Below are 144,179 nucleotides of genomic sequence, written 5' to 3'. Positions count from 1 at the left end.
CCCAGGTGAATCTTGAGAGCAACCCCGAGATCCCTGTCACCACTGGAGAGGAACACATATTTGACTGACTCAACTCTAGATTCGGCCTTATTCCTGTGCTGTGCCTCAGAGGAATCCGAGGTTTCCCTTTCAACATGATAGGAGACCTGACTTCCCTGGGGCAACACGAGCGAGTTCCTGAGGTTCCACTCGCAACTCGAGAAGAACCCCAAGCTTCCTGCCACAACTCGTGAAACACAAGATTTTCCCCTCAATTCGAGATGAGGAAATTTTCCGCTGCAGCGTCTCAAGAGAAATCCCACATTCCCGCTGGAAACTCGAACGGGTACTTGACCACCATTATGCGCCTCAAAAACTTGCCCGACATAGCCATCCCCACTGAAGAGGAGCACACAATTTGCATACACAATGCTACATGCGGCCCTATACCTCTTCCGCGCCTCGAGAGTAATCCCGAAGTTCCCCTTCCAATAAGATAGGAGACCTGACTACCCTGTGAAAACACGAGCAAGTTCCTGAGGTCCCTGTTCCAACTAGAGGGGAACCCCATGCTTCCCGGCGCAACTCGAGAAAAACCACACGATTCCCCAATCAATGTGAGATGAGAACTTCTCTGATGCAGAGTCTCAAAAGAAATCCCACATTCCCGCTTGAATCTCAAACGAGTACTTGACACCCTTTAGCGACTCAAAATTTTCATTGACATAGACGTCCCCACTGGAGAGGAACACACAATTGTCCGACTCAACGCTAGATGTGGCCCTATTCCTCTGCTGCACCTTGAGAGGAATCCTGAGGTTCCCCTTCCAACACAATAGGAGACCTGACGTCCCTTGGGCAACACAAACGATGTTCCCGTAGAATCTGAAGAGGGGGCCTATCTCACTTTGAAACTCCAGAGGGCCCTGGGGGGAGTCTTGCCACAATTCTAAAAGACACCGATTTCCCCATCCACTGACATAGGACTGATTCCACTGTACAGATTCAAAGAGAACCCCCAGGATCAACTAACACCACGAAGGGAGGCCGGACTTCCCAGGTGCATCATGGAGAAAATTCTCCAGGACAGAAATTCAACTTGACATGAGGACTCCCACCCCTTTTACAACTCGAAAAGATAGCTTAGTTCCATGCTTCAACAGGAGACGTGGCATGACTCCCCTGTTGATACTTCATAGGAACACTGAGATCCATGTCAGAATGGGAGAGGTATCCTGAGGTTAGCGCCTCAACCCGTGATGAGACCCTATTCCCCTGCACTGACTCAAAAGGCATCACAAAGTCTCCCCACACCTCAGAAGGATTCCGGACTTCCAGTGACAACTTGAGAGGTTCCGTGAGACCCCTTTGGCAACTCTAGGGATCCGAACGTTTCCTGTCCCAATTCGAGAAACACTTTGGGATTCCCCCAATCAATGCGAATTGAAGCCCGATTCTTCTGCATTGACTCGAGAGCAATCACGACCTTCTCCTTGCAACCTGACTTCCCTGAGGCAAAATGGGTGTCTCCCTGAGTTCCCCTTCGTAACTCCAAAGGAAAGCCAAACTTCCCTCTGCAACTCGCCAAAAACCACGAGATGCCCCAGGCAACGTTACATGAGGCCCCTTTTTTCCTACAGTGCCTGGAGAGCAACCCAGAGTTCTCTCTCAAGATAAGATAGGAGGCTTGAATCCCTATTTATAATTCAAGGGGCTCCAAGAATACCCATCTTCAATCGAGAGAAACCCTGAGTTTCCGTCCACACCTCTAGATGAGCTCTGCAACCCCAACTCATTACGATATGGGCATTCAAACCCTGCTTCAACACAAGAGGTAGCCTTTCTCCTTCTGCCAACACAAGCGGAGGCCTCTGTCTCCTATTAAAACTCAAGGGCACACCCGCAGAACCTGCTGCAAGGGTAAAGGACTCTGAGTTCCCCCTCCAAACAAGGCAGGTCCTGATTATCTAGCAAAGCTCTAGTGGAACACCGACTATCCCTCACAACATGATGGGAGACAAGACAACCATGCTAAGCCTATAGAAAAAGCCCTAACGAACCACCTGAACACGACAGGAGGACTGATTCCACTGTACCGATTCAAAGAGAACTCCCGGGATCAATTAACACCATGAACGGAGGCCTGACTTCCCAGGTGCAGCATGGAGAAAAAGCCCCAGGACAGAAATTCAACTCAACAGGAGGCCTGCCACCTCTTATACAACTCAAAAACGTAATGGAGTTCCATGCCTCAACAAGAGACGTGGCATGACTTCCCTGTTGAAACTTCATAGGAACACTGAGATCCATGTCCGAACTGGAGAGGCACCCTTAGGTGAGCGCCTCAACTCCAGATCAAACCCTATTCCCCAGCACTGACTCAAAAGGCATACCAAAGTCTCCTCACAACTCAAAAGGATTCTGGACTTCCCAGAGACAACTTGAGAGGCTCCAAGAGGCCCCTGATGCAACTCGAGTGATCTGAAATGTTCCTGCCGCAACTCGAGAAACACTTTGGGATTCCCCCAATCAATGAGAATTGAAGCCCGATTCCTCTGCATTGATTTGAGAGCAATCACGACCTTCCCCTCACAACTTGACTTCCCTTAGGCAATACGAGTGTTCCTCTGAGTTCCCCGTCATAACTCTATAGGAAAGCCAACGTTTCCTCAGAAACTTGCCAAAAACCACGAGATGCCTCAGGAAATGTCACATGAGGTCCTTTTTTTCCGGCAGTGCCTGGAGAGCAATCCCAAATTCTCTCTCAAGTTACGATAGGAGGCTTGAATCCCTATTTACAATTCAAGGGGCACCCAAAATATCCATCTTCAATCGAGAGATACCCCGAGTTTCCATCCACACCTCTAGAAGAGATCCGTATTCCCAACTTCCTCAGGATATGAGCATTCAAACCCTGCTTCAACAAAAGAGGAATCCTTTCTTCTTCTCCCACCACAAGAGGAGGCCTCTGTCTCCTACTGAAACTCAAGTGCACTATCGCGGATCCTGCTGCAAGGATAAAGGACTGTGAGTACCCCCTCCAATCGAGGTAGGTCCTGATGATCTAGCAAAACTCCAATGGAACACCAACTATCCCCTCACAACATGATGGGAGACCTGACATCCATGTTGAGCCTATAGAAAAAGCCCTGATGAATCCCCTGTTCATGACACGAGGACTGACTCCCCTTTTACAACTCGATGCTGCTGCTGCTGCTAAGTCACTTGAGTCGTGTCCAACTATGTGTGACCCCATAGATGGAAGCCCACCAGGCTCCCCCGTCCCTGGGATTCTCCAGGCAAGAACCCTGGAGTGGGTTGCCATTTCCTTCTCCAATGTGTGAAAGTCAAAAGTGAAAGTGAAGTCGCTCAGTCATGTCCGACCCTTAGCGACCCCACGGACTGCAGCCTACCAGGCTCCTCCATCCATGGGATTTTCTAAGCAACAGTACTGGAGTGGCCTGCCATTGCCTTCTCCGTTACAACTCAATAGGAAAGCAGAATTCCTTGCCTCAAATCGAGACGAAATTTGACTCCCCAGTAGAACCTTCATCAGTTCAGTTCAGTTCAGGCGCTCAGTCGTACCGACTCTTTGCGACCCCATGAATCACAGCACACCAGGCCTCCCTGTCGATCACCAAATCCCGGAGTTCACTCAAACTCATGTCCATCGAGTTGGTGATGCCATCCAGCCATCTGATTCTCTGTCATCTCCTTCTCCTCCCGCCCACAATCCCTCCCAGCATCAGAATCTTTTCCAGTGAGTCAACTCGTCACATGAGGTGGCCAAAGTACTGGAGTTTCAGTTTTAGCATCAGTCTTTCCAATGAACACCCAGGATCAATCTCCTTTAGAATGGATTGGTTGGATCTCCTTGCAGTCCAAGGGACTCTCAAGAGTCTTAGCATCTATTCTTCGGCAATCAGCTTTCTTCACAGTCCAACTCTCACATCCATACATGACCCCTGGAAAAACCATAGCCTTGACTAGGCGGACCTTCGTTGGCAAAGTAATGTCTCTGCTTTTTAATATACTATCTAGGTTGGGCATAATTTTCCCTCCAAGGAGTAAGTGTCTTTTAATTTCATGGCTGCAATCAGCATCCGCAGTGATTTTGGAGCCCAAAATATAAAGTCTGACACTGTTTCCACTGTTTCCCCATCTATTTCCCATGAACTGAAGGGACCAGATGCCATGATGTTTGTTTGAATGTTGACCTTCACGTCAACCTTTTCACTCTCCTCTTTCACTTTCCTCAAGAGGCATTTTAGTTCCTCTTACCTTTCTGCCATAAGGGTGGTGTCATCTGCATATCTGAGTTTATTGATATTTCTCCCGGCAATCTTGATTCCTGCTTGTGCGTTTTCCATCCCAGCGTTCCTCATTATGTACTCCGCATATAAGTTAAGTAAGCAGGGTGACAGTATACAACATTGACGTACTCCTTTTCCTATTAGGAACCAATCTGTTGTACATAGAAACCCCAAAATCCCTGTCGACACTGGAGAGGAACACACAGTTGACCGACTCAACGCTAGATGCAGCCCTATTACTCTGCTGCGCCTCAAGAGGAATCCCGAGGTTCCCCTTCCAACACGATAGGAGACCTGACTTCGTTGGGGCAACACGAGCGATTTCCTGAGGTCCCCATGGCAACTCGAGAAGAACCCCAAGCTTCCCGCCGCAACTCGAGAAAAACCACAGGATTTTCCCTTCAATTCGAAATGAGGAAACTTTCTGATAATAGTCTCAAGAGAAATCCCACATTCAAGACTGAAAATCGAAAGGTACTAGACACCATTTATGTGACTCAAAACCTTCCCCGCCATAGCCGTACCCACTGAGGAGGAGCACAAAAATTACATACACAACGCTAGATGCGGCCCTATTATTCTGCAGCAGCGAGAGGAATCCCAAAATACCCCTTCCGAAACGAAAGGATACCTGACTACCCTGGGAAAACATGAGTGAGTTCCTGAGGTCCCCTTCACAACTCGAGAGGAACCCCAAGCATCCCGGTGCAACTCACGAAAAACCACAAGATTCTGCCCTCAAGGCGAGATGAGGAGCATTTCCGCTGCAGATTCTCAAGAGGAACCCCACATTCCCTCTTGAAACTCAACAGGTTACTTAACATCCTTTACGTGACTCAAAAATGACACCGACATACCCAGCCCCAAACGAGACGAACACTGAGTTTCTGCCACAACTGACAAAGTGTCGCATTTTCCTGTCCTCTTTTGCAGATGACACTCGAAGGCAACCCCATGGTTCCTGCAGCAAGGTCAGAGGACTCCGACTTCACACTCAACTAGAGATGAGTCGTGTTGCGCTTACAGCAGCTCCAGTGGAACACGGAGTATCACCTCCCAACATGATAGGAGGCATGAATGCCCCTCTGAGTCTCTCGGAAAACCCCAAATTTCCCACTTGAACAGACAGCAAACCTGATAATCCTTTTATAACTCGGGGGGAAAGCAGAGTTTCATCCTCAACAAAGACTAGGCCTGACTCCCCAGTGGAACCTTCATAGCAATTTCAAGATCCCTGTGGCCACTGGAGAGGAACACTGTCTTTACCCACTCAAGTGTAAATGCGGCCCTCTTGCTCTGCAGAGACTCGAAAGGAATCCCGAGTTTGCACTTCCAACACGAAAGGAGACCTGATTTCCTTGAGGCAAAATTAGCGAGTCCCAGTGGTTCCCGTCATAACTCGAGAAGACTTCCAAGCTTCAAGACACAACTCGAGAAAAACCAAGAAATTCTCTACTCAACGCGACAGGAATCCCCATTCTGCTGCAGGATCTTAAGAGAAATCCCACATTCCCTCTTCAAACTCAAAAGGATACTCAACACCCTATATACACAACTCAAGAAGTTAACGGAGATTCCGGGCCAACTCGAGAGGAGCAGTGAGGTTCCTGTCACAGCTCAAGAAGAGACCGTTTTCCACTCGCCATCTTGATATGAGGATCGATTCCCCTGCTTAGTCTGTAACTTAATCCCGATGTTCCCGTCGAATCTGAAGAGGAGGCCAATCTCCCCTTGAAAATTGATTGGACCCCAGGGATTCGTGCCACAATTACAAAGGACACCGATTTCCCCATCCGTTCGACATAAGGACTGATTCTACTGTACTGATTCAAAGAGAATAACTGGGATCAACTAGCACCACAAAGGGTGGCCTGACTTCCCAGGTGTATCATGGAGCAAAAGCCCCAGGACAGAAATTCTACTCGACATGAGGCCTCTCACCTCTTTTACAACTCGAAAAGATAGTGGAGTTCCATGCTTCAACAAGAATCGTGGCATGACTCCCCTGTTGAAAGTTCATAGGAACACTGAGATCCATGTCCAAACTGGAGAGGCACCCTGAGGTGAGCGCCTCAACTTCAGATGAGACCCTATTCCCCTGCACTGCCACGACAGGCATCCCAAAGGCTCCTCATACCTCAAAAGAATTCCAGACTTCCCAGAGACAACTTGAGAGGCTCTATGAGGCCCCTGTTGCAACTCGAGAGATCCTAAATTCTCCTGCCCAAACCCGAGAAACACTTTGGGATTACCCCTTTCAATGGAAATTGAAGCCCGACTCCTCTGCATTGACTCGAGATCAATCACGACCTTCCCGTCACAACTTGACTTCCCTGAGGCAAAACGAGTGTCTCCCTGAGTTCCCCCTCGTAACTCGAAAGGAAACCCAAACCCACCTCGGCAACTCGCCAGAAACCATGAGATGCCCCAGGCAATGTTACTTGAGGCCCTTTTCTTCCTGCAGCACCTGGAGAGCAATCCCGAGTTCTCTCTCAAGATACGATAGGAGGTTTGAATCCCTATTTTCAATTCAAGGGGCTCCCAGAATACCCATTTTCAATCGAGATAAATCCGAGTTTCTGTCCACACCTCTAGAATAGCTCCGCATCCCCCAACTCCTCATCAAATTAGCTTTCAAATCGTGCTTCAACACAAGATGAATCCTTTCTCCTTCACCCACCACAAGAGGAGGCCTCTGTCTCCTATTGAATCTCGAGTGCACTCCCGCGGATCCTGCTGCAAGGTTAAAGGACTCTGAGTTCCCCTTCCAATCGAGGTAGGTCCAGATGGTCTAGCAAATCTCCAATGGAACACTGACTATCCCCTCACAACATATTGGGAGACCTGAAACCCATGCTGAGCCTATAGAAAAAGCCCTAATGAACCGCCTTGTCATGACAGGAGTACTAATTCCCTTTTACAACTCGAAAGGAAAGCAGAATTCCATGCCGCAAAACTAGATTAAAAGTGACTCCCCAGTAGAACCTTCATTGCAACCCCGAGATCCCTGTCGCCACTGGAGAGGAACACACAGTTGACCGACTCAATGCTGGATGCGGCCCTATTCATCTGCTGCGTCTCAAGAGGAATCTCGAGGTTCCCCTTCCAACAAGAAAGGAGACATGACTTCCCTGGGGCAACATGAGCAATTTCCTGAGGTCCCGGTCCAACTCGAGAAAAACCCCAAGTTTCCCTCCGAAAATCGAGAAAAACCACAAAATTCTCCCCTCAATGCCAGATGAGGAACATTTCCACTGCAGATTCTCAAGAGAAATCCCACATTCCTGCTTGAGACTCGGAAGGCTACTTGACACCCAAGTAGTAGTTTTGCGACTCAAAAACTTCCCCGACATAGCCGTCCCCACTGAAGAGGAGCACACAATTGACATACACAACACTAGACGTGGCCCTATTCTTCTGCCGCGCCTCAAGAGGAATCCCCAGGTTTCCCTTCCAACACGAAAATAGTGCTGACTTCCCTGAAGCAACAGAAGCGAGTTTCTGAGGTCCCTGTGACAACTCGAGAGGGACAACAAGCCTCCTGCTTCAACTTAAGAAAAACCACAAGATTCTACCCTCAATGGGAGATGAGGAACATTTCCGCTGAAGAGTCTCAAGAGAAATCACATATTCCCGCTTGAAACTTGAGCGGGTACTTGACACCATTTATGCGCCTCAAAAAGTTCCCTTACATAGCCGTCCCCACTGGAGAGGAGTACACAATTTATGGACTCACCTCTAGATGAGGCCCTATTCCCAATCCATGCTTCGAGAGTAATCCCGAAGTTCCTGTTGCAACACGAAAGGAGACCTGACTTCCCCGACACAACACGGATGAGTTCCTGAATTCCCCGTCGCATCTCGAGAGGGACCCCAAACTTCCCGCCTCAACTCTAGAAAAACCACAGGTTTTTTTCCCCCAAGGCGAGATGAGGAGCATTTCCGTTGCAGATTCTCAAGAGGAATCCCATATTCCCGCTTGAAACTCGACAGGCTACTTAACATCCTTTATGCCACTCAAAAATTACACCAACATACCTAGCCCCAAACAAGAGGAACACCGAGTTTCTGCCACAACTGACAAAGTGCCCCTTTTTCCTGCTGTCTTTTGCAGATGACACTCAAAGGCAACCCCATGGATCATGCAGCAAGGTCAGGGGACTCTGACTTCACACTCAACTAGAGATGAGTTTTGTTGCGCTTACAGTGGAACTTGTGCTTACAGCACCAGTGGAACATGGAGATCACCTTCCAACATGATAGGAGGCATGAATGCCCCGCTGAGTCTCTCGGAAAAAGCCCGAATTTCCCTCTTGAACAGACAGCAGACCTGACAATCCTTTTATAATTCGGGGGGAAAGCAGAGTTTCATCCTCAACAAAGTTTCAGTCACTCAGTCGTGTCCGACTCTCCGCGACCCCATGAATTACAGCATGCCAGGCCTCCCTGTCCATCACCAACTCCCGGAGTACACTCAAACTCATGTCCACAGAGTCGGTGATGCCATCCAGCCATCTCATTCTCCGTCGTCCCCTTCTCCTCCCACCCCCAAACTTTCCCAGCATCAGAGTCTTTTCCAGTGAGTCAATTCGTCGCATGAGGTGGCCAAAGTATTGCAGTTTCAGCTTTAGCATCAGTCCCTCCAATGAACATCCAGGATTGATCTCCTTTAGAATGGACTGGTTGGATCTCCTTGCATTCCAAGGGACTCTCAAGAGTCTTCTCCAACACCACAGTTCAAAAGCATCGATTCTTCGGCGCTCACCTTTCTTCACAGTCCAACTCTCACATCCATACATGACCACGGGAAAAACCATTGCCTTGACTAGACGGACCTTGGTTGGCAAAGTAATGTCTCTGCTTTTTAATATGCTGCCTAGGTTGGTCATAACTTTCCTTCCAAGGAGCAAGCGTCTTTTAATTTCATGGCTGCAATCAGCATCTGCAGTGATTTTGGAGCCCCCAAAAATATAGTCTGACACTGTTTCCACTGTTTTTCCATCTATTTCCCATGAAATGATGGGACCAGATGCCATGATCTTCGTTTTCTGAATGTTGAGCTTCAAGCCAACCTTTTCACTCTTCTCTTTCAATTTCATCAAGAGGCTTTTGAGTTCCTCTTCACTTTCTGCCATAAGGGTAGTGTCATCTGCATATCTGAGGTTATTGATATTTCTCCCAGCAATCTTGATTCCAGCTTGTGCTTCTTCCAGCCCAGCGTTCCTCAAGATGTACTCTGCATATAAGTTAAATAAGCAAGGTGACAATATACAACCTTGACGTACACCTTTTCCTATTTGGAACCAGTCTGTTGTTCCATGTCCAGTTCTAACTGTTGCTTCCTGACCTGCATACAGGTTTCTCAAGAGGCAGGTCAGGTGGTCTGGGATTCCCATCTCTTTCAGAATGTTCCACAGTTTATTGTGATGGACACAGTCAAAGGCTTTGGCATAGTCAATGAAGCAGAAATAGATGTTTTTCTGGAACTCTCTTGCTTTCTCCATGATCCAGCGGATGTTGGCAATTTGATCTCTGGTGCCTCTGCCTTTTCTAAAACCTGCTTGAACATCTGGGAGTTAACGGTTTACATACTGCTGAAGCCTGGCTTGGAGACTTTTGAGCATGACTTTACTAGCGTGTGAGATGAGTGTAATTGTGTGGTAGTTTGAGCATTCTTTGGCATTGCCTTTCTTTGGGATTGGAATGAAGACTGACCTCTTCCAGTCCTGTGGCCAGTGCTGAGTTTTCCAAATCTGCTGGCATATTGAGTGCAGCACTTTCACAGCATCATCTTTCAAGACTTGAAATAGCTCAACTGGAAATCCATCACCTCCACTAGCTTTGTTAGTAGTGATGCTTTCTAAGGCCCACTTCACTTCACATTCCAAGTTGTCTGGCTCTAGGTCAGTGATCACGTTATCGTGACTATCTTGGTCATGAAGATCTTTTTTGTACAGTTCTTCTATGTATTCTTGCCACCTCTTCTTAATATCTTCTGCTTCTGTTAGGTCCATACCATTTCTGTCCTTTATCGAGCCCATCTTTGCATGAAATGTTCCCTTGGAATCTCTAATTTTCTTGAAGAGGTCTCTTGTTTTTCCTATTCTGTTGTTTTCCTCTATTTCTTTGCATTGATCACTGAGGAAGTCTTTCTTATCTCTCCTTGCTATTCTTTGGAACTCTGCATTCAGATGCTTATATCTTTCCTTTTCTCCTTTGTTTTTTGCTTCTCTTCTTTTCACAGCTATTTGTAAGGCCTCCTCAGACAGCCATTTTGCTTTTTTGCATTTCTTTTCCATGGGGATGGTCTTGGTCCCTGTCTCCTGTACAATGTCACGAACCTCCGTCCAGAGTTCATCAGGCACTCTATCAATCAGATCTAGTCCCTTAAATCTATTTCTCACTTCCACTGTATAATCATAAGGGATTTGATTGAGGTCATATCTGAATGGTCTAATGGTTCTCCCTACTTTCTTCAATTTAAGTCTGAATTTCGCAATAAGGAGTTCATGATCTGAGCCACAGTCAGCTCCTGGTCTTGTTTCCGCCAACTGTATACAGCTTCTCCATCTTTGGTTGCAAATAATATAATCAATCTGATTTCGGTGTTGACCATCTGGTGTTGTCCATGTGTAGAGTCTTCTCTTGTGTTGTTGGAAGAGGGTGTTTGCTATGACCAGTGCATTCTCTTGACAAAACTCTATTAGCCTTTGCCCTGCTTCATTCCATGCTCCAAGGCCAAATTTGCCTGTTACTCCAGGTGTTTCTTGACTTCCTACTTTTGCATTCCAGTCCCCTATAATGAAAAGGACATCTTTTTAAGACTAGGCCTAAATCCCCAGTAAACCTTCATAGCAACTTTGGGATCCTTGTGGCCACTGGAGAGGAACACTGAGTTTACCCACTCAAGTTTAAATGTGGCCCTCTTGCACTGCAGATACTCGAAAGGAATCTCGAGGTTCCACTTCCAACACGAAAGGAGACCTGATTTCCTTGAGGCAAAATTAGCAAGTCCTAGTGGTTCCCGACCTAACTCGAGAAGACCTCCAAGCTTCATGCCGCAACTCGAGAAAAAGCATGAAATTCTCCACTCCACGCGACAGGACGCCCCTTTCTGCTGCAGCGTCTTAAGAGAAGTCCCACATTCCCTCTTCAAACTAGAAAGGATACTCAGCACCTTATACGCAACTCAAGAAGTTAACCGAGATACCCGGCCAAACTCGAGAGGAGCTGTGAGGTTCCTGCCAAAGCTCAAGAAGAGACCCGTTTTCCACCTGTCATCTCTAGGTAAGGATCGATTCCTCTGCTTAGTCTGGAACTTAATCCCGATGTTCCTGTTGAATCTGAAGAGGAGGCTGATCTCCCCTTGAAACTCGAGAGGACCCCGGGGAGTCGTGCTTCAATTCAAAAAGACACCGATTTCCCCATCCGCTCGATATAAGGACTGATTCCACTGTACCGATTCAAAGAGATTCCCTGGGATTAATTAACACCATGAAGGGAGGCCTGACTTCCCAGGTGCATCATGGAGAAAAATCCCCAGGAAAGAAAATCAACTCAAAAGGAGGCCTCCCATCCATTTTACAACTCGAAAAGATAGTGGAGTTCCATGACTCAATAAGAGACTTGGAATGACTCCCCTGTTGAAACTTCATAGGAACACTGAGGTCCATGTCAGAACTAGAGAGGCACCCTGATTTGAGCTCCTCAACTCCAGTCAGACCTTATTCCCCTGCACAGACTCTAAGGCATCCCAAGGATCCTCACACCTCAAAAGGATTCCGGACTTCCCAGAGACAACTTGACAGGCTCCGTGAGGCCTCTGTTGCATCTCAAAGGATACGAACGTTTCCTGCCCCAACTCGAGAAACACTTTGGGATTACCCCTTTCAATGCGAATTGAAGCCCGATTCCTCTGCATTGACTCGAGAGCAATCACGACCTTCCCCTCTCAACTGGAATTCCCTGAGGTAAGAGATGTCAACATGAGTTCCCCGTAGTAATACAAAAGGAAACCAAATTTCCCTCCACAGCTCGCTAAAAACCACGAGATGTCCCACGCAACATCACATGAGGCCCATTTTTTCCTACAGTGTCTGGAGAGCAATTCCGAGTTCTCTCTCAAGATATCATAGGAGGCTTGAATCCCTATTTACAATTCAAGTGGCTCCTAGAATACCCGTTTTCAATCGAGTGAAACCCCAAATTTCTGTGCACACCTCTAGAAGAGCTCCATATTCCCAACCTCCTCACAATATGTGCGTTCAAACCCTGCTTCAACTCAAGAGGAATCCTTTCTTCTTCTCCCACCACAAGAGGAGGCCTCTGTCTCCTACTGAAACTCGAGTTCACTCTCGCAGATTCTGAAGCAAAGATAAAGGACTCTGAGTTCCCCCTCCAATCGAGGTAGGTCCTGATGATCTGGTAAACGTCCATAGGAACACCGACTATCCCCTCATAACATGATGGGAGACCTGACACCCATGCTGAGCCTATAGAAAAGGCCTAATGAACTGCTTAATCATGACATGAGAGCCGATTCCCCTTTTAAAACTCAAAAGGATAGCAGAATTACATGCCTCAAATCTAGACGAAACCTGACTCCCGGTAGAACCTTCATAGGAACCCTGAGATCCCTGTCGCCACTGGAGAGGAACACACAGTTGAGGGACTCAACACTGGATGCGGCCCCATTCCTCTGCTGCACCTCGAGAGGAATCCTGACGTTCCCCTTCCAAGACGATAGGAGACCTGACTTCCCTGGGGCAACACAAGCGAGTTCCTGAGGTCCCCGTCGCAACTCTAGAAGAACCCCAAGCTTCCCGCCACAACACGAGAAAAACCACAAGATTCTCCCCTCAATGCCCGATGAGGAAATTTTCTGCTGCAGAGTTTCAAGAGAAATCCCACATTCCCGCTTGAAACTCGAAAAGTTACTTAACATCCTTTTTGTGACTCAAAAATTACACCCACATACCCAGCCCCACTGGAGAAGAACACCGAGTTTCCCGCCACAACTGACAAAGTGCGCTGTTTTCTAGTCCTCTTTTCCAGATGACAGTCCATTCCCCTGCTTTGTCTGGAATGGAATCTGGACATTCCGGTCTCACAGTACGAGGAGGCTGGCACCACCTGGAAACTCGGCAGGATGGCTGGGGTTTCAAAATACAATTGGAAAAGATACCGATGTCCCCACCCACTCGAGATATTTTCTGATTCCACTGCACAGATTCAAATGTACCCTCGAGTATCAACTAATAAGACGAGTGGAGACCAGACTTCCACAGCTTTCTCGATACAATCTCCAAGTACAAATTCAACTCGATTGTGGCCTAAAACCCCTTTTAAAACTTGAGTAGATAAATGGAATTCCATGTCTGAGCATGAGACGAGGCCTGACTCCCCTTGTGAATTTTGAGAGCAACCCCGAGATCCCTGTCTCCACTGGAGAGGAACACATAGTTGACCGACTCAACGCTTATTGTGGCCCTATTCCTCTGCTGCGTCTCGAGCGGAATCCTGAGGCTCCCCTTCGAACACGATAGGAGACCTGACTTCTCTGGGGCAGCACGAGTGAATTCCTGTGGTCCCCATCGCAACTTGAGAATAACCACAAGATTCTCCATTCAATGTGAGATGAGTAACTTTTCTGCTGCAGAGTCCAAGGAGAAATTCCAAATTCCCGCTTGAACTTCAAATGTGTACTTGACACCCTTTATGGGACTCAAAAACTTCCCCGGCATAGTTGTCCCCAGTGAAGAGGAGGACACAATTTCGATACGCAAAGCTATATGGGGCATAATTCCTCTGCCGTGAATGGAGACAAATCCCGAGGTTCCCCTTTCAACACGAGGGGAGACTTGCCTTCCCTAGGACAACACAAGCGAATTCCTGAGGTCCCCATTGCAACTCCTGTAAACCTCAAGCTTCCCGCCGCTACCCGAGAAAAACCACAAGATTCCCCCATCAATGTGAGTTGAGGGACTTCTCTGCTGCAGAGTCTCAAGAGAAATCCCACATTCCCGCCTGAAACTCGAGCGGGTACCTGACACCCTTTATGCGACTCAAACAGTTCCCTGACACTGCCGTCCCCACTGGAGAGGAGCACACAATTTATGGACACAACTCTAGATGAGGCCCTATTCCCATTCCACGCCTCGAGAGTAATCAAGAAGTTACCTTTCCAACACGAAATGAGACCTGATTTCCCTGAAGGAACATGAGCGAGTTCCTGAGATTCCCATATGAACTCGAGAGGAACCCCAAACTTCCCACTGCAACTCGAGAAAAACCACAAGATTCTGCCCTCAAGGCGAGTTGAGCAACATTTCTGTTGCAGATCCTCAAGAGAAATCCCACATTCCCACTTGAAACTTGACAGGTTATTTAACATCATTTATGTGACTCGAAAATTACACCAAAATACCCAGCCCTATTCGAGAGGAATAGCGAGTTTCCTGCCACAACTGATAAAAATGCCCCTTTTCCCAGTCCTCTTTTCCATATGACAGTCGATTCCCCTGTTTGTCTGGAATGGAATCCAGATGTTCCTGTCACACAGTACGAGGAGGCCGGCACCACCTGGAAACTCAGCAGGATCCCCGGGGTTTCTAAACACAATTGGAAAAGGTACCAATGTCCCCACCGACTAGAGACAATGTCTGATTCCACTGAACAGATTCAAATGTATCCTCGAGTATCAACTCACAAGACGAGTGGAGACCTGAGTCTCTGAGCAAACTCGATACAATCTCCAGGTACAAATTCAACTCGACTGTGGCCTAAAACCCTTTTTGCAACCCGAGAAGAAACTGTAGTTCCATGTCTGAACAAGAGACGAGGCCTGAACCTAGGTGAATTTTGAAAGCAACCCCCATATTCCTGTTGCCACTGGAGATGAACACACAGTTGACGGACTCAACGCTAGATTCGGCCCTATTCCTCTGTGGGGCCTCGACAGGAATCCCGAGGTTCCCCTTCCAACATGATAGGAGACCTGAATTCCCTGGATCACCACGAGCGAGTCCTTGATGTCCCCGTTGCAACTCGAGAACAACCCAAGCTTACCACCACAACTCGAGAAAAACCAAAAGATTCTCCCCTCAATGCGAGATGAGGAACTTTTCCACTGCAGAGTCCCAAGAGAAATCCCACATTCCTGCTTGAACCTCGAATGGGTCTTGACACCCTTTATGAGACCCAAACAGTTCCCTGACATAACCATCCCCACTGGAGAGGAGTACACAATTTTCGGATTCAACTCTAGATTAAGCCCTATTCCAATCCACGCCTCAAGAGTAATCCCAAAGTCCCCCTTCCAACACGAAAGGAGACCTCACTTCCCTGAAGCAACACGAGCTAGTTCCTGAGTACCGAAGTCCCTGCTTCGGTTTAGTGCAGGGATACCCTCAGGATGAACGGCATCAGCGAGAAAAGGAAGAAAGCAAAGTGAGTCAAGTCTTGGTTGAGTGCTGAATCAAGACTATTTTATTTTTTTACATCAGTGTTTATATACCTTAAACTACTACAGTTCTAAAGGGGAGAGTGAGCAAAGTCAACTTAACATTACATCAGTTTGACCTTTACAAAACCAGAATGCTTTCCGCATAGTTCTCTGTTTACTAGAGTCTTTTCTATAGTAGATATTAGTACATTATCTTCTGATCTTGAGGCCTATTAACATCTCATGACCTTTTCTTACAAGCTAGGTGAATGCAAAGCTTTTTTTTGAAAGCTATTCTTATTTTTCCATTTGCCTTGTGCTAAACAGAAAACAGAAAAGTTATAATTTCATAATGTAAAATTTCAACAGGTTACAGCATATGATAAATTTAACACAATGATCAGTTGCTTTTAGTTACTACACACAGACTCTACAGCTCCGGTGATGCAGCCTCTGCCTCGCATTCCTGGTTTAAAGCCTCAGTTGTTTTGTGGTTTCTACAGTATGGCTAAACACTTATTATTCTAAACTCTAACTATGGTAACGATAATTTCTACATCAAGAGCAAAAACACAGCTAGCAAACGTGGATTCAGTAACAACTTCTAGAATAATATTTTTTATATTCTCTAATGGGTCTTCTTCACCCCCCAAAGTGCTCTATCTATTAGGGCTTTTGTGTGATCAGGTTCTTTATGCTATTTATGATTAAGGTGTTGTGAGCAGTCATGTGCATTAGTTCCAAGGGCATAAACAAGTTGATTTCATTTGGAAAGAGGTCGGGCAAGGCCTTTTGCCTGTGTAACAGAAATTAAGGAGAAGTCAGAAATATAAGCGTCAGAAAGACAGGTATCATCTTTAAGGTGAGCGCCAGGGCAGATTTTTGAAATCTCTGGAGTCCTGATCTGCCTTGCTTGTCAGGTCTTGACCACATGACCTTATCATGGGTGGGATCTCGCGTGCTGGTTCCCGGCACCTGAGGTCCCCGTCGCAACTTGAGAGGGACCCCAAGCTTCCCGCCGTAACTCGAGAAAAACCACAAGATTCTGTCCTCAAGGTGAGATGAGGAACATTTCCCTTGTAGATTCTCAAGAGAAATCCCACATCCCCGCTTGAAATTTGACAGGTTACTTAATATCCTTTATGTGACTGAAAAATTACACCGACATACCCAGTCCCAATAGAGAGGAACACCGAGATTCCTGCCACAACTGACAAAGTGCCCCGTTTTCCAGTCCTCTTTCAAAGATGATAGTCGATTCCCCTGCTTTGTCTGGAATGGAATCCACACATTCCCGTCACACTGGACGAGGGAGCTGGTACCACCTTGAAACTCTGCATGATCCCCGGTGTTTCAAAACACAATTGGAAAAGGTACAGATGTCCCCACCCACTCGAGATATTGTCTGATTCCACTGCACAGATTCAAATGTATCCTCGAGTATCAACTCACAAAACTAGTGGAGACATGACTCCCCCAGCATTATTGATACCATCTCCAGGTACAAAATCAACTCGCTGTGGCCTAACACCTTTTTACAACTCGAGAAGAAAGCGGAGTTCCATGAATGAACACGAGACGAGGCCTGACTCTCCAAGTGAATTTTGAGAGCAACCCCAAGATCCCTGTCGCCACTGGAGACAAACTCACAGTGGATCGACTCAACACTAGATGCGGCCCTATTCCTCTGCCACGCCTCGAGAGGAATCCCGAGGTTCCACTTCCAACAAGAAAGGAGACTTGACTTCCATGGGACAACACGATTGAGTTCCTAAGGTCCCGGTTGCAACTCGAGAAGAACCGCAAGCTTCCCGACGCAACTAGAGAAAAACCATAATATTGCCTCATAAATGTGAGATGAGGTACATTTCTGCTGCAGAATCTCAAGAGAAGTCCCACATTTGCGCTTGTAACTCGAACGGGTACTTGATACCCTTTATGCTACCCAAAAAGTTCCGTGACATAGCCGGCGCCACTGGAGAGGAGCACAGTATTTACGGACTCAATTCTACATGAGGCCCTATTCCCATTCCATGCCTCGAGAGTAATCCCGAAGTTCGCCTTCCAATATGAAAGGAAACCTGACCGCCTTGAAGCAACAAGAGCAAGTTCCGGAGGTACCCTTCGCAATTCGAGTGGGACCCTAAGCTTCCCGCCACAACTCGAGAAAAACCTCAAATTTCTGCCCTCAAGGCGAGATGAGGAACATTTCCGTTGCAGATACTCAAGAGAAATCCCATATTCCCGTTTGAAACTCGACAGGTTACTTAAAATCTCTTATGCGACTCAAAAATTACACTGACATACCCAGCCCCAATATAGAGGAACACCGAGTTTCCTGCCACAACTGCCAAGGTGGCCTGTTTTCCAGTCCTCTTTTGCAGATGACAGTCAATACCCCTGCTTTGTCTGGAATGGAATTCGGATGTTCCTGTCGCACAGTAAGAAGAGGCATGTACCACCTTGAAACTCGGGAGGATCCCCGGGGCTTCAAAACAAAATTGCAAAAGGTACCGATGTCTTCACCCACTCGAGATATTCTCTGATTCTACTGCACAGATTCCAATGTATCCTCGAGTATCAACTCACAAGACGAGTGGAGACCTGACTCCCCGAGCATTCTCGATACAATCTCCAGGTACAAATTCAACTCGACTGTGGCCTAACACCCCCTTTACAGCAGAAGAAGAAAGGGCAGTTCCTTGTCTGAACACGAGAGGAGGCCTGACTCCCCATGTGAATTTTGAGAGCAAACCCGAGATCCCTTTCCCCACTGGAGAGGAACACACAGCTGACAGACTCAACGCTAGATGCGGCCCTATTTTTCTGCTGCGCCTCGAGAGGAATCCCGAGGTTCCCCTTCCAACATGATAGGAGACATGACTACCCTGCAACAACACAAGCGAGTTCCTGAGGTCCCCGTGGCAACTCGAATAGAACCCGAAGCTTCCCGCTGCAACTCGAGAGAAACCACAAAATATCCCCTCGATGCGAGATGATGAATTTTCCACTGCAGAGTTCGAAGATTAATCCCACTTTCCAGCTTGAAACTCGAAAAGATATTTTACACCCTTTATGCAACTCAAAAACATCCCCGAAATAGCCGTCCCCACTGAAGAGGAGCATATAATTTACATACACAACGTTAGATGCTGCCCTATTTCTCTGCGGTGCCTCGAGAGAAATCCCGAAGTTTCCCTTCCAACACGAAAGGAGACCTGACTTCTCTGAAGCAACACCAGCGAGTTCCTGAGGTTCCTGTCGCAACTCGAGAGGAACCCCAAGCTTCCCACTGCAACTCGTGAAGAACCACAACATTCCACCAAGAATGCGAGATGAGGAATTTTTCTACTGCAGAGTCTCAAGGGAAATCCCACATTCCTGCTTGAAACTCGACAGGTTATAAAACATCTTTTATGCGACTCAAAAATTACATCTACATACCCAGCCCCAATCGAGAGGAACACCGAGTTTCCTGCCACAACTGACAAAGTGCCCCGTTTTCCAGTCCTCTTTTCCAGATGACAGTCTATACCCCCGCTTTGCCTAAAATGGAATCCGGACGTTCCAGTAAGAGAAGGCTGGTATCACCTTGAATCTCGGGTAGGTCCCCGGGGTTTCAAAACACAATTGTAAAAGGTATGGATGTCCCCACCCACTGGAGATATTCTCTGATTCCACTGCACAGATTCAAATGTATCCTCGAGTATCAACTCACAAGACGAGTGGAGACCTGTCTCCCCGAGCATTCTCAATACAATCTCCAGGTACAAATTCAACTAGACTGTGGCCTAACACCCCTTTTACAACTCGAGAAGAGAGTGGAGTTTGATGTCTGAACACGAGAAGAGGCCTGACTCCCCTGGTGAATTTTGAGAGCAACCGCAATGTCCCTGTCGCCAGTGGAGAGGAATACACTATTGACCGACTCAGTGCTAGATGCAGCCCTATTCCTCTGCTGGGCCTCGAGATTAATCCCTAGGTTCAGTGCCTGATGAACTCTGGACGGAGGTTCGTGACATTGTACAGGAGACAGGGACCAAGACCATCCCCATGGAAAAGAAATGCAAAAGAGCGAAATGGCTGTCTGAGGAGGCCTTACAAATAGCTGTGAAAAGAAGAGAGGCGAAAAGCAAAGGAGAAAAGGAAAGATATAAGCATCTGAATGCAGAGTTCCAAAGAATAGCAAGGAGAGATAAGAAAGACTTCCTCAGTGATCAATGCAAAGAAATAGAGGAAAACAGCAGAATAGGAAAAACAAGAGAGCTCTTCAAGAAAATTAGAGATTCCAAGGGAACATTTCATGCAAAGATGGGCTCGATAAAGGACAGAAATGGTATGGACCTAACAGAAGCAGAAGATATTAAGAAGAGGTGGCAGGAATACACAGAAGAACTGTACAAAAAAGATCTTCACGACCAAGATAGTCACGATAATGTGATCACTGACCTAGAGCCAGACATCTTGGAATGTGAAGTCAAGTGGGCCTTAGAAAGCATCACTACGAACAAAGCTAGTGGAGGTGATGGAATTCCAGTTGAGCTATTTCAAGTCTTGAAAGATGATGCTGTGAAAGTGCTGCACTCAATATGCCAGCAGATTTGGAAAACTCAGCAGTGGCCACAGGACTGGAAAAGGTCAGTCTTCATTCCAATCCCAAAGAAAGGCAATGCCAAAGAATGCTCAAACTACCGCACAATTGCACTCATCTCACACGCTAGTAAAGTCATGCTCAAAATTCTCCAAGGCAGGCTTCAGCAGTATGTAAACCGTGAACTCCCAGATGTTCAAGCAGGTTTTAGAAAAGGCAGAGGCACCAGAGATCAAATTGCCAACATTCGCTGGATCATGGAGAAAGCAAGAGAGTTTCAGAAAAACATCTATTTCTGCTTCATTGACTATGCCAAAGCCTTTGACTGTGTCGATCACAATAAACTGTGGAACATTCTGAAAGAGATGGGAATCCCAGACCACCTGACCTGCCTCTTGAGAAACCTGTATGCAGGTCAGGAAGCAACTGTTAGAATTGGACATGGAACAACAGACTGGTTCCAAATAGGAAAAGGTGTACGTCAAGGTTGTATATTGTCACCTTGCTTATTTAACTTATATGCAGAGTACATCATGAGGAACGCTGGGCTGGAAGAAGCACAAGCTGGAATCAAGATTGCTGGGAGAAATATCAATAACCTCAGATATGCAGATGACACTACCCTTATGGCAGAAAGTGAAGAGGAACTCAAAAGCCTCTTGATGAAAGTGAAAGAGGAGAGTGAAAAGGTTGGCTTGAAGCTCAACATTCAGAAAACGAAGATCATGGCATCTGGTCCCATCACTTCATGGGAAATAGATGGAAAAACAGTGGAAACAGTGTCAGACTTTGTTTTTTTGGGCTCCAAAATCACTGCAGATGCTGATTGCAGCCATGAAATTAAAAGACGCTTGCTCCTTGGAAGGAAAGTTATGACCAACCTTGATAGTATATTAAAAAGCAGAGATATTACTTTGCCAACCAAGGTCCGTCTAGTCAAGGCTATGGTTTTTCCCGTGGTCATGTATGGATGTGAGAGTTGGACTGTGAAGAAGGCTGACCGCCGAAGAATTGATGCTTTTGAACTGTGGTGTTGGAGAAGACTCTTAAGAGTCCCTTATACTGCAAGGAGATCCAACCAGTCCATTCTAGAGGAGATCAATCCTGGATGTTCATTGGAAGGAATGATGCTAAAGCTGAAACTGCAATACTTTGGCCACCTCATGCGACGAGCTGACTCACTGGAAAAGACTCTGATGCTGGGAAAGGTTGGGGGCGGGAGGAGAAGGGGACGACAGAGAATGAGATGGCTGGATGGCATCACCGACTCTGTGGACATGAGTTTGAGTGTACTCCGGGAGTTGGTGATGGACAGGGAGGCCTGGCGTGCTGTGATTCATGGGGTCGCGGAGAGTCGGACACGACTGAGCGACTGAACTGAACTGAACTCCCCTTCCAACACGATAGGAGACCTGACTTTAATGGGGGAACAAGAGCGAGTTCCTGAGGTCCCTGTCGCAACTCGAGTAGAACTCAAACTTCCTGTTTCAACTCGAGAAACACCACAAGATCCTCCCTCAATGCAAGATGAGGAAGTTTTCCGGTGCAGAGTCTCAAGAGTAATCCCACATTCCCACTTGAAAGTCAAACGCGTACTTGACACACTTTATGCGACCCAAAATCTGCCCTGACCTAGCCGTTCACAGTGGAAAGTAGCACACAATTCATGGACTCACCTCAAGATGAGGCCCTATTCCTATTTAACGGCTCGAGAGTAATCCCGAAGTTCCCCTTCCAACGCAAAAGGAGACCTGACTTTCTTGGTGAAACCTTAGCGAGTTACTGATTTCCCCATTGCAACTTCAGAAGAACCCCAAGCTTCCCGCTGCTACTCAAAAAACATCAGAAGATTATCCCCTCAATGGGAGATGAGGAATTTTCTGCTGCAGAGTCTCAAGAGAAATCCCACATTCCCACTTGAAACTCGAATGGGTACTTGATACTGTATATTTGATCCAAAATCTTCCCCGACATATCTGTCCACACTGAAGAGGAGCACACAATTTACGTACACAAATCGAGATGAGGCCCTATTCCTCAGCTACGCCTCGAGAGGAATCCCGATGTTCCCCGTCCAACACAATAGGAGACCTGACTTCCTTGGGGCAACACGAACGATTTCCTGATGTCCCCCTCGCAACTTGAGAAGAACCCCAAGCTTCCCGCCACAACTCGGGAAAAACCACAAGAACATGCTCTCAATCCCAGATGAGGAACTTTTCCTCTGCAGAGTCTCAAGAGAAATCCACCATTCCCGCTTGAAACTCTAAGGGGTACTTGAAACCCTTACTGAGACTCAAAAAGTTCTCTGACAGCCATCCCCAGTGGAGAAGAGCACACAATTTACGGACTCAACTCGAGATGAGGCCCTATTCCCATTTAACTCCTCGAGAGTAATCCCGAAGTTCCCCTTCCAAAACAAAAGGGGACCTGACTCCCCTCAAGCAACTCGGGTGAGTTCCTGAGGTCCCCGTTGCAACTCGAGAGGGATCCCAACCTTCACGCCGCAACTCGAGAAATACCGCAAGATTCTGCCCTCAAGGGGTGATGAGTAATATTTCCGTTGCAGATTCTCAGGAGAAATCCCACATTCCCGCTTGAAACTCGACAGGTAACTTAACATCCTTTATGCAACTCAAAAATTACACCGACATACTCAGCCCCAATTGAGAGGAACACCAAGTTTCCTGCCACAACTGACAAAGTGCCCCATTTTACAGTCCGCTTTTACAGATGACAGTCGATTCTGCTGCTTTGTCTGGAATGGAGTCCGGACGTTCCATTGGCACAGTAGGAGGAGGCCAGTACCACCTTGAAACTCGGGAGGGTCCCCGGGGTCTCAAAACACAAATGGAAAAGGTACTTTTCTCCCACCCACTCGAGATATTGTCTGATTCCACTGCACAGATTCAAATGTATCCTCGAGTATCAACTCACAAGTCAAGTGGAAACCTGACTCCCCGAGCATACTCGATACAATCTCCAGGTATAAATTCAACTTGACTGTGGCCTAATACCCCTTTAAAACTCGAGAAGAAAGCGGAGTTCCATGTCTGAACACGAGACGAGGCCTGGCTCCCCAGGTGAATTTTGAGTGTAACCCCGAGATCCCTGTCGCCACTGGCGAGAAACACATAGTTGACTGACTCAAAGTTTGATGCATTGTTATCCTCTACTTCGCCTCGAGAAGAATCCCGAGGTTCCCCTTCCAACACGATAGGAGACCTGACTTCCCTGGGGCAATACAAGCGAGTTCCTGAGGTCCCCGTCGCAACTTCAGAAGAACCCCAAGCTTCCCGCTGCAATTCGAGAAACATTACAAAATTCTCCCTAAATGCGAGAGGAGGAAATTGTTGCTGCAGAGTCTCATGGGAAATCCCACATTCCCGCTTGTAACTTGAACGGGTACTTGACACCTTTTATGCAACTTAAAGTCTTCCCTGACATATCCCTCCACACTGAAGAGGAGCACACAATTTATGTACACAACACTAGATGCGACCTTATTCCTCTACCGTGCCTGGAGAGGAATCCCAAGGTTCCCCTTCCAACACGAAAGGAGACCTGACGTACCTGGGACAAAACGAGCGAGTTCCTGAGGTCCGCGTCACAACTCAAGAGGGACCCGATGCTTCCAGCCACAACTCAAGAAAAACCACAAGATCCTCCCTCAAGGCGAGATGAGGAACATTTCCATTGAAGGCTCTCAAGAGAAATCCCAGATTCTCGCTTGAAACTCGACATGATACTTAACATCCTTTATGTGACTCAAAACTTACACCAACATACCCAGCCCCAACCAAGAGGAACACCGAGTTTCCTGCCACAACCGACAAAGTGCCCCGTTTTCCAGTCCTCTTTCAAAGATGACAGTCGATTCCCCTGCTTTCTCTGGAATGGAATCTGGACATTCCGTCACACAGTACGAGGAGGCTGGTACCACCTTGAAACTTGGGAGGATCCCTGGGGTTTCAAAACACAAATGGAAAAGGTACGTTTGTCTCCATCCACTCGAGATATTGTCTAATTACACTGCACATATTCAAGTGTATTCTTGAGTATCAACTCACAAGACGAGGGGAGATCTTTCTCCCCGAACATATTCGATACAATCTCCATGTAGAAATTCATCTCGACTGTGGCCTAACACCCCTCTCACAACTCGAGAAGAAAGTGGATTTCCGTGTATTAACACGAGACGAGGCCTGACTCCCCAGGTGAACTTTGAGAGCAACCCCGAGATCCCTGTCACCACTGGCGAGAAACACACTGTTGACCAACTCAACGTTTGATGTGTCCCTGTTCTTCTGCCTTGCCTTGAGAGGAATCCTGAGGTTCCCCTTCCAACACGAAAGGAAACCTGATTTTCCTGGAAAAACACGAGGTAGTTCCTGAGGTTTCCATCACAACTCAAGAGGAACCCCAAGGTTCCTCCCCAACTCGAGAAAAACCACAAGATTCCCCAATCAATGTGAGATGAGGAACTTTTCTGCTGCTGAGTCTCAAGAGAAATCCCACATTCCCGCTTGAAACTCGAAAGGGTACTTGACACCCTTTATACGACTCAAAAAGTTCCCTATCATAGCCGTCCCCACTGGAGAGGAGCACTCAAATTACAGACTCAACTTGAGATGAGGCCCTATTCCTATTTAACGGCACGAGAGTAATCCCGAAGTTCCCCGTCCAACACGAAAGGGGACCTGACTTCCCTGGGGCAAGAAGAGCGAGTTCCTGATGTCCCCATCGCAACTAGAGAGGGAACCCAAGCTTCTCGCCTCAACTTGAGAAAAAGCACAAGGTTTTGCCCTCAAGGCGAGATGAGGAACATTTCGTTGCAGATTCTCAAGAGAAATCCCACATTCTCGCTTGAAAATCGACAGGTTACTTAAATCCTTTATGCAACTCAAAAATTACACTGACATACCCAGCCCCAATAGAGTAACACCGATTTTCCTTCCACAACTGACAAAGTGCCCCGTTTTCCAGTCCTCTTTTCCAGATGACAGTCTATTCCTCTGTTTTGTATGAAACGGAATACGGACGTTCCGTCGCACATTAGGAGGAGGCCGGAACCACCTTGAATCTCGGGAGGTTCCCCAGGGTTTCAAAATACAATTGGAAAAGGTACCAATATTCCCACCCACTCGAGATATGGTCTGATTCCACTGCACAGAGTCAAATGTATCTTTGAGTATCAACTCACAAAACTAGTGGAGACCTCACATCCTGAGCATTCTCGATACAATTTCCAGCTACAAATTCAACTATACTGTGGCCTAACACCCCTTTTACAACTCGAGAAGAAAGCGGAGTTCCATGTCTGAACACGAGATGAGGCCTGACTCCCCTGGTGGATTTTGAGAGCAACCCCGAGATCCCTGTCGCCACTGGCGAGGAACACACAGTTGACCGACTCAATGCTAGACGCGGACCTCTTCCTCTGCTGGGACTCGAGAGGAATCACGAGGTTCCCCTTCCAACACGATAGGAGACCTGACTTCCCTGGTGTAACACGAGCGAGTTCCTGAGGTCCCCGTCGCAACTCGAGAAGAACCCCAACCTTCCCGGCGCAATTCGAGAAACACCAAAGATTCTCCCCTTAATGCGAGATGAGGAAATTTTCTGCTGCAGTGTCTCAAGAGAAATCCCACATTCCCGCTAGAAACTCGAACAGGTACTTGACACTTTTATGAGACTCAAAAAGTTACCTGACATAACCGTCTCCATTGGAGAGGAGCACACAATTCAAGGACTCACCTCGAGAGGATGCCCTATTACCATTTAAAGGGTCGAGAGTAATCCCGAAGTTCCCTACCTACACAAAAGGAGACCTGACTTCCCTGAAGCAACGGGAGTGAGTTCCTGAGTTTCTCATTGCAACAAGAGAGGACCCGAAGCTTACGGCCGCTACTCGAGAAAAATCACAAGATTCTGTCCTCAAGGCGAGATGAGGAATCTTTCCGTTGCAGATTCTCAAGAAAAATCCCACATTCCCGCTTGAAACTCGACAGGTTACTTTACATCCGTTATGTGCCTCAGAAATTACACCGACATACACAGCCCCAAATGAGAGGAACACCGAGTTTCCTGCCACAACTGACAAAGTGACAGTTTTCCAGTCCTCTTTTCCAGATGAGAGTCGATTCCCATGCTTTCTCTGGAATGGAATCCGGACGTTGTGTTCACACAGCACGAGGAGGCCAATACCACCTTGAAACTCGGGAGGATCCCGGGGGTTGCAAAACACAAATGGAAGAGGTACGGATGTCCCCGCCTGCTCGAGATATTCTCTGATTCCACTGCACAGATTCAAATGTATCCTCCAGTATCAAATCAAAAGAGGAGTGGAGGCCTAACTCCCCGAGCATACTCGATACAATGTCCAGGCACAAATTCACTTCGACTGTGGCCTAACACCCATTTTACAACTCGAGAAGAAAGCAGAGTTCCATGTCAGAACCAGAGACCAGGCCTGACTCCCCTGGTAAATTTTGAGAGCAACACCGAGATCCCTGTCTCCAGTGGAGAGGAACACATAGTTGACCGACTCAACGCTAGATGCGGCCCTATTCCTCTGCTGTGACTAGAGAGGAATCCCGAGGTTTTCCTTCCAACAGGATAGGAGACCTGACTTCCCTGGGGCAACACAAACGAGTTCCTGAAGTCCCCATTGCAATTCGAGAGAACCCCAAGCTGTCCGCCCCAAGTGGAGAAAAACCACAAGAACATGCCCTCAATCCGAGATGAGGAACATTTCCGCTGCAGAGTCTCAAGAGAAATCCGACATTCCAGCTTGAAACTCGAATGGGTACTTGATACCCTTTTTGAGACTCAAAAAGTTACCTGTCATAGCCGTCCCCAGTGGAGAGGAGCACATAATTTACTGACTCAATTCGAGATGAGGCCCTATTCTCATTCCTCGCCTCGAGAGTAATCCCGAAGTTCCCCTTCCAACAAGAAAGGATATCTGACTTCCCTGAAGCAACACGATAGAGTTCCTGAGGTCCCCGTCACATCTCGAGAGGGACCCCTTGCATCCTGCTGCAAATCGAGAAAAAGCACAAGATTCTGCCCTGAAGGCGAGCTGAGGAACATTTACTTTGCAGATTCTCAAGAGAAATCCCACATTCCCGCTTGAAACTCGACAGGTTACTTAACATCCTTTTTGCTACTCAAAAATTACACCAACATCCCATGCCCCAAGCAAGAGGAACATGGAATTTCTTGCCACAACTGACAAGGTGCCCCGTTTTCTTATCCTCTTTTCCAGATGATAGTCGATTCCCTGCTTTTTCTGCAATGGAATATGGACGTTCCAGTCAGACAGTACGAGGAGACCGGTATGACATTGAAACTCGTGAGGATTCCTGGGCTTTCAAAACACAAATGGCAAAGGTACGGATGTGTCCACCCCCTAGAAATATTGTCTGAAACCACTGCACAGATTCAAATGTATCCTCGAGTATCACCTCACAAGACGAGTGGAGACCTGACTCCCCTAGCATAATCGTTACAATCTCCAGGTACAAATTCAACTCTAATGTAGCCTAACACCCCTTTTACAACTCGAGAAGAAAGGAGAGTTCCATGTCTGAATGCGAGACTAGGCCCGATTCCCCTAGAAAATTTTGAGAGCAACCCTGAGATCCCTTTCGCCACTGGCAAGGAACACGCAGTTGACTGACTGAACGCTAGATGCCCCCCTATTCCTCTGAGGTGCCTCGAGAGGATTCCGGAGGTTCCCTTTCCAACACAATAGGCGACCTGACTTTCCTGGGGCAACACCAGCGAGTTCCTGATGTCCCAGTCGCATCTTGAGAACAACCCCAAGCTTCACGCCCCAAATCCTGAAACACCACAAAATTATACCCTCAATGCAAGATGAGAAAGTTTTTCGCTGCAGATTCTCAAGAGAAATCCCACATTCCCGCTTGAAACTCGAACGGGTACTTGAGACCCTTTATTCCACCCAAAATCTTCCCCGACATAGCCGTCCACATTGAAGAGGAGCACACAATTTACATACACAACACTAGATGCGGCCCTATTACTCTACCGCTCCTGGAGAGCAAACCTGAGGTGCCCCTTCCAACAGGAAAGGAGATCTAACTTCCCTGGGACAACGCGAGCGAGTTCCTGAGGTCCCCGTCGCAATTCGAGAGAAACCCCAAACTTTCCGCCGCAACTCAAGAAAAACAACATAGTTCACCAATCAATGCCAAATGAGGAATTTTTCTGCTGCAGAATCTCAAGAGAAATGCCACATTTCCAACTGAAACTCAAACGGGTACTTGACACCCTTTATGAGACTCAAAAAGTTCCCTAACATAGCCATCCCCACTGGAGAGGAGCACACAATTTACGGACTCAACTCGACATGAGGCCCTATTCCCATTTAACGGATGAAGAGTATTCCCGAAGTTCCCCTTCCAACACAAAAGGGGATCTGAATTCCCTGAAGCAACACAAGCGAGTTCCTGAGGTCCCCATCGAAACTTGAGAAGGACACCAAGCTTCCCGACGCAACTCGAGGAAAACCAAAAGATTCTGCCCTCAAGTCGAGATGAGGAACAATTCTGTTGCAGATTCTCAAGAGAAATCCCACATTCCCACTTGAAACTCTACAGGTTACTTAACATCCCTTATGCGACTCAAAAATTAAACCGACATACCCAGCCCCAATCGAGAGGAACACCGAGTTTCCTGCCACAGCTGACAGAGTGTCCCGTTTTCCAGTCCTCTTTTCTAGAGGACATTTCATTTCTCTGTTTTGTCTGGAATGGAATCCAGATGTCCCCATAGCACAGTACGAGTAGGCCCGTACCATCCTGAAACTCGGGAGGATCCCCGTGGTTTAAAAACACAATTGGAAAACGTACCAATTTCCTGACCCACTCGAGATATTGTCTGATTATACTGCACAGATTGAAATGTATCCTCGAGTATCAACTCACAATACGAATGGAGACCTGCCTCGGGCAGCATACTCCATAGAATCTCCAGGTACAAATTAAACTTGGCTGTGGCCTAACACCCCTTTACAACTCAAGAAGATTATGGAGATCCATGTCTGAACACGAGACGAGGCCTGACTCCCCAGGTGAATTTTGAGAGCAACCCCGAGATGCCTGTCGCCACTGGGGATGAACACACATTTGATCGATTCAATGGTAGATGCTGCACTATTCCTCTGCTGCGCCTCCAGAGGAACTCCGAGGTTTGCCTTCCAACACGATGGGAGACCTGACTTCCCTGGGACAACGCAAGCAAGTTCCTGAGGTTCCCCGCCTCAACTCGAGAGGAATCCCAAGCATTCCGCCCCAACTCGAGAAAAACGACAAGGTTCTCCCACCAATTCGAGATGAGGAAATTTTCTACTGCATAATCTCAAGAGAAATCCCAGATTCCTGCTTGAACATTGATTGGTATTGAACACCTTTTATGTAACTCAAAATCTTCCCCAACATAGCCGTTCCCACTGAAGAGGAGCACACAATTTATGGACACAACTCTAGATGCGGCCCTATTCTTCTGCTGCACCTCGAGAGGAATCAAGAGGTTCCCCTTCCAACACGAAAGGAGACCTAACTTCTCTGGGACAACAAGAGCGAGTTCCTGAGGTCCCTGTCGCAACTCGAGAGGAACCCCAAGCTTCCTGCTGCAACTCGAGAAATACCACAGGATTCCTCCATCAAGGCGAGATGACGAAATTTTCTGCTGCAGAGTCTCAAGAGAAATCCCACATTCCCCCTTGAAACTCGAATGGGTACTTGACACCCTTTATGGGACTCAAAAAGTTCCCTGACATAGCCGTCCCCACTGCACAGGAGCACACAATTTACAAACTCAACTCTAGATGAGGCCCTATTCCCATTCCACTCCTCGAGTGAAATCCCAAAGTTCCCCTTCCAACACGAAAGGAGACCTGACTTCCCTGAAGAAACTTGAGTGAGTTCCTGAGGTTCCCGTCGCAACTTGAGAGGGACCCCAAGCTTCCTGCCCAAACTCAAGAAAAACCACAAGATTCTGCCCTCGAGGCAAGATGAGGAACATTTCCGTTGCAGATTCTCAAGAGAAATCCCATATTCCACCCTGAAACTCTACAGGTTACTTTATATCGTCTATGCAACTCAAAACTTACATCAACATACCCAGCACCAATCGAGAGGAACACCGAGTTTCCTGCCACAGCAGACATAGTGTCCCTTTTTCCAGTCCTCTTTTCCAGAGGATATTCCATTTCTCTGCTTCGTTTGAAATGAAATCCGGACGTTCCCATCACACAGTATGAGCAAGCCCGTAGCACACTGAAACTCGGGAGGATCCCCGTGGTTTCAAAACACAATTGGAAAAGGTACTGATGTCTTGGGGGGGACATCAGTACCCACTCGAGATATTGTCTGAATCCACTGTACAGATTCAAATGTATTGAGTATCAACTCTCAAGACGGGTGGAAACCTGACTCCCGCAACATTCTCGATACAATCTCCAGGTACATATTCAACTCTAAAGTGGCCTAAAACACCTTTTACAACTCGAGAAGAAAGTGGAGTTCCATGTCTGAACACGAGATGAGGCCTGACTCCCCAGGTGAATTTTGAGAGCACCCATGAGGTCCCTGTCGACACTGGCAAGGAACAAACAGTTGACCAACTCAACGCTAGATGCGGCCCTATTCCTCTGCTGTGCCTCGAGAGGAATCCCGAGGTTCCCCTTCCAACACGATAGAGATCTGACTTCCCTCAGACAACACGAGCGAGTTCCTAAGGTCCCCGTCACAACTTGAGAAGAACCCCAAGCTTCTAGCTGCAACACGAGCAATACCACAAGAACATGTCCTCTATATTAGATGAGAAAACTTTCTGCTGCAGAGTCTGAAGAGAAATCCCACATTCCCACTTGAAACTCAATCGGGTACTTGACACCCTTTATGCAACTCAAAAAGTTCCCTGACATAGCTGTCCCCAATGGAGAGGAGCACACAATTTATGAACTCAACTCTAGATGAGGCCCTATTCCCATGCCATGCCTCGAGAGAAACCCCGAAATTCCCCTTCCATCATGAAAGGAGACCTGACTTACCTGAAGCAACACGTGTGAGCTCCTGATGTCCCTGTTGCAACTCGAAAGGGTCCCCAAGCTTCCTGATGTAACTCGAGAAAAACCACATGATTTTGCCCTCAATCCTAGATGAGGAATATTTCCGTTGCAGATTCTCAAGAGAAATCCAATTCCCGCTTGAAACTCGACAAGTTATTTAACATCCTTTAGGTGACTCAAAAATTAAACTGACATACCCAGTCCCAATCGAAAGGAACACCGAGTTTCCTGCCACAATTTTATAATGTGCCCCGTTTTCCAGTCCTCTTTTCCAGATGACAGTCTATTGCCCTGCTTTCTCTGAAATGGAATCTGGACGTTCCATCACAAGGTAGGAGGAGGATGGTACCACCTTGATTCCTGGGAGGGTCCCCGGGGTTTCAAAACACATATGGAAAAGGTACGGATGTCCCCTCCCACTCGAGATATTGTCTGATTCCACCGTACAGATTCAAATGTATCCTCGAGTATCAACTCACAAGACGAATGATGACCTGACTCCCCGAGCATTCTCTCTACAATCTCCAGTTACAAATTCAAGCCGACTGTGGTCTAACACTCCTTTTACAACTCGAGAAGAAAGCGGAGATCCATGACTGAACAGGAGAAGAGGCCTGACTCCCCAGGTGAATTTTGAGAGCAACTCAAAGATGCATGTCCCCACTGGAAAGAAACACACAGTTGACCAAATCAACAGTAGATATGGCCCTATTTATCTGCTGTGCCTCAAGAGGAATCCCGAGGTTCCCCTTCCAACACGATAAGAGACGTGACTTCCCTGGGGCAACACGAGTGATTTCCTGTGGTCCCTGTCACAAGAACCCTGAGCTTCCATCTGCAACTTGAGAAAAACCAAAAGATTCTCCGCTCAATGAGAGATGAGGAACATTTCCGCAGCAGAGTCTCTAGAGAAATCCCAAATTCCCGCTTGAAACTCAAATGGGTACATGACACCCTTTATGCGACTCAAAAATTTCCCTGACATAACTGGCCCCACTGAGGAAGAGCACACAATTTACGTACACAACACTAGATTCGGCCCTATTCCTCTGCCGTGCCACGGGAGGGATACTGTGGTTCCCGTTCCAACTTGAAAGGACACCAGACTTCCCTGGTGAGTTCCTGAGTGAGTTCGTGAGGTCTCCTTCGCAACTCGAGAGGAACCCCAAGCTTCCCGCCATAACTCGAGAAAAACCACAAAGTTCACCCATCAATGAGAGATGAGGAAATTTTCTGCTGCAGAGTCTCAAGAGAAATCCCACATTTCCACTTGAAACTCGTAGGGGTACTTGACACCCTTTATGCGACTCAAAATATTCCCTGACATAGCTGTCCCCACTGGAGAGGAGAACATAATTTACAGATTCATTCTTAGATGAGGCCCTATTCCCATTCCAAACCTCGAGAGTAATCCCGAAACTCTCTTTTCAACACGAAAGGAGATCTGTCTTCCATGAAGCAACACGAGCGAGTTCCTGAGGTCCCCGTCGTAACATGAGAGAGACCACATGCTTCCCGCCGCAACTCGAGAAAAACCAAAAGAATCCCCAATCAATGTGAGATGAGGAACATTTCTGCTGCATAGTCTCAAGAGAAACCCCACATTCCCACTTGAAATTTGAACGGGTACTTGACACCCTTTCTCCGACACAAAAATCTCCCTGATTAAACCTTCCCCACAGGAGAGAAGCACACAATTAACATACTCTTCTCTAGATGAGGCCCAATTCCCATTCCTCGCCTTGAGAGGAATCCCGAAATTCCTCTTCCAACAGGAAAGGAGACCTGAGTTTCCAGGGTCAACAGGAGCGAGTTCTTGAGATGCCCGTCGCAATTCGAGAGGGACCCCAAGCTTTCCACAGCAACTCGAGAAAAACCACAAGATTTAGCCCTCAAGGTGAGATGAGCAGCATTTCCGTTGCATATTTTAAAGAGAAATCCGTCATTCCAGCTTGAAACTTGACAGGTTACTTAACGTCTTTATGTGACTCAAAAATTACACCAACATACCCAGCCCCAATCGAGAGGAACACCGAGTTTCCTGCCACAGCTGACAATGTGCCCCGTTATCCAGTCCTCTTTTCCAGATGACCGTCGATTCCCCTGCTTTGTCTGGAATTTAATCTGGACGTTACCGTCACACAGTACCAAGAGGCCGGTACCACATTGAACCTCGGGAAGATCCCCGGGGTTTCAAAACACAGTTGGAAAAGATACCAATGTCCCTACCCACTCAAGATATTTTCTGATTCCACTGCAAAGATTCAAATGTATCCTTGAGTATCAACTCACAAGACGAGTGAAGACCTGTCTCCCCGAGCATACTCGATACAATCTCCAGGTACAAACTCAGATCAACTGTGGTATAACACCCCTTTAACAACTCGAGAAGAAAGCGGAGCTCCATGCCTGAACAAGAGAAGAGGCCTGACTCCCCAGGTGAATTTTGAGAACAACACCAAGATCCATGTCCCCACTGGAGAGGAACACACATTTGACCACATCAACACTAGATACAGCCGTATTCATCTGCTGTGCCTAGACAGGTATCCCGAGGTTCCCCTTCCAACACAATAGAAGACCTGACTTCCCTGCGGCAACACGAGTGATTTCCTGAGGTCCCCGTCACAACTCGAGAAGAACCTCAAGCTTCCCACCACACCTCGAGATAAACCAAAAGATTCTCCTCTCAATGCGAGATGAGGAAGATTTCCCTAGCATAGTCTCAAGAGAATTCTCACATTCCCGCTTGAAACTCGAACGGGTACTTAACACCCTTTAAGCAACTCAAAATATTCCTAGACATAGCCGTCCCCAGTGACAAGGAGAACACAATTGACTTACACAAAGCTAGATGTGGGCCTATTCCTCTGCTGCACCTCGAGCGGAATCCCGAGGTTCACCTTCTTACACAATAGGAGACCTAACGACCCTGGGGCAACACGAGTGATTTCCTTAGGTCCCTGTCACAACTAGAGAAGGACCCAAATCTTCCCGCCGCAACTCGAGGAAAACAAAAATATTCTGCACTCAAGGCGAGATGAGGAAATTTTCCCCTGCAGAGTGTCAAGAAAAATCCCACATTCCCGCTTGAATCTCGATCGGATACTTGATACCCTTTCTGCGACTCAAAGAGTTCCCTAACATAGCCGTCCCCACTGGAGAGGAGCATACAATTTATGGACTCAGATATGGATGAGGCCCTATTCCCATTCCACGCCTTGAGAGTAATCCCGAAGTTCCCCTTCCAAAACGAAAGGAGACCTGACTTCCCTGAAGTAACATGAGCGAGTTCCTGAGGTCCCCATCACAACTGGAGTAGGACCTCAAGATTCCCGCCGCAACTCGAAAAAAACCACAAGATTCTGCACTCAAGGCGAGATGAGGAAGTTTTCCCCTGCAGAATCTCAGAGAAATCCCACATTCCCGCTTGAAACTCGAATGGGTACTTGACACCATTTAAGAGACTCAAAAAGTTCACTGACATAGCTGTCCCCACTGGTGAAGAGCACACAATTTATGGACTCAACCTTAGATGGGGCCCTATTCCCATTCCACGCCTCGAGAGTAATCACGAAGCTCTCCTTGCAACACGAAAGGATATCTGAATTCCCTGAAGCAACACGAGCCAGTTCCTGAGGTTCCCGTCGCAACTCCAGAGGGACCCCAAGCTTCCCACCGCAACTCGAGAAAAACCACAAGATTCCCTCATCAATGCAAGATGAGGAACTTTTCTGCTGCAGAGGCTAAAGAGAAATCCCACATTCCCGCTTGAAACTCGACAGCTTACTTAACATCCTTTATGCGACTCAAAAATTACACCAACATACTGAGCCCCAATCGAGATGAATGTGGGGTTTCTGGCCACAACTGACAAAGTGCCCGTTTCCAGTCCTCTTTTCCAGATTACAGTCTATTGCCATGCTTTGTCTGGAATGGAATCCGAACATTCCCGTCGCACAGTACAAGGAGACGTGTACCACCTTGAACCTCAGGAGGATCCCCGGGGTTTCAAAACACAGTTGGAAAAGGTACCAATGTCCCCACCCACTCTTGATATTGTCTGATTCCACTGCACAGATTCAAATGTATCCTCAAGTATCAAATCACAAGACGAGTGGAGACCTGACTCAGCGAGCATTCTCGATACATTCTCCAGATACAAATTCAACTCTAATGTGGCCTAAAACACCTTTTACAACTCGAGAAGAAAGCAGAGTTCCATGTCTGAACACGAGATGAGGCCTGACTCCCCAGGTGAATTTTGAGAGCACCCACGAGGTCCCTGTCGACACTGGCAAGGAACAAACAGTTGACCAACTCAACGCTAGATGCAGCCCTATTCCTCTGCTGCGCCTTGAGAGGAATCCCGAGGTTCCCCTTCCAACACGATAGAGATCTGACTTCCCTTGGACAACACGAGCGAGTTCCTTAGGTCCCCATTGCACCTCGAGAAGAACCCCATGTTTCCTGTCGCAACACGAGAAACACCACAAAATTATACCCTCAATGCGAGATGAGGAAATTTTCCGCTGCAGAGTCTCAAGAGAAATCGCACATTCCCACTTGAAACTCGAACGGGTACTTGACACAATTTATGCGACCCAAAAACTTCCCCAATATAGCCGTCCACATTGAAGAGGATCACACAATTTACATACACAACACTAGATGCGGCCGTATTTCTCTACCGCACCTCGAGAGGAATCCCGAGGATACACTTCCAACACGAAAGGAGACCTAACTTCCCTTGGAAAACGTGAGCGAGTTCCTGAGGTCCCCGTTACATCTCGAGAGGAACCCCAAGCTTTCCGCCGCAACTCGAGAAAAACGACAAGGTTCCCCTATCAATGCGAGATGATGAAATTTTCTGCTGCGGAATCTCAAGATAAATCCCACATTCCCGCTTGAATCTCGAACGGATACTTGACACCCTTTATGAGACTCAAAAAAGTTCCCCAACATAGCCGTCCCCACTGGAGAGGAGCACACTATTTATAGACTCAACTTGAGATGAGGCCCTATTCCCATTTAACTGCTCGAGAGTAATCCCAAAGTTCCCCTTCCAACACAAAAGGGGACCTGATTTCCCGGAAGCAACATGAGGGAGTTTCTGAGGTCCCCGTTGCAACTGGAGAAGAACCCCAAGCTTCCATCCGCAATTCAAAAAAAAACCCCAAGAACATGCCCTCCATCCCAGATGAGAAAATTTTCCGCTGCTGAGTCTCAAGAGAAATCCCACATTCCCTCTTGAAACTCGACAGGTTACTTAACATCCTTTATGCGAGTCACAAATTACAGCGACATACCCAGTCCCAATCGAAAGGAACACCGAGTTTACTGCCACAATTTTACAATGTGCCCCGTTTTCCAGTCCTCTTTTACAGATGACAGTCGATTCCCCTGCTTTGTATGGAATGGAATCCGGACGTTCCTGTTGCACAGTACAAGGACGCTGGAACCAACTTGAAACTCGGGAAAATCCCCGTGGTTTCAGAAAACAATTCGAAAAGGTACCGATGTCCCCTCCCACTCGAGAGATTGTCTGATTCCACTGAATAGATTCCAAGGTATCCTCGAGTATCAGCTCACATGATGAGTGGGGACCTGACGCCCGGAGACGAGCCCTGACTCCCCAGGTGAATATTGAGAGCAACCCCGAGATCACTGTCACCACTGGCGAGAAATACACAGTTGATCAATTCAACGGTATATATGGCAGTATTCCTCTGCTTCACCTTGAGAGGAGCCCCGAGGTTCCCCTTCCAACATGATAGGAGACCTGACTTTCCTCGGGCAACACTAGCGAGTTCCTGAGATCCCCGTCGCAATTCGAGAAGAACCCCGAGCTTCCGGCCGGAACTCAAGAAACACCACAAGATTCTCCCCTCAATGAGAGATGACGAACATTTCTGCTGCAGCCTCTCAAGAAATAATCACACTTTCCTGCTATAAACTCGAACGGTTACTTGACACCCTTTATGCAACCCAAAAACTTCCCCAAAATAGACATCCACACTGAAGAGGAGCACACAATTTACGTACACAACATTAGATGCGGCCCTATTCCTCTACCGCACCTCGAGGGGAATCCAGAGGTTCCCCTTCCAACACAGAAGGACACCTAACTTCCCTGAAGAAACTCGAGAGTTCCTGAGGTCCCTGTCGCAACTCCAGAGTGACTTCAAGCTTCCTGCTGCAACACGAGAAATACCACAAGATTCCTCCATCAATGCGAGATGAGGAAATTTTTTGCTGCAGAGTTTCAAGAGAAATCCCACATTCCCGCTTGAAACTCGAACGGGTACTTGACACCCTTTATGTGACTCACAAAGTTCCCTGACATAGCGATACCCACTGCACAGGAGCACACAATTTACAAACTCAACACTTGATGAGGCCCTATTCCCATTCCACGCCGTGAGAGTAATCCCGAAGTTCCCCTTCCAACACTAAAGGAGAACTGACTTCCCTGAAGAAACTCGAGTGAGTTCCTGAGGTCCCAGTTGCAACTTGAGAGGAAACCCAAGCTTCCTGCCCAAACTCGACAAAAACCACAAGATTCTGCCCTCGAGGTGAGATGAGGAACATTTCCATTGCAGAGTCTCAAGAGAAATCCCATATTCCAGCTTGAAACTCGACAGGTTACTTAACATCGTTTATGCGACTCAAAAGTTACACTTACATACCCAGCCCCAATCGAGAGGAACACCGAGTTTCCTGCCACAGCTGACAGTGTCCCGTTTTCCAGTCCTCTTTTACAGAGGGCATTCAATTTCCCTGGTTTGCCTGGAATGGAATCCGTATGTCCCCATCGCACAGTACGAGTAGGCCCATACCATCCTGAAACTCGGGAGGATCCCCGTGGTTTCAAAACACAAATAGAAAAGGTACCGATGTCCCCACCCACTCGAGATATTACCTGATTCCACTGCACAGATTCAAATGTATTCTCGAGTATCAACTCACAAAACGAGTGGAGACCTAACTTCCCAAGCATTCTCGATACAATCTCCAGGTACAAATTCAACTCGACTGTGGCCTAACACCCCTTTACAACTCGAGAAGATAGCGGAGTTCCATGTCTGAAGACGAGAGGAGGCCTGACTCCCCAGGTGAATGTTGAGAGCAACCCCGAGATTCCTGCCGTCCCTGGTGAGGAACACACAGTTGACCGACTCCACGATAGATGTGTCCCTACTCCTCTGCTGCACCTCGAGAGGAACTCCGAGGTTCGTCTTCCAACACGATAGGAGACCTGACTTCCCTGGGGCAACTCGAGAGAGTTCCTGAGGTCCCAGTTGCACCTCGAGAAGAATCCCAAGCGTCCCGCCATAACTCGAGAAACACCATGAGATTCTCCCCTATTTGCGAGATGAGGAACCTTTCCGCTGCAGAGTCTCAAGAGAAATCCCACATTCTCCCATGAAACTCCATCGATTACTTGACACCTTTTCTGCGACTCAAAAACTTCCACGACATAGTCGTTCCCACTGAAGAGGAGTACACAATTTACGTACACAGCTCTAGACACAGCCCTATTACTCTGCCGTGCTTCGAGAGGAATCTCGAGGTTCCCCTGCCAACACGAAAGGAGACCTGACTTCCCTGGGACAATATGAGTGAGTTGCTGAGGTCCCCGTTGCAACACAATAGGAACCCAAAGCTTCCGGCACAAGTCGATAAACACCACAGGATTTTCCCCTCAATGAGAGATGAGGAACTTTTCCACTGCAGAGGCTCATGAGAAATTCCATATTCCTGGTGAATCTCGAACAGGTACTTGACACCCTTTATGCGACTCAAAACCTTCCCTGACTTATCCGTCCCCACTGCACAGAAGCACACAATATATGGACTCAAATATAAATGAGGTCCTATTCTCATTCCATCCCTCGAGAGTAATCCGAAGTTCCCCTTCCAACAGGAAAGGAGACCTGAGTCCCTGAATCAACACGAGCGAGTTCTTGATGACCCCGTCACAACTTGAGAGGGACCTCAAGCTTCCCGAGGCAACTCGAGTAAATTCACAAGTTTCTTCCCTTAAGGCGAGATGAAGAACATTTCCGTTGCAGATTCTCAAGTGAAATCTCACATTGCCGCTTGAAACTCGATGGGTTACTTACATCCTTTATGCGACTGAAAACTTACAGCGACATCAGTCAGTCAGTTCAGTCGCTCAGTCGTGTCCGACTCTCCGCGACCCCATGAATCACAGCACGCCAGGCCTCCCTGTCCATCACCAACTCCCGGAGTACACTCAAACTCATGTCCACAGAGTCGGTGATGCCATCCAGCCATCTCATTCTCCGTCGTCCCCTTCTCCTCCCGCCCCCAACCTTTCCCAGCATCAGAGTCTTTTCCAGTGAGTCAACTCGTCTCATGAGGTGGCCAAAGTATTGGAGTTTCAGCTTTAGCATCAGTCCCTCCAATGAACATCCAGGATTGATCTCCTTTAGAATGGACTGGTTGGATCTCCTTGCAGTATAAGGGACTCTCAAGAGTCTTCTCCAACACCACAGTTCAAAAGCATACAGCGACATACCCAGCCCCAATCGAGAGGAACACAGAGTTTCCTGCCACAACTGACAAAGTGCCCCGTTTCCAGTCCTCTTTTCCAGATGACAGTCGATTTCCCTGCTTTGTCTGGAATGGAATCCAGACGTTCCAATAGCACAGTACAAGCAAGCCCGTACCATCCTGAAACTTGGGAGGAGCCCTGTGGTTTCAAAACACAATTGTAAAAGGTACGGATGTCCCAACGCACTGGAGATATTTCCTGACTCCACTGCACAGATTCAAAAGTATCCTCGAGTATCAACTCACAAAACGAGTGGAGACCTAACTCCACGAGCATTCTCGATACAATCTCCAGGTACAAATTCAACTTGACTGTGGCCTAACACCCCTTTTAAAACTCCAGAAGAAAGCGAGGTTCCATGTCTGAACAGGAGACGAGGCCTACTCCCCTGGCGAATTTTGAGAGCAACCCCGAGGTCCCTAGGCCACTGGCGAGGAACACACAGTTGACAAACTCTCCGCTAGATAGGGCCTTATACCTCTGCTGTGCCTCGAGAGCAATCCTGAGGTTCCCCTACCAGCAAGATAGGAGACCTGACTTCCCTGCAGCAACACGAGAGAGTTCCTGAGGTCCCCGTCGCAACTCGAGAGGAACCCCAAGCGTGATGTTGCAACTCGGGAAATACCACAAGATTCCTCCATCAAGGCGAGATGAGGAAATGTTCTACTGCAGAATCTCAAGAGAAATCCCACATTCCCGCTTGAAACTCGAACGGGTCCTTGACACCCTTTATGGGACTCAAAACGTTCCCTGACATAGCTGTCCCCACTGCACAGGAGCACACAATTTACAAACTCAACTCTAGATGAGGCCCTATTCCCGTTCCACGCCTCGAGAGTAATCCCGAAGTTCCCCTTCCAACACGAAAGGAGACCTGACTTCCCTGAAGAAACTCGAGCGAGTTCCTGAGGTCAACGTTGCAACTTGAGAGGGACCCCAATCTTCCCGCCTAAACTCGTTAGAAACCACAAGATTATGCCCTCCAGGCATGATGAGAAACATTTCCTTTGTAGATTCTCAAGAGAAATACCATATTCCAGCTTGAAAATCGATAGGTTACTTAACATAGTTTAGGCGACTCAAAAGTTACACCAACATACCCAGCATCAATCAAGAGGAATACCGAGTTTCCTGCCACAGGTGACAGTGTCCCGTTTTCCAGTCCTGTTTTCCGGGGAACATTCCATTTCCCTGGTTTGTCTGTAATGAAATCCGGATATTCCCATCACACAGAACGAGCAAGCCCTTACCATCCTGAAGCTTGGGAGGATCCCCGTGGTTTCAAAACACAATTGGAAAAGGTACCCATGTCCCCACCCACTCGCGATATTGTCTGATTCCACTGCACAGATTCAAAAGTATCCTTGAGTATCAACTCACAAAACGAGCGGAGACTTAACTCCCCGAGCATTCTCGATACAATCTCCAGGTACAAATTCAACTCGACTGTGGCCTAACACCCCTTTTACAACTCGAGAAGAAAGCGAGGTTCCATGTCTGAACTGGGGACGAGGCCTATTCCCCTGGTGAATTTTGAGAGCAACACCGAGGTCCCTGTCACCACTGGTGAGGAGCACACAGTTGACTGACTCTACGGTAGATGGGGCCCTATATCTCTGCTGCACCTCGAGAGGAATACTGAAGTTCCCCTCCCAACAAGAGAATAGACCTGACTTCCTTGCGGCAACATGAGAGAGTTCCTGAGGACCCGTCGCAACTTGAGAGGAACCCCAAGTGTCCTGCTGCAACTCGGGAAATACCACAAGATTCCTCCATCAAGGCGAGATGAAGAAATTTTCTGCTGCAGAATCTCAAGAGAAATCCCACATTCCCGCTTGAAACTCGAACGGGTCCTTAACACCTTTTATGCGACTCAAAAAGTTCCCTGACATAGCTGTCCCCACTGCACAGGAGCACACAATTTACAAACTCAACTCTAGATGAAGCCCTATTCCCATTCCATGCCTCGAGAGTAATTCCGAAGTTCCCCTTCCAACACTAAAGGAGACCTGACTTCCCTGAAGAAACTCGAGCAAGTTCCTGAGGTCCCCATCGCAACTTGAGAGGAAACCCAAGCTTCCCGCCCAAACTCGATAAAAACCACAAGATTCTGCCCTCGAGGTGAGATGAGGAACATTTCCTTTGCAGATTCTCAAGAGAAATCCCATATTCCAGCTTGAAACTCGACAGGTTACTTAACATCGTTTAGGCGACTCAAAACTTACCAACATACCCAGCATCAATCTAGAGGAATACTGAGTTTCCTGCCACAGGTGACAGAGTGTCCTGTTTTCCAGTCCTGTTTTCCAGATGACAGTCGATTTCCCTGGTTTGTCTGGATTGAAATCTGGATAGTCCCTTCACACAGTACGAGCAAGCCCGTACCATACTGAAGCTTGGGAGGATCCCCGTGGTTTCAAAACACAATTGGAAAAGGTACCCATGTTCCCACCCACTGGAGATATTGTCTGATTCCATTGCACAGATTCAAATGTATCCTCGAGTATCAACTCACAAAATGAGCGGAGACCTAACTCCCCGAGCATTCTCGATACAATCTCCAGGTACAAATGCAACTCGACTGTGGCCTAACACCCCTTTTACAACTCGAGAATAAAGCGAGGTTCCATGTCTGAACAGGAGACGAGGCCTACTACCCTGGTGAATTTTGAGAGCAACCCTGAGGTCCCTGTCGCCACTGGCGAGGAACACACAGTTGACCGACTCAACGCTAGATGGGGCCCTGTTCCTCTGCTGCACCTCGAGAGGAAATCTGAGGTTCCCTTTCCAACAAGATAGGAGACCTGACCTCCCTGCCGTAACACGAGAGAGCTCCTGATGTCCCCATTGCACCTCGAGAAGAATCCCAACCTTACCGCCGCAACTGGAGAAACAACACAAGATTCTCCCCTCAATGCTAGATGAGGAAATTTTCCCCTGCAGAGTCTCAAGAGAAATCCCACATTCCCGCTTCCAACACGAACAGGTACTTGACACCTTTTATGGGACTCAAAAACTTCTCCGACATAGCCGTCCCCAAAGAAGAGGAACACACATTTTGCAAACACAACTCTAGATGAGGCCCTATTCCTCTGCCGCGCCTGGAGAGGAATCGTGAGGTTCCCCTTCCAACACGAAAGGAGACATAACTTCTCTTGGACAACACGAGCGAGTTCCTGAGGTGTCCGTTACAACTCGAGAGGAACCCCGTGTCCTGCTGCAACTCGAGATATACCACAAGATTCCTCCAAGTCGAGATGAGGAAATTTTCTGCTGCAGATTCTCAAGAGAAATCCCACATTTCCGCTTGAAACTCGAACGGGTACTTGAAACCCTTAATGCGACTCAAAAAGTTCCCTGACATTGCCTTCCCCAGTGGAGAAGAGCACCCATTTTACGGACTCAACTTGAGATGAGGCCCCATTCCCGTTCCAGGCCTTGCTAGTAATCCCGACATTCCCCTTCCAAAAGAAAGGAGAACTGACATCACTGAAGCAACACGAGTGAGTGCCTGAGGTCCCCGTCGCAACTCGAAAGGGATCCTAAGCTTCTCGCCGCAACTCGAGAAAAACCACAAGATTCTACCCTCAAGCCAAGATGAGGAACAATTTAGTTGTAGAAATTCTCAAGAGCAATCCCACATTTCTGCTTGAAACTCGACAGATTACTTAACATCCTTTATATGACTCAAAAAATACACCAACAAACCCAGCACCAATGGAGAGGAACACCGAGTTTCCTGCCACAACTGATATAGTGCTCTGTTTGCCAGTCCTCTTTTCCAGATGACAGTCGATTCCCCTGAATTCTCTGGAATGGAATCCGGATGTTCCCGTCTCACAGTACGAGGAGGCCGGTACCACATTGACTCTCCGTAGGGTCCCCGGGGTTTCAAAATGCAATTGGAAAAGGTACTGATGTCCCCACCAACTCGAGATATGGCCTGATTACACTCAGTTCAGTTCAGTCGCTCAGTTGTGTCCGCCTTTCCGCAAACCCAAGAATCACGGCATGCCAGGCCTCCCTGTCCATCACCAACTCCCGGAGTTCACTCAAACTCATGTCCACAGAGTCGGTGATGCCATCCAGCCATGTCATTCTTGATCGTCCCCTTCTACTCCCGCCCCCAACCTTTCCCAACATCAGAGTCTTTTCCAGTGAGTCAACTCGTCACATGAGGTGCCCAAAGTATTGCAGTTTCAGCTTTAGCATCAGTCCTACCAATGAACAACCAGAATTGATCTCCTTTAGAATGGACTGGTTGGATCTCCTTGCAGTCCAAGGGATTCTCAAGAGTCTTCTCCAGCACCACAGTTCAAAAGCATCAATTCTTCGGCTCTCAACTTTCTTCACAGTCCAACTCTCACATCCATACATGACCACAGGAAAAACCATAGCCTTGACTAGACGGACCTTGGTTGGCAAAGTAATGTATCTGCTTTTTAATATACTATCAAGGTTGTTCATAACTTTGCTCCCAAGGAGTAAGCGTGTTTTAATTTCATGGCTGCAATCAGCATCTGCAGTGATTTTGGAGCCCCCCAAAATAAAGTCGGACACTGCTTCCACTGTTTTTCCATCAATTTCCCATGAAGTGATGGGACCAGATGCCATGATCTTCGTTTTCTGAAGGTTGAGCTTCAAGCCAATCTTTTTACTCTCCTCTTTCACTTTCATCAAGAGGCTTTTCAGTTCCTCTTCACTTTCTGCCATAAGGTTAGTGTCATCTGCATACCTGAGGTTATTGATATTTCTCCCTGCAATCTTGATTCCAGCTTGTGCTTCTTCCAGCCCAGCGTTCCTCATGATGTACTCTGCATATAAGTTAAATAAGCAAGGTGACAATATACAGCCTTGACATACTCCTTTTCCTATTTGGAACCAGTCTGTTGTTCCATGTACAGTTCTGAGTGTTGCTTCCTGACCTGCCTACACGTTTCTCAAGAGGCAGGTCAGGTGGTCTGTTATTCCCATCTCTTTCAGATTTTTTCCACAGGTTATTGCGATCCACAAAGTCAAAAACTTTGGCATAGTCAATGAAGCAGAAATAGATGTTTTTCTGGAACTCTCTTGCTTTCTCCATGATCCAGCATATGTTGGCAATTTGATCTCTGGTTCCTCTGCCTTTTCTAAAACCTGCTTGAACATCTGGGAGTTCACGATTCACATATTGCTGAAGCCTGGCTTGGAGAATTTTGAGCATGACTTTACTAGCGTGTGAGATGAGTGCAATTGTGTAGTTTGAGCCTTCTTTGGCATGGCCTTTCTTTGGGATTGGAATAAAGACTGACCTTTGCCAGTCCTGTGGCCACTGCTGAGTTTTCCAAATTTGCTGGCATATTGAGTGCAGCACTTTCACAGCATCATCTTTCAAGATTTGAAATAGCTCAACTGGAATTCCATCACCTCCACTAGCTTTTTTCGTCGTGATGCTTTCTAAGGCCCACTTGACTTCACATTCCAAGATGTCTGGCGCTAGGTCAGTGATCATGTTATCGTGACTATCTTTGTCGTGAAGATCTTTTTTGTACAGTACTTCTGTGTATTCCTGCCAACTCTTCTTAATATCTTCTGCTTCTGTTAGGTCCATACCGTTTCTGTCCTTTATCGAGCCCATCTTTGCATGAAATATTCCCTTGGAATCTCCAATTTTCTCGAAGAGATCTCTTGTTTTTCCTTTTTTGTTGTTTTCCTCTATTTCTTTGCATTGATCAGTGAGGAAAGCTTTCTTATCACTCCTTGCTATTCTTTGGAATTCTGCATTCAGATGCTTATATCTTTCCTTTAATCCTTTGCTTTTCACTTCTCTTTTTTTTCACAGCTATTTGTAAGGCCTCCTCAGACAGCCATTTTGCTTTTTTGCATTTATTTTCCATGGGGATGGTCTTGGTCCCTGTCTCCTGTACAATGTCACGAACCTCAGTCCGGAGTTCTTCAGGCACTGTATATATCAGATCTAGTCCCTTAAATCTATTTCTCACTTCCACTGTATAATCATAAGGGATTTGATTTAGGTCATATCTGAATATTCTAGTGGTTTTCCCTACTTTCTTCAATTTAAGTCTGAATTTGGCAATAAGAAGTTCATGATCTGAGCCACAGTCATCTCCTGGTCTTGTTTTTGCTAACTGTATACAGCTTCTCCATCTTTGGCTGCAAAGAATATAATCAATATTATTTCGGTGTTGACCATCTGGTGATGTCCATGTGTAGAGTCTTCTCTTGTGTTGTTGTAAGAGGGTGTTTGCTATGACCAGTGCGTTCTCTTGGCAAAACTCTATTAGCCTTTGCCCTGCTTCATTCCATGATGCAAGGCCAAATTTGCCTGTTATTCCAGATGTTTTTTTACTTCCTACTTTTGCATTCCAGTCCCCTATAATGAGAAGGAAATCTTTTTTGGGTGTTAGTTCTAAAAGGTCTTGTAGGTCTTCATAGAACCATTCAACTTCAGCTTCTTCATTGTTACTGGTTGGGGCATAGGCCTGGATTACTGTAATATTGAATGGTTTTCCTTGGGAACAAACAGAAATCATTCTGTTGCTTTTAAGATTGCATCAAAGTACTGCATTTTGGACTCTTTTGTTGACCATGATGGCTACTCCATTTCTTCTAAGGGATTCCTGCCCACAGTAGTAGATATAATGGTCATCTGAGTTAAATTGACCCATTCCAGTCCATTTTAATTCACTGATTCCTAGAATGTCTATGTTCACTCTTGCCATCTCCTGTTTGACCAGTTCCAATTTGCCTTTATTCATGAACCTAACATTCCAGGTTCCTATGCAATATTGCTCTTTACAGCATCGGACCTTGCTTCTATTATCAGTCACATCCACAACTGGGTATTGGTTTTGCTTTTGCTCCTGGACTTCATTCCTTCTATAGTTATTTCTCTACTGATTTCCTGATTACACTGCACAGATTCAAATGTATCCTTGAGTATTAGCTCACAAGAAGAGTGGAGACCTGACTCCACATGCATTCTCGATACAATCTCCAGGTACAAATTCAACTCGAGTGTGGCCAAACACACCTTTTACAACTCGAGAAGAAGCGGAGTTACATGTCTGAAGACGAGACGGGGCCTGACTCTCCAGGTGAATTTTGAGAGCAACCCCGAGATCCCTGTTGCCACTGGCGAGGATCACACAGTTGTCCTACTCAACGATAGATGCGGCCCTATTCCTCTGCTGCGCCTCGAGAGGAATCGCGAAGTTAACCTTCCAACACGATAGGAGACCTGATAACTTGTGGCAACACGAGTAAGTTCTTGAGGTCCCCGTCGCAATTCGAGAAGAACCTCAAGCTTCCTGCTGCAACGCGAGAAAGACCACAAGATTCTCCCCTCAATGCGAGATGAGGAACTTTAACACTGCAGAGTCTCAAGTGAAATCCCATATTCCCGCTTGAAACTTGAACGGGTACTTGATACCCTTTATGCGACCCAAAAACTTCCCAGACATTGCCATCCACAAGGAAGAAGAGCACACAATTTACATTCACAACACTAGATGTGGCCCTATTTCTCTACCAGGCCTCGAGAGGAATCCGGAGGTTCCCCTTCCGACACGACAGGAGACCTGACATCCCTGAGGCAACACGAACGAGTTCCTGAGGTTGCCTTCACAACTCGAGAAGATCCCCATTTTTACCCCTGGAACTTGAGAAAAACCACAAGAACATGCCCTCCATCCGAGATGAGAAAGTTTTCCGCTGCAGAATCTCATGAGAAATCCCACATTCCCCCTTGGAACACGAATGGGTTCTTGACAACCTTTATGCAACTCAAAAAGTTCCTTGACATAGCCGTCCCCACTGGAGAGGAGCACACAGTTTACGGAGTCAACTCGAGATGAGGCCCTATTCCTTTTTAACAGATTGAGAGTAATCCTGAAGTTCCCCTTCCAACACAAAAGGGGACATGACTTCCCTGAAGCAACTCGAGCGAGTTCCTGAGTTACCCGTCACAACTGGAGAAGAACCAATAGCTTCCCACCACAAATCGAGATAAACCACAATAACATGCCCTCAATTCGAGATGAGAAAATTTTCCGCTGCAGAGTCTCAAGAGCAATTCCACATTCCCGCTTGAAACTCGAACAGGTACTTGACACCTTTTATGCGACTCAAAATGTACCCTGATATAGCCATCTCCAGTGGAGAGGAGCACACAATTTATGGACTCAACTCGAGATGAGGCCCCATTCAAATTCCCCGCCTTGAGAGTAAAGCCAAAGTTCCCCTTCCAACACAAAAGGAGACCTGACATCCCTGAAGCAACACGAGCAAGTTCCTGAGGTCCCCGTCGCAACTCGAGAGAGACTTCAAGTTTCCAGCCGCAACTCGAGAAAAACCACAAGATTCTGCCCTCAAGGCGAGATGAGAAAAAATTCCGTTGCAGATTCTTAAGAGAAATCCCACATTCCCGCTTGAAACTCGACAGGTTACTAAACATCCTTTATGCGACTCAAAAATTACACCAACATATCCAGCCCCAAAGGAGAGGAACACTGTGTTTCCTGCCACAACTGACAAATTGCCCCGTTTCCAGTCCTCTTTTCCATAAGACAGTGGACTCCACTGCTTTCTCTGGAATGGAATCCGGAAGTTCCAGTCTCATAGTACGAGGAGGCTGGTACCACCTTGAAATTCGGGAGGCTTCCCGGTGTTTCAAAACACAATTGGAAAATGTACCGATGTCCACAACCACTAGAGATACTGTCTGATACCACTGCACATATTCAAATGTATCCTCGAGTATCAACTCACAAGACGAGTGGAAACTTGACTTCTGCAGCATTCTCGATACAATCTCCAGGTACAAATGCAAATCGACTGTGGGCTAACACCCTTTTTACAATTTGAGAAGAAAGCAGAGTTCTGTGTCTGAACACGAGACGAGTCCTACTTCCCAGGGGAATTTTGAAGGCAACCCCGAGATCCCTGTCACCACTGGCGAGGAACACACAGTTGACCGAGTCCATGCTAGATGCGTCCCTATTCCTCTGCTGCGCCTCGAGATTAATTATGAGGTTTGTCTTCCAACATGATAGGAGACCTGACTTCCCTGGGGCAACTCGAGCCAGTTGCTGAGGCCCCGTCGCACCTCGAGAAGAACCCCAAGAATCCCACCATAACTCGAGAAACACCACGAGATTCTCCCCTATTTGTGAGATGAGGAACATTTCCGCTGCAGAGTGTCAAGAGAAATCCCACATTTCTGCATGAAACTCGAACGATTAGTTGACACCTTTTATTCGACTCAAAAACTTCACAACATATTCATCCCCACTGAAGAGCAGTACACAATGTATGTACAGAGCTCTAGATGCCGCCCTATCTCTCTGCCGCGCTTTGAGAGGAATCTCGAGGTTCCCCTGCCAACACGAAAGGAGACCTGACTTCCCTGGGACAACACGAGCAAGTTCCTGAGGTCTCAGTTGCAACTCGACAGGAAGCCGAAGCTTCCTGGGCAAGTCGATAAACACCACAAGATTTTCCCCTCAATGAGAGATGAGGACTTTTCCGCTTCAGAGTCTCAAGAGAAATCCCATATTCCTGGTGAATCTCGAACGGGTACTTGACACACTTTATGCCACTCAAAAGCTTTCCTGACTTAGCCGTCCCAACTGTGCAGGAACACACAATTTACGCACTCAAATATAGATGAGGCCCTATTGTCAATCCATGCCTGGAGAGTAATCCGAAGTTCCCCTTCCAACACGAAATGAGACCTGACTTCTCTGAAGAAACTCGAAAGAGTTCCTGAGTTCCCCGTCACAACTAGAGAGGGACCCCAAGATTCCCGAGGCAACTCGAGTAAAATCACAAGATTCTTCCCTCAAGGCAAGATGAGGAACACTTCCATTGCAGATTCTTAAGGGAAATCTCACATTCCCGCTTGAAACTCGATGGGTAACTTACATCCTTTATGTGACTCAATAATTACGGTGACATACTCAGCCCCAATCGAGAGGAACACTGAGTTTACTGCCACAACTGACAAAGTGCCCCGTTTCCAGTCCTCTTTTCCAGATGACAGTCTATTTCCCTGCTTTGTCTGGAATGGAATCCGGACGTTCCCATCGCACAGTGTGAGCAGGCCCATACCATCCTGAAACTCGGGAGGATCCCTGTGGTCTCAAAACACAATTAGAAAAGGTACCAATGTCCCCACCCACTCGAGTTTTTGCCTGATTCCACTGTACAAGTTCAAATGTATCCTCAAGTATCAATTCACAAAACGAGTGGAGACCTAACTCCCCGAGCATTCTCGATACAATCTCCAGGTACAAATTCAACTCGACTGTGGCCTAACACCCCTTTTAAAACTCGAGAAGAAAGTGAGGTTTCACCTCTGAACAGGAAACTAAGCTTACTCCCCTGGTGAATTTTGAGAGCAACCCCAAGGTCCCTGTTGCCACAGGTGAGGAACACACAGTTGACCAACTCAATGCTAGCTGGGGCCCTAAACCTCTGCTGTGCCTCGAGAGCAATCCTTAGGTTCCATTTCCAACAAGATAGGAGACATGACTTCCCTGCATAACACGAGAGATTTCCTGAGTTCCCTGCCGCACTTCGAGAAGAATCCCAACCTTACCGCCGCAACTGGAGAAATAACACAGGATTCTCCCCTCAATGCTAGATGAAGAAATTTTCCCCTGCAGCATCTCAAGAGAAATCCCACATTTCCGCTTCCAACTCGAACAGGTACTTGACACCCTTTATGCCACTGAAAAACTTCCCCGACATAGCCGTCCCAAATGTAGAGGAGCACACAATTTATGTACACAACTCTAGATGCAGCCCTATTCCACTGCCGTGCTTCGAGAAGAATCGCCAGGTTCCACTTCCAACACGAAAGGAGACCTAACTTCTCTGGGACTACACAGTGAGTGCCTGAAGTCCCCGTCACATCTCAAGAGGAACCCCATGCTTCATGTTGCACCTCGAGAAATACAACAAGATTCCTCCATCTAGGCGAGATGAGGAAATTTTCTGCTGCAGAGTCTCAAGAGAAATCCCACATTCCCGCTTGAAACTCGAACAGGTACTTGACACCCTTTATGCAACGCAAAAAGTTCCCTGACATAGCAGTCTCCACTGCACAGGAGCACAAAATTTACAAACTCAACTCTAGATGAGACCCTATTCGCATTCCACGCATCGAGAGTAATACCGAAGTTCCCCTTACAACAAGAAAGGAGACCTGACTTCCCTGCAGAAACTCTAGAGAGTTCATGAGGTCCCCGTCGCAACTTGAGAGGGTCCCCAAGCTTCCCACCCAAACTCGATAAAAACCACAAGATCCTGCTCTCAGTGCGAGATGAGGAATACTTCCGTTGCAGATTCTCAAGAGAAATCCACATTCCAGCTTGAAACTTGACAGGTTACTTAACATCCTTTATGCGACTCAAAAATTACAGCAACAAACCCAGCCCCAATGGAGAGGAACACCGAGTTTCCTGCCACAACTGACAAAGTGCCCCATTTGCCAGTCCCCTTTTCCAGATGACAGTCGATTCCCCTGCATTCTCTGGAATGGAATCCGGACGTTCCGGTTGCACAGTACTAGGAGGCCGGTACCACATTGACTCTCGATAGGGTCCCCGGGGTTTCAAAATAAAATTGGAAAAGGTACCAATGTCCCCACCCACTCGAGATATTGCCTGATTACCACTGCACAGATTCAAATGTATCCTTGAGTATCAACTCACAAGACGAGTGGAGACCTGACTCCACACACATTCTCGATACAATCTCCAGGTACAAATTCAAATCGAGTGTGGCCTAATACCCCTTTTACAACTCAAGAAGAAAGCGGAGTTCCATGTCTGAACATGAGTCGAGGCCTAATTCCCAGGGGAATTTTGAGAGCAACCTGAGATCCCTGTCGCCGTTGGTGAGGAACACACAGTTGACAGACTCAAAGCTAGATGCCTCCCTATTCCTCTGCTGCACCTCGAGAGGAATTCCGAGGTTAGTCTTCCAACACAATAGGAGACCTGACTTCCCTGAGGCAACACGAGCGAGTTCCTGAGGTCCCCGTCACACCTCGAGAAGAATCCCAACCTTACCGCCACAACTCGAGAAACAACACAAGATTCTCCCCTCAATGCTAGATGAGGAAATTTTCCACTGCAGAGTTTCAAGAGAAATCCCACATTCCCGCTTCCAACTCGAACAGGTACTTGACACCCTTTATACGACTCAAGAACTTCCCCGGCATAGTCTCCCCAATGAAGAGGAGCACACAATTTACATACACAATTCTAGATGCGGCCCTATTTCTCTGCCTTGCCTCGAAAGGAATCGCGGGGTTCCAAATCCAACACGAAAGGAGACCTAACTTCTCTGAGACAACACAAGCGAGTTCCTGAGGTCCCCGTCGCAACTCGAGAGGAACCCCAAGTTTCCTGCTACAACTCGAGAAATACCACAAGATTCCTCCATCAAGGCGAGATGAGGAAATTTTCTGCTGCAGATTCTCAAGAGAAATCTCACATTCCCGCTTGAAACTCCAAAGGGTACTTGACACCATTTATGCAACTCAGAAAGTTCCCTGACATTGCCATCCACAGTGGAGAGGAGCACCCATTTTACGGAGTCAACTCGAGATGAGGCCCCATTCCCCTTCCAGGCCTTGCGAGTAATCCCGAAGTTCCCCTCCAACAGGAAAGGAGACCTGACTACCCTTAAGCAACTCGAGCGAGTTTGTGAGTTCTCCATCTCAACTTGAGCGGGACACCAAGCTTCTGGCCCAAACTCGTTAAAAACCACAAGATTCTTCCCTCGAGGCCAGATGAGGAACATTTCCGTTGCAGATTCTCAAGAGAAATCCCATATTCCTGCTTGAAACTCGACATTTTACTTAACATCGTTTATACGACTCAAAACTTACAGTGACATACGCAGCTCCACTCGAGAGGAACACCGAGTTTCCTGCCACAACTGACAGAGTGTACCGTTTTCCAGTCCTCTTCTCCAGAGGACATTCAATTTCCCTGCTTTGTCTGGAATGGAATCTGGATATTTCCATCATACAGTACAAGCAGGCCCGTACCATCCTAAAACTTGGGAGGATCCCTGTGGTTTCAAAACACAATTGGAAAAGGTACTGATGTCCCCACCCACTCGAGATATTGTCTGATTCCACTGCACAGATTCAAATGTATGATCGAGTATCAACTCACAAAACGAGTGGAGAGCTAACTCCCCAAGCATTCTCGATACAATCTCCAGGTACAAATTCAAATCGAGTGTGGCCTAACACCCCATTGACAACTCAAGAAGAAAGCGAGGTTCCATGTCTGAACAGGAGAGGAGGCCTACTTCCCTGGTGAATTTTGAGAGCAACTCTGAGGTCCCTGACACCACTGGCGAGGAACACACAGTTGACCCACTCAACGATAGCTGGGGCCTTATACCTCTGCTGCGCCTCGAGAGGAATCCTGAGGTTCTCATTCCAAAAAGATAGGAGACCTGACTTCCCTGCGTAACACGAGAGACTTCCTGAGGTCCCTGTTGCACCTCGAGAAGAATCCCAACCTTACTGCCGCAACACGAGAAACCACACAAGATTCTCCCCTCAATGCTAGAGAAGGAAAATTTCCCCTGCAGAATCTCAAGAGAAATCCCACATTCCCGCTTCCAACTCCAAAAGGTACATGACACCCTTTATGCGACTCAAACACTTCCACAACATAGCCGTCCCCAATGTAGAGTAGCACACAAATTATATACTCAACTCTAGATGCGGCCCTACTACTCTACCACACCTCGAGAGAGGAATCACGAGGTTCCCCTTCCATCACGAAAGAGACCTAAATTCTCTGGGACAACACGAGCGAGTGGCTGAGGTCCCCATCGCAACTAGAGAGGAACACCAAGTTTCCTGCTGCAATTCGAGAAATACCACAAGATTCCTCCATCAAGGCGAGATGAGGAAATTTTCTGCTGCACAGTCTCAAGAGAAATCCCACATTCCCGCTTGAAACTCGAATGGATACTTGACACCCTTAACGCAACTCAAAAGTTTCCTGACATAAAAGTCTCCACTGCACAGGAGCACACAATTTACAAACTCAAATCTAGATGAGGCCCTATTCCCATTCCATGCCTCAAGAGTAATCCCAAAGTTCCCCTTCCAATATGAAAGGAGACCTGTCTTCCCTGAAGAAACTCGAGGGAGTTCCTGAGGTCCCCATTGCAAGTTGAGAGGGACCCCAACCTTCCCACCCAAACTCGATAAAGACCACAAGATTCTGCCCTCAATGCGAGATGAGGAAATTTCCCGCTGCAGAATCTCAAGAGAAACCCCAAATTTCCCGCTTGAAACTCAAACGGGTACTTGACACCCTTTATGCGACTCAAAAAGTTCCCTGACATAGCCGTCCCCAGTGGAGAGGAGCATGCATTTTACGGACTCAACTCGAGATGAGGCCCCATTCCCATTCCAGGCCTTGCGAGTAATCCTGATATTCCCCTTCCAAAACAAATGGAGACCTGACATCACTGAAGCAACACGAGCGAGTTCCTGAGGTCCCAGTCGCTACTCGAAAGGAAACCCAAGCTTCCCACCGCAACTCGAGAAAAACCGCAGATTCTGTCCTCAAGCCGAGATGAGGAACATTTCCGTTGCAGATTCTTAAGAGCAATCCAACATTTCCGCTTGAAACTCGACAGGTTACTTAACATCCTTTATAAGACTCAAAAATTACAGCAACAAACCCAGCCTCAATGGAGAGGAACACCGAGGTTCCTGCCACAACTGACAAAGTGCCCCATTTGCCAGTCCTCTTTTCCAGATGACAGTCGATTCCCCTGAATTCTCTGGAATGGAATCCAGACGCTCACGTCGCACAGTATGAGGAGGCCGGTACCACATTGACTCTCGGTAGGGTCCCCGGGGTTTCAAAATACAGTTGGAAAAGGTACCGATGCCCCCACCCACTTGAGATATGGACTGATTACACTGCACAGATTCAAATGTATCCTTGAGTATCAACTCACAAGACGAGTGGAGACCTGATTCCACAAAAATTCTCCATATAGTCTCCAGGTACAAATTCAACTCGGCTGTGTCCTAACACCCCTTGGACAACTCGAGAAGAAAGCGGAGTTCGATGTCGGAACACGAGACGAGGCTTGACTCCCCGGTGAATTTTCAGAGAAACCCCGAGATCCCTGTCGCCACTGGCGAGGAACACACAGTTGTCCGACTCAATGATAGATGCGGCCCTATTCCTCTGCTGTGCCTCGAGAGGAATCCCGAGGTTCCACTTCTAACACGATAGGAGACTTAACTACCTTGGGGCAACACGAACAAGTTCTTGAGGTCAGTGTCGCAATTCGAGAAGAACCTCAAGTTTCCCGCCGCAACTCGAGAAACACCACAAGTTTCTCCCCTCATGGGGGTTGAGGAACTTTAACGCTGCAGAGTCTCAAGAGAAATCCCATATTCCTGCTTGAAACACGAACGGGTACTTGACACCCTTTATGCGACCCAAAATCGTCCCTGACATTGCCCTCCACACTGAAGAGGAACACACAATTTACTTTCACAACACTAGATGAGGCCCTATTTCTCTACAACGCCTCGAGAGGAATCCAGAGGTTCCCCTTCCAACACGACAGGAGACCTGACTTCCCTGAGGCAATGCGAGCGAGTCCCTGAGGTCCACGTGGCAACTCGAGAGAGACTTCAAACTTCCTGCCGCAGCTCGAGAAAAACCACAAGATTCTGTCCTCAAAGCGAGTTGAAGAAAAATTCTGTTGCAGATTTTCAAGAGAAATCCCACATTCCCGCTTGAAACTCGACAGGTTACTTCACATCCTTCATGCAACTCAAAAATTACACTGACATATCCAGCCCCAGTGGAGAGGAACACGGATTTTCCTGCCACAACTGACAAAGTGACCCGTTTCCAGTCCTCTTTTCCAGAAGACAGTTGATTCCCCTACATTCTCTGGAATGGAATCCAGATGTTCCGGTGGCAAAGTACGAGGAGTCCGGTAGCGCCTTGAAACTCGGGAGGATCCCCGGGGTTTCAATACACAAATGGAAAAGGTATGGATTTCCCACCCACTCGAGATATTGTCTCATTTCACCACACAGATTCAAATGTATCCTCGAGTATCAGCTCACAAGACGAGTGGAGACCTGACTCACCGAGCATACTCGATGCAATCTCCAGGTACAAATTCAACTCGACTGTGGCCTAAAACCCCTTTTCCAACTCGAGAAGAAACCGAAGTTCCATGTCTGAACAGGAAAAGAGGCCTGACTCCTCTGGTCAATTTTGAGATTGATCCCGAGATCCCATTCGCCCTTGGAGAAGAACACACTGTTGACCGACTCAATGCTAGATGCGGCTTTATTCCTCTACTTGGTCTCAAGAGGAATCCCGAGGTTCGTCTTCCAACACGATAGGAGACGTGATTTCCTTGGGGCAACACGAGCGAGTTCCTGAGGTCCCGGGCCAAGTCAAGAAGAACCCCAGGCTTCTCGCTGCAACACGAGCAATACCACAAGAACATGCCCTCAATCCAAGATGAGAAAATTTTCTGCTGCAGAGTCTCAAGAGAAATCCCTCATTCCCGCTTGAAACTCGATCAGGTACTTGACACTCTTTATGCGACTCAAAAAGTTCCCTGACATAGCCGTCCCCACTGGATCAGTTCAGTTCAGTTCAGTCGCTCAAACGTGTCCGACTCTCCGCGACCCCGTGAATCACAGCATGCCAGGCCTCCCTGTTCATCACCAACTCCCAGAGTTCCCTCAGACTCATGTCCAGAGTCGGTGATGCCATCCAGCCATCTCATTCTCTGTCGTCCCCTTCTCCTCCCGCCCCCAATCCTTCCCAGCATCAGAGTCTTTTCCAGTGAGTCAACTCGACACATGAAGTGGCCAAAGTATTGCAGTTTCAGCTTTAGCATTAATCCTTCCAATGAACACCCAGGATTGATCTCCTTTAGAATGGATTGGTTGGATCTCCTTGCAGTACACGGGACTCTCAAGAGTCTTCTCCAACACCACAGTTCAAAAGCATCAATTTTTCCGCGCTCAGCCTTCTTCACAGTCCAACTCTCACATCCATACATGACCACGGGAAAAACCATAGATTTAACTAGACGGACCTTTGTTGGCAAGGTAATGTCTCTGCTTTTTAATATACTATCAAGGTTGGTCATAACTTTCCTTCCAAGGAGTAAGCATCTTTTAATTTCATGGCTGGAATCAACATCTGCAGTAATTTGGAGCCCCCCCAAAAACGTCTGACACTGTTTCCACTGTTTTTCCATCTATTTCCCATGAAGTGATGGGACCAGATGCCATGATCTTCGTTTTCTGAATGTTGAGTTTGAAGCCAGCCTTTTCACTCTCCTCTTTCACTTTCATCAAGAGGCTTTTGAGTTCCTCTTCACTTTCTGCCCTAAGGGTGGTGTCATCTGCATATCTGAGGTTATTGATATTTCTCCCAGCAGTCTTGATTCCAGCTTGTGCTTCTTCCAACCCAGCATTCCTTATGATGTACTCTGCATATAAGTTAAATAAGCAAGGTGACAATATACAGCCTTGACGTACTCCTTTTCCTATTTGGAACCAGTCTGGTGTTCCCCACTGGATAGGAGCACACAATTTACGAACTCAACTCGAGATGAGGCCCTCTTCCCATTCCACGCCTCGAGAGTAATCCCGAAATTCCCCTTCCAACATGAAAAAAAACCTGACTTACCTGAAGCAACACGTGCGAGTTCCTGATGTCCCTGCCGCAACTTGAAAGGGTCCCCAAACTTCCCGATGCAACTCGAGAAAAATCACAGATTTTGCCCTCAAGCCGAGATGAGGAATACTCCCTTTGCAAATTCTCAAGAGAAATCCACATTCCAGCTTGAAACTAGACAGGTTACTTAACATCCTTTATGCGACTCAAAAATTACACCGACATACCCAGCCCCAATCGAGAGGAACACCGAGTTTCCTGCCTCAATATTACAAAGTACCCCGTTTTCCAGATGACAGTCTATTCCTCTGCTTTGCCTGAAATGGAATACAGACGTTTGGTCACACAGTAGGAGGAGGCCGGTACCACCTAGAATCTCGGGAGGGTCCCCGGGGTTTCAAAACACAACTAGAAAAGGTACGGATGTCCCCACTCACTTGAGATATTGTCTGATTCCACTGCACAGATTCAAATGTATCCTCGAGTATCAACTCACAAGACGAGTGGAGACCTGACTCCCCGAGCATTCTCAATACAATCTCCAGGTACAAATTCAGCTCGACTGTGGCCTAACACCCCTTTTACAACTCGAGAAGAAAGCGGAGTTCCATGTTTGAACACGACGAGGCCTACTTCCCAGGGGAATTTTGAGAGGAACCCCAAGATCCCTGTCACCACTGGCGAGGAACACACAGTTGACCGACTCAACGCTAGATGTGTCCTATTCCTTTGCTGAGCCTCAAGAGGAATTCTGAGGTTTGTCTTCCAAAACAATAGGAGACCTGACTTCCCTGGGACAACTCGAGCAAGTTCCTGAGTTCGCCTTCGCACCTCAAGAAGAACCCCAAGATTCCCGCCATAACTTGAGAAACACCACCTGATTCTCCCCTATTTGCAAGATGAGGAACATTTCTGCTGCAGAGTCTCAAGAGAAATCCCACATTTCCGCATAAAACTAGAACGACTAGTTGACACCTTTTATGCAACTCAAAAACTTCCACGACATTGTCTTCCCCACCGAAGAGGAGCACAGAATTTACCTACACAGCGCTAGATTCGGCCCTATTCTTCGGCCGTGCTTCCACAGGAATCTCGAGGTTCCCCTGCCGAAACGAAAGGAGACTTGACTTCCCTGTGACAACACGAGCGAGTTCCTGAAGTCCCCGTTGCAACTCAACAGGAAGCTGAAGCTTCCCGCGCAAGTCGATAAACACCACAAGATTTTCCCCTCAGTGAGAGCTGAGGAAATTTTCGGCTGCAGAGTCTCAAGAGAAATCCTATATTCCTGGTGAATCTCGAACAGGTACTTGACACCCTTTATGCGACTCAAAACTTTCCCTGACTTAGCCATCCCCACTGCACAGGAGCACACAATTTACGGACTCAAATACAGATGAGGCCTTATTCTCATTCCACGCCTTGAGAGTAATCCGAAGTTCCCCTTCCGACACGAAAGGAGACCTGACTTCCCTGAAGAAACTCAAAGGAGTTCCTGATGTCCTCGTTGCAACTTGAGAGAGACACACCAGCTTCCCGAGTCAACTCGAATAAAATCACAAGATTCTTCCCTCAAGGCGAGATGAGGAACATTTCCGTTGCCGATTCTCAAGTGAAATCTCACATTCCCGCTTGAACCTCGATGGGTTCCTTACGCCCTTTATGCGACTCAATACTTACAGCGACATATCCAGCCCCAATCGAGAGGAACACCGAGTTTCCTGCCACAACTGACAACTTGTCCCGTTTCCAGTCCTCTTTTCCAGATGACAGTCGATTTCCCTGGTTTGTCTGGAATGGAATCTGGACGTTCCCATCGCACAGTAAAAGCAGGCTTGGACCATCCTGAAACTCAGGTGGATCCCCGTGGTTTCAAAACACAATTGGAAAAGGTACAGATGTCCCCACCCACTCGAGATAGTGCCTGATTCCACTGCACAGATTCAAATGTATCCTCGAGTATCAACTCACAAAACGAGTGGAGACCTAACTCCACGAGCATTCTCGATACAATCTCCAGGTACAAATTTTACTCGACTGTGGCCTAACACCTCTTTGACAACTCATGAAGAAAGCGAGGTTCCACGTCTGAACAGGAGACGAGGCCTACTCCCCTGGAGAATTTTGAAAGCAACCCCGAGGTCCCTGTCGCCACTGGCAAGGAACAAACTGTTGACCGAATCAACGTTAGCTGGGGCCCTATACCTCTGTTGGCCTCGAGAGGAATCCTGAGGTTCCCCTTCCAACAAGATAAGATACCTTACTACCTTGGGGCAACACGAGCAAGTTCTTGGGGTCCCCGTCGCAATTTGAAAAGAACCTCAAGCTTCCCACCGCAACTCGAGAAACACCACAAGATTCTCTCCTCAATGCGAGATGAGGAACTTTAACGCTGCAGTCTCAAGAGAAATCCAATATTCCCACTTGAAACTCGAACGGGTACTTAACACCCTCTATGCAACCCAAAAACATCCCCGACATTGCCGTCCACAGTGAAGAGGAGCACACAATTTACTTTCACAACACTAGATGAGGCCCTATATCTCTAACACGCCTCGAGAGGAATCCCGAGGTTCCCCTTCCAACACGACAGGAGACCTGACTTCCCTGAGGCAACGCGAGCGAGTTCCTGAGGTCGCCGTCGCAACTCAAGAAGAACCCCAAGCTTCCCGCCATAAGTTGAGAAATACCATGAGATTCTCCCCTATTTGCGAGATGAGGAACATTGCTGCTGCAGTATCTCAAGAGAAATCCCACAGCCCGATGAAATTTGAACAATTAGTTGACACCTTTTATGCAACTCAAAAACTTCCACGACATAGCCGTCCCCACTGAAGAGGAGCACACAATTTACTTACACTGTGCTAGATGCGGCCCTATTCCTCTGCCGCGCTTCCAGAGGAATCTTGAGGTTCCCCTGCCAACACAAAAGGAGACCTGACTTCCCTGGGACAACACGAGCGAGTTCCTGAGTTCCCCGTTGCAACTCGACAGGAACCTGAAGCTGCGTGGGCAGGTCGATAAACACCACAAGATTTTCCCCTCAATGTGAGATGAGGAAATTTAACGCTGCATAGTCTCAAGAGCAATCCCACATTCCCGCTCGAAACTCGAACGGGTACTTGACAACCTTTATGCGACTCAAAATGTACCCAGATATAGCCATCCCCAGTGGAGAGGAGCACACAATTTATGGACTCAACACGAGATGAGTGCCCATTCCCATTCCACGCCTCGACTATAAACCCAATGTTCCCCTTTCAACACGAAAGGAGATCTGACATCCCTGAAGCAACACGAGGAAGTTCCTGAGGCCCACGTCGCACCTTGAGAAGAACCCCAAGCTTCCCGCCATAACTCGAGAAACACCACGAGATTCTCCCCTATTTGCGAGATGAGGAACATTTCCGCTGCAGAATCTCAAAAGAAATCCCACAGCCAGCATGAAACTCGAACGATTAGTTGACACCTTTTATTTGACTCAAAAACTTCCATGACATAGCCTTCCCCACTGAAGAGGAGACACAATTTACGTACACAGCACTAGATGCGACCCTATTCCTCTGCCGTACTTTGAGACGAATCTCGAGGTTCCCCTGCCAACACGAAAGGAGACCTGACTTCCCTGAAGGAACTCAAGGAGTTCTTGATGTCCCCGTAGCAACTTGAGAGGACCCCAAGCTTCCCGAGGCAACTCGAGTAAAATCACAAGATTCTTCCCTCAAGGCGAGATGAGGAACATTTCCGTTGCCGATTATCAAGTGAAATCTCACATTCCCAATTGAAACTCGATGGGTTACCTACATCCTTTATGCGACTCAAAAGTTACAGAGACGTACCCAGCCCAAATTGAGACAGCATTGAGTTTCCTGCCACAACTGACAAAGTGCCCCGTTTCCAGTCCTCTTTTCCAGATAACAGTTGATTTCCCTGCTTTGACTGGAATGGAATACGGACGTTCCCATCGCACAGTACGAGCATGCCCGTACTACCCTGAAACCCCGGAGGATCCCCGGGGTTTCAAAACACAATTGGAAAAGGTACCGATGTCCCCACCCACTCGAGATATTACCTGATTCCACTGCACAGATTCAAATGTATTCTCAACTATCAACTCACAAAACGAGTGGAGACCTAACTTCCCGAGCATTCTCGATACAATCTCCAGGTACAAATTCAACTCGACTGTGGCCTAACACCCCTTTGACAACTCTAGAAGAAAGCAAGGTTCCATGTCTGAACAGGAGACTAGGCCTGCTCCCATGGTGAATTTTGAGAGCAACCCCGAGGTCCCTGTCAGCACTGGTGAGGAACACACAGTTGACCGACTCAACTCTAGATGGGGCCCTATATCGCTGCTGTGCCTCGAGAGGAATCCTGAGGTTCCCCTTCCAACAAGATAGGAGATCTGACTTCCCTGCGTAACACAAGAAAGTTCCTGAGGTCCATGTCGCACCTGGAGAAGATTCCCAACCTTACCGCCTCAACTCGAGAAACAACACAAGATTCTCCCCTCAATGCTAGATGAGGAAAGTTTACCCTGCAGAGTCTCAAGAGAAATCCCACATTCACCTTTCCAACTCAAACAGGTACTTGACACAATTTATGCAACTCAAAAACTTCCCCGACATAGCCGTCCCCAATGTAGAGGAGCACACAATTTTTGTAAACAAACTTAGATGCGGTCCTATTCTTCCGCCACGCCTTGAGAGGAATCCCAAAGTTTCCCTTCCAATACGAAAGGAGACCTGACTTCCCTGAAGAAACTCGAGAGAGTTCCTGAGGTCCCTGTTGCAACTGGAGAGAGACACCTAGCTTCCCTCCCAAACTTGATAAAAACCACAAGATTCTGCTCTCAATGCGAGATGAAGAAATTTCCGCTGCAGAATCTCAGGAGAAACCCCACATTCCCGCTTGAAACTCGAACGGGTACTTGACACACTTTATGAAACTCAAAATGTTCCCTGACATAGCTGTCCCCAGTGGAGAAGAGCACCCATTTTAGGGACTCAACTCGAGATGAGGCCCCATTCCCATTCCAGGCCTTGCGAGTAATCCCGACGTTCCCCTTCCAACACGAACGGAGGCCTGACATCACTGAAGCAACATGAGCGAGTTTTGAGGTCCCCATCGCAACTCGAAAGGGACCCCAAGCTTCCCGCTGCAACTCGAGAAAAACCACAAGATTCGGCCCTCAAGACTAGTGGAGACCTGACTCACCGAGCAAACTCGATGCAATCTCCAGGTACAAATTCAACTCGACTGTGGCCTAAGACCCCTTATACAGCTCGAGAAGAAAGCAGAATTCCATGTCTGAACACGAGAAGAGTCCTGACTCCCCTGGTCAATTTTGAGAGCAATCCCGAGATCGCTTTCACCCTTGGAGAGGAACACACTGTTGACCGACTCAACGCTAGATGAGGCCTTATTCCTCTACTTGGTCTCAAGAGGAATCCCGAGGTTCCCCTTCCAACACGATATTAGACGTGACTTCCCTGGGGCAAATCGAGCGAGTTCCTGAGGTCCCCATCCCAACTCAAGAAGAACCCCAAGCTTCTCGCTGCAACATGAGCAGTGCCACAGGAAAATGCCCTCAATCCGAGATGAGAAAATTTTCCCCTGCAGAGTCTCAAGAGAAATCCAACATTCCCGCTTCCCACTCGAACAGGTACTTGACACCCTTAATGCGACTCAAAATCTTCATTGACATAGCCGTCCCCAGTGGAGAGGAGCACACAATTTATGGAGTCATCTCGAGATGAGGCCTTATTCCCTTTTAACGGATCGAGAGTAATCCCGAAGTTCCCCTTCCAACACAAAAGGGGACGTGACTTCCCTGAAGCTACTCGAGCCATTTCCTGAGGTAGCCGTCACAATACGAGAAAAACCACAAGATTCTGCCCTCAAGTCGAGATGAGGAACGTTTCCGTTGCAGAATCTGAAGAGCAATCCCACATTTCCACTTGAAACTCGACAGATTACTTAACATCATTTTTGCGACTCAAAAAGTGCACCAACAAACCCAGCCCCAATCGAGAGTAACACAGAGTTTCCAGCCACAACTGATAAAGTGTACTGTTTGCCAGTCCTCTTTTCAGATGACAGTCGATTCCCCTGCATTCTCTGGAATGGAATCCGATGTTCCTGATGTGCAGTACGAGGAGGCCGGTACCAACTTGACTCTCGGTAAGGTCCCCGGGATTTCAAAATGCAATTGGAAAAGGTACTGATTACCCACCCACTCGAGATATTGCCTTATTACACTGCACAGATTCAAATGTATCCTTGAGTATCAACTCACAAGACGAGTGGAGACCTGACTCCACACACATTCTCGATACAATCTCCAGGTACAAATTCAACTCGAGTGCCTAACACCCCTTTTACAACTCGATAAGAAAGCAGAGTTCCATGTCTGAACACGAAACGAGGCTTGACTCCCCTGGTGAATTTTGAGAGCAACCCCGAGATCCCTGTCTACACTGGCTAGGAACACACAATTGTCCAACTCAATGATAGATGCGGTCCTATTCCTCTGCTGCACCTCGAGAGGAATCCCAAGGTTCCCCTCCCAACACGATAGGAGACCTTACTACCTTGGGGCAACAAGAGCAAGATCTTGGGGTTCCCATCGCATTTCGAGAAGAACCTCAATCTTCCTGCCACAACTCGAGAAACACCACACAATTCTCCCCTCAATGCGTGATGAGGAACTTCAACGCTGCAGAGTCTCAAGTGAAATCCCATATTCCCGCTTGAAGTTCGATCAGGGACTTCACACCCTTTATGCGACTCAAAAATGTCCCCGATACTGCCATCCACACTATATAGGAGTCCACAATTTACTTTCACAACACTAGATGCAGCCCTATTTCTCTACCACGCCTCGAGAGGAATCACGAGGTTCCCCTTCCAACACTACAGGAGACCTGAATTCCCTGAGGCAACGCAAGCGAGTTCCTGAGTTAGCTGTCGTAACTCGAGAAGAACCCCAGTTTTCCCGCCGCAACTCGAGAAAAACCAGAGAAACTTGCACTTAATCCGAGATGAGAAAATTTTCTGCTTCAGAGTCTCAAGAGAAATCCCACATTCCCCCTTGAAACTCGAACGGTTTCTTGACACCCCTTATGCAACTCAAAAAGTTCCTTGACATAGCCATCCCCAGTGGAGAGGAGCACACAATTTACATAGTCAACTCGAGATGGGGCCCTATTCCCTTTTAATGGATCCAGAATAATCCCGAAGTTCCCCTTCCAACACAAAAGGGGACATGACTTCCCTGAAGCAACTCGAGCGAGTTTCTGAGGTACCTGTCACAACTCGAGAAGAACCACAACCTTCCCACCGCAACTCGAGAAAAACCACAATAACATGCCCTCAATTCGAGATGAGAAATTTTTCCGCTGCAGAGTCTCAAGAGCAATTCCACATTCCCGCTTGAAACTCGAACGGGTACTTGACACCCTTTATGTGACACAAAAAGTACCCTGATATAGCCATCCCCAGTGGAGAGGAGCACACAATTTATGGACTTAACTCGAGATGAGGCCCCATTCCCATCCCACGCCTTGAGAGTAAACCCAAAGTTCCCCTTTCAACAAGAAAGGAGACCTGACATCCCTGAAGCAACACGAGCTAGTTTCTGAGGTCCCCGTCACAACTCGAGAAGAATCCCAATCTTTCCCTCGCAACTCGAGAAACACCACAAGATTTCCCATCAATGCGAGATGAGGGAGGTTCCGTTGAAGAGTCTCAAGAGAACTCCCATACTCCCACTTGAAAGTCGAACGGGTACTTGACACCATTTATGGGACTTGAAAAGTTCCCTAACTTAGCCGTCCCCACTGGAGAAGAGCACACAGTTTTTGGACTCAACTCGAGATGAGGCCCTATTCCTATTTAATGACTCGAGAGTAATCCCGAAGTTCCCCTTCCAACACAAAAGGGGACCAGACTTCCCTGAAGCAAACAAGCAAGTTCCTGAGTTCCCCATTGCAACTTGAGAGGGACCCCAAACTTCCCGCCTCAACTCCAGATAAACCACAAGATTCTGCTCTCAAGGCGAGATGAGGAACATTGAGAAACTTGAGGAATCCCACATTCCTGCTTGAAACTCGACAAGTTACTTAACATCCTTGATGTGACTCAAAATTTACACTGACATACCCAGCCCCAATCGAGAGGAGCACCGAGTTTCCTGCCACAACTGACAAAGTGCCCCGTTTTCCAGTCCCCTTTTCCAGATGACAGTCGATTCCCCTTCTTTGTCTGGAATGTAAACCGGACATTCCTGTCGCAAAGTACAAGGATGCCGGAAACAACTTGAAACTCAGGAAAATCGCCATGGTTTCAAAACACAAGTGGAAAAGGTACCGATATTCTACCCACTCGAGATATTGTCTGATTTCACAGAACAGATTCAATGTATCCTCGAGTATCAACTCACAAAACGAGTGGAAACCTGATTCCCGGAGCATTCTCGATACAATCTCCAGGTACAAATTCAACTCAACTGAGGCCTAACACCCCTTTTGCAACATGAGAAGAAAGCAGAGTTCCATGTCTGAACACGTAACGAGGCCTACTCCCCAGGGGAATTTTGAGAGCATTCCCGAGATCCCTGTCACCGCTGGCGAGGAACACACAGTTGACCAACTCAACGCTAGGTATGGCCCTATTCCTCTGCTGCACCTCGAGAGGAATTCTGAGGTTCGTCTTCCAACACAATAGGAGACCTGACTTCCCTGGGGCAACACAAGCGAGTTCCTGAGGTCCCCGTCCCAACTCTAGAGGAACCCCTGTCTTCCCACTGCAACTCGAAAAATACCTCAAGTTTTGCCCATCAATGCGAGATGAGGAATTTTTCTGTTCAGAGTCTCAAGAGAAACCGCACATTCCCACTTGAAAGTCAAACGGTACTTGACACTCTTTTTGCGACTCAAAATGTTCCCTAACATAGCCGTTCCCACTGCACTGAAGCACACAACTTACAAACTCAATTCTAGATGAGGCCCTATTCCCATTCCACGCCTCGAGATTAATCCCCATGTTCCCCTTCCAACTCGAAAGGAGACATAACTTCCCTGAAGTAACATGAGACAGTTCCTGAGTGCCCCGTCGCAACTCGAGAGGGACCCTAAGCTTCCCTCCCAACTAGAGGAAAACCACAAAATTCTGCACTCAAGGAGAGATGAGGAACATTTCCCTTGCAGATTCTCAAGAGAAGTCCTACATTCCCGTTTGAAACTCGATAAGTTACTTAACATCCTTTATGTGACTCAAAGATTACACCGACATACCCAGCCCCAATCGAGAAGAACACCGAGTTTCCCGCCACAACTGACAAAGTGCCCCGTTTTCCAGCCCTTTTTTCCAGATGACAGTCAATTCCACTGCTTTGCCTGGAATGGAATCTGGACATTCCTGTCGCAAAGTATGAGAAGCCCGGTACCACCATAAAAATCGGCAGAATCCTCAGCATTTCAAAACAAAATTGGAAAAGGTACCGATGTCCCCACACTTTCGAGATATTGTATGATTCCACGGCACAGATTCAAATGTATCTTGGAGTATCAACTCACATGACGAGTGGACACCTGACTCCCCGAGCATTCTCAATACAATTTCCAGGTGCAAATTCAACTCTACTGTGTCCTAACACCCCTTATTCAACTTGAGAAGAAAGTGGAATTCCATGTCTGAACACGAGACGAGGTCTGACTCCCCAGGTGAATATTCAGATCAACCCCGAGAACCCTTTTGCTACTTGAGAGGAATCCTGAGTTAAACGGACTCGAATCTAGATGCAGACCTATTTCTCTGTAGCGACTCCAAAGGAATCCCGAGGTTCCCCTTACAAATTGAAATGTGTTCTAACGTCTCAAACACAACACATTTGCCTCCTTGACATTCCCGTCGTTACTATAGAGGATCACCACACGTCCTGCAGCAACTTGAGAAAAACCTCGAGATTCCTCTTTCAAAGAAGATGAGGCCCTTTTTTTCCTGCAGCACATAGACAGAAGTCCCGAGTTCCTTCTCCAAATTCGACATGAGGCTTGAATTCCTTGATGCAACTTAAGGGTCGCCCAGAGATACCAGTCCCAATGAGAGAGGAAAACCGAATTTCTCGCCACAATGTAAGAGAAAACCCGTGATCACAATTCAGGTGAAAATAGTAGGCCATTCCAATTTCAGCTGAAGAGGAATCCCAAATTCCTCTCGCACCATTTGTAGAGTCCTTTCACATCTATTGACACTCGAGGGCAACCCGATGGATCGTGCAACAAGGTCAAATGACTCCGAATTCAAACTCAACTAGAGATGAGTCATATTGCGCTTAAAGTAGCGCCAGTGGAACACGGAGCATCACCTCCCAGCATGATCTGAGGCATGAATCCCCTGCAAAGCCTCATGAAAAAGCCCAAATTTCCCACTTGAACAGACAGCAGACCTGACAATCCTTTTAAATTCGGGGGGAAAGCAGAGTTCCATTCTCAACAAAGATTAGGCCTGAATACCTAGTGGAATCTTCATAGCAACCCCAAGATCCCTGTGGCCACTGAAGAGGAACACTGAGTTTACCCACTCAAGTCTAAATGTGGCCCTCATGCCCTGCAGCGACTCAAAAGGAATCCCTAGGTTCCACTTTCAACAGGAAAGCAGACGTGACTTCTCTGAATCAAAACTAGCGAGTCCTAGTGGTTCCCGCCGTAACTCGAGAAGACTTCCAAGCTTCAGGACGCACCTTGAGAAAAACCATGAATTTCTCCACTCCATGCCACAGGATGCCCCTTACCACTGCAGCATCTTAAGAGAAATCCCACATTCCCTCTTAAAACTCGAAAAGATACTCGGCACCCTATACACAACTCAAGAAGTTCCCAGAGATACCTGGCCAAACTCGAGAGGAGCAGCGAGGTTCCTGCTGCAGCTCAAGAAGAGACCCGTTTTCCACTTGTCATCTCCAGGTGAGGATAGATTGCCCTGCTTCATCTGGAATTTAATCCCCATGTTCCCATTGAATCTGAAGAGGAGGCCGATGTCCCCTTTAAACTCGAGAGGAGCCCAGGTAGTCGTGCCACAATTCAAAAAGACACCGATTTCCCCATCTGCTCGATATAAGGACTGATTCCAATGTACCGATAAAAAGAACCCCCGGGATCAACTAACACCAAGAAGGGAGGCCTGACTTCCCAAGTGCATCACGGAGAAAATTCCCAGGACAGAAATTCAACTTGGCAGGAGGCCTCCCACACCTTTTACAACACAAAGAATAGCGGAGTTCCAAACCTCAACAAGAGACGTGTCATGACTCCCCTGTTGAAAATTTATAGGAACACTGAGATACATATCAGAACTGGAGAGGCACCCTGAGGCGAGAGCCTCAACTCCAGATCAGACCCTATTCCCCTGCACTGACTCAAAAGGCATCCCAAAGGCTCCTCACACCACAACAGGATTCCGGACTTCCCAGAGACAACTTGAGAGGCTCCGTGAGGCCCCTGTTGCAACTCTAGGGATCTGAACGTGTCCTGCCCCAACTCGAGAAAGCTTTGGGATTAACCCTTTCAATGCAAATTGAAGCCCGATTCCTCTGCATTGACTCGAGAGCAGTCACGACCTTCCCCTCGCAGCTGGAATTCTGAGGCAACACAGTGTCAAACTGAGTTCTCCGTCATAACTCGAAAGGAAATCCAAACTTCCTTCCGCAACTCGCCAAAACCACAAGAAACCCCAGGCAACGTCACATGAGGCCCTTTTTCCCCTGCAGCCCCTGGAAAGCAATCCCGTGTTCTTTCTCAAGATACGATAGGAGGCTTGAATCCCTATTTACAATTCAATTGGCTCCCAGAATACCCGTCTTCAATCTGAAGAAACCCCGAGTTTCTGTCCACACCTCTAAAAAAGCTCCGTATTTCCAACCTCCTCACGATATGAGAGTTCAAACACTGCTTCAACTCAAGAGGAATCCTTTCTTCTTCTCCCAACAAGAGGAGACCTCTGATTCCTATTGAAACTTGAGTGCACTGTCGCTGATCCTGCAGCAATGTTAAAGGACTCTGAGTTCCCCCTTCAACTGAGGTAGGTCCTGATGATCTAGCAATGCTAAAAGGTAACACCCACTATGATATCACAACATGACAGGATACCTGACATCGATTCTGAGCCTATAGAGAAAGCCCTAATGGACTTCCTGATCAAGACAGGAGGACTGATTCCAATTTTACAACTCGATAAGAAAGCAGAATTCCATGGCTCCAATCGAGACGAAACCTGACTCCCCAGTGGAAGCTTCATAGCAACCCCGAGATCCCTGTTGCCACTAGAGAGGAACACACAGTTGACCGACTCAACGCTGGATGCGGCCCTATTCCTCTGCTGCGCCTTGAATGGGATCCCGAGGTTCCCCTTCCAATACGATAGGAGACCTGACTTCCCTGGGGCAATATGAGAGAGTTCCTGAGGTCCCCGTCACAACTTGAGAAGAACACCAAGCTTCCCACTGCAACTCGAGAAAAACCACAAGACAATCCAATCAATGGGAGATGAGGAATTTAACGTTGCAGAGTCTCAAGAAATCCCACATTCCCGCTTGCAACTCGAACGGATACTTGACACCCTTTATGCGACTCAAAAACTACCCAACATAGCTGTCCCCCCTGGAGAGGAGCACACAATTTTCGGCCTCAACCCTAGATGAGGCCAAATTCCCATTCCACGCCTTGACAGTAATCGCAAAATACCCCTTCCAAAATGAAAGGAGACCTGACTTCCCTGAGCCAACACGAGCAACTTCCTAGTTCCTCGTCGCAACTCGAGAGAGACCCCTAGCTTCCCGCCCCAACTCGAGTAAAACCACAAGATTCTGCCCTCAAGGCGAGATGAGGAATATTTCCGCTGCATATTCTCAAGAGAAGTCCCACATTCCCGCTTAAAATTAGACAGGTTATTAACATCCTTTATTTGACTCAAAAATTACACCGACATACCCAGCACCAATGAAAAGGAACACCGAGTTTCCCGCCACAGCTGCAGTGATAAAGTGCCACGTTTTCCAGTCCTCTTCTCCAGAAACTGTCGATTTCCCTGCTTTCTCTGGAATGGAATCCGGACATTCCTGTCGCACAGTATGAGGAGTCCGTACCACCTTGAAACTCAGCAGAATCCCCGGGATTTCAAAAAACAATTGGAAAAGGTACTGATGTCCCCACCCAGTCGATATATTGTCTGATTCCTCTGCACAGATTCAAATGTATCCTCGAGTATCAACTCACAAGACGAATGGAGACCTGACTCCCCGCACATTCTCAATACAATTTCTAGGTGCAAATTCAAATCGACTGTGGCCTAACACCGCTTTTTCAACTCGAGAAGAAAGAGGAGTTCCATGTCTGAAGACGAGAGGAGGCCTGACTCCCCAGGTGAATTTTGAGAGGATCCCCGAGAACCCTGTTTCTACTGGAGAGGAATCCTGAGTTAAACGGACTCAAATCAAGATGCAGACCTATTTCTCTGCAGAGAATCCAAAGGTATCCCGAGGTTCCCCTTGCTAAGGGAAAGGCGTTCTAACGTCTCAAACACAACACAATTGGCTCCCTGATATTACCGTCGTTACTCGAGAGCATCACCACACTTCCCGCAGCAACTCGAGAAAAACCTCAAGATTCCTCTTTCAATGCAAGATGAGGCCCTTCTTTTCCTGCAGCACATAGAAAGTAGTCCCGAGTTCCTTCTCAAATTCGATATGAGGCTTGAATTCCTTGATGTAACTTAAGGGTCGCCCAGAGATACCCGTCCCGATGAGAAAAAAAAAAATCGAATTTCTTGCCACAATTTAAGAGAAGCCCCGTGATCACAATTCAGCTGAAGCTAATAGGCAATTGCACATTTAATGGAAGAGGAATCCCACCTTCCCCTAGCACCACTTGACTAGTCCTATCACATCTATTGACACTCGAGGGCAACCCCATGGATTCTGCAGGAAAGTCAAAGGACACTGAGTTCACACTCAACTAGAGATGAGTCGTGTTGTGCTTATAGCAGTCCCAGTGGAACATGGAGTATCACCTCCCAACATGATCGGAGGCATGAATCCCCCGCAGAGTCTCTCAAAAAAGCCCGATTTCCCGCTTGAACAGACAGTAGACCTGACAACCCTTTTACAACTCGGGGGGAAAGCAGAGTTTCATACTCAAAAATAACAGTCCTGACTCCCCGTTATAAACTTCATAGCAACCCCAAGATCCCTGTGGCCAATGAAGAGGAACACTGAGTTCACCCACTCAAGTTTAAATGTGGCCCTCATGCCCTGCAGCGAATCGAAAGGAATCCTGAGGTTCCACTTTCAACATGAAAGGAGACCTGACTTCCCTGAGGGAACACTAGCGAGTCCAGAGTTTCCCATCGTAACTCGAGAAGACCTCCAAGCTTCAAGAGGCGACTGGATAAAAACCATAAAATTATCCCTTCCCCACGACAGGACACACCTTTCCACTGCAGCGTCTCAAGAGAAACACCACATTCCCTCTTCAAACTCGAAAGGATACTGGGCACCCTATAGGGAACTCAAGAAGTTAATGGAGATTCCTGGCCAAACTCGAGAGGAGCAGGGAGGTTCCTGTCACAGCTCAAGAAGAGACTCATTTTCCACTCGTCATCACGAGGTGAGGATGGATTTCCCTGCTTCGTCTGGAAATTAATCCCGATGTTCCCGTTGAATCTGAAGAGGAGGCCGATGTCCCCTTTAAACTCTAGAGGAGCCTGGGTAGTTGTGCCACAATTCAAAAAGACACCAATTTCCCCATCCACTCAACATAAGGACTCATTCCACTGTACCGATTCAAAGACAACCCCCGGGTTCAACTAATACCACTAAGGGAGCCCTGACTTCCCAGTTGCATCATGGACAAAAAGGCCCAGGACAGAAATTCAACTCGACAGGGGCCTCCTATCCCTTTTATAACTCGAAAAGATAGCGGAGTTCCATTTCTCAACAAGAGATGTGGCATGACTCCCCTGTTGAAACTTCATAGGAACACTGAGATCCATGTCAGAACTGGAGAGGCACACTGAGGTGAGCGCCTCAACTTCAGATGAGACCCTATTCACCTGCACTGCTTCAAAAGGCATCCCAAAGTTTCCTTACAACTCAAAAGGATTACTGACCTTCCCAGAGACAACTTGAGAGGCTCAGTGAGGCCCCTGTTGCGACTCGAGGGATATAAAATTTTCCTGCCCAAATCGAGAAACACTTTGCGATTACCCCTTTCAAAGGAAATTAAAGCCTGATTCCGCTGCATTGACTCGAGAGCAATCACGACCTTCCCCACACAACTTGACTTCCCTGAGGCAACACGAGTGTCTCCTTGACTTTCCCATGGTATTTCGAAAGGAAAGCCAAACTTCCACCAGCAACTCGCCAAATACCATGAGAAACCACAGGTAACGTCACATGAGGCCCATTTTTTTCCTGCAGTGCCTGCAGAGGAATCCCGAGTTCTCCCTCAAGATAGCATAGGAGGCTTGAATCCTTATTTACAATTCAAGGGGCTCCCTGAATATTCATCTTCAATTGAGAGAAACCCCGAGTTTCTGTCAACATCTCTAGAAGAGATCTGTATTTCCCACCTCCTCACCATATGAGCGTTCAAACCCTGCTTCAACTCTTGAGGAATCCTCTCATCCTCTCCCACCACAAGAGGAGGCCTCTATCTCTTATTGAAACTCTAGTGCACTCTCGCGGTTCCTGCTGCAAGGATAATGGACTCTGAGTTCCCCCTCCACTCGAGGTAGGTCCTGCTGATCTAGCAAAGCTCCAATGGAACACCGACTATCCCCTCACAACACGATGGGAAACCTGACACCCATGCTGAGCCCATAGAAAAAGCCCTCATGAACAGCCTTATGATGACAAGAGGACTGATTGCCCTTTTACACCTCGAAGGGAAAGCACAATTCCATGCCTTCAATCGAGACCAAGACTGACTCCCCAGTAGAAACTTCATAGCAACCCTGCGATCCCTGTCACCACTACAGAGGAACACACAGTTGACTGACTCAACACTAGACGTGGCACTATTCCTCTGCTGTACCTCGAGAGAAATCTCGAGGTTCCCCTTTCATCATGAGAGGAGACCTGATTTCCCTGGGGCAACTCGAGCGAGTTCCCAAGGTCCCTGTCCCAACTGGAGAAGAACCCCAAGCTTCTCGCAACAACTCGAGAAGAGTCACCATGTTCTCCCCTCAATGGGAAATGAGGAAATTTTTCCGTTGCGGAGTCTCAAGAGAAATCCCACATTCCCGCTTAAAAAATGAACGGGTACTTGACACCCTTTATGTGACTCAAAAATTCCCAAAAATAGCCGTCCCCACTGAAGAGGAGCACACAGTTTACATACACAACTCTGATGCGGCCCTATTCCTCTGCAGCGCCTTGAGAGGAATCCCGAGGTTCCGCTTTGAACACCAAAGGAGATCTGTCAACCCTGGGACAACACGGGAGAGTTCCTGAAGTCCTAGTCGCAACTCAAGAGGAACTTCAAGCTCTGGCTGCAACTCGAGAAAAACAAAAAGATTCTCCCGTCAATGCGAGATGGGGAACTTTTCTGCTAGAGTGTTTCAAGAGAAATCCCACATTCCCGCTTGAAACTCGAACAGGCACGTGACACCCTTTATGTGACTCAAAAAGTTCACTGACATAGCCGTCCCCACTGGAGGTGAGAACAGAATTTAGGGAATCAACTATAGATGAGTCCTTATTCCAATTCCACACATCAAGAGTAATCCCGAATTTCCCCTTTAGATACGAAAAGAGACCTGACTTCCCTGAAGCAACATGAGCGAGATCTTGATGTCCGGTCGAACTCGAGAGGGAACCGAACCTTCCCGTCACAACTCGAAAGGGACCCGAACCTTCCCGCCACAACTCGAGAAAAACCAGAAGATTCTGCCCTCAAGGAGAGATCAGGACCATTTCCATTGCAGATTCTCAAGAGAAATCCCAAATTCCGGTTTGAAACTCGACAGGTTAATTAACATCCTGTATGCAGAGAAGGAAATGGCAAGTCACTCCAGTACTCTTGCCTAGAAAATCCCATGGATGGAGTAGACTGGTAGGCTGCAGTCCAAGGCGGCGCTAAGTGTTGGACTCCACTGAGCGAATTCAATTTCACTTTTAACTTTCACTTTTCACTTTCACACTTTGGAGAAGGAAATGGCAACCCAATCCAGTGTTCTTGCCTGAAGAATCCCAGGGATGGGGGAGCTTGGTGGGCTGCCGTCTATGGGGTCACACAGAGTCGGACACGACTGAAGTGACTTAGCAGCAGCAGCAGCAGCAGCAGCAGCAGCATGTGATTCAAAAATTACACTGACATATATACATTCCCAACCGAGAGGAACACCGAATTTCCTGCCACAATTGACAATGTGCCCCGTTTATCATCCTCTTTTGCAGATGACAATCGATTCCCCTGCTTTGTCTGGAACGGAATCCGGACATTCGCATCGTACAGTACGAGGAGTCCGGAACCACCTTGAAACCCGGGAGGATCCCCGGGGTTTCAAAACACAATTGGAAAAGGTACCGATGTCCCCACCCACTCGAGATATTGTCTGATTCCACTGCACAGATTTAAATGTATCCTCGAGTATCAACTCACAAGACGAGTGGAGACCTGACTCCCCGAGCATTCTCAATAAAATCCCCAGGTGGAAATGCAACTCGACTGTGGCCTAAAACCCGTTATGCAACTCGAGAAGAAAGGAAAGTTCCATGTCTGAAGACGAGACGGGGCCTGACATCCCAGGTGAATTTTGAGAGCAACACTGAGAACTCTGTTGCTACTGGAGAGGAATCCTGAGTTAAACGGCCTCGAATCTAGATGCAGAGCTATTCCTCTGCAGCAACTCCAAAGGAATCCCGAGGTTCCCCTTGAAAATGGAAAGGCATTCTGACTTCCCAGAGACCACACGGGAGGCTCCATCATATTCCCGTAATTACTCGAGAGGATCACAACACTTCCCGCAGCAACTCGAGAAAAACCTCGAGATTCCTCTTTCAAAGCAAGATGAGGCCCTTTTTTTCCTGCAGCACATAATCAGAAGTCCCGAGTTCCTTCTCCAAATTCGAAATGAGGTTTGAATTCCTTGATGCAACTTAAGGGTCGCCCAGAGATACCCATCCCAATGAGAGAAGAAAACCGAATTTCTCCACCATAGCTTAAGAGAAGGCATGTGATCACACCTCAGCTGAAGAAAATGGGGCATTCCACTTTCAACTGAAGAGGAATCCCAACTTCCCCTCGCACCACTTCAAGAGTCCTGTCACATCTATTGACACTCAAGGGCAACCCCGTAGATACTGCATCAAGGTCACAGGACTCCGAGTTCACATTCAACTAGAGATGAGTCATGTTGTGCTTGCAGCAGCTCCAGTGGAACACGGAGTATCACCTCCCAACATGATCGAAGGCATAAATCCCCTGCTGTGCCACTCGAAAAAGCCCAAATTTCCCACTAAAAGAGATACCAGACCGGACAATCCTTTTACAACTTGGGGGGAAAGCAGAGTTCCCTCCTCAAAAAAGACTAGTCCTGACTCCACAATGGAACCTTCATAGCAATCCCACGATCCCTGTGGCCACTGGAGAAGAACACTGAGTTTACCCACTCAAGTCTAAATGTGGCCCTCATGCCCTGTAGCAACTCAAAAGGAATCCCGAGGTTCCAATTACAACACGAAAGGTGAACTGACTTCCCTGAGGCAAAACTAGCAAGTCCCAGTGGTTCCCGTTGTAACTCGAGAAGACTTCCAAGTTTCAAGCCGCAACTCTTGAAAACCATGAAATTCTCCACTCCACGTGACAGGACGCCCCTTTCCGCTGCAGCGTCTTTACAGAAATCACACGTTCCCTCATCAAACTCGAAAGGATTCTCGGCACCCTATACGCAACTGAAGAAGTTCCACGAAATACCCGACCAATCTCCAGAGGAGCAGCGTGGTTCCTGCCACAATTCAAAAAGAGACCCATTTTCCATTCGTCATCTCGAGGTGAGGATCGATTCCCTGCTTCGTCTGGAAATTAATCCCGATGTTACCGTCAAATCTGAAGAGGAGTCCGATGACCCCTTGAAACTCGAGAGGACCTCGGGGAGTCATGCCACAATTCAAAGAGACACCTATTTCCCCATCCGCTAGATATGAGGACTGATTCAACTGTACTGATTCAAAGAGAATTCCCAGGATCAACTAACACCATGAACGGAGGCCTGACTTCCCAGGTGCATCATGGAGAAAAAGCCCCAGGGCAGAAATTCTACTCGACAGGAGGCCTCACACCCCTTTGACAACTCGAAAAGATAGTGGAGTTCCATGCCTCAACAAGAGACGTGGCATGACTCCCCTGTTGAAATTTCATAGAAAGACTGAGATCCATGTCAGAAATGGAGAGGCACCCTGAGGTTAGCCCTTCAACACCAGATCAGACCCTATTCCCCTGCATTGACTAGAAAGGCATCCCAAAGGCTCCTCACACCTCAAAAGGATTCTGGACTTCCCAGAGACAACTTGAGACACTCCGTGAGGCCACGTTTGCAATTCGAGGGATCCAAAAGTTTCGTGCCCCAACTCGAGAAACACTTTGGCCTTACCCATTTCAATGCGAATTGAAGCCTGATTCCTCTGCATTGACTCGAGATCAATCAAGACCTTCCCCTCGCAACTTGACTTCCCTGAGGCAACACGAGTGTCTCCCTGAGTTTCCCGTCATATCTCGAAAGGAAAGCCAAACCTACCCCCGTAACTCGCCAAAAACCGCACGAAACCCCAGGCAACGTCAAACGAGGCCCATTTTTCCTGCAGCACCTGGAGAACAATCCTGAGTTCTCTCTCAAGATAACCTAGGAGGCTTGAAGCCCTATTTACAATTCAAAGGGCTCCCTGAATACAAATCTTGAATCTAGAGAAACCCAGAGTTTCTGTCACAGGTCTAGAAGAGATCCGTATTCCCGACCTCCTCATGATATGAGTGTTCAACTCTTACTTCAACTCTAGGGGAATCCTCTCATCCTCTGCCACCACAAGAGGTGGCCTCTATCTCCTATTGAAACTCTAGTGCTCACCCGTGGATCCTGCTGCAAGGATAAAGGAATCTGAGTTTCACCTCCACACGAGGTAGGTCCTGATGATCTAGCAAAACTCCTAGGAACACCGACTATCCCCTCACAACATGATGGGAAAACTGACACCCATGCTGAGCCTATAGAAAAAGCCCTAATGAACAGTCTTATCATGACAAGAGGACTGATTGCCCTTGTACAACTCGAAGGGAAAGCACAATTCCATGCCTCCAATCGAGACGAAGCTTGACTCCCCAGTAGAACCTTCATAGCAACCCTGCAATCCCTGTCGCCACTGGTGAGGAACACACAGTTGACTGACTCAACGCTAGATGTGGCCCTATTCCTCTTCTGTGCCTCGAGAGAAATCCCGAGGTAACCCTTTCAACATGAGAGAAGACCTGAATTCTCTGAGGCAACAGGAACAAGTTGCTAAGGTCCCCGTCACAAGTCGAGAAGAACTCCAAGCTTCCCACCACAACTCGAGAAAAACCACCAGATTTTCCCCTCAATGGGAGATGAGGAAATTTTCCGCTGCAGCCTCTCAAGAGAAATCCCACATTCCCGCTTGAAATTTGAATGGGTTCTTGACACCCTTTATGTGTCTCAAAACTTTCCCGTCATAGCTGTCCCCACTGAAGTGGAGCACACACTTTAGTACACAAGGCTAGATGCGGCCCTATTCCTTTTTGGCGCCTCGAGAGGAATCCCGAGGTTTCCCTTTCAACACGAAAGGAGATCTGACTTCCCTGGGACAACATCAGAGAGTTCCTGAGGTCCCAATCGCAACTTGAGTGGAACGCCAAGCTCCTGATGCAACTGGAGAAAAAACAAAAAATTCCCCCATCCATGCAAGATGAGGAAATTTTCTGCTGCAGTGTCTCAAGAGAAATCCCACATTCTCACTTGAAAACCGGTTACTTGACACACTGTACGCAACTCAAAAAGTTCAGTGACATAGCCTACCCACAGGAGAGGAGAACACAATTTCGGAATCAACTCTAGATGAGCCGTTATTCCAATTCCACACCTTGAGAGTAATCCCGAAGTTCCCCTTCCAACACGAAAAGAGAGCTGACTTCCCTGAAGGAAAACGATCGAAATCATGATGTCCCATCGAAACTCGAGAAGGACTCGAACCTTCCCACTGCAACTCGAGAAAAACCAGAAGATTCTGCCCCCAAGGAGAGATGAAGACCATTTCCATTGAAGATTCTCAAGAGAAATCCCACATTCCGGCTTGAAACTCGACAGGTTAATTGACATCCTTATTGCTACTCAAAAATTACACTGACATACCCAGTCCCAACCGAGAGGAACACCGTATTTCCTGCCACAACTGTCAAAGTGCCCCGTTTAACAGTCCTCTTTTCCAGATGAAAATCGATTCCCCTGGTTTGTTTGGAATAGAATCTGGACGTTCCTGTCACACAGTACGAGGAGTCTGGTACCACCTTGAAACCCGGGAGGATCCCCGGGGTTTCAAAACACAATTGGAAAAGGTACTAATGTCCCCACCCACTCGAGATACTGTCTGATTCCACTGCACAGATTCAAATGTATCCTCGAGTATCAACTCACAAGACGAGTGGAGACCTGACTCCCCGAGCAAACTGAATACAATCTCCAGGTGCAAATTCAACTCGACTGTGGCCTAAAACCCCTTTATCAAGTCTAGAATAAGGTGAATTCCATGTCTGAAGACGAGACGAGGCCTGACTCCCCAGGTGAATTTTGAGAGCAACCCCGAGAACTCTGTTGCTAATGGAGAGGAACCCTGAGTTAAATGGACTCCAATCTAGATGCAGACCTATTTCTCTGCAGCGACTCCAAAGGAATCCCGAGGTTCCTTTTGCAAATGGAAAAGCGTTCTGACTTCCCAGAGACCACACTGGAGGCTCCGTGATATTGCCGTCGTTACTCGAGAGGATCAGCACACTTCCCACAGCAACTCGAGAAAAACCTCGAGATTATTCTATCAAAGCAAGATGAGGCCCTTTTATCCTGCAGCACATAGAGAGAAGTCCCAAGTTCCTTCTCCAAATTCGAAATGAGGCTTGAATTCTTTGATGCAACTTAAGGGTCGCCCAGATACACTCGTCCCAATGAGAGAATAAAACCGAATTTCCCTGCCACAGTTTAAGAGAAGGCCCGTGATCACACCTCCGTTGAGGATAATGGGGCATTACAATTTCAAATGAAGAGGAATCTCAACTTCCCCTCGCACCACTTCAATAGTCCTGTCACATCTATTGACAGTCAAGGGCAAGCCCGAAGATACAAGGTCACAGGACTCCGAGTTCACACTCAACTAGAGATGAGTCGTGTTGTGTTTGCAGCAGCTACAGTGGAACACGGAGTATCACCTCGCAACATAATTGGAGGCATGAATCCCTGGCTGAGCTTCTTTAAAAAGCCCAAATTTCCCGCTAAAAGAGATAGCAGACCTGACAATCCTTTTACAACTCAGGGGGAAAGCAGAGTTCCCTGCTCAACAACGAATAGGCCTGACTCACCAGTCGAACCTTCATAGCAACCCCAAGATCCCTGTGGCCACTGGAGAGGAACACTGAGTTTACCCACTCAAGTCTAAATGTGGCCCTCATGCCCTGCAGCGACTCGAAAGGAATCCCAAAGTTCCACTGTCAACAAGAAAGGAGACCTGATTTCCCTGAAGCAAAATGAGCGAGTCCCAGTGGTTCCTGTCCTAACTTGAGAAGGCCTCCAAAGCTTTAAGCCACAACTCGAGAAAAACCATGAAATTCTCCACTCCATGCGAAAGGACGCCCCGTTCCGTTGCAGTGTCCTAAGAGTAATCCCACATTCCCTCTTCAAAATCGAAAGGATTCTCAGCACCCTATACACAACTGAAGAAGTTCCACGAGATACCCGGTCAAACTAGAGAGGAGCAGCGTGGTTACTGCTACAGTTCAAAAAGAGACCCGTTTTCCACTCGTCATCTCGAGGTGAGGATCGATTCCCCTGCTTCATCTGGAAATTAATCCCGATGTTCCCATCGAATCTGAAGAGGAGGCTGATGTCCCCTTGAAACTCGAAAGAACCCCGGGGAGTCATGCCACAATTCAAAAAGACACCGATTTCCCCATCCACTCAACATGAGGACTGTTTCCACTGTACAGATTCAAAGAGAATTCCCGGGATCAACTAACAAGACGAAAGGAGACCTGACTTCCCAGGTGCATCATGGAGAAAAAGCCCCAGGACAGAAATTCTACTCGACTGGAGGCCTCACACCCCTTTGACTACTCGAAAAGATAGTGGAGTTCCATGCCTCAACAAGAGACATGGCATGACTCCCCTGTTGAATCTTCATAGGAAGACTGAGATCCATGTTAGAAATGGAGAGGCACCCTGAGGTTAGCGCCTCACTTCCAGATCAGACCCTATTCCCCTGCACTGACTCGAAAGGAATCCCAAAGGCTCCTCACACTTCAAAAGCATTCCGGACTTCCCAGGGACAACTTGAGAGGCTCCGTGAGGCCCCTTTTGCAACTCCAGGGATCAGAAATTTTCCTGCCCCAACTGGAGAAACACTCAAGCATTACCCCTTTCAATGCGAATTGAAGCCCGATTCCCCTGCATTGACTCGAGAGCAGTCACGACCTTCCCCTCGCAACTTGACTTCCCTGAGGCAACACGACTGTCTCCTGAGTTTCCCATCATATCTCGAAAGGAAAACCAAACTTCCCCCGCAACTCGCCAAAAAGAGCAAGAAAACACAGGCAACGTCACATGAGGCCCATTTTTTTCCTGCAGCGCCTGGAGAGCAAACCCGAATTGTCTCTCAAGATAACATAGGAGTCTTGAACCCCTATTTACAATTCAAGTGGCTCCCTGAATACCCATCTTCAATCGAGAGAAACCCCGAGTTTCCATCCACAGCTCAAAAGAGATCCGTATTCCCCACCTCTTCACGATATGCGCATTCAAACCCTGCTTCAACTCTAGAGGAATCCTCTCATCCTCCCCCACTACAAGAGGTGGCCTCTATTCGTATTGAAACTCGAGAGCACACCCGCAGATCCTGCTTCAAGGATAATGGACTGTGAGTTCCCCCTCTACTCGAGGTAGTCCTGATTATCTAGCAAAGCTCCAATGGAACACCAACTATCCCCTCACAACATGATGGGAAGCCTGACACCCATGCTGATCCCATAGAAAAAGCCTTAATGAACTGCCTTATCTCTACAAGAGGACTGATTGCCCTTTCACAACTCAATGGGAAAGCACAATTCCATGCCTCCAATCAAGACGAAGCCTGACTCCCCAGTAGAACCTTCATAGCAACCCTGGAATCCTTGTCGCCACTGGAAAGTAACACACAGTTGACTGACTCAATGCTAGTTTTGGCCCTATTCGTCTGCTGTGCCTCGAGAGAAATCCCAATGTTCCCCTTCAAATCGAGAGGAGACCTGATTTCCATGGGGCAACATGAGTTCCTAAGGTTCCAGTCGCACATCGAGAAGAACCCCAGCTTCCTGCCCCAACTCTAGAAAAGCCACCAGATTCTCCCCTCAATAGGTGATGAGGAAATTTTCTGTTGCAGCGTCTAGAGAAATCCCACATTCCCGCTTGAAACTCGAACGGTTACTTGACACCCTTTATGTGACTCAAAAATTCCCCGACATAGGTGTCCCCACAGAAGAGGAGTACACAGTTTAGGTACACAACGCTAGATGCGGACCTATTCCTCTGCGGCGCCTTGAGAGGAATCCCAATGTTCCCCTTTCAACACGAAAGGAGACCTGACTTCCCTTGGCCAACACGAGAGAGTTCTTGACGTCACAATCGCAACTCGAGAGGAACCCAACGATCCCGCGGCAATTCGAGAAAAACCACAAGATTCCCCCATCAAAGTGAGATGTGATAATTTTCTCCTGCAGAGTCTCAAGAGAAATCCCACATTCCCGCTTGAAACTCGAACGGTTACTTGACACCCTTTATGCGACTCAAAAACTTCATTGACATAGCCATCCCCACTGGAGAGAAGGACACAATTTACGGAATCAACTGTAGATGAGACATTATTCCAATTCCACACCTCAAGAGTAATCCCGAAGTTCCCCTTCCAACACGAAAAGAGACCTGACTCCCCTGAAGGAACACGAGCAAGATCCTGATGTCCTGTTGCAACTCAAGAAGGACCCGAACTTTCCCGCCGCAACTCGAGAAAAACCACAAGATTCTGCCCTCAAGGCCAGATGAGGACCACTTCCATTGCAGATTCTCAAGAAAATCCCACGTTCTGGTTTGAAACTCGACAGGTTAATTAACATCCTTTATGCGACTCAAAAATTACATTGACATTCGCAGTCCCAAGCGAGAGGAACACCAAATATCCTGCAACAACTGACAAAGTGCTCTGTTTACACTCCTCTTTTCCAGATGACAATCGATTCCCCTGCTTTGTCTGGAATGGAATCCGGATATTCCAGTCGCACAGTACTAGGAGTCCTGTACCACCTTGAAACCCGGGAAGATCACCGGGGTTTCAAAACCCAATTGGACAAAGTACCAATGTCCCCACCCACTCGAGATATTGTCTGATTCCACTGCACAGATTCAAATGTATCCTCGAGTAACAACTCACAATACGAGTGGAGACCTGACTCCTGGAGCATTCTCAGTACAATCTCTAGGTGCAAATTTAACTCGATTGTGGCCTAACACCCCTTTTTCAAATCAAGAAGAAAGCGGAGTTCCATGTCTGAAGACGAGAAGAGGCTTGACTTCCCAGGTGAATTCTGAGACCAACCCCGAGAACTCTGTTGATAGTGCAGAGAAATCCTGTGTTAAACGGCCTCGAATCTAGATGCAGACCTATTTGTCTGCAGCAACTCCAAAGGAATTCCGAGGTTCCCCTTGCAAATGTAAAGGTGTTCTGACTTCCCAGAGACCACACGAGAGGCTCCGTGATATTCCCGTCATTACTCGAGTGGATCAGCACACTTCCCACAGCAACTCGAGAAAAACCTCGAGATTTCTCTTTCAAAGCAAGATGAGGCCCTTTTCTTCCTGCAAAACATAGACAGAAGTCCCGAGTTCCTTCTCCAAATTCAAAATGAGGCTTGAATTCCTTGATGCAACTTAAGGGTTGCCCAGAGATCCCAGTCCCAAAGAGAGAAGAAAACCGAATTTCCCCGCCACAGTTTAAGAGAAGGCCCGTGATCACACCTCAGCTGAAGAAAATGGGGCATTCCACTTTCAACTGAAGAGGAATCCCAACTTCCCCTCGCACCACTTCAAGAGTCCTGTCACATCTATTGACACTCAAGGGCAACCCCGTAGATACTGCAGCAAGGTCACAGGACTCCGAGTTCACACTCAACTAGAGATGAATCATGTTGTCTTTGCAGCAGCTCCAGTGGAAAATGGATTATCACCTCCCAACATGATCGGAGGCATGAATCCCCTGCTGAGACTCTTTAAAAAGCCCAAATTTCCTGCTACAATTGATAGCAAACCTGACAATCCTTTTACAACTCGGGGGGAAAGCAGAGTTCCCTCCTCAACAAAGACTAGGCCTGACTCCCCAGTGGAACCTTCATAACAACCCCAAGATCCCCAAGTGGGTAAACACTGAATTTACCCACTCAAGTCTAAATGTGGTCCTCATGCCCTGCAGCGACTGTAAAGGAATCCCAAGGTTCCACTTTCAACAGGAAAGGAAACCTGACTTCCCTGAGGCTAAACGAGCAAGTCCAGGTGGCTCCCGTCGTAACTCGAGAAGACCTCCAAGGTTCAAGCCGCAACTCGAGGAAAACCATGAAATTCTCCACTCCACGGGACCTTTCCGCTGCAGCGTCTTTAGAGAAATCCCACATTCTCTCTTCAAACTCTAAAGGATTCTCGGCAACCTATTGGCAACTGAAGAAGTTCCACGAGGTACCTGGCCAAATTCGAGAGGAGCTGCGTGGTTCCTGCCAGAGCTCAAAAAGAGACCCGTTATCCACTTGTCATCTCGAGGTGAGGATCGATTCCCCTGCTTCCTCTGGAAATTAATTCGACAAGAGGCCTCACACCCCTTTGACATCTCGAAAAGATAGCGGAGTTCCATGCCTCAACAAGAGACGTGGCATGACTCCCCTGTTGAAACTTCATAGGAAGACTGAGATCCATGTTAGAAATGGAGAGGCACACTGAGGTCAGCGCCTCAACTCCAGATCAGACCCTATTCCCCTGCACTGACTCGAAAGGCATCCCAAAGGCTCCTCACACCTCACAACCATTCCTGACTTCCTAAAGACAACTTGAGAGGCTCTGTGAGGCCCCTTTTGCAACTTAGCGGTCCAAAATTTCCTTCCCCAACTCGAGAAACATTTTGGCCTTACCCCTTTCAATGCGAATGGAAGCCTGATTCCTCTGCATTTACTCGAAAGCAATCACGACCTTCCCCTCGCAACTTGACTTCCCTGAGGCAACACGAGTTTCATCTGAGTTTCCCATCGTATCTCGAAAGGAAAGCCAAACTTACCCCACAACTCGCCAAAAACCGCAAAAAACCGCAGGCAACGTCACATGAGGCCCATTTTTTCCTGCAGCACCTGGAGAGCAAACCCGAGTTCTCTCTCAAGATAACATAGGAGTCTTGAACCCTTATTTACAATTCAAGTGACTCCCTGAATACCCATCTTCAGTCGAGAGAAACCGTGAGTTTCCATCTACAGCTCTCGAAGAGATTGGTATTCCCTAAGCAAGAGAGTTTCAGAAAAACATCTATTTCTGCTTCATTGACTATGCCAAAGCCTTTGACTGTGTGGATCACAATAAACTGTGGAACATTCTGAAAGAGATGGGAATCCCAGACCACCTGACCTGCCTCTTGAGAAACCTGTATGCAGGTCAGGAAGCAACAGTTAGAACTGGTCATGGAACAACAGACTGGTTCCAAATAGGAAAAGGAGTGCGTCAAGGTTGTATATTGTCACCTTGCTTATTTAACTTATATGCAGAGTACATCATGAGGAACGCTGGGCTGGAAGAAGCACAAGCTGGAATCAAGATTGCTGGGAGAAATATCAATAACCTCAGATATGCAGATGACACTACCCTTATGGCAGAAAGTGAAGAGGAACTCAAAAGCCTCTTGATGAAAGTGAAAGAGGAGAGTGAAAAGGTTGGCTTGAAGCTCAACATTCAGAAAGCAAAGATCATGGCATCTGGTCCCATCACTTCATGGGAAATAGATGGAAAAACAGTGGAAACAGTGTCAGACTTTGTTTCTTTGGGCTCCAAAATCACTGCAGATGCTGATTGCAGCCATGAAATTAAAAGACGCTTGCTCCTTGGAAGGAAAGTTATGACCAACCTTGATAGTATATTAAAAAGCAGAGACATTACTTTGCCGACCAAGGTCCGTCTAGTCAAGGCAATGGTTTTTCCCGTGGTCATGTATGGATGTGAGAGTTGGACTGTGAAGAAAGCTGATCGCCGAAGAATAGATGCTTTTGAACTGTGGTGTTGGAGAAGACTCTTGAGAGTCCCTTATACTGCAAGGAGATCCAACCAGTCCATTCTAAAGGAGATCAATCCTGGATGTTCATTGGAGGGACTGATGCTAAAGCTGAAACTCCAATACTTTGGCCACCTCATGAGACGAGTTGACTCACTGGAAAAGACTCTGATGCTGGGAAAGGTTGGGGGTGGGAGGAGAAGGGGACGACGGAGAATGAGATGGCTGGATGGCATCACCGACTCTGTGGACATGAGTTTGAGTGTACTCCGGGAGTTGGTGATGGACAGGGAGGCCTGGCGTGCTGTGATTCATGGGGTCGCAGAGAGTCGGACACGACTGAGCGACTGAACTGAACTGAACTGAACTGAACCTCCTCATGATATGAGCGTTCAAACCCTGCTTCAACTCTAGAGGAATCCTCTCATCCTCTCCCACCACAAGAGGTGACCTCTATCTCCTACTGAAACTCGAGTACACTCCTACGGATCCTGATGCAAGGATAATGGATTTCCCCCTCCACGCGAGGTAGGTCCTGTTGATCTAGCAAAACTCCAATGGAACACCGACTATCCTCTCACGACATGATGGGAAACCTGACACCCAGGCTGAGCCTATAGAAAAAGCCCTAATGAACTACTTTTTCTCTGAAAGACGACTAATTGCCCTTTCACAATTCAAAGGGAAAGCACAATTTCATGTCCCCAATCGAGACAAAACCTGACTCACCAGTAGAACCTTCATAGCAACCCTAGGATCCCTGTCGCCACTGGACAGGAACACACAGTTGACTGACTCAAAGCTAGATGTGGCCCTAACCTCTGCTGTGCCTCGAGAGAAATCCCGAGGTTCTGCTTCAACTCGAGAGGAGACCTGATTTCCCTGGGGCAACACGAGCGAGTTCCTAAGGTTCCAGTTGCAAGTCGAGAAGAACCCCAAGCTTCCTGCAGCATCTTGAGAAAAGCCACCAGATTCTCCCCTCAATGGGAGATGAGGAAAGTTTCTACTGCAACGTCTCAAGAGAAATCCCACATTCCCACTTGAAATTAGAACGGGTCATGACACACTTTATGTGACTCAAAAATTCACCGACATAGCTGTCCCCACAGAAGAGGAGCACACAGTTTAGGTACACAAGGCTAGATGCGGCCCAATTCCTCTGGGGCACCTGGAGAGAAATCCCGAGGTTCCCCTTTCAACACGGAGACCTGACTTCCCTGGGAGAAGATGAGAGAGTTCTTGAGGTCCCAATCACAACTCGAGAGGAGCCCCAAGATTTCACCGCAACTTGAGAAAAGCCACATGATTCCCCCATCAATGCGAGATGAGGAACTTTTCTGCTGAAGAGTCTCAGGAGAAATCTCACATTCCCGCTTGAAACTTGAACGGGTACTTGACACCCTTTTTGCGACTCAAAACCTTCATTGACATAGCCATTCCAAATGGAGAGGAGAACACAATTTATAGAATCAACTGTAGATGAAACATTATTCCAATCCAGGCCTTGAGAGTAATCCTGAAGTTCCCCTTACAACACGAAAAGAGACCTGACTTCCCTGAAAGAACACGAACGAGATCCTGATGTCCCATTGCAACTCGAGAGGGACCCGAACCTTCCCGCTGCAACTCGAGTAAAACCACAAGATTCTGCCCTCCAGGCGAGTTAAAGACCATTTCCGTTGCAGATTCTCAAGAAAAATCCCACATTCTGGTTTGAAACTCTACAGGTTAATTAACATCCTTTATGCGACTAAAAAATTATATCGACATACCCAGTCCCAACCGAGAGGAACACCGCATTTCATGCCACAACTGAAAAAGTGTCCCGTTTACCAGTCCTCTTTCCAGATGACAATCGATTCCCCTGCTTTGTCTGGAATGGAATCCAGACGTACCCGTTGCACAGTACGAGGAGTCCGGTACCACCTTAAACCCGGGAAGATCCCCGGGGTTTCAAAACACAGTTGGAAAACGTACCGATGTTTCCACCCACTCGAGATTTTGCCTGATTCCACTGCACAGATTCAAAAGTATCCTCGATTATCAACTCACAAGACGAGTGGAGACCTGACTCCCAGAGCATTCTCAATACAATCTCCAGGTGCAAGTTCAACTCAGCTGTGGCCTAACACCCCTTTTTCAACTTGAGAAGAAAGTGGAGTTCCATGTCTGAAAACGAGACGAGGCCTGATCCCCTAGGTGAATTTTGAAAGCCACCCAGGAACTCTGTTGCTGCTGCTGCTGCTGCTAAGTCACTTCAGTCGTGTCCGACTCTGTGTGACCCCATAAACGGAAGCCCACCAAGCTCCCCCATCCCTGGGATTTTCCAGGCAAGAACACTGGAGTGGGTTGCCATTTCCTTCTCCAATGTGTGAAAGTGAAAAGTGAAAGTGAAGTCGCTCAGTCGTGTCCGACCCATAGCGGCCCCATGGACTGCAGCCTACCAGGCTCCTCCATCCACGGGATTTTCCAGGCAAGAGTACTGGAGTGGCTTGCCATTGCCTTCTCCGACTCTGTTGCTACTTAAGAGGAATCCTGAGTTAAATGGACTCCAATCTAGATGCAGACCTGTTTCTCTGCAGCGATTCCAAAGGAATCCCCAGATTCACCTTACAAATGGAAAGGCGTTCTAACTTCCCAGAGACCACACGGGAGGCTCTGTGATATTCCCGTCGTTACTCGAGTGGATCAGCACACTTCCAACACCAACTCGAGAAAAACCTCAAGATTCCTATTTCAAAGCAAGATAAGGCCATTTTTTCCCTGCACCACATAGACAGAAGTCCCGGGTTCCTTCTCCAAATTTGATATGAGGCTTGAATTCCATGATGCACCTTAAGGGTCGCCCAGAAATAACCATCCCAATGAGAGAAGAATACCGAATTTCCCCGCCAAAGTTAAAGAGAAGGCCTGTGATCACACCTCAGCTGAAGAAAATGGGTCATTCCTCTTTCAACTGAAGAGGAATCCCAACTTCCCCTCGCACCACTTCACGAGTCCTTTCACATCTATCATACTCAAGGGCTACCCCACAGATACTGCAGCAACGTCAAAGGACTCCGAGTTCACACCCAACTAGAGATGAGTTGTGTTGTGTTTGCAGCAGCTCCAGTGGAACATGGAGTATCATCTCCCAACATGATCGGAGGCATGAATCCCCGCTGAGCCTCTTAAAAAGCACAAATTTCCCACTAACGTTGATAGCACACCTGACAATCCTTTTACAACTCGGGGGGAAAGCAGAGTTCCCTCCTCAACAAAGTCTAGACCTGACTCTACAGTGGAACATTCATAGCAACCCCAAGATCCCTGTGCCCATTGGAGAGGAACACTGAGTTTACACACTCAATTCCAACTCTGGTCCTCATGCCCTGCAGCGACTCGAAAGGAATCCAGAGGTTCCACTTTCAACAAGAAAGGAGACCTGATTTCACTGAGGCAAAACAAGCGAGTCCAGGTGGTTCCCACTGTAAATCGAGAAGACCCCCAAGCATCAAGCCGCAACTCGAGAAAAACCATGAAATTCTCCACTCGACGCGATAGGATGTCCCTTTCCGCTGCAGCGTCTTTACAGAAATCCCACATTCTCTCTTCAAACTCTAAAGGATTCTCAGCATCCTATATGCAGCTGAAGAAGTTCCACAAGATACTGGCCAAACTCGAGACGAGCAGCGTGGTTCCTGCCACAGCTCAAAAAGAGACCCTTTTTCCACTTGTCATCTCAAGGTGAGGATTGATTCCCCTGCTTCATCTGGAAATTAATCCCGATGTTCCCGTCGAATCTGAGAGGAGGCTGATGTCCCCTTGAAACTCGAGAGGACCCTGGGGAGTCGTGCCACAATTCAAAGAGACACCTATTTCCCCAACCGCTCGACATAAGTACTGATTCCACTGTATGGATTAAAAGAGAATTCCCGGGATCAAGTAACACCACGAACAGAGGACTGACTTTCCAGGTGCATCATGGAGAAAAAGCCCCTGGACAGAAATTCAACTTGACAGGAGGCCTCACATCCCTTGACAACTCGAAAAGATAGCGGAGTTCAATGCCTCAACAAGAGACGTGGCATGACTCCCCTGTTGAATCTTCATAGGAAGACTGAGATCCATGTCAGAAATGGAGAGGCACTCTGAGGTTAGCGCCTCAATTCCAGATCAGACCCTAATCCCCTGCACTGAAACAAAAGGCATCCCAAACACTCCTCACACATCAAAAGGATTGTGGACTTCCCAGAGACAACTTGAGAGGCCCCCTGAGGCCCCTTTTGCAACTCGAGGGATCTGAAATTTTCCTGCCCCAACTCGAGAAACACTTTGGCATTACCCATTTCAATGAGAATTGAAGCCCGATTCCTCTGAATTGACTCGATAGCAATCACGACCTTCCCCTCGTAACTTGACTTCCCTGAGGCAACACGAGTGTCTCCATGAGATTCCCGTCGTATCTCGAAAGGAAAGTCAAACTTCCCTCGAAAAGCCCCCCAAACCGCGAGAAACACCAGGCAACGTCACATGAGGCACATATTTTACTGCAGCGCCTTCAGAGCAACCCGAGTTCTCTCTCAAGATAATATAGGAGTCTTGAATCCCTATTTAAAATTCAATGGGCTCCCTGAATACCCATCTTCAATTGAGACAAACCCCGAGTTTCCATCCACAGCTCTAGAAGAGATCTGTATTCCCCACCTCCTCAGGGTATGAACGTTCAAAGCCTGCTTCAACTCTCGAAGAATCATTTCATCCTCTCCCAACACAAGAGGTGGCCTTTATCTCCTATTTAAACTCGAGTGCACTCCTGGGGATCCTGCTGCAAGGATAATGCACTCTGAGTTCCCCCTCCACTCGGCGTAAGTCCTGATGATCTAGCAAAGCTCCAATGGAACACGGACTATCACCTCACAACATGATGGGAAACCTGACACCCATGCTCCGCCTATAGGAAAAGCCCTAATGACCAGCCTTATCATGACAAGAGGACTGATTGCCATTTACGACTCAAAGGGAAAGCACAATTCCATGCCTCCAATCGAGATGAAGCCTGACTCCCCAGTAGAACCTTCATAGCAACCCCACGATCCCTGTGGCCACTGGAGAGGAACACACAGTTGACTGACTCAACGCTAGATGTGGTTGTATTCCTCTTCTGCGCCTCGAGAGAAATCCCGAGGTTCCCCTTTCAACAAGAGAAGAGATTTCCTTGGGGCAACACAAGCGAGTTCCTAAGGTCCCCGTCGCAAGCAAGAAGAACCGCAAGTTTCCCGTCACAACTCGAGAATTACCACCAGATTCTCCCCTCAATGGGATATGAGGAAAATTTTGCTGCAGAGTCTTAAGAGAAATCCCACATTCCTGCTTGAAATTGGAACGGGGACTTGACACCTTTTATGTGATTCAAAAATTTCCCGACATAGCCGTCCCCACTGAAGAGAACACAGTTTAGGTACACAAAGCTAGATACGGCCCTATTTCTCTGCAGTGTCTCGAGAAGAATCCCGAAGTGCCCCTTCCAACAAGAAAGGAGACCTGATTCCCAGGAACCACAGGAGAGAGTTTCTGAGGTCCCAGTCACAACTCGAGAGTAAACAAAACTCGCGCTGCAACTCGAGAAAAACTACAAGATTCCCACATCAATGCGAGATGAGGAAATTTTCTGTTGCCGAGTCTCAAGAGAAATCCCACATTCCCGCTAGTAACTCGAACGGGTACTTGACACCCTTTATGTGACTCAAAAAGTTCATTGACATAGCCTTCCCCACTGGAGAGGAGAACAGTATTCAGAGACTCAACTCTAGATGAGCCCTTATACCAATTCCACACCTCGAGAGTAATTCCCAGGTTCCCTTCCAACACGAAAAGAGACCTGACTTCCCTGAAGGAACACGAGAGAGATCCTGATGTCCCATCGCAACTCGAGAGGGACCCAAACATTCCCGCCGCAACTCGAGAAAAACCACAAGATTCTGCCCTCCAGGCGAGATGAGGACCATTTCCATTGCAGATTCTCAAGAAAAATCCCAGATTCCGGTTTGAATCTCGATAGCTTAATTAACATCCTGTATGCGAATCAAAAATTACACCGACATACCCAGTCCCAACCGAGAAGAACACCGCATTTCCTGCCACAACTGAAAAAGTGCCCCATTTCGCAGTCCTCTTTTCCAGATGACAATCGATTCCCCTACTTTGTCTGGAATGGAATCCGGAAGTTCGCTTCACACATTATGTGGAGTCTGGTACCACCTTGAAACCCGAAAGGATCCCCGGGATCTCAAAACACAATTGGAAAAGGTACCGATGCCCCCACCCACTGGAGATATTGTCTGATTCCTCTGCACAGATTCAAATGTATCCTCGAGTATCAACTCACAAGATGAGTGGAGACCTGACTCCCCGAACATTCTCAATACAATCTCCAGGTGCAATTTCAACTCGACTGTGGCCTAACACCCTTTTTCAACTCGATAAGAAAGCGGAGTTCCATGTCTGAATATGAGACGAGGCCTGACAACCAGGTAAATATTATGAGCCACCCCAAGAATTCTGTTGCTACTGGAGAGGAATCCTGAGTTAAATGGACTCCAATCTAGATGCAGACCTGTTTCTCTGCAGCGACTCCAAAGGAATCCCGAGGTTCCCTTGCAAATGGAAATGTGTTCTGACTTCCCAGAGACCACACGGGAGGCTCCGTGATATTCCCATCGGTACTCAAGAGGATAGCACACTTTCCACAGCAACTGGAGAAAAACCTCGAGATTCCTCTTTCAAAGCAAGATGAGACCCTTTTTGTCCTGCAGCACATAGACAGAATTCCCGAGTTGTCCTGCAAATTCGAAATGAGGCTTGAATTCCATGATGCAACTTAAGGGTCACCCAGAGATACTTGTCCCAATGAGAGAAGAAAATCGAATTTCCCAGCCACAGTTTAAGAGAAGGCCCGTGATCACACCTCAGCTGAAGAAAATGGGCCATTCCACTATCAACTGAAGAGGAATCCCAACTTACCCTCGCACCACTTCACGAGTCCAGTCACATCTATGATACTCAATGGCAATCCCAAAGATACTGCAGCAAGGTCACAGAACTCCGAGTTCACACTCAACTAGACATGAGTCGTGTTGTGTTTGTAGCAGCTCCAGTGGAACACGGAGTATCACCTCCCAACATGTTCAGAGGCATGAATCCCCCATTGAGCCTCTTTAAAAAGCCCAAGTTTCCCGCTAAAATTGAGAGCAGACCTGACAATCCTTTAACAACTCGGGGGGAAAGCAGAGTTCCCTCCTCAGCAAAGACTAGGCCTGACTCCCCAGTGGAACCTTCATAGCAGCCCCAAGATTCCTGTGTCCACTGGAGAGGAACACTGAGTTTACACACTCAAGTCTAAATGTGGTGCTCATACCCTGCAGTGACTCGAAAGGAATCCTGAGGTTCCACTTTCAACACGAAAGGAGACCTGACTTCCCTGAGGCTAAACGAGTGAGTCCAGGTGGCTCCCGTCTTAACTTGAGAATACCTCCAAGCCGCAACTCAAGAAAAGTCATAAAATTCTCCACTCCAAGGGACAGGAAATACCTTTCTGCTGCAGCGTCTTTAGAGAAATCCCACATTCCCTCTTCAAACTCCAAAGGATTCTCGGCACCCTTTATTCAACTGAAGAAGTTCCACGAGGTACCTGGAAAATTCGAGAGGAGCTGCAAGAGGAGGAGAGATTCCTGCCAGAGCTCAAAAAGAGACCCGTTTTCCACTCGTCATCTTGAGGTGAGGATCGATTCCCCTGCTTTGTCTGAAAATTAATCTCGATGTTCCCATCGACTGTGAAGGGGAGGCCGATGTCCCCTTGAAACAGGAGAGGACCCCGGGGAGTCATGCCATAATTCAAAAAACACTGATTTCACATCCGCTCGATATGAGGACTGATTCCACTGTACTGATTCAAAGAGAATTTCCAGGATCAACTAACACCATGAACGGAAGCCTGACTTCCCAGGTGCATCATGGAGAAAAAGCCCCTGGACAGAAATTCTACTCGACAGGAGGCCACACACCCCTGTGACAACTCGAAAAGATAGCGGAGTTCAATGCTTCAACAAGTGACGTGGCACGACTCCCCTGTTGAATCTTCATAGGAAGACTGAGATCCATGTTAGACATGGAGAGGCACCCTGAGGTTAGCGCCTCACTTCCAGATCAGACCCTATTCCCCTGCACTGACTCGAAAGACATCCCAAAGGCTCCTCACACCTCAAACGGATTCCGGACTTCCCAGAGACAACTTGAGAGGCTCCGTGAGGCCCCTTTTGCAACTTGAGGGATCCGAAACTTTCCTTTCCCAACTCGAGAAACACTTTGGCATTACCCCTTTGAATGCGAATTGAAGCCCGATTCCTCTGCATTTACTCGAAAGCAATCACGACCTTCCCCTCGCAACTTGACTTCCCTGAGGCAACACGAGTGTCTCCTGAGTTTTCCATCGTTTCTCGAAAGGAAAGCCATACTTCCCCTGCAACACGCACAAAACAGTGAGAAACTGCAGGCAACGTCACATGAGGCCCATTTTTTCCTGCAGTGCCTGGAAAGCAATCCTAAGTTCTCTCTCAAGATAACATTGGAGTCTTGAACACCTATTTACAATTCAAGAGGCTCCCTGAATACCCATATTCAATCGAGAGAAACCCTGAGTTTCTGAGCACAGCTCTAGAAGAGATCTGTATTCCCCACCTCCTCACGATATGAGTGTTCAAACAATGCTTCACGTCTAGAGGAATCCTCTCATCCTCTCCCACCACAAGAGGTGGCCTCTATCTCCTATTGAAACTTGAGTGCACTCCCGTGGACCCTGCTGCAAGGATAATGGACTCTGAGTTCCCCCTCCAATCGAGGTAGGTCCTGCTGATCTAGCAAAGCTCCAATGGAACACCGACTCTCCCCTCACAACACAATGGGAAACCTGACACCCATGCTGAGCCTATAGAAAAAGCCCTAATGAACAGACTTATCTCGACAAGAGGACTGATTGCCTATTCACAACTCGAAGGGAAAGCACAATTTCATGCCTCCAATCGAGACGAAGCCTGACTCCCCGGTAGAACCTTCATAGCAACCCCACAATCCCTGTCGCCCCTGGGGAGGAACATACAGTTGACTGACTCAAAGCTAGGTGTGGCCCTATTTCTCTGCTGCACCTCGAGAGAAATCCCGAGGCTCCCCTTCAACTCGAGAGGAGACCTGATTCCCCGGGGCAACACGAGCAAGTTCCTAAGGTTCCAGTCGCAAGTCGAGAAGAACCCCAAGCTTCCTGCCACAGCTCGAGAAAGAACAACAGATTCTCCCCTCAAAGGGAGATGAGGAAATTTTCTGCTGCAGCGTCTCAATAGAAATCCCACATTCCCGCTTGAAGTTCGAACGTGTCATGACACCCTTTATGTGACTCAAAAATTCCCCAACATAGCTGTCCCCACAGAAGAGGAGCACACAGTTTAGGTACACAACGCTAGATGCTGCCCTATTCCTCTGCGGCTCCTCGAGAAGAATCCCGATGTTCCCCTTCCAACACGAAAGGAGACTTGACTTCCCTGGTAGAAGACGAGAGAGTTCTTGCGGTCCCAATCGCAACTCGAGAGGAACCCCAAGCTCCCGCCGCAACTCGAGAAAAACCACAAGATTTCCCCATCAATGAGCGATGAGGAACTTTTCTGCTGGAGAGTCTCAAGAGAAATCCCACATTCCCGCTTGAAACTCGAACGGGTACTTGACACCCTTTATGCGATTCAAAAAGTTCATTGACACAGCCATCCTCAATGGAGAGGAGAAGGCAATTTATGGACTCAGATCTAGATGAGCCTTTATTCCAATTCCACACCTTGAGAGTAATGCCGAAGTTCCCCTTCCAACACCAAAAGAGACCCGACTTTCTTGAAGACCAGTGAGATCCTGATGTCCCGTCGCAACTCGAGAGGGATCCGAACCTTCCCGCCGCAACTCGAGAAAAACCACAAGATTCTGCCCTCCAGGCGAGATGAGGACCATTTCCGTTGCAGATTCTCAAGAAAACTGAAAACTCCCACATTCCGGTTTGAAACTCGACAGGTTAATTAATATCCTGTATGCGACTCAAAAATTACACCGACATAACCAGTCCCAACCGAGAGGAACACTGAATTTCCAGCCACAACTAACAAAGTGCCCCATTTAACATTCTTCTTTTCCAGATGACAATCGATTCCCCTGCTTTGTCTGGAATGGAATCTGGATGTTCCCGGTGCATAGTATGAGGAGTACGGTACCAACTTTAAACCTGGGAGGATCCCCAGGGTTTCAAAACATAATTGGAAAAGGTACCGATGTCCCCACCCACTAGAGATATTGTCTGATTCCACTGCACAGATTCAAATGTATCCTCAAGTATCAACTCACAAGACGAGTGGAGACCTGAATCCCCGAACATTCTCAATACAATCTCCATGTGCAAATTCAACTCGATTGGGGCCTAACACCCCTTTTTCAACTTGAGAAGAAAGCAGAGTTCCACGTTTGAAGTTGAGACGAGGCCTGACTTCCCAGGTGAATTTTGAGAGCCACCCCGAGAACTCTGTTGCTACTGGAGAGGAATCCTGAGTCAAACGGACTCCAATCTAGATGCAGAACTGTTTCTCTGCAGCGACTCCAAAGGAATGCCCAGGGTCCCCTTACAAATGGAAAGGCGTTCTAACTTCCCAGAGACCACACGGGAGGCTCCTTGATATTCCCGTCGTTACTCGAGAGGATCAGCACACTTCCAACAGCAACTTGAGAAAAACCTCGAGATTCTTATTTCAAAGCAAGATAGGGCCCCCTTTTTTTTCCCTGCAGCACATAGACAGAAGTCCCGAGTTCCTTCTCCAAATTCTATATGAGGCTGGAATTCGATGAGGCAACGTAAGGTTCGCCCATAGATAGCCACCCCAATGAGAGAAGAAAACAGAATTCCTGGCCAAAGTTTTAGAGAAGGCCCGTGTTCACACCTCAGCTGAAGAAAATTGGCCATTCCACTTTCAACTGATGAGGTATCCCAACTTCCCCTCGCACCACTTCATGAGTCCTGTCACATCTATGATACTCAAGGGCTACCCCGTAGATACTGCAGCAAGAACAGGATTCCGAGTTCACACTCAACTTGAGTCGTGTTGTGTTTGCAGCAGTTCCAGTGGAACGCAGAGTATCGTCTCCCAACATGATTGGAGGCATGAATCCCCCGCTGAGCCTCTTTAAAAAGGCCAAATTTCCCGCTAATTTTGATAGCAGACCTGACAATCCTTTTACAACTCGGGGGGAAATCAGACTTCCCTCCTCAAAAAAGACTAGGCCTGACTCCCTAGTGGAACATTCATAGGAACCCCAAGATCCCTGTGCCCACTGGAGAGGAACACTGAGTTTACACACTCAAGTCTAACTGTGGCCTTCATGCCCTGCAGTGACTCAAAAGGAATCCCGAGGTACCACTTTCAACAGGAAAGGAGACTTGACTTCACTGAGGCACAACGAGTGAGTCCAGGTGGTTCCAGTTTTAACTCGAGGAGACCTCCAAACTTCAAGCCGCAACACGAGAAAAACCATGAAATTATCCACTCGACGCGACAGGACGTCCCTTTCAAAGGCAGTGTCTTTACAGAAATCGCACATTCCCTCTTCAAACTCGAAAGGATCCTCGGCACCCTATACACAACTGAAGAAGCTCCAAGACATACCGGGACAAACTCAAGAGGAGCAGCGTGGTTCCTGCCACAGCTCAAAAAGAGACCCGTTTTCCACTCGTCATCTCGAGGTGAGGATCGATTCCCCTGCTTCGACTGGAAATTAATCCAGATGTTCCTGTCAAATCTGAGTGGAGGCCAATGTCCCCTTGAAACTCGAGAGGAATCCGGGGAGTCATGCCACAATTCAAAAAGACACCGATTTCCCCATCCGCTCGACAAAAGGACTGATTGCACTGTACCGATTCAAAGAGAATTCCAAGGATCAACTAACACCATGAACGGAGGCCTGACTTCCCAGGTGCATCATGGAGAAAAAGCCCCTGGACAGAAATTCTACTCGACAGGAGGCCTCACACCCCTTTGACAACTCGAAAAGATAGTGGAGTTTCATGCCTCAACAAGAGACGTGGCATGACTCCCCTGTTGAATCTTCATAGGAAGACTGAGATCCATGTCAGAAATGGAGAGGCACCCTGAGGTTAGTGCCTCGATTCCAGATCAGACCCTAATCCCCTGCACTGACTCAAAAGGCATCCCAAAGTCTCCTCACACCTCAAACGGTTTCCAGACTTCCCAGAGACAACTTGAGAGGCTCCGTGAGGCCCCTTTTGCAACTCGAGGGATCTGAAAGTTTCCTGCCCCACCTCAAGAAACACTATGGCATTACCCATTTCAATGCAAGTTGAAGCCCGATCCTCTGCTTTGACTAGAGAGCCATCACGACCTTCCCCTCGGAACTTGACTTCCCTGAGGGAACATGAATGTCTCCCTGAGTTTCCCATCGTATCTCGAAAGGAAAGCCAAACTTCCCCCGCAACTCACCAAAACTGCGATAAACCACAGGCAATGTCACATGAGGCCCATTTTTTCCTGCAGTGCCTGGAGAACAATCCCGAGTTCTCTCTCAAGATAACATAGGAGGCTTGAATCACTGTTTTCAATGCAATGGGGTCCCTCAATACCAATCTTCATTCGAGAGAAACCCCGAGTTTCCATCCACAGCTCTAGAAGAGATCTGTATTCCCCACCTCCTCATGATATGAAAGTTCAAACACTGCTTCAACTCTTGAGGAATCCTTTCATCCTCTCCCACCAAAACAGGTGGCCTCTTTCTCCTATTGAAACTCGAGGGCACTCCTGGCGATCCTGCTGCAAGGATAATGGATTCTGAGTTCCCCCTCCACTGGACGTAGGTCCTGATAATCTAGCAAAGCTCCAATGGAACACGGACTATCCCCTCACAACATGATTGGAAACCTGACACCCTTGCTGAGCCTTTAGAAAAAGCCCTAATGAACAACCTTATCATGACAAGAGGACTGATTGCCATTTACTACTCGAAGGGAAAGCATAATTCCATGCCTCCAATTGAGACGAAGCCTGACTCCACAGTAGGACCTTCATAGCAACCATGAGATTCCTGTCGCCACTGGAGAGGAACACACAATTGACTGACTCAACGGTAGATGTGGTCCTATTCCTCTGCTGCGCCTCGAGAGAAATCCCGAGGTTCCCCTTTCAACACGAGAGGAGACCTGATTTCCCTGGGGCAACACGAGCGAATTCCTTCGGTTCCCGTCGGAGGACAAGAAGAACCCCAAATTAACCGCCACAACTTGAGAAAACAAACCAGATTCTCCCCTCAATGGGAGATGAGGAAATTTTCCGCTGCAGCGTCTCAATAGAAATCCCACATTCCCACTTGAATTCGAATGGGTACTTGACAACCTTTATTAGACTCAAAAATTCCCCAACATAGCTGTCCCCACTGAAGAGGAGCACACAGTTTACATACACAACACTAGATGCCGCCCTATTCCTCTGCAGTGCCTCGAGAGGAATCCCGAGGTTCCCCTTCTAACACGAAAAGAGACCTGACTTCCCTGCGAGAAGACGAGAGAGTTCTTGAGGTACCAATGGTAACTCGAGAGGAACCCCAAGTTCCCACTGCAACTCGAGAAAAACCACAAGATTCCCAAATTAATGCGAGATGAGGAACTTTCTGCTGCAAAGTCTCAAGTGAAATCCCACATTCCCGCTAGTAACTCGAACGGGTACTTGACACCCTTTCTGAGACTCAAAAAGTTCATTGACATAGCCATCCTCACTGGAGAGGAGAACACAATTTCCAGAATCAACTGTAGATGACCCGTTATTCCAATTCCACGCCTTGAGAGTAATCCCGAAATTCCCCTTACAACACGAAAAGAGACCTGACTTCACTGAAGGAAAACAAGTGAGATCCTGATGTCCCATTGTAACTCGAGAGGGACCCGAACCTTCCCGCCGCAACTCGAGAAAAACCACAAGATTCTGCCCTCCAGACGAGATGAGGACCATTTCTGTTGCAGATTCTCAAGAAAAATCCCACATTCCAGTTTGATACTCGACAGGTTATTTAACATCCTTTATGCAATTCAAATATGACACCGACATACCCAGTCCCAACCGAGAGGAACATCGTATTTCCTGCCACAACTGACAAAGTGCCCCGTTTAACAGTCCTCTTTCCCAGATGACAATCGATTCCCCTGCTTTGTCTGGAATGGAATCCGGACATACCCGTCACACAGTACCAGGAGTACGGTACCACATTGAAACCCGGGAAGATCCCCGGGTTTTCAAAACACAATTGGAAAAGGTACCGATGTCCCCACTTACTCGAGATATTGTCTGATTCCACTGCACAGATTCAAATGTATCCTCGAGTATCAACTCACAAGACGAGTGGAGACCTGACTCCCCGAACATTCTCAATACAATCTCCAGGTGCAAATTCAACTCGATTGAAGCCTAACACCCCTTTCTCAACTCGAGAAGAAAGCAGAGTTCCACATATGAAGAAGAGACGAGGCCTGACTTCCCAGGAGAATTTTGAGAGCCACCCCGAGAACTCTGTTGCTACTGGAGAGGAATCCAGAGTTAAATGGACTCCAATCTAGATGCAGACCTGTTTCTCTGCAGTGACTCCAAAGGAATGCTCAGGGTCCCCTTGCAAAAGGAAAGGAGATTTACCTTCCCAGAGACCACACAGGAGGCTCCGTGATATTCCTGTCATTACTCGAGAGGATCAGCACACTTCCAACAGCAACTAGAGAAAAACCTCGAAATTCCTATTTCAAAGCAAGATAAGGCCCTTTTTTTCCTGCAGCACATAGACAGAAGTCCCGAGTTCCTTCTCCAAATTCGATATGAGGCTTGAATTCCATGATGCAACCTAAGGGTCTCCCCGAAATAACCGTCCCAGTGAGAGAAGAAAACCGAATTTCCCCGCCAAAGTTTAAGAGAAGGCACGTGTTCACACCACAGCTCAAGAAAATGTGCCATTCCACTTTCAACTGAAGAGGAATCCCAACTTCCCCTCGCACCACTCCACGAGTCATGTCACATCTATGATACTCAAGGGCTACCCCTTAGATACTGCAACAAGGTCACAGGACTCCGATTTCACACTCAACTTGAGATGAGTCGTGTTGTGTTTGCAGCAGCTCCAGTGGAACATGGAGTATCATCTCCCAACATGATCGGAGGCATGAATCCCCCGCTGAGCCTCTTTAAGAAGGCCAAATTTCCCGCTAATTTTGATAGCAGACCTGACAATCCTTTTACAACTCGGGGCAAAGCAGAGTTCCATCCTCAACAGGACTAGGCCTGACTCCCTAGTGGAACCTTCATAGCAACCCCAAGATCCCTGTGCCCACTGGAGAGGAACACTGAATTTACACACTCAAGTCTAACTCTGGCCCTCAGGCCCTGCAGCGACTCTAAAGGAATCCCGAGGTTCCACTTTCAACAAGAAAGGAGACCTGACTTCCCTGAGGCAAAACGAGTGAGTCCAGGTTGTTCCCGTCGTAATTCGAGAAGACCAACAATCTTCAAGCCGCAACTCGAGAAAAACCATGAAATTATCCACTCGACGCAACAGGACGTCCCTTTCCGCTGCAGCGTCTTTACAGAAATCACACATTCCCTCTTCAAACTCGAAAGGATTCTCGGCACCCTTTACGCAACTGAAGAAGTTCCAAGAGATATCGGACCAAACTCGAGAGGAGCAGAGTTGTTCCTGCCACAGCTCAAAAAGAGACCCGTTTTCCACTCATCATCTCGAGGTGAGGATCGATTCCCTGGCTTCGTCTGGAAATTAATCCAGATGTCCCCGTTGAATCTGAGAGGAGGCCGATGTCCCCTTGAAACTCGAGAGGAACCCGGGGAATTGTGCCACAATTCCAAAAGACACCGATTTACCCATCTGCTCATCAAAAGGACTGATTCCACTGTACCGATTCAGAGAGAATTCCTGGGATCAACTAACACCACGAACGGAGGCTTGCCTTCCCAGGTGCATCATGGAGAAAAAGCCCCTGGACAGAAATTCTACTCGACAGGAGGCCTCACACCCCTTTGACAACTCGAAAAGATAGCGGAGTTTCATGCCTCAACAAGAGACGTGGCATGACTCCCCTGTTGAATCTTCATAGGAAGACTGAGATCCATGTCAGAAATGGAGAGGCACCCTGAGGTTAGCGCCTCAATTCCAGATCAGACCCTAATCCCCTGCACTGACTCAAAAGGCATCCCAAAGGCTCCTCACACCTCAAACGGATTCCGGACTTCCCAGAGACAACTTGAGAGGCTCCATGAGGCCCCTTTTGCAACTCGAGGGATCTGAAAGTTTCCTGCCCCACCTCGAGAAACACTTTGGCATTACCCCTTTCAATGAGAATGGAAGCCCGATTCCCCTGCATTGACTCGAGAGCAATCACGACCTTCCCCTCGCAACTTGACTTCCCTGAGGCAACACGAGTGTCTCCTGAGTTTCCCCTCGTATTTCGAAAGGAAAATCTAACTTCCCTCCGCAGCTCGCCAAAAATCACGAGAAACCCTAGGCAACGTCACATGAGGGCCATTTTTTCATGTAGCTCCTGGAGAGCAATCCGGAGTTCTCTCTCAAGATAACGTAGAAGGCTTGAGTCCCTATTTAAAATTCAAAGGGCTCCGTGAATACCCATCTTCAACCGAGAGAAACCCCGAGTTTCGGTCCACAGTTCTAGAAGAGATCCGTATTCCCCACCTCCTCATAATATGAGCGTTCAAACCATGCTTCATCTCTCGAGGAAACCTTTCATCCTCTCCCACCACAAGAGGTGGCCTCTATCTCCTATTGAAACTCTAGTGCACTCCCGCGGACTCTGCTGCAAGGATAATGGACTCTGAGTTCCCCTTCCACTCGAGGTAGGTCCTGATAATCTAGCAAAGCTCCAATGGAACACCGATAATCCCCTCACAGCATGATGTGAAACTTGAAACCCATACTGAGCCTATAGAAAAATCCCAAATGAACAGCCTTATCGTGACAAGCGGACTGATTGCCAGTTAAATTCGAAGGGAAAGCACAATTCCATGCCTCAAATCGAGACAAAGCCTTACTCTCCAAAGAACCTGCACAGCAACCCTATGATCCATGTCACCACTGGAGAGGAACACACAGTTGACTGACTCAAGGGTAAATGTGGGCCTAATAAGCTGCTGCACCTCGAGAGAAATCCCGAGGTTCCTCTTTCAACCTGAGGGGGTACCTGATTTCCCTGGTGCAACAGGAGCGAGTTCCTAAGGTCCCCCTTGCAAGTCGAGAAGAACCCCAAGCTTCCTGCCGCAACTCGAGAAAAAGAACCAGATTCTCCCCTCAATGGGAGATGAAGAAAAATTCCGCTGCAGAGTCTCAAGAGAAATCCCACATTCCAGCTTGAAATTTGAACGCGTACTTGAAACCCTTTATGTGACTCCAAAATTACCCGACATAGTCGACCCCACTGAAGAGGAGCACACAGTTTAGTTACAGAATGCTAGATCCGGCCCTATTCCTCTGCGGCACCCCAAGAGGAATACCGAGGTTCCCCTTCCAACCTGAAAGGAGACCTGTCTTTCCAGAGACAACAGGAGAGAATTCCTGAGGTCCCAGGAGCAACTCGAGAGGAACCCCAAGCTCCAGCCGCAACTCAAGAAAAACCACAAAATTCCCCCATCAATGCGAGATGAGGAACTTTTCTGCTGCAGAGACTCAAGAGAAATCCCACATTCCCGCTAATAACTCGAACGGGTACTTGACACCCTTTATGCGATTCAAAAAGTTCATTGACATAGCCATCCCCAATGGAGAGGAGAAGGCAATCTACGGAATCAGATCTAGATGAGCCGTTATTCCAATTCCACGCCTTGAGAGTAATGCCGAAGTTCCCCTTCAAACACCAAAAGAGACCCTACTTTCTTGAAGACCAGTGAGATCCTGATGTCCCATCGCAACTCGAGAGGGACCCGAACATTCCCGCCGCAACTCGAGAAAAACCACAAGATTCTGCCCTCCAGGCGAGATGAGGACCATTTCCGTTGCAGATTCTCAAGAAAAATCCCAGATTCCGGTTTGAATCTCGATAGGTTAATTAATATCCTGTATGCGACTCAAAAATTACACCGACATACACAGTCCCAACCGAGAGGAACACCGCATTTCCTGCCACAACTGAAAAAGTGCCCCGTTTCGCAGTCCTCTTTTCCAGATGACAATCGATTCCCCTGCTTTGTCTGGAATGAAATCCGGAAGTACCCTTCGCACATTATGCGGAGTCTGGTACCACCTTGACCCGAGAGGATCCCCGGGGTCTCAAAACACAATTGAAAAGGTACCGATGTCCCCACCCATTCGAGATATTGTCTGATTCCTCTGCACAGATTCAAATGTATCCTCGAGTATCAATTCATAAGTCGAGTGGAGACCTGACTCCCCGAACATTCTCAAGACAATCTCCAGGTGCAATTTCAACTCGACTGTGGCCTAACACCCTTTTTTCAACTCGAGAAGAAAGCAGAGTTCCACGTTTGAAGTTGAGACGAGGCCTGACTTCCCAGGTGAATTTTGAGAGCCACCCCGAGAACTCTGTTGCTACTGGAGAGGAATCCTGAGTTAAACGGACTCCAATCTAGATGCAGACCTGTTTCTCTGAAGCGACTCCAAAGGAATGCCCAGGTTCCCCTTACAAATAGAAAGGTGTTCTAACTTCCCAGAGACCACACGGGAGGCTCCTTGATATTCCCGTCATTACTCGAGAGGATCAGCACACTTCCAATAGCAACTCGAGAAAAACCTCGAGATTCTTATTTCAAAGCAAGATAAGGCCCTTTTTTTCCTGCAGCACATAGACAGAAGTCCCGAGTTCCTTCTCCAAATTCGATATGAGGCTGGAATTCCATGATGCAACTTAAGGATTGTCCATAGATAGCCGTCCCAATGAGAAAAGAAAACCGAATTTCCCCGCCAAAATTTTAGAGAAGGCCCGTGTTCACACCTCAGCTGAAGAAAATTGACCATTCCACTTTCAACTGATGAGGAATCCCAACTTTCCCTTGCACCACTTCATGAGTCCTGTCACATCTATGATACTCAAGGGCTACCCCGTAGATACTGCAGCAAGAACAGGATTCCGAGTTCACACTCAACTTGAGTCGTGTTGTGTTTGCAGCAGCTCCAGTGGAACGCAGAGTATCATCTCCCAACATGATCGGAGGCAGGAACAGCCCCCTGAGCCTCTTTAAAAGGGCCAAATTTCCCTCTAAATTTGATAGCAGACCTGGCTATCCTTTTACAACTCAGGGGGAAAACAGAGTTCTCTCCTCAAAAAAGACTAGACCTGACTCCCTAGTGTTACATTCATAGCAACCCAAAGATCCCTGTGCCCACTGGAGAGGAACACTGAGTTTACAAACTCAAGTCTAACTGTGGCCTTCATGCCCTGCAGCGACTCAAAAGGAATCCCGAGGTACCACTTTCAACAGGAAAGGAGACCTGACTTTACTGAGGCACAACGAGTGAGTCCAGGTGGTTCCAGTCTTAACTCGAGGAGACCTCCAAACTTCAAGCCGCAACACAAGAAAAACCATGAAATTATCCACTCGACGCGACAGGACGTCCCTTTCAAAGGCAGCGTCTTTACAGAAATCGCACATTCCCTCTTCAAACACGAAAGGATCCTAGGCACCCTATATGCAACTGAAGAAGCTCCAAGACATACTGGGACAAACACGAGAAGAGCAGCGAGGTTCCTGCCAGAGCTCAAAAAGAGACCCGTTTTCCACTCGCCATCTCGAGGTGAGGATCGATTCCTCTGCTTCGACTGGAAATTAATCCAGATGTTCCTGTCAAATCTGAGTGGAGGCCAATGTCCCCTCGAAATTCGAGAGGACCCCGGGGAGTCGTACCACAATTCAAAAAGACACCGATTTCCCCATCCTCTCGACAAAAGGACTGATTCCACTGTACCGATTCAGAGAGAATTCCCGGGATCAACTAACACCATGAACGGAGGCCTGACTTCCCAGGTGCATCATGGAGAAAAAGCCCCTGGACAGAAATTCTACTCGACAGGAGGCCTCACACGCCTTTGACAACTCGAAAAGATAGTGGAGTTTCATGCCTCAACAAGAGACGTGGCATGACTCCCCTGTTGAATCTTCATAGGAAGACTGAGATCCATGTCAGAAATGGAGAGGCACCCTGAGGTTAGTGCCTCAATTCCAGATCAGACCCTAATCCCCTGCACTGACTCAAAAGGCATCCCAAAGTCTGTTCACACCTCAAAAGTATTCCTGACTTCTCAGAGACAACTTGAAAGACTCCGTGAGGCCCCTTTTGCAATTAGAGGGGTCCGAAAATTTCCTGCCCCAAGTCAAGAAACACTTTGGCATGACCCCTTTCAATGCAAATTGAAGCCCTATTCCTCTGCATTGACTCGAGAGCAATCACGACTTTCCCCTCGCAACTTGACTTCCCTGACGGAACACTAGTGTCTTCCTGAGTTTCCTGTCGTATCTTGAAAGGAAAGCCAAACTTTACCCGCAACTAGGCAAAAACCGTGAGAAACCCCAGGCAATGTCACATGAGGCCCCTTTTTTCCTGCAGTGCCTGGAGAATAATCCTGAGTTCTCTCTCAAGATAACGTAGGAGGCTTGAATCCCTGTTTTCAATGCAATGGGCTCCCTGAATACCCATCTTCATTCGAGAGAAACCCCGAGTTTCCGTCCACAGCTCTAGAAGAGATCCGTATTCCCCACCTCCTCACGATATGAGCGTTCAAATCCTGCTTCAACTCTTGAGGAATCCTTTCATCCTCTCCCAACAAAGAGGTGGACTCTATCTCCTATTCAAACTCGAGTGCACTCCCGCGGATCCTGCTGCAGGGATAATGGATTCTGAATTCCCCCTCCACTCGACGTAGGTCCTGATGATCTAGCAAAGCTCCAATGGAACACTGACTATCCCCTCACAACATGATTGGAAACCTGACACCCTTGCTGAGCCTTTAGAAAAAGCCCTAATGAACAACCTTATCATGACAAGAGGACTGATTGCCATTTACTACTCGAAGGGAAAGCACAGTTCCATGCCTCAAATCAAGACGAAGCCTGACTCCCCAGTAGAACCTTCATAGCAACACTGCGATGCCTGTCACCACTGGAGAGGAACACACAGTTGGCTGATTCAAAGCTAGATGTGGTCCGATTCCTCTGCTGCGCCTCGAGAGAAATCCTGAGGTTCCCCTTTCAACACGAGAGGAGACCTGATTTCCCTGGGGCAACACGAGCGAGTTCTACGGTTCTCGTCGGAGGACAAGAAGAACCCCCAATTAACCGCCACAACTTGAGAAAACAAACCAGATTCTCCCCTCAATGGGAGATGAGGAAATTTTCCGCTGCAGCGTCTCAATAGAAATCCCACATTCCCACTTGAATTCGAACGGGTACTTGACAACCTTTATTAGACTCAAAAATTCCCCGACATTGTTGTCCCCACTGAAGAGGAGCACACAGTTTACATACACAACACTAGATGCCGCCCTATTCCTCTGCAGTGCCTCGAGAGGAATCCCGAGGTTCCCCTTCTAACACGAAAAGAGACCTGACTTCCCTGCGAGAAGACGAGAGAGTTCTTGAGGTACCAATGGTAACTCGAAAGGAACCCCAAATTCCCACCGCAACTCGAGAAAAACCACAAGATTCCCCAAAAATGCGAGATGAGGAAATTTTCTGCTGCAGAGTCTCAAGACAAATTCCACATTCCTGCTTGAAACTCGAACGGGTACTTTACACCCTTTATGCGGCTCAAAAAGTTCATTGACATAGCCATCCTCACTGGAGAGGAGAACACAATTTCCAGAATCAACTGTAGATGACCCGTTATTCCAATTCCACGCCTCGAGAGTAATCCCGAAGTTCCCCTTACAACACGAAAAGAGACCTGACTTCACTGAAGGAAAACTAGTGAGATCCTGATGTCACGTCACAACTCGAGAGGACCTGAACCTTCCCGCCGCAACTCGAGAAAAATCACAAGATTCTGCCCTCCAGACGAGATGAGGACCATTTCTGTTGCAGATTCTCAAGAAAAATCCCACATTCTGGTTTGAAACTCGACAGGTTAATTAACATCCTTTATGCAATTCAAATATGACACCGACATACCCAGTCCCAACCGAGAGGAACATCGTATTTCCTGCCACAACTGACGAAGTGCCCCGTTTAACAGTCCTCTTTCCCAGATGACAATCGATTCCCCTGCTTTGTCTGGAATGGAATCCGGACATACCCGTCGCACAGTACCAGGAGTACCACATTGAAACCCGGGAAGATCCCCGGGTTTTCAAAACACAATTGGAAAAGGTACCGATGTCCTCAACCACTGGAGACATTGTCTGATTCCACTGCACAGATTCAAATGTATCCTCGAGTATCAACTCACAAGACGAGTGGAGACCTGACTCCCCGAACATTCTCAATATAATCTCCAGGTGCAAATTCAACTCGATTGAAGCCTAACACCCCTTTCTCAACTCGAGAAGAAAGCAGAGTTCCACATATGAAGAAGAGACGAGGCCTGACTTCCCAGGAGAATTTTGAGAGCCACCCCGAGAACTCTGTTGCTACTGGAGAGGAATCCTGAGTTAAATGGACTCCATTCTAAATACAGACCTGTTTCTCTGCAGCGACTCCAAAGGAATGCCCAGGGTCCCCTTGCAAATGGAAAGGCGTTCTAACTTCCCAGAGACCACACGGGAGGCTCCTTGATATTCCCGTCGTTACTCGAGAGGATCAGCACACTTCCAACAGCAATTCGAGAAAAACCTCTAGATTCTTATTTCAAAGCAAGATAAGGTCCTTTTTTTCCTGCAGCACATAGACAGAAGTCCCGAGTTCCTTCTCCAAATTCGATATGAGGCTTGAATTCCATGATGTACCTTAAGGTTCGCCCAGAAACAACCGTCCCAATGAGAGAAGAAAACCGAATTTCCCCGCCAAATTTTAAGAGAAGGCACGTGTTCACACCACAGCTCAAGAAAATGTGCCATTCCACTTTCAACTGAAGAGGAATTCCAACTTCCCCTCGCACCACTTCACGAGTCATGTCATATCTTTGATACTCAACGGCTACCCCGTGGATACTGCAGCAAGGTCACAGGACTCCGATTTCACACTCAACTTGAGATGAGTCGTGTTGTGTTTGCAGCAGCTCCAGTGGAACATGGAGTATCATCTCCCAACATTATTGGAGGCATGAATCTCACGTTGAGCCTCTTTAAAAAGGCCAAATTTCCAGCTAAATTTGATAGCAGACCTGACAATCCTTTTACAACTCGGGGCAAAGCAGAGTTCCCTCCTCAACAGGACTAGGCCTGACTCCCTAGTGAAACCTTCATAGCAACTCCAAGATTCCTGTGCCCACTGCAGACGAACACTGAGTTTACACACTCAAGTCTAACTCTGGCCCTCAGGCCCTGCAGCAACTCGAAAGGAATCCCGAGGTTCCACTTTCAACAAGAAAGGAGACCTGACTTCCCTGAGGCAAAACGAGTGAGTCCAGGTTGTTCCCGTCGTAACTCAAGAAGACCAACCAGCTTCAAGCCGCAACTCGAGAAAAACCATGAAATTATCCACTCGACGCGACAGGACGTCCCTTTACGCTGCAGCATCTTTCCAGAAATCACACATTCCCTCTTCAAACTCGAAATGATTCTTGGCACCCTATCCGCAACTGAAGAAATTCCACTAGGTATCTGGAAAATTCGAGAGGAGCTGCGTGGTTCTGCCAGAGCTCAAAAAGAGACCGTTTCCCACTCGTCATCTCGAGGTGAGGATCAATTCTCCTGCTTCGTCTAGAAATTAATCCCTATGTTCCCATCTAATGTGAAGAGGAGGCCAATGTCCCCTTGAAATGCGAGAGGACCCCGGGGAGTTGTGCCACAATTCAAAAAGACACTGATTTCCCCATCCGCTTGATATGAGGACTGATTCCACTCTACCGATTCAAAGAGAATTCCTGGAATCAACTAACACCACCAACAGAGGCCTGACTTCCAGGTCCATCATGGAGAAAAAGCCCCAGGACAGAAATTCTACTTGACATTAGGCCTCAGACCCCTTTGACAACTCGAAAAGATAGCGGAGTTCAATGCCTCAACAAGAGACGTGGCATGACTCCCCTGTTGAATCTTCATAGGAAGACTGAGATCCATGTTATAAATGGAGAGGCACCCTGAGGTTAGCGCCTCAATTTCAGATCAGACCCTATTCCCCTGCACTGACTCGAAAGGCATCCCAAAGGCTCCTCACACCTCAAAAACATTCCTGACTTCCCAGAGACAACTTGAGAGGCTCCGTGAGGCCCCTTTTGCAACTTGAGGGATCCAAAACTTTCCTTCCCCAACTCGAGAAACACTTTGGCATTACCCCTTTGAATGCGAATTGAAGCCTGATTCTGCTGCATTGACTCGAGAGCAGTCATGACCTTCCCCTCGCAACTGACTTCCCTAAGGCAACACGAGTGTCTCCTGAGTTTCCCATAAAACCGTGAGAAACAGCAGGCAACGTCACATGAGGCCCATTTTTTCCTGGAGTGCCTGGAGAGCAATCCTGAGTTCTCTCTTAAGATAACATAGGAGTCTTGAATCCCTATTTACAATTCAAGTGGCTCCCTGAAAACCCATCTTCAATCGAGAGAAACCCCGAGTTTCCATCCACAGCTCTAGAAGAGATCCGTATTCCCCACCTCCTCACGATATGAGCGTTCAAACCATGCTTCACGTCTAGAGGAATCCTCTCATCCTCTCCCACCACAAGAGGTGGCCTCTATCTCCTATTGAACCTCGAGTGCACTCCAGCCGACACTGATGCAAGGATAATGGACTCTGAGACCCCCCTCCACTCGACGTAGGTCCTGCTGATCTAGCAAAGCTCTAATGGAGCACCGACTATTCCCTCACAACACGATGGGAAACCTGACACCCATGCTGAGCCTATAGAAAAAGCCCTAATGAACAGACTTATCTCGACAAGAGGACTGATTGCCCTTTCACAACTCGAAGGGAAAGCACAATTTCATGCCTCCAATCGAGATGAAGCCTGACTCCCCGGTAGAACCTTCATAGCAACCCCACGATCCCTGTTGCCCCTGGAAAGGAACACACAGTTGACTGACTGAAAGCTAGATGTGGCCCTATTCCTCTGCTGCGCCTCGAGAGAAATCCCGAGGTTCCCCTTCAACTCGAGAGGAGACCTGGTTTCCCTGGGGCAACACGAGCGAGTTCCTAAGGTTCCAGTCGCAAGTCAAGAAGAACCCCAAGCTTCCTGCCGCAGCTCGAGAAAGAACACCAGATTCTCCCCTCAAAGGGAGATGAGGAAATTTTCTGCTGCAGCGTCTCAATAGAAATTCTACATTCCCGCTTGAAGTTCGAACGTGTCATGGCACCCTTTATGTGACTCAAATTTCCCCGACATATCTGTCCCCACAGAAGAGGAGCACACAGTTTAGGTACCCAATGCTAGATGCCGCCCTATTCCTCTGCGGAGCCTCGAGAAGAATCCCGACGTTCCCCTTCCAACATGAAAAGAGACCTGACTTCCCTGGGAGAAGACGAGAGAGTTCTTGAGGTACCAATGGCAACACGAGAGGAACCCAAACTCCCGCTGCAACTTGAGAAAAACCACAAGATTCCCCCAAAATGCGAGATGAGGTAATTTTCTGCTGCAGAGTCTCAAGAGAAATCCCACATTCCTGCTTGAAACTCGAACGGGTACTTTACACCCTTTATGCGATTCAAAAAGTTCATTGACATAGCCATCCCCAATGGAGAGGAGAACACAATTTACAGAATCAACTGTAGATGAGCCATCATTCCAATTCCACGCCTCGAGAGTAATCCCGAAGTTCCCCTTACAACACGAAAAGAGACCTGACTTCACTGAAGGAACACGAGCGAGATCCTGATATCCTGTCATATGTCGAGAGGGACCCGAACCTTCCCGCCGCAACTCGAGAAAAACCACAAGATTCTGCCCTCAAGGCCAGATGAGGACCATTTCCATTGCAGATTCTCATGAAAAACCCACATTTCGGTTTGAAACTCGACAGGTTAATTAACATCCTTTATGCGATTCAAATATTACACCGACATACCGAGTCCCAGCAAAGAGGAACATCGTATTTCCTGCCACAACTGACAATGTGCCCCGTTTAACAGTCCTCTTTTTCAGATGACAATCGATTCCCCTGCTTTGTCTGGAATGGAATCCAGATGTACCCGTCGCACAGTACGAGGAGTCTGGTACCACCTTGAAATCCGGGAAGATCCCTGGGTTTTCAAAACACAATGGAAAAGGTACCGATGTCCCCAAACACTGGAGATATTGTCTGATTCCACTGCACAGATTCAAATGTATCCTTGAGTATCTACTCACAAGACTAGTGGAGACCTGACTCCCAGAGTATTCTCAAAACAATCTCCAGGTGCAAATTCAACTCGATTGTGGCCTAACACCCCTTTTTCAACTCGAGAAGAAAGCGGAGTTCCATGTCTGAAGAAGAGATGAGGCCTGACTTCCCAGTTGAATTCTGAGAGCAACTCCGAGAACTTTGTTGCTACTGGAGACGAATCCTGAGTTAAACGGCCTCAAATCTAGATGAAGAGCTATTTCTCTGCAATGACTCCAAAGGTTTTCTGACATTCCCCTTGCAAATGGAAAGGCGTTCTGACTTCCTAGAGACCACATGGGAGGCTCCGTGATATTCCCGTCGTTACTCGAGTGGATCAGCACACTTCCCACAGCAACTCGAGAAAAACCCTGAAATTCCTATTTCAAAGCAAGAAGAGGCCCTTTTTTTCCTGAAGCACATAGACAGAGGTCCCTAGTTCCTTCTCCAATTTCGAAATGAGGCTTGAATTCCTTGATGCAACTTAAGGGTCGCCCAGCGATACGTGTTCCAATGAGAGAAGGAAACCGAATTTCCCCGACACTGCTTAAGCGAAGGCCCATGATCACACCTCAGCTGAAGAAAATGGGGCATTCCAATTTCAACTGAAGAGGAATCCCAACTTCCCCTCGCACCACTTCATGAGTCGTGTCACATCTGTGATACTCAAGGGCAATCCCGTAGATACTGCAGCAAGGTCACAGGACTCCGAGTTCACACTCAACTAGAGATGAGTTGTGTTGTGTTTGTAGCAGCTCTAGTGGAACACGGAGTACCACCTCCCAACATGATCGGAGGCATGAATCTCCTGCTGAGCCTCTTTAAAAAGCCCAAATTTCCCGCTAAAATTGATAGCAGACCTGACAATCCTTTTACAACTAGGGGGGAAAGCAGAGTTCCCTCCTCAACAAAGACTAGGCCTGACTACACAGTGGAACCTTCATAGCCACCCCAAGATCGTTGTGCCCACTGAAGAGGAACACTGAGTTTACACACTCAAGTCTAACTCTGGCCCTCATGCCCTGCAGTGACTCGAAAGGATTCCCAAGGTTCCACTTTCAACACGAAAGGAGACCTGACTTCCCTGAGGCAAAACGAGCGAGTCCAGGTGGTTCCCGTTGTAACTCGAGAAGACCTCCAAGCTTCAAGCCGCAACTCGAGAAAAACCATTAAATTATCCACTCGACGCAACAGGACGTCCCTTTCCACTGCAGCGTCTTTACAGAAATCGCACATTCCCTCTTCAAACTTGAAAGGATTCTCGGCACCCTATACACAACTGAAGAAGTTCCACGAGATACCAGGACAAACTCGAGACGAGCAGCGAGGTTCCTGCCAGAGCTCAAAAAGAGACCCATTTTCCACTCGTCATCTGGAGTTGAGGATCGATTCCCTTCTTCGTCCAGAAATTAACTCCGATATTCCCGTCGAATCTGAAGACGAGGCCGATTTTCCATTTCAACTCGAGAAGACGCCGGGGAGTCGTGCCAAAATCCAAAAAGACACCGATTTCCCCATCCGCTCGACATAAGGACTGATTCCACTGTACAGATTTAAAGAGAATTCCCGGGATCAACTAACACCACGAACAGAGGCCTGACTTCCCTGGTGCATCATGGAGAAAAAGCCCCAGGACAGAAATTAAACTCGACAGGAGGCCTCCCACGCCTTTGACAATTAGAAAAGTTAGTGGAGTTCCATGCCTCAATAAGAGACGTGGCCTGACTCCCCTGTTGAAACTCATAGGAAGACTGAGATCCATGTCAGAAATGGAGAGGCACATGGAGGTTAGCGCCTCTACTCCAGATCAGAAACTATTCCACTGCAATGATTCCAAAGGCAACCCAAAGTCTCCACACACCTCAAAAGGATTCCGGACATCACAGTGACAACTTGAGAGGCTCCGTGAGGCCCCTTTTGCAGCTCGAGGGATCAGAAAGTTTCGAGCACCAACTCTAGAAAAACTTTATCATTACCCATTTCAATGCTAATTGAAGCCCGATTTCTCTGCATTGACTTGAGAGCAATCACGACTTTCCCCTCACAACGTGACTTCCCTGAGGGAACATGAGTGTCTCCCCGAGTTTCCCATCGTATCTCGAAAGGAAAGCCTAACTTCCCTCCGCAGCTCGCCAAAAACCACGAGAAACCCCAGGCAACATCACATGAGGCCCATTTTTTCCTGCAGCGCCTGGAGAGCAATCCCGTGTTCTCTCTCAAGATAACATAGGAGGCTTGAATCCCTATTTACAATTGAATGGGCTCCCTGAATACCCATCTTCAACCGAGAGAAACCCCGAGTTTCCGTCCACAGCTCTAGAAGAGATCCGTATTCCCCACCTCCTCACGATATGAGCGATCAAACCCTGCTTCAATTCTCGAGGAATTCTTTCATCCTCTCCCACCAAAAGAGGTGGCCTCTATCTCCTATTGAAACTCGAGGGCATTCCCGCAGATCCTGCTGCAAGGATAATGGACTCTGAGTTCCCCTCCACTCGAGGTTAGTCCTGATGATCTAGCAAAGCTCTAATGGATCACTGACTATCCCCTCACAACATGATGGGAAACCTGACACCCTTGCTGAGCCTATAGAAAAAGCCCTAATGAACAGCCTTATCATGACAAGGACTGATTGCCATTTACGACTCAAAGAGAAAGCACAATTCCATACCTCCAATCGAGACGAAGCCTGACTCCCCAGTAGAACCTTCATAGCAAATCCGAGGTCCCTGTCACCACTGGAGAGGAACACACAGTTGACTGATTCAATGCTACAAGTGTCCCTATTCCTCTGCTGTGCCTCTAGAGAAATCCCGAGTTTCCCCTTTCAACACGAGAGGAAACCTGTTTCCCCTGGGGCAACAGGAGTGCGTTCTTAAAGTCCCTGGGGCAAGTCGAGAAGAACCCCAAGTTTCCCGCCACAACTCGAGAAAAACCACCAGATTCTCCTCTCAATGGGAGATGCAGAAAATTTTCGCTGCAGAGTCTCAAGAGAAATCCCACATTCCCGCTTGAAATTGGAAGGGGTACTCGACACCCTTTATGTAACTCCAAAATTACCTGACATATCCGTCCCCACTGAAGAGGAGCACACAGTTTACATACACAACGCTAGATGGGGCCCTATTTCCCTGCGGTGCCTCGAGAGGAATCCCAAGGTTCCCCCTCCAACACGAACGGAGACCTGACTTCCCAGGGAAAACACGAGAGATTTCCTGAGGTCCCAGTCGCAACTCGAGAGTAACCCCAAACTCCCGTGGAAACTCAAGAAAAACCACAAGATTCCCCCATCAATGCGAGATGAGGAATTTTTCTGCTGCAGAGTCTCAAGAGAAATCCCACATTCCTGCTTGAAATTCAAACAGGTACTTGACAACCTTTGTGCGACTAAAAATTTCATTGACATCAGTTCAGTTCAGTCGATCAGTCGTGTCCGACTCTCCGCAACACCATGAATCACATCATGCCAGGCCTCCCTGTCCATCACCAACTCCCGGAGTTCACTCAAACTTATGTCCACAGAGTCGGTGATGCCATCCAGCCTCTCATTCTCTGTCGTCCACTTCTCCTCCCGCCCCCAACCTTTCCTAGGATCAGAGTCATATCCAGTGAGTCAACTCGTCGCATGAGGTGGCCAAAATTTTGCAGTTTCAGCTTAGCATCAGTCCTTCCAATGAACACCCATGATTGATCTCCTTTAGAATGGACTGGTTGGATCTCCTTGTAGTCCAAGGGACTCTCAAGAGTCTTCTCCAGCACCACAGTTCAAAAGCATCAATTCTTTGGCGATCAGCTTTCTTCACAGTCCAACTCTCACATCCATACGTGACCACGGGAAAAACCATAGCCTTGACTAGATGGACCTTGGTTGGCAAAGTAATGTCTCTGCTTTTTAATATACTATCAAAGTTGGTCATAACTTTCCTTCCAAGGAGTAAATGTCTCTTAATTTCCTGGCTGCAATCAGCATCTGCAGTGATTTTGGAGCCCATAAAAATAAAGTCTGACACGGTTTCTACAGTTTTTGCATCTGTTTGCCATGAAGTGATGGGACCAGATGCCATGATCTTAGTTTTCTGAATGTTGAGCTTCAAGCCAACTTTTTCACTCTCCTCTTTCACTTTCATCAAGAGGCTTTTGAGTTCCTCTTCACTTTCTGCCATAAGGGTAGTGTCATCTGCATATCTGAGGTTATTGATATTTCTCCAAGCAATCTTGATTCCAGCTTGTGCTTCTTCCAGCCCAGCGTTCCTCATGATATACTCTGCATAAAAGTTAAAAAAGCGAAGTGACAATATACAGCCTTGACGTACTCTTTTTCCTATTTGGAACCAGTCTGTTGTTCCATGTACAGTTCTGACTGTTGCTTCCTGACCTGCATGCAGGTTTCTCAAGAGGCAGGTCAGTTGTTCTGGTATTCCCATCTGTTTCAGAATGTTCCACAGTTTATTGTGATCCACACAGTCAAAGGCTTTAGCATAGTAGATGAAGCAGAAATAGATGTTTTTCTGGAACTCTCTTGCTTTCTCCATGATCCAGCGGATGTTGGCAATTTGATCTCTGGTGCCTCTGCCTTTTCTAAAACCAGATTGAACATTTGGAAGTTCACTGTTTACGTATGGCTGAAGCCTGCTTTGGAGAATTTTGAGCATGACTTTACTAGCGTGTGAGATGAGTGCAATTGTGTGGTAGTTTAGCAATCTTTGGCATTGCCTTTCTTTGGGATTGGAATGAAGACTGATCTTTTACAGTCCTGTGGCCACTGCTGAGTTTTCCAAATTTGCTGGCATATTGAGTGCAGCCCTTTCACAGCATCATCTTTCAAGATTTGAAACTGTTCAACTGGAATTCCATCACCTCCACTAGCTTTGTTCGTCGTGATGCTTTCTAAGGCCCACTTGACTTCACATTCCAATATGTCTGGCTCTAGGTCAGTGATCACATTATCGTGACTATCTTGGTCGTGAAGATCTTTTTTGCACAGTTCTTCTGTGTATTCTTGCCACCTCTTCTTAATATCTTCTGCTTCTGTTAGGTCCATACAATTTCTGTCCTTTATCGAGCCCATCTTTGCATTAAATATTCCCTTGGAATCTCAAATTTTCTTGAAGAGATCTCTTGTTTTTCCTTTTTTGTTGTTTTCCTCTATTTCTTTGCATTGATTACTGAGGAAGGCTTTCTTATCTCTCCTTGTTATTGTTTGGAACTCTGCAGTCAGATGCCTATATCTTTCCTTTCCTCCTTTGCTTTTCGCTTCTCTTCCTTACACAACTATTTTTAAGGTCTCCCCAGACAGCCATTTTGATTATTTTGCATTTATTTTCTATGGGGATGGTCTTGGTCCCTGTCTCCTGTACAATGTCACAAACCTCTGCCCAGAATTCATCAGGCACTCTATCTATCAGATCTAGTCCCTTAAATCTATTTCTCACTTCAACTGTATAATCATAAGGGATTTGATTTAGGTCATATCTGAATGGTCTAGTGGTTTTCCATTGACCATTTCTTTCAATTTAAGTCTGAATTTGGTAATAAGGAGTTCATGATCTGAGCCACAGTCAGCACCTGGTCTATTTATTTGCTGACTGTATAGAGCTTCTCCATCTTTGGCTGCAAAGAATATAATCAATCTGATTTCGGTGTTGACCATCTGGTGATGTCCATGTGTAGAGTCTTCTCTTGTGTTGTTGGGAAGAAGGTGTTTGCTATGACCAGTGCACTCTCTTAACAAAACTCTATTAGCCTTTGTCCTGCTTCATTTCTTGCTCCAAGGCCAAATTTGCTTGTTACTCCAGGTGTTTCTTTACTTCCTACTTTTGCATTCCAGTCCCCTATAATGAAATGGACATCTTTTTTGGGTGTTAGTTCTAAAAGGTCTTGTAGGTCTTCATAGAACCATTTAACTTCAGCTTCTTCAGCATTACTGGTTGGGGCATAGGCCTGGATTACTGTAATATTGAATGGTTTGCCTTGGAAATGAACAGAAATCATTCTTTCGTTTTTAAGATTGCATCCATGTACTGTATTTCGGACTCTTTTGTTGACCATGATGGCTACTCCATTTCTTCTAAGGGATTCCTGCCCACAGTAGTAGATATAATGGTCATCTGAGTTAAATTCACCCATTCCAGCCCATTTTAATTCACTGATTCCTAGAATGCCTATGTTCACTCTTGTCATCTCCTGTTTGACCACTTCCAATTTGCCTTGATTCATGGACCTAACATTCCAGGTTCCTATGCAGTATTGCTCTTTACAGCATCGGACCTTGCTTCTATCACCAGTCACATCCACAACTGGGTACTGGTTTTGCTTCTGCTCCATACCTTCATTCCTTCTAGAGTTATTTCTCCACTGATCTCCAGTAGCATACTGGGCACCTACTGACCTCAGGAATTCCTCATTCAGTATCCTATCATTTTTCCCTTTGATACTGTTCATGGGGTTCTCAAGGCAAGTATACTGAAGTGGCTTGCCATTCCTTTCTCCAGTGGACCACATTCGGCTGTGGTCCATGTGATCAGATTGACTAGTTTCCTGTGATTATGATTTCAGTGTGTCTGTCCTCTGATAACCCCTCACAATACCTACTATCTTATTTGGTTTTCTCTTACCTTGGGATATCTCTTCACACCTGCTCCACGGGAGCGCAACCGCTGCACCTTACCTTGGTTGAGGGGTATCTCTCAAGGCCGCCCTTCCTGACCTTGAACGTGAAGTAGCTCCTCTCAGCCCACCTGTGCCCGCGCAGCCTCTTCCTATTGGACGTGGGGTAGCTCCTCACGGCCGCACTTCTATGCATGGTCAGTTACGAGAGACATTGGCCCGAGTGGTGCAGACTGAGGAGACGCTGGCCCTGGTGGCACAGACGCGATACGCTGGTCCCTGGAGAGGAGAACACAATTTACGGACTCAACTCTAGATGAGCTCTTATTCCAATTCCACGCCTCGAGAGTAATCCCGAAGTTCCCCTTACAACACGAAAAAAGACCTGACTTCCCTGAAGGAACACGAGCGATATCCTGATGTCCTGTCCCAACTAGAGAGGGACCCGAACCTTCCTGCCGCAACTCGAGTAAAACCACAAGATTCTGCCCACAAGGCGAGATGTGGACCATTTCCATTGCAGATTCTCAAGAAAACCCCCACATTCCGGTTTGAAACTTGACAGGTTATTTAACATCCTATATACATCTCAAAAATTACATCGACATACCCAGTCCCAACTGAGAGGAACACAGCATTTCCTGCCACAACTGATAAAGTGCCCCATTTAACAGTCCTCTTTTCCAGATGACAATCGATTCCCCTGCTTTGTCTAGAATGTAATGCAGATGTTCCCATTCCACACCTTGAAACCTGGGAGGATCCCCGGGGTTTCAAAACACAATTGGGAAAGGTACAGATGTTGCCACACACTCGAGATATTGTCTTATTCCACTGCACAGATTCAAATATATCCTCGAGTATCAACTCACAAAATGAGTGGAGACCTGACTCCCCAAACATTCTCAATACAATGTCCAGGTGCAAATTCAACTTGACTGTGGCCTAACACCCTTTTCAACTCGAGAAGAAAGCCGAGTTCCATGTCTGAAGACGAGACGAAGCCTGACTCCCCAGGTGAATTCTGAGAGTCACCCTGAGAACTCTGTTGCTACTGGAGAGGAATCCTTAGTTAAATGGACTCCAATCTAGATGCAGACCTGTTTCTCTGCAGAGACTCCAAAGGAATCCCGAGGTTCCCCTTGCAAATGGAAAGGCGTTCTGACTTCCCAGAGACCACACCAGCGGCGTCGTGATATTCCCGTCGTTACTCGAGACGATCAGCACACTTCCACCAGCAACTCGAGAAAAACCTAGAGATTCCTCTTTCAAAGCAAGATGAGGCCATTTTTTCCCCTACAGAACATAGAAAGAAGTCTGGAGTTCCTTCTCAAAATTCAATATGAGGCTTCAATTCCTTGATGCAACTTAAGGGTCGCCCAGAGATACCCGTCCCAATGAGAGAAGAAAACCGAATTTCCCTGCCACAGTTTAAGAGAAGGCCCGTGATCACACCTCAGCTGAAGAAAATGGGCCATTCCACTTTCAACTGAAGAGGAATCCCAACTTCCCCTCGCACCACTTCACGAGTCCTGTCACTCATATTGACACTCAAGGGCAACCCCTTAGATAATGCAGCAAGGTCACAGGACTCCGATTTCACACTCAACTAGGGATGAGTCGTGCTGTGTTTGCAGCAGCTCCAGTGGAACACGGAGTATCACTTCCGAACATGAGCAGAGGCATGAATCCCCCGCTGAGCCTCTTGGAAAAAGCCCAACTTCCCCGCTAAAACAGATAGCAGAAAAGACAATCCTTTTACAACTCGGCGGGAAAGCAGAGTTCCCTCCTCAACAAGGACTAGGCCTGACTCCCCAGTGGACTTCCCAGAGACACCTTGAGAGGCTCCGTGATGCCACTTTTGCAAGTCGAGGGATCCGAAAGTTTCCTGCTTATCTCGAGAAACACTTTGGCATTAACCTTTTCAATGCTAATTGAAGCCCGATTCCAATGCATTGACTCGAGAGCAATCACGACTTTCCCTTCACAACTTGACTTCCCTGAAGCAACACGAGTGTCTCCCTGAGTTTCCCATCGCATCTCAAAAGGAAAGCCAAACTTCCCTCCACAGCTCGCTAAAAACCACCAGAAACCACAGGTAACGTCACATGAGGCCCATTTTTCCTGCAGCACCTGGAGAGCAATCCCAAGTTCTCTCTCAAGTTAACATAGGAGGCTTGAATCCCTATTTACAATTCAAGGGGCTCCCTGAATACAAATCTTCAATCGAAAGAAATCCCGAGTTTCCCTCCACAGCTCTAGAAGAGATCCGGATTACCCACCTCCTCACGATATGAGCATTCAAACTATGCTTCTACACTAGAGGAATTCTTTCATCCTCTCCCACGACAAGAGCTGGCCGCAATCTCCTATTGAAACTCGAGTGCACTCCCGCGGATCCTGCTGCAAGGATAATGGACTCTGAGTTCCCCCTCCCCTCGACGTAGGTCCTGATGATCTAGCAAAGCTCCAATGGTACACTGACTATCCCCTCACAACATGATGGGAAATCTGACACCCATGCTGCGCTTACAGAAAAAGCCTTAATGAACAGTCTCATAACGACAAGAGGACTGATTGCCTTTTTACAACTCAAAGGGAAAGCACAGTTCCATGCCTCTAATTGAAACGAAGCCTGACTCCCCAGTAGAACCTTCAGGCAACCCCGTGATCCCTGTCGCCACTGGAGAGGAACACACAGTTGAATGACTCAACGCTAGATGTGGACCTATTCCTCTGCTGTGCCTCGAGCAAAATCCGAGGTTCCCCTTTCAACACGAGAGGAGACCTAAATTCCCTGAGGCAACACGAACGAGTTGCTAAAGGTCGCAAGTCTAGAAGAACCCCAAGCTTCCCGCTGCAACTCGAGAAAAACCACCAGATTCTCCCCTCAATGGGAGATGAGGAATTTTCCGCTGCAGCCTCTCAAGAGAAATCATACATTCCTGCTTGAAATTCGAATGGGTACTTGACACCCTTGATGTGACTCAAATATTACCTGACATAGCCATCCCCACTGCAGAGGAGCACACAGTTTAGGTACACAAAGCTAGAAGCTGGCCTATTCTTCTGCGGTGCTTTGAGAGGAATCCCGAAGTTCTGCTTCCAATACGAAAGGAGACCTGACTTCCCAGGGACAACACCAGAGATTTCCTGAGGTCTCAGTCGCAACTCCAAAGAACCCAAAGCTCCCGCTGCAACTCGAGAAAAACCACAAGATTCCCCCATCAAGGCGAGATGAGGAACGTTTCAGCTGCAGAGTCTCAAGAGAATTCACACATTCCTGCTTAAAACTCGAACGGGTACTTGACACCCTAATTGCGAGCCAAAAAGTTCATTGACATAGTGGTGCCCACTGGAGAGGAGAACACAATTTGCGAACTCAACTCTAGATGAGCCCTTATTCCAATTCCACGCCTAGAGAGTAATCCCGAAGTTCCCCTTCCAACATGAAAAGTGACCTCACTTCCCTGAAGCTACATGAGCTAATTCCTGATGTTCCGTTGCAACTCGAGAGGGACCCAAACCTTTCCGCCTCAACTTGAGATAAACCACAAGATTCTGCCCTCAAGGCGAGATGAGGACCATTTCCGTTGCAGATTCTCAAGAAAAATCCCATATTCTGGTTTGAAACTCGACAGGTTAATTAGCATCTTATATGCAATTCAAAAACTACACCGATATACAGAGTCCCAAAGGAGAGGAACACAGAGTTTCCTGCCACAACTGACAATGTCCCCCGTTTACCAGCCATCTTTTCCATATGACAATCGATTTCCCTGCTTTCTATGGAATGAAATCAGGACGTTCCCGTCGCACAGAACGAGGAGTTCAGTACCACCTTGAAACCCGGGAAGATTCCCTGGGTTTCAAAACACAATTGCAAAAGGTGCCAATGTCCCCACCCACTCGAGATATTGTCTGATTCCACGGCCAGATTCTAATGTATCCTCGAGTATCAAATCACAAGATGAGTGGAGACCAGACTCCCCAGGTGAATTCTGAGAGCCAACCCCAGAACTCTGTTGTTACTGGAGAGGAACTCTGAGTAAAAGGGACTCGAATCTAGATGCAGACCTATTTCACTGCAGCGACTCCAAAGGAATCCCGGGGTTCCAATGCAAATGGAAAGGCGTTCTGACTTCCCAGAGACCACACCGGAGGCTCCATGATATTCCCGTCCTTACTCGAGTGGATCAGCACACTTCCCACAGAAACTCAAGAAAAACCTCGAGATTTCTCCTATGCGAGATGAGTCCCTTTTTGTCCTGCAGCACATAGACAGAACTCCCAAGTTCCTTCTCCAAATTCGATATGAGGCTTGAATTCCTTAATGCAATTTAAGGGTCGCCCAGAGATACACATCCCAATGAGAGCAGAAAACCGAATTTCCCCGCCACAGTTTAAGAGAAGTCCCGTGATCACACCTCAGCTGAAAAAAAATGGGCCATTCCACTTTCAACTGAAGAGGAATCCCAACTTCCCCTCGCACCACTTCACGAGTCCTGTCACACATATTGACACTCAAGGGCAACCCCTTAGATACTGCAGCAAGGTCACAGGACTCCGAGTTCACACTCAACTAGAGATGAGTCCTGTTGTGTTTGCAGCAGCTCCAGTGGAACACGGAGTATCACCTCCCAACATGATCAGAGGCATGAATCCCCCTCTGAGCCTCTCGAAAAAGCCTCCCGTCTTCCCTGCTTAAACAGATATCAGGCCTGACAATCCTTTAACAACTCGGGTGGAAAGCAGAGTTCCCTCCTCAACAAATACTAGGCCTGAGTCCTTAGTGGAATCTTCATAGCAACCCCAAGATCCAGGTACCACTGGAGAGAAACACTGAGTTTACCCACTCAAGGCTAAATGTGGCCCTCATGCCCTGCAGCGACTCGAAAGGAATCCTGAGGTTCCACTTTCCACACGAAAGGAGACCTGACTTCCCTGAGGCTAAACGAGCAAGTCCCAGTGGTTCCCGTCGTAACTCAAGAAGACCTCTAAGCTTTAAGCCGCAACACGAGAAAAACCACGAAATTCTCCACTCCACGAGACAGGACGCCCCTTTCCGCTGCAAAGTCTTAAGAGAAATCCCACATTCCCTTTTCAAACTCGAAAGGATTCTCGGCATCTTATAGGCAACTGAAGAAGTTCCACGAGATACCCCGCCAAACTCGAGAGGAGCAGCGAGGTTCCTGCCAGAGCTCAAAAAGAGACCCGTTTTCCACTCGTCATCTTGAGGTGAGCATAGATTCCCCTGCTTCGTCTGGAAATTAATCCTGATGTTCCCGTTGAATCTGAAGAGGAGTCCGATGACCCCTTGAAACTCGAGAGGACCTGGGGGAGTCGTGCCACAATTCAAAAAGACACCGATTTCCCCATCTGCTCGACATGAGGACTGATTCCACTGTGCTGATTCAAAGAGAATTCCTGGTATCAACTAACACCATGAACGGAGGCTTGACTTCCCAGGTGCATCATGGAGAAAAAGCCCCAGGACAGAAATTCAACTCGACAGGAGGCCTCACACCCCTTTGACTTCTCGAAAAGATAACTGAGTTCCATGCCTCAACAAGAGACATGGCATGACTCCCCTGATGAATCTTCATAGGAAAACTGAGATCCACGTCAGAAATGGAGAGGCACCCTGTGTTTAGCGCATCAAAACCAGATGAGACCCTTTTCCCCTGCACTGACTCGAAAGGCATCCCAAAGCCTCCCCACACCTAAAAGGATTCCAGACTTCCCAGAGACACATTGAGAGGCTCCTTGAGGCCCCTTTTGCAAATCGAGGGATCCGAAAGTTTCCTGCCCCAACTCGAGAAACACTTTGGCATTAACCCTTTCAATGCAAATGAAGCCCGATTCTTCTGCATTGACTCGAGAGCAAACACGACCTTCCCCTCGCAACTTGACTTCACTGAAGCAACACGAGTGTCTCCCTGAATTTCCCATCGTATCTCAAAAGGAAAGCCAAAGTTCCCTCCGCAGCTTGCCAAAAACCACGAGAAACCCCAGGCAACGTCACATGAGGCCCATTTTTTCCTGTAGCACCTGGAGAGGAATCCCGAGTTCTCTCTCAAGATAGCATAGGAGGCTTGAATCTCTATTTACAATTCAATGGGCTCCATGAATACCCAACTTCAATCGAGAGAAACCCCGAGTTTCAGTCCACAGCTTTCGAAGAGATCTGTATTCCCCACCTCCTCACAATATGAGCATTCAAACCCTGCTTCCACTCTAGAGGAATCCTTTCATCCTCTCCAACCACAAGAGGTGGCGTCTATCTCCTATTTTAACTCAAATGCACTTCCGCAGATCCTGCTGCAAAAATAATGGACTCTGAGTTCCCCCTCCACTCGAGGTAGGTCCTGATGATCTAGCAAAGCTCCAATTGAACACCGACTCTCCCCTCACAACATGATGGGAAACCTGACAACCTTGCTGAGCCTATAGAAAAAGCCTTAATGAACAGCCTTATCACGACAAGAGGACTGATTGCCCTTTTACACCTCGAAGGGAAAGCACAATTCCATGCCTCCAATCTAGACGAAGCCTGACTCCTCAGTAGAACCTTCATAGCAACCCTGCGATCCCTGTTGCCACTGGAGAGGAACACACAGTTGACTGATTCAATGCTACATGTGGCCCTGTTCCTCTGCTGCGCCTCGATAGAAATCCCAAGGACCCCTTTCAATACGAGAGGAGACCTGAATTCCCTGAGGCAACACGATCGAGTTCCTAAGGGCCCCGTTGCAAGTCAAGAAGAACCCCAAGCTTCCCGCCACAGCTAGGGAAAAACCACAGGACTCTGCCCTCAAGGCGAGTTGAGGCATATTTCCACTGCATATTCTGAAGAGAAATCCCACATTCCCGCTTGACACTTGTCAATTTATTAACATCCTTTATGCGACTCAAAAACTACAAAGACATACCCAGTGAAAATCGAGAGGAACACTGAGATTCCTGCCACAAATGACATAGTGTCCTGTTTTCCATTTCTCTTTTCCAGGTGACAGGCGATTCCTCTGGTATGGAATCGGACTTTCTGGTCCCACAGTACAAGGAGGCCTGTAACATCTTGAAACTCGGGAGGATCCCCAGGGTTTCAAAACACAATTCGAAAAGGTACGGATGTCCCCACCCACTCGAGATACTGTCTGATTCCACTGCACAAATTCAAATGTATCCTCGAGCATCAACTCACAGTACAGGTGGAGAGCTGACTCCCCGAACATTCTCAATACAATCTCCAGGTACAAATTCAACTCGACTGTGGTCTAACACCCCTTTTACAATTAGATAAGAAAGCGGAGTTCCATGTCTGAACACGGGACTAGGCCTGACTCCCCTCGTGAATTTGGAGAGCAACCTCGAGGTCCCTGTCTCCACTGGAGAGGAAGGCACAATTGACCGACGCAACGCAAGATGCGGCCCTATTCCTCTTCTGTGTCTCGAGAGAAATCCAGAGGTTACCCTTCCAACATGATATGAGACCTGACTTCCCTGGGGCAACACGAGCGATTTCTTGAGGTACCATCACAACTCGAGAAGAAACCCAAATTCCCGCCGCAACTCGAGAAAAACCACAAGATTCTCCCCTCAATGTGAGATGAGGAACTTTTCCGCTGCAGAGTGTCAAGAGAAATCCCACATTCCCACTTGAAACTCGAACGGGTACTTGACACCTTTTATGTGACCAAAAACTTCCCCGATATCGGTCCACATTGAAGAGGAACACACAGTTTACATAAACATCACTAGATGCAGCCCTATTCTTCTACCGTGCCTCGAGAGGAATCCCGAGGTTCCCCTTGCAACAAGAAAGGAGACCGGACTTCTTTGGGACAACACGAGTGACTTCCTGAGGTCCCTGTTGCACCTTGAGTGGAATCCCAAGGATCTCGCCGTAACTTGAGAAAATCCACAAGATTCCCCCATCAATGTGAGATGAGGAAATTTTCTACTGCAGAGTAACAAGAGAAATCCCACATTCCTCCGTGAAACTCGAACGGGTACTTGCCACCCTTTATGTGACTCAAAAAGTTCCCTGACATAGCCCTCCGCAGTGGAGAGGAGCACACAATATAGGGAATCAACCTGACATGCGGCCCTATTCCCATTTAACGGCTCGAGAGTAATCCCGAATTTCCCCTTCCAACACAAAACGGGACCTGAATTCCCTGAAGGAACTCGAGCGAGTTCCTGAGGTCCCCATCAAAACTCGAGAGGGACCCCAAGCTTCCCACCACAACTCGAGAAAAACCACAGGATTCTACCCTCAAGGCGAGATGAGGAATATTTCCGCTGCAGCTTCTAAAGAAAATCCCACATTCCCTCTTGAAACTCGACAAGTTACTTCACATCCTTTATGCGACTCAAAAATTGCACCGACATACCTAGCCCCAATCAAGAGGAACACCGATATCCTGCCACAAGTGACAAAGTGCTCCGTTTTCCAGTCCTCTTTTGCAGATGACAGTCGATTACCCTGCTTTCTCTGGAATGGAATCCTGACGTCCCGGTTGCACAGTACAAGGAGGCTGGTACCACCTTGAACCTCGGGAAGAACCCCGGGGTTTCAAAACACAAATGGAAAAGGTACGGATGTCCCCACCCACTCCAGATATTGTCTTATTCCACTGCACAGATTCAAATGTATCCTCGAGTATCAACTTACAAGACGAAAGGAGACCTGACTCCCCGAGCATACTCAACACAATCTCCAGGTACAAATTCAACTCGACTGTGGCCTAACACCCCTTTTATAACTCGAGAAGAAAGCGAGTTCCATGTCTGAACACGAGACGAGACCTGACTCCCCTGGTGAATTTTGAGAGCAAGCCCGAGATCCCTGTCTCCAATGGAGAGGAACACAGAGTTGACCGATTCACCACTTGATGTGGCCCTATTCCTCTGCTGCACCTTGAGAGGAATCACGAGTTTCCCTTTCCAACACGATAGGAGACCTGACATCCCTGGGGCAACACGAGCGAGTTCCTGAGTTCCACGTCACAACTCGAGTGGAACCCCAAGGTTCCTGCCGCAACTCTAAAAAATCGACAAGATTCCCCCATCATGCGAGATTAGGAAATTTTCTGCAGCAGAATCTCAAGAGAAATACCACATTGCCACTTGAAACTCGAACGGGTACTTGCCACCCTTTAGGTGAATCAAAAACTTCCCTAACATTGCCGTACCTATGGAGTAGAGCACACAATTTATGGACTCAACTGGAGATGAGGCTCTATTCTCATTTAAGGGCTCGAGAGTAATCACGAAGTTCCCCTTCCAACAAAAAAGTGGACCTGAATTCCCTGAAGCAACTCGAGCGAGTTCATGAGGTTCCCCTTTGCAACTCTAGAGGGACCCCAAGCTTCCCACCGCAACTCGAGAAAAACCACAGGATTCTGCCCTCAGTGCGAGATGAGGAATATTTCCGCTACAGATTCTCAAGATAAATCCCACATTCCCGCTAGAATCTCGACGGATTATTTAACATCCTTTATGCGACTCAAAAATGACACCAACATACCCAGCCCCAATCGAGAAGAACACCGAGTGACTTGCCATAACTGACAAAGTGCCCCATTTTCCAGTCCTCTTTTCCAGATGACAGTCGATTCCCCTGCGTTTTCTGAAATGGAATCCGGAGGTTCCATCGCACAGTAGGAGGAGGCCGGTACCACCTTCAGTCTCAGGTGGGTCCCCGGGGATTCAAAACACAATTGGCAAAGGTACCGATGTCCCGACCCACTCGAGATATTGTCTGATTCCACTGCACTGATTCAAATGTATCCTCAGGTAACAACTCACAAGATAAGTCAACAACTTATTCCCGAGCATTCTTGACATAATCTCCAGGTACAAATTCCACTCGACTGTGGCCTAACACCCCTTTTACAACTCGAGAAGATAGTGGAGATCCATGTCTGAACCCGAGACGAGGCCTGACTCCCCAAGTGAATTTTGATAGCAACCCACAGATTCCTGTCGCCACCGGCAAGGAACACAGAGTTGTCTGACTCAATGCTAGATGCGGCCTTATTCCTCTGCTGCGCCTCGAGAGGAATCCGAAGGTTTCCCATCCAACGCGATAGGAGACATGAGTTCCCTGGGGCAGCACGAGCGAGTTCCTGAGTTCCCCGTTGCAACCCGAGCTGAATGCCAAGCTTCCCGCCACAACTCGAGAAACACCGCAAAATTATACTCTCAAAGAGAGGAATATTTCTGCTGCAGAGTCTCAAGAGAAATCCCACTTTCCCGCTCGAAACTTGAACGGGTACATCACACCCCTTATGAGACCCAAAAAATTTCCCATCTTAGACATTCACTTTGAAGAGGAGCACACAATTTACGTACACAACACTACACGCGGCCCTATTCCTCTACCACGCCTCGAGAGGAAACCCCACGTTCCCCTTCCAACAGGAAAGGAGACCTAACTTCCCTGGGACAACGTGAGTGAGTTCCTGAGGTCTCTATGGCAACTCGAGAGGAACCCCAAGATTTCCGCCAAAACTCGAGAATAACGACAAGGTTCACTCATCAAAACGAGATGAGGAACTTTTCTGCTGCAGAATCTCAAGAAAAATCCGACATTCCCACTTGAAACTCGAACGGGTACTTGACAACCTTTATGCAACTCAAAAAGTTCCCTAACATAGCCGTCCCTACTAGAGAGGAGCACACAATTTACGGATTCAACTTGAGATGAGGGCCTGTTCCCATTTAACGGGTCGAGAGGAATCCCGAAGTTCCCCTTCCAACACCAAAGGGGAACTGACTGCCCTGAAGCAATACGAGCCAGTTGCTGAGGTCCCCGTCGCAACTCGAGAGGGACCCCAAGCTTCCTGCCGCAACTCAAGGAAAAGCAAAAGATTCTGCCCTCAAGAGGAGAAGAGGAACATTTCCGTTACAGATTCTCAAGAGAAATCCCACATTCCCGCTTGAAACAAGACAGGTTACTTAACATCCTTTATGATATTCAAAAATTACTCCAACATAGCATAGCAACCCACTCCAGTGTTCTTCCCTGGAGAATCCCAGGGACATGGGAGCCTGGTGGGCTTCCATCTATGGGGTCACACAGTATAGGACATGACTGAAGTGACTTAGCAGCAGCAGCGCCCAGCCTCGATTGAGAGGAACACCGAGTTTCCTGCCAAAACTGACAAAGTGCCCCGTTTTCCAGTCGTATATTCCAGATGACACTCTATTCCCCTGCTTTGTCTGAAATGGAATCCGGACGTTCAATCACAAGGTAGGAGGATCCCGGTACCACCTTTTATTTCTGGGAGGGTCCCCTGGGTTTCAAAGCACAATTGGAAAAGGTACGGATGTCCCCACCCACTAGAGATATTGTCTGATTCCACTGCACAGATCCAAATGAATCCTTGAGTGTCAACTCACAAGACGAGTAGAAACCTGACTCCCCAAGCATTCTAGATACAATCTCCAGGTAGAAATTCAAGTCGACTGTGGCCAAAAACACCTTTTACAACTCGAGAAGAAAGCTGAGTTCCATGTCTGAACATGAGATGAGGTCTGACTCCCCAGGTGACTTTTGAGAGCTACCCTGTCATCCTTGTTGACACTGGCAAGGAACACACAGTTGACCGACTAAATGCTAGATGCGGCCCTATTAATATGTTGAGCCTCAAGAGGAATCCCTAGGATCCCCTTCCAACATGATAGGAGATTTGACTTTCCTGGGGCAACACGAGCGAGTCCTCAGGTCCCTGTCGCAACTGCAGCAAAACACCAAGCTTTCTGCCGCAACTCGAGAAACACCACAAAATTATCCCCTCAGTGCGAGATGAGGAAATTTTCCGCTGCAGAGTCTCAAGAGAAATCCCACATTCCCGATTGAAACTCAAATGTGTACTTGACACCATTTATGCCACCCAAAAACTTCCCCATCTTATCCGTCCACATTGAAGAGGAGCACACAATTTACATACACAACACTTGATGTGGCCCTATTCCTATACCTTGCCTCGAGAGGAATCCCCAGGTTCCCCTTCCAACAGCAAAGGAAACCAAATATCCCAGGGACAACGCGAGTGAATTCCTGAGGTCTCTGTCGGAACTCGAGAGGAACCCCAAGCTTTCCGCCACAACTCGAGAGAATCGACAAGGTTCCACAATCAATTCGAGATGAGAACTTTCCTGCTGCAGAATATCAGGAGAAATCCTACATTCCCATTTGAAACTCGAACGGGTACTTGACAACTTTTATGCAACTCAAGAAGTTTCCTAACATAGCCGAACCCACTGGAGAGGAGCCAACTTGAGATGAGGACCTATTCCCATTTAACGGTTCATGAGTAATCCTGACATTCCCCTTCCAACACAAAGGGGGCCTGACTGCCCTGAAGCAAGAAGAGATAGTTCCTGAGGTCCCCATCACAACTTGAGAGGAACCCCAGGCTTCCTGCTGCAACTCGAGAGGGACACCAAGCTTCTGGCCTCAACACGTGAAAAAGCCCCAAAATATGCCCTCAGTCCGAGATGAGAAAATATTCCGCTGCAGAGTCTCAAGAGAAATCCCAAATTTCCACTTGAAACTGATAGGGTACTTGACACCATTTATGCGCCCTTAAAAGTTTCACGACATAGCCGGCCACATTGAAGAGGAGCACACAATGTATGTAAACAACACTAGATGCTGCCCTATTCCACTACTGCCCCTCGAGAGGAATCCCGAGGTTCCCCTTTCAACTGCAAAGGAGACCTAACTTCCCTGGGACAATGCAGGCGAGTTCATGAGGTCCCCGTTGCAACTCGAGAGGAACCCCAAACTTCCCGTCACAACTGGAGAAAAACTACAAGATTCTCCCCTCAAGTCAAGATCAGGAACATTTCCCTTGCAGATTCTCAAGAGAAATCCCACATTCCCGCTTGAAACTCCACAGGTGACTTAACATACTTTATGCGACTCAAAAATTACATCGATATACCCAGACTCAATCGAGAGGAACACCGAGTTTTCTGCCACAAGTGACAAACTGCAACATTTTCCAGTCTTCTTTTCCCGATGAGAGTCAATTCCTCTGCTTTCTCTAGAATGGAATCCAGACATTGTGGTCGCACAGTACGAGGAGGCTGGTACCCGTTTTTAACTCATGAGGATCCCCCGGTTTTCAAAACACAAATGGAAAAGGTACAGATGTCCCCTCCCACTCGAGATATTGTCTGATTCCACTGCACAGATTCAAAAGTATACTCGAGTATCAGCTCACAAGACGAGTGGTGACCTGACTCCCCAAGCATACTTGATACAATCTCCAGGTACAAATTCAAATCTAATGTGGCCTAACACCCCTTTTACAACTCGAGAGGAAAGTGGAGTTCCATGTCTGAAGATGAGTCGAGGCCTGACTACCCACGAGAATTTTGAGAGAAACCCCGAGATCCCTGTCACCACTGGAGAAGAACAGTCAGTTGTACCCGACTCAACACTTGATGTGGCCCTATTCCCATTTAACGGTTTGAGAGTAATCCCGAAGTTCCCCTCCCACACAAAAGGGGACCTGACTGCACTGAAGCAACACAAGCTAGTTCTTGAGGTCCCCATCGCCACTCGAGAGGAACCCCAAGCTTCCCGCGGCAACTCGAGAAAAGAGACAGGGTTCCAACATCAATGCGAGATGAGGAAGTTTCTGCTGCAGAATCTCAAGAGAAATCCAACATTCCCGCTTGACACTCAAACGGGTACTTCACACACTTTATGCGTCTCAAAAAGTTCCCTAACATAGCCGTCCCCACCAGGGAGGAGCACACAATTTACAGACTCAAATCAGGATGAGGCCCGATTCCCATTTGACGGCTGGAGAGTAATTCCCAAGATCCCATTCCAACACAAAACGGGACCTGACTTCCCTGAGGCAACGCGAGCGAGTGCCTGAGGTCCCTGTGGCAACTCGAGAGCGACCCCAAGCTTCCCGCCGCGACTCAAGAAAAACCACAAGATTCTGCCCTCAATGAGAGATGAGGAAATTTTCCGTGCAGATTCTCAAGAGAAATCCCACATTCCTGCTTGAAACTCGACAGGTTACTTAACAACCTTTATGAGACTCATAATTACATCAACATACGCAGACCCAATGGAGGGGAACACCGAGTTTCCTGCCACAAGTGCCAAAGTGACCTGTTTTCCAGTCCTCATTTCCAGATGCGAGTCGATTCCTCTGCTTTCGGTGGAATGGATTCTGGAAGTACCAGTCACACAATACGAGAAGGCCACTACCACCTTGAAACTCGTGAGGATCCCCAGGTTTTCAAAACACAAATGAAAAGGTACGGATATCCCAATCCACTCGAGATATTGTCTGATTCCACTGCACAGATTCAAATGTATACTCGAGTATCAACTCACAAGATGAGTGGTTACCTGACGCCCCGAGCATACTCGATACAATCTCCAGGTACAAATTCAATTCTAATGTGGCCTAACACCCCTTTTACAACTCGAGAGGAAAGTGGAATTCCATGTCTGAACAAGAGTCGAGGCCTGACACCCCTGGAGAATTTTGAGAGCAACCCCGAGATCCCTGTCCACACTGGAGAAGAACACACAGTTGACCGACTCAACACTAGATGCGGCCCTATTCCACTGCTGCGTCTCGAGCGGAATCCCGAAGTTGCCATTCCAACACAATAGGAGACCTGACTTCCCTGGGGCAACACGAGTGAGTTCCTGAGGTCCCCGTTGCAACTAGAGAAGAAGCCCAATTGTGCTGCCACAACTAGAGAAAAAGCCCAAGAACATGCCCTCAATTCGTGATGAGAATATTTTCCGCTGCAGTTACTACAGAGAAATCCCACATTCCAGCTTGAAACTCGAACTGGTACTTGACACCCTTTCAGTTCATTTGAGGTGCTCAGTCGTGTCTGACTATCAGCGAACCCATGAATCACAGCATGCCAGGCCTCCCTGTCCATCACCAACTCCCAGAGTTCACTCAAACTCATGTCCACAGAGTCGGTGATGCCATCCAGCCATCTCATTCTCTGTTGTCCCATTCTCCTCCCGCCCCCAACCTTTCCCAGCATCAGAGTCTTTTCCAGTGATCAACTGTCGCTTGAGGTGGCCAATGTATTGCAGTTTCAGCTTTAACATCAGTCCTTCCAATGAGCACCCATGATTGATCTCCTTTAGAATGGATTGGTTGAATCTCCTTGTAGTACACGGACTCTCAAGAGTCTTCTCCAACACCACAGTTCAAAAGCATCAAATTTTCGGCCCTCAGGCTTCTTCACAGTACAATTCTCACATCCATACATGACCACGGGAAAAACCATACATTTGACTAGACGGACCTTTGTTGGCAAGGTAATGTCTCTGCTTTTTAATATACTGTCAAGGTTGGTCATAACATTCCTTCCAAGGAGTAAGCGTCTTTTAATTTCATGGCTGCAATCAGCATATGCAGTGATTTTGGAGCCCAAAATAATACAGTCTGACACTGGTTCCACTGTTTTTCCATCTATTTCCCATGAAGTGATGGGACCAGATGCCATGATCTTTGTTTTCTGAATGTTGAGCTTCAAGCCAACCTTTTCACTCTCTTCTTTCACTTTCATCAAGAGGCTTTGAGTTCCTCTTCACTTTCTGCCATAAGGGTAGTGTCATCTGCATATCTGAGGTTATTGATATTTCTCCCAGCACTCTTGATTCCAGCTTGTGCGTCTTCCAGCCCAGCGTTCCTCATGATGTACTCTGCATATAAGTTAACTAAGCAAGGTGACAATTTACAGCCTTGACGTACTCTTTTTCCTGTTTGGAACCAGTCTGTTGTTCCATGTACAGTTATGACTGTTGCTTCCTGACCTGCATACAGGTTTCTCAAGAGGCAGGTCAGGTGGTCTGGTATTCCCATCTGTTTCAGAATTTTCCACAGTTTATTGTGATCCACACTGTCAAAGGTTTTGGCATAGTAAAAGAAGCAGAAATAGATGATTTTCTGAAACTCTCTTGTTTCTCCATGATCCAGTGGATGTTGGCAATTTGATCTCTGGTGCCTCTGCCTTTCCTAAAACCTGCTTGAACATCTGGGAGTTCACGGTTCACACATTTCTGAGGCCTGGCTTGGAGAATTTTGAGCATGACTTTACTAGCGTGTGAGATGAGTGCAATTGTGCTGTAGTTTGAGCATTCTTTGGCATTGCCTTTCTTTGGGATTGGAATGAAGACTGACTTTTCCAGTCCCGTGGCCACTGCTGAGTTTTCCAAATTTGCTGGCTTATTGAGTGCAGCAGTTTCACAACATCATCTTTCAAGTTTTGAAATAGCTCAACTGGAATTCCATCACCTCCACTCGCTTTGTTCATAGTGATTCTTTCTAAGGCCCACTTGACTTCACATTCCAAGATGTCTGGCTCTAGGTCAGTGATCACGTTATCGTGACTCTCTTGGTCATGCAGATCTTTTTTGTACAGTTCTTCTGTGTATTCTTGCCATCTCTTCTTAATATCTTCTGCTTCTGTTAGGTCCATACCATTTCTGTCCTTTATCGAGCCCATCTTTTCAAGAAATGTTCCCTTGTAATCTCTAATTTTCTTGAAGAGATCTCTTGCTTTTCCTATTCTGTTATTTTTCTCTATTTCTTTGCATTGATCACTGAGGAAGGTTTTCTTATCTCTCCTAGCTATTCTTTGGAACTCTGCATTCAAATGCTTATATCTTTCCTTTCTCCTATGCTTTTCGCTTCTCTTCATTTCACAGCTATTCGTAAGGCCTCCTCAGACAGTCATTTTGCTTTTTTGCATTTCTTTTCCATTGGGATGGTCTTGGTCCCTGTCTCCTGTACAATGTCACGAAACTCCGTCCAGAGTTCATCAAGCACTCTATCTATCAGATCTAGTCCCTTAAATCTATCTCTCACTTCCACTGTATAATCATAAGAGATTTGATTTAGGTCATATCTGAATGGTCGAGTGGTTTTCCCTACTTTTTTCAATTTAAGTGAATATGACTGCTGATAGAAGCAAGGTCCGGTGCTGTAAGGGCAATATTGCATAGGAACCTGGAATGTTAGGTCCATGAATCAAGGCAAATTGGAAGTGGTCAAACAGGAGATGTCAAGAGTGAACATAGACATTCTAGGAATCAGTGAATTAAAATGGGCTGGAATGGGTGAATTTAACTCAGATGACCATTATATCTACTACTGTGGGCAGGAATCCCTTAGAAGAAATGGAGTAGCCATCATGGTCAACAAAAGATTCCGAAATCAGAACTTGGATGCAATCTTATAAACGACAGAATGATTTCTGTTCATTTCCAAAGCAAACTATTCAATATTACAGTAATCCAGGCCTATGCCCCAACCAGTAACAGTGAAGAAGCCGAAGTTGAATAGTTCTATGAAGACCTACAAGACCTTTTAGAACTAACACCCAAAAAAGATGTCCTTTTCATTATAGGGGTCTGGCATGCAAAAGTAGGAAGTCAAGAAACACCTGGAGTAACAGGCAAATTTGGCCTTGAAGCACGGAATGAAGCAGGGCAAAGGCTAATAGAGTTTTGTCAAGAGAACGCACTGGTCATAGCAAACACCCTCTTCCAACAACACAAAAGAAGACTCTACACATGAACATCACCAGATGGTCAACACTGAAATCAGATTGATTATATTCTTTGCAGCCAAAAATGGAGAAGCTGTATACAGTTAGCAAAAACAAGAACAGTAACTGACTGTGCTCATTCATGAACTCCTTATTGCCAAATTCAGACTTAAAATGACACCCTTTATGCGCCCCAAAAACTTCCCCGACATAGTCGTCCACATTGAAGAAGAGCACACAATTTACAAACACAACACTTGATGGGGCCCTATTCCTCTACTGCACCTCAAGAGGAATCCCGAGGTGCCCCTTCCAAAAGGATAGGAGACCTCAATTTCCTGGGACATCGCGAGAGAGTTCCTGAGGCCCCCGTCACAAGTCGAGTGGAACCCTAAGTTTTCCGTAGCAATACAAGGAAAACGACAATGTTTCCCCATCAATGCATGATGAGGAAAATTTCTGCTGCAGAATCTCAAGCGCAATCCCACATTCCCCCTTGAACCTCAAACGGGTACTTGACACCCATTATGCGACTCAAAAAGTTCCCTAAAATAGCTGACCCCACTGGAGAGAAGCACACAATTTATGGACTCAACTCGAGATGAGGCCCTATTCATATTTAACAGCTCGAGATTAATCCCAAAGTTCCCCTTCCAACAAAAAATGGGACCTGACTGCCCTGAAGCAACACGAGCTAGTTCCTGAGATCCCCGTCGCAACTCCAGAGTGACAGAAAGCTTCCTACCGCAACTCGAGAAAAAGCCCAAGAACATGCCCTAATTCCAAGATGAGAAAATATTCCGCTGCAGAGTCTCAAGAGAAATCCCACATTTCCGCTTAAAACTCGAAAGTGTACTTGACACCCTTGATGCAACCTTAAAACTTCCACGACATAGCCAGCCACATTGAAGAGGAGCACACAATTTACATACACAACACTAGATGAGGCCCTATTCCACTATTGCGCTTCTAGAGGAAACCCGAGGTTCCCCTTCCAACAGGAAAGGAGACCTCACTTCCCTGGGACAACGCGAGGGAGTTCCTGAGGTCCCCGTCGCAACTCAGGAGGAACCCCAAGCTTTCCACCGCAACTCGAGAAAAATGACAGGGTTCCCACATCAATGCGAGATGAGGAACATTTCTGATGCAGAATCTCAGGAGAAATCCCACATTCCCGCTTGAAATTTGAACGGGTTCTTGACATCCTTTATGCGACTCAAAAAGTTCCCTAATATAGCCCTCCCCACAGGGGAGGAGCACAGAATTTCTGGACTCAACTCGAGATGAGGCCCTATTCCCATTTTACGGCTGGAGAGTAATTACCAAGTTCCCCTTCCAACACAAAACCGGACCTGACTTCCCTGAGGCAACACAAGCGAGTTCCTGAGGTCCCCGTCGCAACTCGAGAGGAACCTCAAGCTTCCCGCTGCAACTAGAGAAAACCCACAAGATTCTTCCCTGAAGGCGAGATGAGGAACTTTTCCTTTGCAGATTCTCCAGAGAAATCCTACTTTACAGCTTGAAACTCGGCAGGTTACTTAACATCCTTTATGTGACTCAAAAATTACACCGACATACCCAGACCAAATCAAGAGGAACAACGAGTTTCCTGCCACAAGTGACAAAGTGCCCCGTGTTCCAGTCTTCTTTTCCAGATGAGAGTCGATTCCTCTGCTTTCTCTGGAATGGAATCCAGACGTTCCGGTTGCACAGTACGAGGAGGCCGGTACAACCTTTTATCCCGTTAGGATCTCCAGGTTTTCAAAACACAGAAGGAAAAGGCACGGATATCCCCACCCACTTGAGATACTCTCTGATTCCACTGTACAGATTCAAATGTATACTCAAATATCAACTCACAAGACGAGTGGTGACCTGACTCCCCGAGCATACTCGATACAATCTCCAGGTACAAAATCAACTCTAGTGTGGCATAACATGCCTTTTACAACTCGAGAAGAAAGCAAAATTCTATGTCTGAACACAAGACAAGGCCTGACTCCCCTGGAGAATTTTGAGAGCAACCCTGAGATCCCTGTCGCCACTGGAGAAGAACACACAGTTGACGGACTCAGCGCTAGATGCGGCCCTATTCCTCTGCTGCATCTTGAGCGGAATCCCGAGGATCCCCTTCCAACACCATAGGAGACCTGACTTCCCTGGGGCAACACGAGGGAGTTCCTGAGGTCCCTGTCTCAACTCGAGAGGAACCCCAAGCTTTCCGCCACAACTCGAGAAAAACGACAAGGTTCCCCCATCAATGCAAGAAAAGGATTTTTTCTGCTGCAGAATCTCAGGAGCAATCGCACATTCCCGCTTGAAACTCGAATGGGTACTTGACACCCTTTATGCGACTCAAAAAGTTCCCTAACTTAGCCGAAACCACTGGAGAGGAGCAAAGAATTTACAGACTCAACTCGAGATGAGGCCATATTCCAATTTAACGGCTCAAGAGTAATCCCGAAGTTCCCCTTCTAACACAAAAGGGGACCTGATTGCCCCGAAGCAACACAAGCTAGTTCTTGAGGTCCCCATCGCAACCCGAGAGGGACCCCAAGCTTCCCGCAGCAACTCGAGAAAAACGACAGGGTTCCCACATCAAAGAGAGATGAGGAAATTTTCTGCTGCAGAATCTCAAGAGAAATCCACATTCCCGCTTGACACTTGAACGGGTACTTGACACCCTTTATGTGACCCCAAAACTTATCCGACATAGTCGTTCACATTGAAGAAGAGCACACAGTTTACGAACACAACACTATAAGGGGCCCTATTCCTCCACCGCACCTCGAGAGGAATCCAGAGCTTTCCCTTTCCTACAGAAAAGGAGACCTCACTTCCCTGGGACAACGGGAGTGAGTTCCTGAGGTCCCTGTCTCAACTCAAGAGGAACACCAAGCTTTCTGCCGCAACTAGAGAAAAAAGACAAGGTTCTGCCATCAATGCGAGAAAAGGATATTTTCTGCTGCAGAATCTCAAGAGCAATCCCACATTCCCGAGTGAAACTCAAACGGGTACTTGACATCCTTTATGCAGCTCAAATTTTCCCTAACTAAGCCGACCCCATTGGAGAGGAGCAAACAATTTACAGACTCAAATTGAGATGAGGCCCTATTCCAATTTAATGGCTTGAGAGTAATCCCGAAGTTACACTTCCAACACAAAAGGGGACCTGTCTGCCCTGAAGCAACACGAGCTAGATGCTGAGATTTCTGTCTCAACTTGAGAGGGACCCCAATCTTCCCGCCGCAACTCAAGAAAAACGACAGGGTTCCAACATCAATGCGAGATGAGGAACATTTCTGCTGCAGAATCTCAAGAGAAATCCCACATTCCCGCTTGACACTCGAACGGGTACTTGACACCCTTTATGCGACTCAAAAAGTTCCCTAACATAGCCGTTTCCACTGGGGAGGAGCACACAATTTATGGACTCAAATTGAGATGAGGCCCTATTCCCAATTAACGGCTGGAGAGTAATTCCCAAGTTCCTATTCCAACACAAAATGGGACCAGACTTCCCTGAGGCAACACGAGCGAGTGCCTGAGGTCCCAGTCCCAACTCGAGAGCGACCCCAAGCTTCCCGCCACAACTCGAGAAAAACCAGAAGATTCTGCCCTCAAGGAGAGATGAGGAAATTTTCCGTTTCATATTCTCAAGAGAAATCCCACATTCCTGCTTGAAACTCGAACGGGTACTTGACACCATTTTTGCGACTCAAAAAGTTCCCTAACAGCCAACTCCACTGGAGAAGAGCACACATTTTACAGACTCAACTCGTGATGAGGCCCTGTTCCCATTTTACTGCTCGAGAGTAATCTCGAAGAACCACTTTCAACACAAAAGTGGACCTGGCTGCCCTGAAGCAACAGAGCGAGTTCCTGAGGTCCCCATCCCAACTCGAGAGGGACCTCAAGGTTCCCGCCTCAACTCGAGAGGGACCCCAAGCTTCCTGCAGCAACTCGAGAGGGACCCCAAGCTCCCCGCCGAAACTCGAGAAAAAGCCCAAGAACATGCCCTCAATCCCAGATGAGAAAATATTCCGCTGCAGAGTCGAAAGAGAAACCCCACATTCCTGCTTGAAACTAGAACGGGTACCTGGCACCCTTGATGCCACCTTAAGACTTCCAGGACATAGCCGGCCACATTGAAGAGGAGCACGCAATTAACATACACAACACTAGATGCGGCCCTATTCCACTACTGCGCCTCGAAGGAATCCTGAAATTCCCCTTCCAACAGGAAAGGAGAACTAACTTCCATGGGACAACGTGAGGGAGTTCCTGGGGTTCCTGTCGCAACTCGAGAAAAACCACAAGATTCTGCGCTCAAGACGAGATGAGGAATATTTCTGTTGCAGATTCTCAAGAGAAATCCCACATTTCCGCTTGAAACTCGACAGGTTACTTAACATCCTTTATGCGACTCCAAAATTACACCAACATACCCAGCCCCAATCGAGAGGAACACCGAGTTTCCTGCCACAACTGACAAAGTGCCCCATTTTCCAGTCCTCTTTTCCAGATGAGAGCCAATTCCTCTGCTTTCTCTGGAATGGAATCCGGACGTTTCTGTCTCACAGTGCGAGGAAGCTGGTACCACCTGAAACTCGTGAGGATCTCCCGGTTTTCAAAACACAAATGGAAAAGGTACGGATGTTCCCATCCACAGGAGATATTTTCGGATTCCACTGCACAGATTCAAATTTAACCTCGAAAATCAAATCACAAGACGATTGGAGATCCGATTCTCTGAGCATATTCGATTCAATCTCCATGTACAAAATCAACTATAATGTGGTCTAACACACCTTTAGAAACTTGAGAAGAAAGCGGAGTTCCATGTCTGAACACGAGAGGAGTCCTGACTCCCCTGGAGAATTTTGAGAGCAACCCCAAGATCCCTGTCGCCACTGGAGAAGAACAAGCAGTTGACCGACTCAAAGCTAGATGCGGCCCTATTCCTATACCGCACCTCGCGAGGAATCCCGCGGTTCCCCTTCCAACACGAAAGGAGATCTAACATCCCTGGGACAATGCGAGCGAGTTCCTGAGGTCCCCATGGCAACTCGAGAGGAACCCCAAGCTTTCCGCCGCACTCGAGAGAAACAGCAAGGTTCCCCCATGAATGCGACATGAGGAACATTTCTATTGCAGATTCTCAAGAGAAATCCCAAATTCCCGCTTGAAACTTGAATGGTTACGTATTATCCCTTATACAACTCAAAAACTACACCAACAGAACCAGCCCAAATCGAGAGGAACACCGAGTTTCCTGCCACAACTAACAAAGTGCCCCGTTATCCAGTCGTATATTTAAGATAGTCGATTCCCAAATTTTATCTGAAATGGAATGGTGGCGTTCCATCGCAAGGTAGGAGGAAGCTGGTATCATCTTGATTCCTGGAAGGATCCCCGGGGTTTCAAAACACAACTGGAAAAGGTACGGATATCCCCACCCAACACAAAAGGGGACCTGACTGCCCTGTAGCAACACGAGCTAGATCCTGAGGTCCCCATCGCAAATCGAGATGGACCCCAAGCTACCCCCTGCAACCCGAGAAGGACCCCAAGCTTCCCCCCGGAACTTGAGAAAAAGCCCAAGACATGCCCTCAATCCGAGATGCAAAAATATTCCGCTGCACAGTCTCAAGAGAAATCCTACATTCTCGCTTGAAACTTGAAACTTGACACCCTTGATGCGAACATAAAACTTCCAGCAGATAGCAGGCCACATTGAAGAGCAGCACACAATATATGTACACAACACTTAATGGGGTCCGATTCCACTACCACACCTAGAGAGGAATCATGAAGTTCCCCTTCCAACAGGAAAAGAGACCTAACTTCCCTGGGACAATGTGAGGGAGTTACTGAGATCCCCGTCGCAACTAGATAGTAACCCCAAGCTTCCCGCCGCAACTCGAGAAAAACCACAAGATTCTGCCCTCAAGGCGAGATGAGGAACATGTCCCTTGCAAATTCTCAAGAGAAATCCCACATTCCCGATTGGAAGTCGACAGTTTACTTAACATTCTTTATGCGACTTAAAAATTACACAGACATACCCAGCCCCAATCAAGAGGAACACCGAGATTCCTGACACACCTGACAAAGTGCACCATTTTCCATTCCTCGTTACCAGTCGTGAGTCAATTCCTCTGCATTCTCTGAAATTTAATCCGGATGTTCCAGTGGCATTGAACCAGGAGGCCGGCAGCACTTTTAACTCGTGAGGATCCCTCAGTTTTCAAAACACAAATGGAAAAGGTACGGATGTCCCCACCCAACACCAAAGGGGACCTGACTGCCCTGTAGCAACACAATCTAGTTCCTGTGATCCTTGTCGCAACTCAAGAGGGACCCCAAGCTTCCCCCCGCTACTCGAGAAAAACCCCAAGAACATGCCTTCAATCCGTGATGAGAAAATTTTCCGCTGCTGAGTCTCCAGAGAAATTCCACATTCCCACTTGAAACTCGAATGGGTACTTGACACCCTTGATGAGATCCAAAGACTTCCCCGATATAGTCGTCCACATTGAAGTGAAGCACACAATTTACGAACACAACATTAGATGGGGCCCTATTCCTCTACCGCACTTCGAGAGGAATCCTGATGTGTCCCTTCAAATAGGAATGGAGACCTCACTTCCCTGGGACAACGCGAGCGAGGGCCTGAGGTCCCTGTTGCAACTCGAGAGGAACCCCAACCTTTCCGCCATAACTCAGGAAAATCGACAGGGTTCCTACATCAATTCGAGATGAGGAATTTTCTGCTGCAGAATCTCAAGAGAAATCTCACATACACGCTTGAAACTCAAATGGGTACTTGACACCCTTATGTGACTCAAAAAGTTCCCTAACATAGCCATCCACAATGGAGAGGAGCACACAATTTATGGACTCAAGATGAGGCCCTGTTCCTATTTAATGGCTCGAGAGTAATACCGAAGTTCCACTTCCAACACAAAAGTGGACCTGACTGCCCTGAAGCAACATAGCGAGTTCCTGAGGTCCCCGTCGCAACTGGAGAGAGACCCCAAGCTTCCTGCCACAACTCGAGAGGGACCCCAAGCTTCCCGCTGCAATTCGAGAAAAACGACAGTGTTCCCACCTCAAAGAGAGATGAGGAATTTTTCTGGTGCAGAATCTCAAGAGAA

Source organism: Moschus berezovskii, chromosome 6 (genome assembly GCF_049115385.1).
Source record: "Moschus berezovskii isolate FMDL1 chromosome 6, NW_MosBer_1.0, whole genome shotgun sequence".
Lineage (NCBI taxonomy): Eukaryota > Metazoa > Chordata > Mammalia > Artiodactyla > Moschidae > Moschus > Moschus berezovskii.
This window is presented reverse-complemented; position numbering follows the sequence as displayed.